The sequence below is a fragment of the Medicago sativa genome, chromosome 8 (assembly GCF_051527215.1).
Source record: "Medicago sativa cultivar Bolivia chromosome 8, Bolivia_mono, whole genome shotgun sequence".
NCBI classification, from domain to species: domain Eukaryota; kingdom Viridiplantae; phylum Streptophyta; class Magnoliopsida; order Fabales; family Fabaceae; genus Medicago; species Medicago sativa.
The window spans coordinates 61,212,634-61,356,812 of record NC_140756.1 but is presented as its reverse complement, the minus strand read 5'-3'; the positions used below and the strand labels follow the sequence as shown (position 1 = coordinate 61,356,812).

General features: G+C 34.8%; 7 protein-coding genes, 5 long non-coding RNA genes and 3 pseudogenes across 16 annotated transcripts; 13 read left to right on the top strand and 2 right to left on the bottom strand.

Annotated features, from left to right (window-relative positions):
* The first annotated feature begins 4,947 nt into the window (after nucleotides 1–4,947).
* On the top strand, nucleotides 4,948–5,553 carry LOC146900203 (protein SKIP34). The gene has a single exon (XM_085739098.1). It carries the CDS (start codon nucleotides 5,031–5,033, stop codon nucleotides 5,301–5,303), a length of 273 nt encoding a protein of 90 aa, XP_085595224.1. The 5' UTR covers nucleotides 4,948–5,030; the 3' UTR covers nucleotides 5,304–5,553.
* Nucleotides 5,554–6,102: 549 nt separating this feature from the next.
* On the top strand, nucleotides 6,103–6,825 carry LOC146900202 (uncharacterized). The gene is made up of 2 exons (XR_015024109.1): nucleotides 6,103–6,242; nucleotides 6,587–6,825. It is a non-coding gene; the product is annotated as an uncharacterized LOC146900202 (long non-coding RNA).
* A 569-nt stretch (nucleotides 6,826–7,394) lies between these two features.
* On the top strand, nucleotides 7,395–22,145 carry LOC146900200 (nucleobase-ascorbate transporter 11-like). 3 transcript variants are annotated; one of them, XM_085739097.1, is made up of 11 exons: nucleotides 7,395–7,845; nucleotides 11,245–11,968; nucleotides 12,562–12,659; nucleotides 12,765–12,935; nucleotides 13,031–13,131; nucleotides 13,692–13,827; nucleotides 13,934–13,984; nucleotides 14,154–14,441; nucleotides 20,207–20,441; nucleotides 20,721–21,001; nucleotides 21,613–22,145. In XM_085739097.1, the coding sequence occupies exons 2-11, from the start codon at nucleotides 11,257–11,259 to the stop codon at nucleotides 21,832–21,834; spliced, it is 2,295 nt and encodes a 764-aa protein (XP_085595223.1). In that variant the 5' UTR covers nucleotides 7,395–7,845; nucleotides 11,245–11,256; the 3' UTR covers nucleotides 21,835–22,145. The 3 variants fall into 3 exon arrangements, with proteins under 3 accessions (XP_085595223.1, XP_085595222.1, XP_085595221.1); XM_085739096.1 differs by having other exon boundaries at nucleotides 7,395–8,928; XM_085739095.1 differs by lacking the exon at nucleotides 7,395–7,845 and having other exon boundaries at nucleotides 11,229–11,968.
* LOC146900201 (uncharacterized) lies at nucleotides 10,131–10,832 on the bottom strand. Its single transcript, XR_015024108.1, has 2 exons — nucleotides 10,693–10,832; nucleotides 10,131–10,348 (listed from the first exon to the last, which is right to left on the bottom strand). It is a non-coding gene; the product is annotated as an uncharacterized LOC146900201 (long non-coding RNA).
* A 243-nt stretch (nucleotides 22,146–22,388) lies between the features above and the next one.
* LOC146900199 (putative U-box domain-containing protein 50) lies at nucleotides 22,389–26,031 on the bottom strand. Its single transcript, XM_085739099.1, has 8 exons — nucleotides 25,863–26,031; nucleotides 25,666–25,778; nucleotides 25,391–25,515; nucleotides 24,855–25,296; nucleotides 24,398–24,538; nucleotides 23,572–24,122; nucleotides 22,871–23,477; nucleotides 22,389–22,656 (listed from the first exon to the last, which is right to left on the bottom strand). The coding sequence occupies exons 1-8, from the start codon at nucleotides 26,029–26,031 to the stop codon at nucleotides 22,459–22,461; spliced, it is 2,346 nt and encodes a 781-aa protein (XP_085595225.1). The 3' UTR covers nucleotides 22,389–22,458.
* A 2,071-nt stretch (nucleotides 26,032–28,102) lies between these two features.
* LOC146900198 (uncharacterized) lies at nucleotides 28,103–39,064 on the top strand (annotated as a pseudogene).
* A 1,366-nt stretch (nucleotides 39,065–40,430) lies between these two features.
* Nucleotides 40,431–42,203, top strand: LOC146900197 (UPF0496 protein At1g20180-like). The gene is made up of 2 exons (XM_085734657.1): nucleotides 40,431–40,550; nucleotides 40,859–42,203. The coding sequence occupies exons 1-2, from the start codon at nucleotides 40,511–40,513 to the stop codon at nucleotides 41,944–41,946; spliced, it is 1,128 nt and encodes a 375-aa protein (XP_085590783.1). The 5' UTR covers nucleotides 40,431–40,510; the 3' UTR covers nucleotides 41,947–42,203.
* A 26,041-nt stretch (nucleotides 42,204–68,244) lies between these two features.
* On the top strand, nucleotides 68,245–77,442 carry LOC146900196 (UPF0496 protein At1g20180 pseudogene; annotated as a pseudogene).
* Nucleotides 77,443–80,140: 2,698 nt separating this feature from the next.
* On the top strand, nucleotides 80,141–80,933 carry LOC146900195 (UPF0496 protein At1g20180-like). The gene has a single exon (XM_085735905.1). The coding sequence runs from the start codon at nucleotides 80,165–80,167 to the stop codon at nucleotides 80,756–80,758; it is 594 nt and encodes a 197-aa protein (XP_085592031.1). The 5' UTR covers nucleotides 80,141–80,164; the 3' UTR covers nucleotides 80,759–80,933.
* Nucleotides 80,934–81,176: 243 nt separating this feature from the next.
* LOC146900194 (UPF0496 protein At1g20180 pseudogene) lies at nucleotides 81,177–84,202 on the top strand (annotated as a pseudogene).
* A 3,311-nt stretch (nucleotides 84,203–87,513) lies between these two features.
* On the top strand, nucleotides 87,514–92,920 carry LOC146900193 (AP2-like ethylene-responsive transcription factor AIL7). Of its 2 annotated transcripts, none has more exons than XM_085736145.1 (9): nucleotides 87,514–87,835; nucleotides 87,904–88,216; nucleotides 88,337–88,419; nucleotides 90,453–90,461; nucleotides 90,557–90,645; nucleotides 91,354–91,409; nucleotides 91,489–91,539; nucleotides 91,642–91,718; nucleotides 92,274–92,920. In XM_085736145.1, the coding sequence occupies exons 1-9, from the start codon at nucleotides 87,712–87,714 to the stop codon at nucleotides 92,678–92,680; spliced, it is 1,209 nt and encodes a 402-aa protein (XP_085592271.1). In that variant the 5' UTR covers nucleotides 87,514–87,711; the 3' UTR covers nucleotides 92,681–92,920. The 2 variants fall into 2 exon arrangements, with proteins under 2 accessions (XP_085592271.1, XP_085592270.1); XM_085736144.1 differs by having other exon boundaries at nucleotides 87,537–87,835; nucleotides 91,336–91,409.
* Nucleotides 92,921–96,908: 3,988 nt separating this feature from the next.
* Nucleotides 96,909–99,665, top strand: LOC146900192 (uncharacterized). Its single transcript, XR_015022223.1, has 2 exons — nucleotides 96,909–97,853; nucleotides 98,046–99,665. It is a non-coding gene; the product is annotated as an uncharacterized LOC146900192 (long non-coding RNA).
* A 1,088-nt stretch (nucleotides 99,666–100,753) lies between these two features.
* LOC146900191 (uncharacterized) lies at nucleotides 100,754–101,965 on the top strand. Its single transcript, XR_015022371.1, has 2 exons — nucleotides 100,754–101,690; nucleotides 101,727–101,965. It is a non-coding gene; the product is annotated as an uncharacterized LOC146900191 (long non-coding RNA).
* A 12,922-nt stretch (nucleotides 101,966–114,887) lies between these two features.
* LOC146900190 (uncharacterized) lies at nucleotides 114,888–115,877 on the top strand. The gene has a single exon (XM_085736920.1). The coding sequence runs from the start codon at nucleotides 114,888–114,890 to the stop codon at nucleotides 115,875–115,877; it is 990 nt and encodes a 329-aa protein (XP_085593046.1).
* Nucleotides 115,878–141,089: 25,212 nt separating this feature from the next.
* Nucleotides 141,090–143,846, top strand: LOC146900189 (uncharacterized). 2 transcript variants are annotated; one of them, XR_015023277.1, is made up of 2 exons: nucleotides 141,090–141,501; nucleotides 143,575–143,846. It is a non-coding gene; the product is annotated as an uncharacterized LOC146900189 (long non-coding RNA). The 2 variants fall into 2 exon arrangements; XR_015023278.1 differs by having other exon boundaries at nucleotides 141,090–141,505.
* Nucleotides 143,847–144,179: the final 333 nt, after the last annotated feature.

Below are 144,179 nucleotides of genomic sequence, written 5' to 3'. Positions count from 1 at the left end.
ATAGAAATGAAGATCAAATCATGCAGTTCCTTACTGGCTTGAATGATCAGTTTTCTGTGGTTAGAACACAAGTGTTACTTCTTGATCCTCTTCCTTCCTTGAACAAAGTTTATTCTTTGGTTGTTCAAGAGGAGAGTAATCATGCTTCAATTCCTTCTCTAAGTGTTACTGATGATACCTCTATTCAAGTCAATGCTTCTGATACTAGAAGACCTCAAGGGCGTGGCAAGAGTTATTCACAAAACAAACCTTCTAGGTTTTGCACTTTTTGCAATCGTACAAATCACACAGTTGATTTTTGCTATATGAAACATGGATATCCCAATGTTAATAGGGGGCAGCCTCGTGCTAATGCTGCTTCTCATGAGGATTCAGATGCTGGTGCTTCTTCTTCAACTGGTTCTAGTGCTTCTTCAAGTTCCAATCTCAGTTTTTCTCAAGAACAGCTGTCTCAACTTGTCTCTCTGCTGCAACAATCAAACTTAGTTGTCTCTGCATCACCCACCCCTCAAGCAACTTCTAACCACATTGCAGCCACTCCTACTCTTTCTACCAGCATTTCTGCTACTGAATCCTTTGCAGGTATACCTGTATCTATCCCTCTTTCCTCTTCATTGAAACCTTCCTTCTGGCTTGTTGATTCAGGTGCTAATGAGCACATATGTTGTGATTCCACTTGTTTTACTTCTTTCTATAAAATTAAGCCTGTCCATGTTTCTTTGCCCAATGGTAATATTGTTCTTGTTCATTATGCTGGAACTGTTGAATTTAACTCTAAATTTTACCTTAACCATGTTCTCTATTCACCACATTTCTTACTCAATCTCATTTCTGTTGCCAAGTTGTGTGAATCCTTGACTTGTTTCTTTCACTTTTCCATTGACAAATGTCTCATACAGGACCAACAATCTTTGAAGATGATTGGTTTGGCTAAGCAAATGGATGGCCTCTACAAATTTTATCCTTCTTGCAAAGACTGCAATTTAGAATTGTCTAGTTCCAAAAACATATCTTGTAATGCTGTATTACCTCCTCATTGTAATAAATCCCATACTTTTGTTCCCAATAATGCCTTATGGCACTTCAGATTAGGGCATTTGTCTTCTCAAAGACAACAAATTATGTCTCTTTTGTATCCCTCTATCAAAGCTATCAATAACAAAGATGCTTGTGATTTGTGTCATTTTGCAAAACATAAACATTTACCTTTTAATACTAGTACTTCTCATGCTTCAAAATGTTTTGATCTCATTCATCTTGACATTTGGGGACCTATATCTACTGCATCTGTTCATGGACACAGATATTTCTTAACCATTCTTGATGATCACAGTAGATTTCTTTGGATCATTCTTCTTAAAACCAAATCTGAAGTATCATCTCATGTTAAAAACTTCATTACTATGATTCAGAACCATTTTCACATTACTCCTAAAGTTTTGAGAACTGATAATGGTCCTAAATTCATGTTGTCTTCCTTTTATTCTTCTCATGGTATTGTTCATCAAACGTCATGTGTAGAAACTCCACAACAAAATGGTCGTGTTGAAAGAAAACATCAACACATTCTCAATGTTGGTAGAGCATTGCTTTATCAATCCAAGTTACCTCCTTCATATTGGTCTTATGCTTTACAACATGCTGTCTTTCTCATCAATAGAGTTCCTACACCTATTCTTCAAAATCAATCCCCATATTTTGTTCTTCATCACAAAATCCCTGATATTTCTTTGTTCAAAGTGTTTGGCTGTTTATGTTATGCTTCAACTTTACATTCTCACAGAACCAAACTAAACCCTAGAGCAAGGAAATCTGTCTTCATTGGCTATCAGTCAGGTTATAAGGGTTTTACACTCTATGACCTCAATTCTAGAGAAATTTTTATCTCTAGACATGTTACCTTTCATGAAAACTTCCTTCCATATCCTCATACTTCTTCTTCCACCTCTCCTTCTTGGCAATAATTCTCTCATTTTCATTCTTCACCTGCATCTCCTGATTTACATTCTCCACCTATTATTGATGACAATATCACTCCCTCTCCCTCCTTACCTGAATCTCCATCCTCTCCACTACATATACCACATATTGCTCCTAGACATTCATCTAGGAATATCCATACTCCTGCATATCTTCAAGATTATATATGCAATAATATTACTGCATCTACATACCCTATTTCTAATTACATTTCTCATCATCATTTATCTAATAATCATTCTTCTTTTGTCATGTCTTTACATACTCAACCTGAGCCCAAGACCTATGCAGAGGCTAGTAAGCTTGATTGTTGGAAACAGGCTATGCAAGTTGAACTCCAAGCTCTTGAGAAAACTGGGACTTGGAAACTGGTGGATCTGCCACCAAATGTGAAGCCTATTGGTTGCAGGTGGATTTATAAAGTGAAATTTCATGCTGATGGGACTGTTGAAAGATACAAGGCAAGATTGGTTGCTAAAGGCTACAATCAAATTGAGGGCTTGGACTATTTTGATACTTAATCTCCAGTTGCCAAGCTCACTACTGTGAGACTTGTTATTGCCTTGTCATCCATCCATAATTGGCATATACATCAACTTGATGTTAATAATGCCTTTTTACATGGAGATTTACAGGAAGATGTGTACATGGTGCTCCCTCCTGGCATCAAATCCACCAAACCAAATCAAGTCTGCAAATTAACCAAATCTCTTTATGGTTTGAAGCAGGCAAGCAGAAAGTGGTATGAAAAATTGACATCTGTATTGTATGATCAACACTACACTCAAGCTGTTTCTGATCATTCCCTTTTTGTTAAGAAAACTCCCACTTCATTCACTATTCTTCTGGTATATGTTGATGATATCATTCTGGCAGGCAACTCTCTCACTGAGTTTGCTCACATCAAGTCTATTTTGTACTCTTTGTTCAAAATCAAAGACTTAGGTGTCTTGAAATATTTTCTGGGCATTGAGGTTGCACATTCAAAGCTGGGCATTTCACTTTGCCAAAGAAAATACTGCCTAGATTTGCTTGAAGATACTGAGAGTTTGGGATCCAAACCACTCTCCACACCTTCTGATTCCTCTCTTAAGCTTCATTCAGATTCAAGTGCACCATTTGAAGATGTTCCTGCCTACAGAAGATTAGTTGGGAGACTGCTTTATCTTAACAATACCAGACCTGACATTACATTCATCACTCAACAATTGAGTCAATTTTTATCTAAACCTACACAATCACATCATGCAGTAGCTCTTAGAGTTCTCAAGTATCTCAAAGGCTGTCCTGGTAAAGGCTTGTTCTTTCCCAGAAGTTCTTCCATCACATTACAAGGGTTTTCAGATGCAGACTGGGCTGGTTGCCTTGACACTAGAAGGTCCATATCTGGACAATGTTTCTTTTTGGGCAGTTCTTTGATCTCTTGGAGGACCAAGAAGCAAATCACTGTGTCAAGATCTTCTTCAGAGGCTGAGTATAGGGCTTTAGCATCTGCTACCTGTGAACTTCAGTGGATCTTATACATCCTCAAAGATTTGCACATCACTTGTTCCAAATTGCCAGTATTATATTGTGACAATCACAGTGCTATTCATATAGCAGCTAACACTGTCTTTCATGAACGCACTAAGCATCTTGAAATTGACTGTCACCTCATTAGAGAAAAGTTACAAGCAGGGATCCTTAAGCTTCTGCCCATCTCTTCCCAGGATCAAGTGGCTGATTTCTTTACCAAAGCATTGCTTCCCAAGACTTTTCAGGCCTTTTTATCCAAGTTAGGGTTGATCAACATTTATCAACCTCCAACTTGTGGGGGGCTATTACAGACTGAAGAGAATGATTAGCTTTATGATGAGAATGATTAAGTTTAGACAATAACTTGCTGCGCAAGTAATAGAAGTTAGGGCTTGGTTATGATATTGCATGCACATACTATGATATGATGCTCCTTAGTTTGTCTATATAAACCTATTGTAATCATTCAATGATCAATGAGAATTCACTTTCATTCATTTTTCCTTGCTTCCTGATAAACTTCAAGTTAAGTAGTAAAATATGATCTCTCATCATTAATCAAGAGAAAGGAACACATTATAAATCTTTACAAAAATTACAAATTTAGTTAAAATGGTGATACATCACATTTTTTTTTGTCAAGTGACTAGAACTCACACAATTAAATGTGGAGAAGTGGGATATCCGGGGTTTATACCCCGACCTATACATAAATTACGCAATGTCCTACCAACTGAGCTAAGTTCACCCGGACTTCACATTTTACACTCTAATATGTAAAGGAAAATGCTACTTCTTAAGAAAAATAGCTTCAAGAATTTTTCAAGACACAGTTGGCAAATTTTAATTGGATGATTTATTTGTCCACTTCCTATTTTCCAGCCACACCTCCTTGAATTGTGGCAAATAGTGCATTGTGATTGGCTACTCTTTATTCTTGAAGAATTCTTGATGTTATTTTTCTAAAGATATAGCATTGCTCGTAAAGGAAATAACTATTTAATTCAATTGTTAATTTATTAATTTTGAACACAAATATATCAAAATATTTTAATTTGTGAATACACGTCAGAAACTTGTCAGAGTTTTATCCAAATCTTTAACCGTTTTGGTAAAATGAACACCCAAAAAACTTGCCTTACCCATAATATACAAAAAAGCAATTAAAAAAAATATTTCATCCGTTTTAAAATGAGTGTCGTTTTAAGTGTTTACACACATAATAAGAAATGCAATGATTAAGAAAAAGAGAATGATTATTTTACCAAATTATCCTTATTAACTATTGGTTAGTTTTAAAAGTAATACTTTGGAAGTAGTGTACAGAGTATTAATTGAAGGGTACAATTAAAAAGAAAAAGTTATTATTGCATTGGAAACTGAAAGCGACACTCATTTTGAAACAATTTTTTTTGGTTAAAGCGACACTTATTTTCAAACGAGGGAGTAAAAAATAAGCGCAAAAGAAAACGTGAATTGAAGGAGAAGAAGAAGTGCTTTTTTTCAATCGCGATTTTCTTCAAAAATCAGAAGCTATGTGTTGCGGCCAACACCCATCGTTTCCATCATCCACCGTCGTCGCCGACAACTCCTCCTCCGTGCTCGAGAATCTCCGCCTTCGCCTTGCCGACACCGAAGCTCGCCTTGCTCAAGCCAGAGCTCGTGAAGCTCTGCTTGCACGCCAACTCCTTGAGATGAAGCGCTTCTTATCTGTCATGGAAATTCTTGAAGGTTATCTTAAACGCCGTTACCGTCTTCAACAACAACGTGTCGCTCGTCTCCTTTCTCTTCAACCACCTACCCTATAACCGTCTCGGTCACCGTCACCGTTACCGTCAAATTTGTATATATGCTGCTGTTGTTGTTGTTACATTAGTGATTTATGTTTTTTTAATTGAATTATGGATGGATGTTGTAAAATTTGTGATGTTTTAATTTTAGTGGATTTGTCGAATTTCGTGAAGGATTTTTATTGTTTAGGGAAATTGTTGTTTTTTTTAGGTTTTGTGAATTTGATTTATGATATAAGATAGAAATTTTCGATTTGTTGTTGTGTTAGGTTGGATGTTGAATTGAATTCATGTTAAGTAGAATAGTAGATGAATAATTTAATTTATTGAAATTCATGTGTAAATTGTTGTCGATGATTTTGCAAATAATTGAGTCATGATTAGCTTGCGAAATGTGCTCAAAGGTGTTTAGTAGAGTTTATCTGAGAGTTTTAGGACGTTATGCAGATACTTCAGATTGAAGATGTGTTTGGTATTTGATACATGTACATGTCCATGTCCATGTCGCGAACATGTGTGGTTACATTGGATTGCATCCATTTTCATAAATTCTTAATTGTGTTTATGTCATAGTAGTCAATAGCGGCGCTATAGCGGCGAATAGCGGCCGCGCGGTGCGGTGCGGTCCCGGACCGCTATGCAATAAGCCATAGCGTAGCGTTATGAGATAGCGGCGCAATAGCGGCCGCAACACTGCATAGCGGTTTTGCAGTCTAGCACCGCTATTTCATTTTACCTGAAAATACAAGTTTGTCCTTGGTTTTTAAAAAAAAACAAGGGTATTTTTGTCATTTTCGTCAAACCCTAATAACTTCAATTTCTCTCTTCATTCTTTCATTCTTTACAGCCGCATCTTCTCATCTCAAAAACGCATCTCATCTTCTCACTGTTCATCTTCTCAAAACCGCATCAAACGGCAGATCTGTTCATCTTCTCCTTACAGCCGCCGTTCCTCAGGTTTGCTCTCTTCTATAAATCTTCCTTTCTGTTTTGTTCATAAACATATCACAATATGTTTTGTTCTTCCTCTCTGTTTTGTTCTTCCTCTGTTTTGTTCATAAACGTATCACAATCTGTTCATAAACATATCCTCTGTTTTGTTCTTCCTCTCTGTTTTCTCATGAATGATTGAAAAAAACACAAATGACTTCGGTTATCTGTGAGATCTCTATGATAAACTCTACTCTCAGACGCAGGACACATTTAGTTCAATCTTTCTCTGTTGTTTTCCTCTACTGTTTTGTTCATCCTCTATTCTGCTCTCTGTTTCCTTATTTTTGTTGTTTTTGTGGACAACACAGTCATGGCAGCATCAGGTTCTGGTGTTCAATCAAACTCTATGTCTGTTGACTCATGTGCTCAAAGACATAAGCGGACCGGTGATAATCTCAACATTGCTTGGCAATTTAATCACTGGAAGGATTTGAATGATAAGAAAAAGATTTACTGTGATTTATGAATGTGTCATGAGATTTGAATGTTATATTTAATTTTATATTAGATATATGTTTGTTTATAATTTATAGTATTATTTATATAATTTGTCCACAAAAGTGATGAAATAGCGGTCATAGCGCTAGGCGCTATCCCGCTATAGCATTTTTGGGGTCGGCCGCTACGCGCCGCTATCCGCTATTAACTACTATGGTTTATGTGTTAATATCGTGTCTGATGTCTGTGTAAGTGTTTCATAGTTTAGACCAGCTTTTGAAAATAGAATAGCTTATGGAAATAAGTTAGATAGAGTTACCCTTGTTCTCTCCACCATTGTACAAACTGTTTAATCGTGCAGACTTATGTGCAGTGTTGTTAAATGGCTGCCATGGCTTGGCAGATTTTTGAACAATAGCCATAGGCAATCTGTGAAGGAATGCCCGCTAGGCAGCACCATAGGCTGCAATGATATGTTTATATGGTTGATTTTTGGCCTTCCACCATCGAGAACACTGCTTATATAGTTATACGAGAAGAGTTTATTAAGTTGTTGAATAAAACACTCCCTTAATATGTCTTTGCTGGGTACTGTATTACAAAATAGAACCCTATAGTTATTATGTTGCCACTTGCATTGTTAATTTCTGCTATTTTGTTGTCTAGTTACCTGTTTAGAATTAGAAAACCGGAAGAAAGATGGGTAGGGAAGTAAAAAGAGAGTGGAAAGCAAAATTTAAATTAGTCTAAGCAACATGTTTAGAAACTTTGTATACTTAAGGAACAAGGTCTTCTGGTTCTTATGATAGGGTTGTTTGGTGTATCTATCTGACTCATTTAATTTCTTTGTTTACCATTTTGTGGAGATGAGACTTTTTTAGCCTAATCTGGTGAACATATGTATCACATTTTATTTTGCTTTCTCCCCTTCCTTGTTACTGTGCTCATTTGAATCCTCAAACTTCTGTACCTCCATTCTTTTTTCTCGTTCCAATCTGGTATGCTGAAAAATCTTGATCGTTTACAGGAACAGACATTTGAATATTGTTATGAGTTATGACAGCAGGGCTGCGTGACTTCAATCATGACTCATGAATAATGATATCATTAACCAACAAAAAGAGAAAAGGTAATAAATGCATCAAATGCAGTGCATTCATCAGGTTTGTATTCGAGGTGATGACATATTACTTTCGAAGTTTTACTTTTGCAATTTAACATGGATCAGTGTTTCTACGATCTCTGATATGAACCATAGTGCTGTAGAAAGTTTGATGCCACCCTGCTTAGCATCTTTCAGTTTGGTATTTCGTTGCTTGGGATTGAACAACTTATGAAAAATGTAGTTCTTCACAACATTTTGAAAACAATGTGTCGGGATGCTTTTATTTCCTGTGATCATATCTGAAGGCATGACTGTGGCTGCCATTGAAAACCATTGTTGAACTGGATAGTAGAGCCATATCTGTTTTCTGCATTAGAGTCATAATCCATTCGTAACTCTGTTTTCTGCATCAGTTGAATTGAAAATTATTATTGATGATGTAAAATGTGGTGCTAGCTCATTGGTAAGAGTGTAACTATTTCTGTAAGCACTCTATTTGAGACTTCACTGAAGAGTTGTATTTTATTGATACATACGCACGGCATAGTATTTGGCTGGTGCTGTGCTTTTTTTATGTTTGCATTTTAGCAAAATATTTGAGCGACAATTTATGATTCAAAGTAGATACAGTGATATAGTTTTGGTTTGCATAATCTAGTTGTAGACAAATATCTTTATATGATGCCAAAATAGTAATGAACGACCACATATATAGGCAAGCAAAGAGGAAAATATGTTTTTGATTAATTTGTTTGATATGTTATAATGAGGTAAACGATGCTGATAGTGTTCTTCATTGACTTATGACAACATCAATGTCATAACAAGAAGGACGAAACAATTTTAACAAGGACAATGGTGGATAGGCAATCTGCAAATAACTTGAGTCCGTGAATGAATGGAGGGTAGCTTATTTTTTAGGAGCAACCCTGGTTCCTCTTCCTTGTGCTTATTACTTGCTCCATAAAAATGACCCAAATACAAAAATAAGAAAAGGGTCATACTAACGTGTGCCACATGCTAAGGATTCCACATTCTGCCTTTCATCATCTTGGACCAACTTGATTAATTAAAGTGCTTCTTCTTCTAGGTTTAGCTCGACGTTGAGTAAGTTGTTAATTTTTTGTCCATAAGTTTATTTGCACATGAGGGCGTACTATCTATCTAAAAGAGTATACTGGTGTGCTATATATCCACTTTTTCTTCAAAAAAATAAATAATTTTTCATTAGAATGGTTTTGTGGTCATGAGTTAAAATGGCTCAGCCAACTCTTTTATGTTTCAATTCGAGAATGATTGAAGTTTGAAAGAAGAATTTGTATCATTTAGCTTTACATTTTGGGTTGGTGACTTCCAATGGGGATAAAATCATGAAAAGTTTTAAACAATGGGAGAATGATATCTTATATCATCATTATAAAAAAAAAAAAGTATATCTTATATCATACTGATCTTAACTTGTTAACATGATGACTAATATTTCCATTTTGATTCGTAAAATTTAAGTCAAGTAACTAATGGAGCTCACAGTACATAGTTGTTGACATGTTTACACGGTCCTTTTAATATGTAATATTTAGATAATCACATAAATGTTTTTTTGTTCTAAAAAACTAATTACTAGTTGAAAAAAAAGTAAGAACTCTAGCAAATTCTAACGTAATCCCAAAGTCATATTGGTGAGGTTAAATCCAGCTTAAGGATAAGAAGATTAGACATAAAGTTAGGGAAAAAATGAGTATAGTAAACTTTATATGTGCATAGATAAGTATCAGCTCATAGTGAACTTGGCCTGTATTTGATTAGGACACATAGTCCCACATTTTCCTTCCACCATATAAATCATCATCCTTATCATGTGACAAACCAATTAAACTACTCTCTCTGAGCCTCCCTGAAATTCTGATCAGAAGAATAAAAAAACAATGAAACTTCTTTCTTAAGTAAAGAGTCCCACGTTGTTGTAGTATCAGTTTCCACCAATAAAGAAAAAACAAGAGGAAAAATTAAGATTCAGACACCTTGCATGTATGATACTATCACTTTACATCTGAGAATTCAGCTTCTAAATTAGCTTGTTACTTTGTCAACATCAAACATGCCAAAAATGTCACAAACAAAATTTATGACAGAAACTTGCAAGCTGCAGTGAGTTAAAGTGAAGACAAGATATGTCTCAATCATAGTAGTTAATAGCGGATAGCGGCGCGTAGCGGCCGACCCCAAAAATGCTATAGCGGGATAGCGCCTAGCGCTATGACCGCTATTTCATCACTTTTGTGGACAAATTATATAAATAATACTATAAATTATAAACAAACATATATCTAATATAAAATTAAATATAACATTCAAATCTCATGACACATTCATAAATCACAGTAAATCTTTTTCTTATCATTCAAATCCTTCCAGTGATTAAATTGCCAAGCAATGTTGAGATTATCACCGGTCCGCTTATGTCTTTGAGCACATGAGTCAACAGACATAGAGTTTGATTGAACACCAGAACCTGATGCTGCCATGACTGTGTTGTCCACAAAAACAACAAAAATAAGGAAACAGAGAGCAGAATAGAGGATGAACAAAACAGTAGAGGAAAACAACAGAGAAAGATTGAACTAAATGTGTCCTGCGTCTGAGAGTAGAGTTTATCATAGAGATCTCACAGATAACCGAAGTCATTTGTGTTTTTTTCAATCATTCATGAGAAAACAGAGAGGAAGAACAAAACAGAGGATATGTTTATGAACAGATTGTGATACGTTTATGAACAAAACAGAGGAAGAACAAAACAGAGAGGAAGAACAAAACATATTGTGATATGTTTATGAACAAAACAGAAAGGAAGATTTATAGAAGAGAGCAAACCTGAGGAACGGCGGCTGTAAGGAGAAGATGAACAGATCTGCCGTTTGATGCGGTTTTGAGAAGATGAACAGTGAGAAGATGAGATGCGTTTTTGAGATGAGAAGATGCGGCTGTAAAGAATGAAAGAATGAAGAGAGAAATTGAAGTTATTAGGGTTTGACGAAAATGACAAAAATACCCTTGTTTTTTTTTAAAAACCAAGGACAAACTTGTATTTTCAGGTAAAATGAAATAGCGGTGCTAGACTGCAAAACCGCTATGCAGTGTTGCGGCCGCTATTGCGCCGCTATCTCATAACGCTACGCTATGGCTTATTGCATAGCGGTCCGGGACCGCACCGCACCGCGCGGCCGCTATTCGCCGCTATAGCGCCGCTATTGACTACTATGGTCTCAATTTTCGCCGTCTTCACTGTACCTTTGCTTCTACTCTCTGTCTCTTTTTTTCCTGTAGTGTGAAGCTTCATGCTCCTTCTTGTTGCAAAGTTTCTATCTTTTTTATTTGCATTATATTGGGTTGAATTTATTTTAGTTATCAATGCAATTTTCAAAGGAAAAAGCTAAAATGGAAACTGGGTCAAGCTTAGATATTTTCGATAAGGGGAAGGTTATGAGAGGTGTCCGTAACAAGAAGAAACAAGATTCTAATGCTATACAAATCGATCCTTTTGTTCCACGAAGAGATCACAATCCCAAAGAGTTGAAGACTTGGGCAAAGAAAACTGGGTTTGTATCTGATTACTCTGGTGAAGCTGGGACTAGTGCGAGTGAGAATTTTGATAGTGTTATTGTTGTTCATGATGATCATAGAGAAGGAGGTAATTCTCCTAAGATAGAGATTGATCCGGTTCTCGGCATTGCGAGGCCGAGCCGGGACGATGAGATTGAACTAGATTCTGAGTCCAAGCATGGAGTCAGAAGGAGTGAGAAAGACAAGTTTTTGAGGTCAAACTATGCATTGATTGGGACAGTAGGGAACCAAAATCAGAAGAGGAAAAATGGTCTTGAATCTGTTTTGGATTATGGTGACAAGAAAATTGATTTAAGAGCGAATGGTGATACTAATGGATCAACGGAGAATTTGATTAGGGATGGCAATGGTCACGGACTTGGAATCTCTGCGGTTGCTCCAATGCCAGAGCAAAACAAGGAAGAGGAAGGTGTTAGTGAAGGAGATGTTAAGGTGAATCTGTATAAAGAGGGGGAGGACCCTGCTGATAGAGGGTGGCATAGACCTTCTGAAATGAAGTTTGGACTGACAGAAAATCCTGGTCTTGGTTAGTTTAACTTAATCTTTGCTCTCTCTATCTCTCTCTGTTTTTTTTTTTTAATAATTGGAAAAGGCTAATTTTGGATAGTTATCAAAATAGTATGGTTGGTTGAACTTGAGTTTGTATGGAAAAGTTTATATCTAAGCACCAAGCTAGGCACCGGACTCGACAATGACACTAACATGTCAATAGCGGTAATAATTTGAAAAATGGAAAATTGAACGGATTGGTGTCGTGTCTGTGACAGACAGATCTTAACCCTTATGCTAGTCTTAGCCTCAAGTCAATACGGTATATTCTAACCAGTTTCATTCATCATATGATTTTTGAACTGCATAACATTATCCAGAAATGTAATTTCGTCATATGCAGTAAATAGTAATACTGATGTAGCAAGCTTCTGGGTGTTTAGGTATACACAAACTCAAAAGTCTTTTCAATTATAAGCCACAAATTATGAAAATGCGCCTAAAGGTTAAAATCACAATCGGTTTAGCATGAATTTAAGCAATGTTGTTTCGCTTTATCTTGTTATAAATGGCAATGCTGAAAAGGCTAGTACTTCTGTTTTACTTACATCTTAGCATCTTAAACTGCAGTACCTCTTATCTACTATAGCCTGCAGCACTACCTATCATTGATCGGCTCATTAGTGTTAATCCCATTAGTAATGGTCCCAACCATGGGTGGAACAGATGTAAGCATATATGCTTTTTATGTAATAGTTGTTTCTTTGATTATGAACTAGGTGAATTGATAGTTTTCCATACTCATGTATTCACTTTTGCATCAACGATGACAGAACGATACTGCTAATGTGATTTCTACAATGCTGTTTCTTTCCGGCATCACAACAATACTCCATTTGTACTTTGGAACTCGGCTTCCTTTAGTTCAAGGCAGCTCATTTGTGTATTTAGCACCGGCACTAGTTATCATGAATTCCGAAGAGTTTCGAAATCTTACACACCATGTAAGTTTCACTGATAGACAAAAAAATGTTAATTCATTGTCCTTTGATTACTGTTTCTGGTTTTCTATATTAATAATGTATTGTTATAACTGCAGAAATTTAGGCACATAATGAGGGAACTTCAAGGAGCTATAATTGTTGGTTCAACATTCCAATGTATCCTTGGATTCAGTGGTTTAATGTCTCTTCTTCTAAGGTAACAAGGAGCTGCATCTAGTCTTTCTTGTATTCCCGGTTATTACATAGTTTGTCGATAACCTTTTCTCTTGTTTTATTTCTGCCATAGTTTGTTAAGTTATTTAAGGGATATTGGGAGTTAATCATCCTCTAAATAAATCTTCATTTGCAATCTTTTGTTCAACCAATTGATCAGTGATATGAGTTTATTTGTAAGTTTATTCTACATTCATCAAGTAATACCGGTTAGTTTGATAAATTTCTGATGGGAAAGAAATATCTTTCATATTTTCATGTTCAAACTAGTAATTTATGCATCATCATTGGAATAGCAAACAATATCAGTAATTAAACCATATGTTATAGAATTCATTGTCTTTGACACGGTTCCTGGAGAAAGTAATATAGTTTAGGAACAAAATACCCCCTTTATGTTCAAATTTCAATAAATTTCATGGGATTTTATATTTGGTGAATGAAGTGATCAGAAAAAGCTACTGAAATTTATCCAAAATTATCAAGACATGGCATTTTGCTATCTGTCTTTATTCCTTGAAATTTTATTACTATTTGTTGTAGGATAATCAACCCAATTGTGGTGGCTCCAACTGTTGCTGCTGTAGGTTTAGCATTCTTCAGTTATGGCTTTCCACAAGCAGGCACTTGCATGGAAATTAGCATTCCACAAATAGTTTTGGTTCTAATATTCACTCTGGTGAGTCCTCCTGACCGAACCGTTTCATTCATTTTCATAATAAAATGGATCTCTTATCCATTTTTTGGATCTCACATCGTTTTTTTCCTTATTTTCTTATTTGAAGCATCTTCGAGGAATATCTATCTTTGGAAACCACTTGTTTCGAATTTACGCTGTAAGTATTTAAATTAGAATGTCACTTGTTTAATTCTGATTCTTTGAGACAATAAATTTATTGTGTACAATTTTTGTACCCTCTAGTTCATAAAATCATTATTAATTGTGTTATTATTAAGTGTACTAAGTTTTCCTTAACTACTAACAAATTCTGATAATATTTGCAGGTTCCATTAAGTCTTACAATAATTTGGATATATGCGTCATTTTTAACAGCTGGAGGAGCATATAACTACAAAGGATGCAATCCCAACATCCCTAGTTCAAACATTCTGATTGATGCATGCAAAAAACATGCTTATACAATGAAGCATTGCAGAACAGACATATCAAATGCATTGTCAACTTCTTCATGGCTCAGAATTCCTTACCCTTTACAATGGGGTTTCCCTATTTTCCATTTTAGGACTTGCATAATCATGGTTATTACGTCATTGGTTGCCTCTGTGGATTCTGTAAGTACATTATTTTAACAGTTGAATTATTTGAACAAATAGAATTTGGTAATTTTCACATTAACTTTTTAAGTGGTTAACTCAGTTCAAGTAGGTAGTTATGTTCAGTAGATAGTCAATGAATATAATAGGTGTCGAAACTCATTAACCACTAACATTACTTCATTAATCACAGATATGGATGTGATTAAGCATAATATTTAGGTGTTTAACTGCATGTAGATTTGAACAAATGTAGTTAACTACGCTCAAATTTGTGGTTAAAGAAGTACCGTTAATGATTTTCAACACCTGGTACATCCATTAACCATTTTTACTTAGCTAAATATTTCAAGAGTGTTAACTACTTAGAAAGTTATCAGGAAAGCTATCTAAAATTGGTTGTCCAAATATCGCTTCTCTTATTTAAATGCTTGGCTTGTGTTAAAGGACTAATAGTTATGGAATGCTTGAGTGAAATTCCACTCAGCTGATCTGGTTTATATACACTCTAGAGAGTAAATACAATATGGGAGTTACAAGAATATTAATCAGCTTTCTAGTTCCTAAGTACATGAATGTGATTTACTAGGCAGATAATTAACTATTGATCTTCTAGCTACATCAATAACTGTACATATTAATAAGGTATTTATTTTATAATTCCAACACTCCCCCTCAAGATGGAGCATATAGATCAAATGCTCCAAGCTTGGAACAAATACTTTGAATTCGCGGTCCCCTTAAGGATTTTGTGAAGATGTCTGCCAATTGATCGTTAGAGCTAACCGATTCGGTGATGATTTCTTTAGAAAGGACTTTCTCCCGGATGAAGTGACAATCAATCTCAATATGTTTAGTTCTTTCATGAAAGACTGGATTGGAAGCTATATGTAGGGCTGCTTGGTTATCACAACAAAGTTTCATTTGTTGAGTATCTCCAAATTTCAATTCAAGAAGAAGTTGTTTAATCCAAATGAGCTCACATGTAGCTACAGCCATAGCTCTATATTCAGCCTCTGCACTAGACCTGGCAACAACATTTTGCTTCTTGCTCTTCCATGATACAAGATTTCCTCCAATAGACACACAATACCCTGAAGTAGAACGCCTGTCGATGGGTGAACCTGCCCAATCTGCATCGCAAAATCCAACTATTTGAGTGCTTCCCTTGTCTTCATAAAGCAGTCCTTGTCCTAGTTGTTTTTTAATGTATTTCAGAATTCGAATTACTGCATCCCAATGATCTTTATGAGGGGATTGCATGAACTGACTTACCACTCCAACCGCAAAAGAAATATCTGGCCTTGTAATAGTGAGGTAGATGAGCTTTCCAACCAATCTCCGGTACCTTTCAGGATCGGAATAAGGCTCCCCTTGGTTGGGTAACAATTTTTGATTTGGATCCATAGGACTGTCAACTGGTCTACAGTCCAACATAGCAGTTTCTTTAAGTATATCTAATGCATAACTCCTTTGTGAAATGATAACCCCGTTCATTGACTGAGCAACTTCAATACCAAGAAAATATTTCAGCTTTCCTAGATCCTTGGTCTGAAAATGTCGGAATAAATGTTCCTTCAGTTGAGAAATTTTTTCTTCATCATTTCCATTTATGACTATATCGTCTACATAAACCACCAAGTAAACACATCTATTAGGAGAGGTATGGCAATAAAACACTGAATGATCCGCTTCACTACGTTTCAATCCAAAAGCCTGAACCACTGAGCTGAATTTCCCAAACCAAGCTCGTGGGGATTGTTTGAGCCCATAGAGAGAGCGCCGCAATTTGCAAACCAACCTAGACTCCCCCTGAGCAACAAATCCAGGTGGTTGCTCCATATAAATCTCCTCTTCTAAATCTCCATGTAGAAATGCATTTTTAATATCTAATTGATACAATGGCCAATGACGGATGGCAGCTATGGCAAGAAATAAACGAACAGAAGTAATTTTTGCCACAGGAGAGAAAGTATCACCATAATCGAGGCCATAAATCTGGGTATAACCTTTGGCCACCAAACGGGCTTTGAGACGATCAATCTGTCCATTAGGTCCAACTTTAACAGCATAGACCCATCGACACCCAACAGGTTTCTTTCCTGGAGGAAGAGGGACCAAATCCCAAGTGCCATTATGCCCCAAAGCTTGCATTTCATCAATCATGGCTTGTCGCCATCCTGGATGATCAAGTGCCTCACAAACATTTTTAGGAATAGAAATAGAGGATAAAGATGCTATAAAAGAATGATAAGAAGGAGAAAGACGGTGATAACTTAAGAAATTATAAATAGGATGAGGATTTCGAGTTGACCGATTACCTTTCCTAACCGCGATCGATAAATCAGGGATTTCGTCAATCAGGTCTGTAGTAGGGTTGACGCCTGGAGTAGGACATGATTCAGTTGGTCTTTCAGTGCCTTCCAATTCGGTATGTGGTCGTCGTTGGTATGTAATGAGTGGTCTATGAGATGGTGCAGGTGGAGGAATAACTGGGGTTGAATCTGTAGCTGAAACTGATTCATGAAAAGGAGAAAATGATGGACCAAAATAGGGAATTGGAAAAACTTCTTGAGTGGTGTTAGATTCAACCGATGATGGTAAAAAATATGGTTTTTCTTCGAAGAAGGTTACATCTGCTGAAACATAATAACGGTTGTGAACTGGAGAATAACAACGATAACCTTTCTGCAACCTAGAGTATCCAAGAAAAACACACTTGATTGCTCGGGGGGACAACTTATCTAAACCTGGAGAAAGATCATGAACAAAACAAGTACTTCCAAAAACACGTGGATTAATATGAAACAAAGGTTCTTTAGGAAATAAGATGGAGTGAGGAACTTTGTTATTGATAGAAGAAGAGGGCATCCGATTAATCAAAAAACAAGCGGTTAAAATTGCCTCACCCCAATGACGGACGGGTACATTTGCATGAAGTAACAATGTCCGGGCAGTCTCAACGAGATGTCTATTTTTCCTTTCAGCTATTCCATTTTGTTGAGGGGTATGAGGACAAGAAGATTGATGGAGAATTCCATGTGATGTCAAAAAAGAAGTAATAGCAGAAGAGAAATATTCTTTTGCATTATCACTTCTAAGAATACGAATTGTCTTATCAAATTGGGTTTTAATTTCATTAACAAAAGAAGTGAAAATGGACAAAATTTCAGATCGTTCTTTCATTAAGAAAACCCAAGTACATCTAGAAAATTCATCAATAAAGGTAACAAAATATCTATAACCCATAGAAGACACACGACTAGGACCCCATACATCTGAATGAATAACTGAAAAAGGTGAGTCGACACGACTTTCAACTTGTCTAACAAAAGAAGATCGAACATGTTTTCCTAATTGACAGGATTCACAAGAGAGTGTCTTTATTTTTTCAAGACCTGGAACCATTATTTTTAGTTTGGATAGGTGAGGATGTCCAAACCGTTCATGAATAAGTTTTGGTGAATTGGAGGCACTGCAAATCCAAGAAGAATCAGACTTTAGATAGTAAAGACCATGTGATTCATGTCCTACGCCAATCGTCCGACCCGTACCACGTTCCTGTATAACAAATGAGTTAGCATCAAAGGTTACTGAACAATTATGAGAACGAGTAAGTTGACTGAGAGAAACCAAATTGAAAGGGCAACCAGGTATAAACAAGACAGAACTTAAGGACAGAGAAGTAGTGGGTGACACATGACCTATACCCTTTGCTGCAACTCTAGAACCATCGGCTAGAGTAATAAAATGAGGATTTTTGTTAGGAGAGATAGATGAAAATAATGAACCATTACCAGCAATGTGATCAGAGGCACCTGAATCAATTATCCAAGAACTTTGATCATGACCAGATTGAGAAATACAAGCAGTGGAGTTATGAGCAACTACAGCAGATGAGCTTGGAGATTCCTTGGCAGCTTTTAGCTGAAGGTATTCTTGATAGTCAGCTTCTGAAAATTTCATCTCTGATGTTTCAGACTTGGAAGTATTCGCAGATTTTCCAGGAAATCCATAAATAGAATAACAAGTGTCTTGTGTGTGGCCCATTCTTTTGCAATAAGAACATTGAGGTCGACCTCCTCTTCCACCTCGTCCTCCACGACTTCCACGACCTCCTCGTCCCCCTCGGTTGGAAACCAAGGCAGAAGCTTCAACAACATCAACTGAATTTACTTCTGTTTTAGGCGAAGGGACTCGAAGGAGACGAGTTGTTAAATTTTCTAAAGAAGGAACTTCTTGTCCAGTTAGGACTTGATCACGAACATGATCAAAATCTGGGTGCATTCCTCTTAGAACCAACACCATATATAGATTATCAAGTTTTTTCTTCATTTCTTCAATTTTGTCGGCTTCCAAAGATAATTTTAACTCCTCTACCGCAGATTGAGCTTTGGAAACATAGGAAACCATGTCATGGTCTGTTTGCTTTAGAGTGGCCAATTTTTGTGCAGCATCATACAATTGTTGGATGTCATTAGCAAAGACACTTTGAGCCTTCTGCCAGAAAGAGTGGCAAGTTTTAAAGGCTCTAAAGTTCGTCAAGATGGTCGGCTCAACAGATTGCCATAGGAGAGAACAAAGCTGATAATCAAGCTTTTTCCATTCATCACGTTTTTCTGTTGAAATACTTTCTGATGATTGTTTCAGATGTTCCTCATAGCCTTGGCCAAGAAACCAAAGTTCTACAGAGGAAGACCAAGCTAAATAATTTTTTCCATTCAATTTTTCTGAAGTGATTGTTGGTGTTCCAGAGAAAGAGAAAGTAGGTCCATTATTTTTTTGAGAGCCTGAGGCCATTGTGAGAAAAGCAAGAAAGAACTAGAAACAAAGGACCCAAAAAAAAAAAAAATAAATAGATCCTGGAAACCAGAAACAGAGGACCACAAATGGAGGAGAGTGTGAGAGTGACTTTTGGACTAGTGGTACTGCAGGACCAGAGGCAGTGACCCTTCAAAGAGAACCTGCTCTAGATACCATGTTAAAGGACTAATAGTTATGGAATGCTTGAGTGAAATTCCACTCAGCTGATCTGGTTTATATACACTCTAGAGAGTAAATACAATATGGGAGTTACAAGAATATTAATCAACTTTCTAGTTCCTAAGTACATGAATGTGATTTACTAGGCAGATAATTAACTATTGATCTTCTAGCTACATCAATAACTGTACATATTAATAAGGTATTTATTTTATAATTCCAACAGCTTGCAATTGTAAAATATCATTTATGAAGTAGCACACATACCAGTGTCGTCAAATAAAGGCTAACTCAACGTAACACTATAGCGCAGAGGAATTTAAACAAACCGCTATCATTCCACTATACGCTACTAAGGGCTGTCAAATAGAGGTTATAGCAGCACTATAGAGCTGCAGTGTAGCGGAATTTGAACAAAACACTTTTTCGAGATTGACAACAATGACACACACAGAGAGAAAGAAATATCCTCACTAAACAATCAGTTTGGGAAAACTCAAACAATATCTAAACACCGGACTTTCATATATAAAAATGCATGTTAAATCACAAATGCAAAATGGTGATTTTCATTAAGGTTTTAGATCGCAGTCGCGGCCGCATCAGTATCATTGATATTGCAGAGATTCTCAGTCAAATACGGCTGATAAACCCTCATTTGCACTTGTAAAAGAATCAAAATTTGATGTAGCAGTTCAGATCATGGTCATAAACCTCTTTATAAGACCCCTATCATCAATGTGCAAAATCACTTTTAAAGCTTCAAATGAATTTATGTGAATGGTGTGTCCATTTTGTAGGTTGGAACTTATCATAGTTCATCTCTGAGAATTAATTTGAGGCCTCCAACCCCCGGAGTTGTGAACCGTGGAATTGCATTGGAGGGTTTCTGTAGTATATTAGCAGGTCTTTGGGGTTCAGGAACTGGATCAACTACATTGACAGAAAATGTTCACACAATTGACATAACAAAGGTGGCAAGTCGGAGAGTAGTGGAACTTGGAGCAGCCTTCATGATCCTCTTCTCATTTATGGGTAAAACAACAAAACTCGATCACATAAGTCATAGTTTTTTGTGTTAGCCCTCCATATCCCAGGGAAAGTGCCCCTGATAATCTGGAGTTCGGCCAAACGATAAAGTAAAATCTGACTAAAGAATGTTTCAGCCGAGAACAAAAATAAAGTGTAATCTAACTAGTGTTTTAATAACTAAAATTAGAAAATGATAATTCTCAACTATTGTCATGTACTCATGTTAAATTTAATGCAATAAAGTGCCAATAATTAAGGTTCTATATGCTTTTTTCTTAACAGGAAAGGTAGGTGCTCTTCTGGCTTCTATTCCACAGGCCTTGGCTGCATCTGTACTGTGTTTCATGTGGGCTCTTATTACAGCATTAGGTCTCTCAACATTACAGTATGGTCAATCAGGAAGCTTTAGGAACATAACAATAGTTGGTGTTTCATTGTTCCTTGGTTTATCCATCCCTGCCTATTTTCAACAATACCAGCCTCAGTCCAGTTTGATATTGCCCTCTTATCTGGTACCATATGCAGCTGCTTCTAGTGGACCATTCCATTCAGGCGTTAAACAAGTAAGCAAGACTTATCTATGTTGACATCCCTTGGATCCAATACTTCTGTTTTTTAAAGAAAAATTTGAAGTTTAATACTCCCTCCATTTCAAAAATTTTAAACGACACTTATTTTACACGACACTTATTTATTGTATTTCTTAAGCTATGTGAAAACTCTAAACCACACTTCTTTTAGAACACAGGGAGTAAGGAAACAGGTTTTATAGTTTACATAATATGTCAATCTTTAAGTTAGTTAAATTAATTCACAAGCTTCTAATATTAATTTTGATCCAAATTAATACTACTGTACATATTTACCATCCAAAATAAATCTATTCACAAATATTTAGCAACTAATGCTAGGATTTTGTTCCGCCTAGTTAGATATTCTTTGAAGTCACACAGTCAGCGGGTTTCCTGTCAAAATCATCGGACGACTCATTTTAAACTCGATAAATAAGTTTTAAAAAGTAAAATAAACCTGAGTCGTCGGTCCCAACGTGCTGATTGCATTACTACACGGATTTTTTGACAGCCAGAAATCCAGATCCCTAAAACTACTAGCTAGTTTCTTTATTTGGTGAAGCTAACCTAACTTCTCACTTTTATTCTCCCATTTTTACTAGCTTGATTTTGCAATCAATGCTCTGATGTCCTTAAACATGGTGGTTACACTGTTGGTGGCATTCATACTGGAAAACACTGTCCCTAGAAGTTCTCAAGAACGCACGGTGTATATGTGGACGCGACCTCAAGACACTGCGACTGATCCCTCACTGGCATCTGCATATTCACTGCCAAGGAAAGTTGCTAGATGTTTCTGTTGGGCAAAATGGTTAGGAGTCTGATTACTAGGTTATCCATGGAGTTCCTCTATTCAACTGGGATGCGAACGTAGTTGGGATATTAGCTACCATAGTGATGCTTTTTCATGCCAATATTCGGTTAAAAAAAGGGAGCCTAGAAGATATAGAAGCTTATGAAGAATAAAAGCATATAAATGGATTGAATAACAGTAATACCAAATAGGAAATAGTATAGCACTGATTACTTATACATGATTCTTTTGATCAATTGATAATTCATTTTTTGTAGTTTCTATCTGTTTGATATTTAAAATATCAATAAATCAATGAAAATTGATAAACCTTGCAACAAATGTATAGTTCTAGTGTATAGGCTGAACATCCGAATCATACACTTGGAGTTTTTATTTGAGGATATTTGATTGTTTTAGTATATCAGAGGAAAAAGGATAGAAAAAAAGTCATAATATAAACTGTAGTGCTGTCATTAAAAAAAAAGTTACAATGTCTGTGATCCAATTAATCCACCATTACATAAAAAATACAACCTTTTAAGCATAGATTTTTCTCAATAAACTTTTACGCATAGCTTAATATGGGGAGCGAAACCGCGACTGAGGCGAAATAGCGAGACTGAAACTACATTTAAGTGTTTTATTGTTGTGTCTATTTTACAACTTTAGCTGATTTCTTCCTTTGCCAGAACTGAATTAGGGAACGAAGGTTGTGATTAGGGAAAAGTAATGTGTTCTTCAGCCTCAAGCTTTTGGGTGAAATTTCATTCCCAGATTGCAACCATTGTTCTATTGCTTCTAGCTCATAAGAAAACCCATCTGCTGCTATGTGTGGATTTCTCATTACCTTCTGCACCAAGCATCACAAAAATCATAACCTTAAGTTAAAGGGTAACCTAAATAGCATTGTCATTATCAAAATATATAAGTATGAGAATATATATATGTATATATATATATATATATATATATATATATATATATATATATATATATATATATATATATATATAGAGAGAGAGAGAGAGAGAGAGAGAGAGAGAGAGAGAGATTTGGAGACTAACTTGAAGGATTGGACAAAGGAAAACATTAGGCACTTTATTGGAGTCACAACCCTTTCTTTTGATCTCATTAAGTTCCTTCATGACTCTTGTTATACTCATTTCTTCATTGGATTCACAGTTCATGGACATGCACCTCATTGCTAAGCTCAATAGTTCTCTTGCTACATCCAATGGCCATTCTTCACCAATCTCATCAAAAAAGGCTTCCATATCAATTGTCACCCAATTTCCTCTTCCAGTCAATAAATGCAACAACAAAACCCCTATTGCCTTAACATCTGATCCAACATTACATTCTTTATTGCACTCATGAAGACCAAACAGTTTGATCTTTGCAACAAAATTGTTGTCTAGGAGGATGTTGGATGGAGAAATGTGACAATGAGTTATGGGCCTGGGCTGAAATGAGTTTAGAAAGCCCAGCCCAGAACAAACTTCTATGGCTATCCTTATCCAATCTTGCCAGCTCATGGACTTCTTTCTTGTCTTGCAAGGTAGCATTTCTTCCAAACTCCCATTGTGCATGTACTCCAAAACTAAGCATTTGGGCTCATAGCAGAATCCCAATATAGCAACCAGATGAGGATGTTGAATATTACCAAGGGACCTCAACTATAAACAGTTTAATTTTAACTTCAGAGAAAACATTTTTTATACTACTAGTATTAATGTTCAAGCATGTGAAGGAAACTTTAGAAAACCTTTTTTTTACCTTAGCTTGGAAATCATGTTGGGACAAGGCAAGATTAGAATGAAGCATCTTGATTGCAACATTGGAATGATCAATGTGTCCTCTATAAACATTACTCCAATCCCCACAACATTTCAACCTAAAATGTTCTGAAAAGTTGTGACTGGCCATTATGATCTCTTCCTTTGTGTACGCTCTTAAACTACAACCATTCTCTATTACCTTATTACGCATTTCTGTGGCATCGTTTTCTTTGAAAAATTTAATCCTTTTGTTAAACACATCCCTTTGTTTGCTTAACTCATCTATCTCCATTAACATCTTTGTCCTTTCAGTCATTACTTTCTCTAATTTGGTTTCACATTCTGAAACTGCCAATGTGGAAACATTAAGTTTATTTTTTAGGTCTAGTTGTATATCTTGCAGTGAGCTAAGCCTTTGTTTGCTCTCTTCAACATACATTCTAATATAATGAATTTGATCTTTTTCTACATTAAGTTCCTTCTTTATCTCTTCCCTTTTTGTCACTTCTTCACTTTTTAGATATTCAAGTTCTTCTTCCTGCAGTATTATGCTTTTTGTGATAAGAATATAAGTCAATTAAATATATTTTTTGTCCTAACAAAATTCACTATTTTTCATGTTTAGTCCCTACATAAATTTTGAGCAATTTTAGTTTCAATTTTGCTTTTAATGTGACTAAATACAGAACTTATAAACACTCAATTTTTGTATTTTTTTTTAAACTATAAACTACAATTGAATTAAATTTACAGAGACTAAATTTAAAAAGTCGTAATTTTATAGGAACTAAATTGATTTATGAATATTATTACCCGACGACTGCATATATAAATCGCCCATTCAGCTTTTGCATGTCTCTCCAAATTGTCCTTTTCTTCTTTTCTTTCCATTTGGATTGTATTATAAGCTTCATTCAGTTTATCAATGACAATCTCCAATTTTTCTTCAGCACTCTGAGTTTGTACCAAATTAGGGCCACAATTTTTTTATAAGTTAGCATGTAAATGTGACATAATATAAGCAAGATACATTCTCACCCTCGACATCAATTTGTATGTATGCATCCAAAAAGATTATGTCATTTGGATGCACACTTACGAAAAATTTGTGCGCTTCAAATGCACACTTTTGACAACATGGAAAGTTTTTTAGTAGCGAGGGCGAGACTATAAAAGAAGTACGTATTTTTTTTTTTATAAGTATACTTTTGAAGTATATGTAGCGGTGAGAGAAGAAACTCTCAAAATGATATCGATCACAATTTCTTACCTTATTATTGGAATTTTTAAGTTGTTGGACATATGACTCAACTGGACTTAAGAAGGAATCATCACTGTCTTGTTCAAAACTTCTTTCATCCAAATGTAAGGACATTAACTCTTGTAAATAATTGTCAATTTCTTCCATATAAAGTTCCCACTGATTTTGGTCAAGATGAGACTCCAAACTTGTTGAGGTAGTTGGTGATCTGCTAGAACTTCTTTGGTTGGAATCAATGGTTTTATCACAAAACATTCTTTCTATCCAATATTTAAAACTTGTCTTATCTCTCATTTTGGCAACCTTGACCCCACTATCATCCTCCATGGTTATCTCATCATTTTTAACTCTTGGTGAAACTTGTTTCCCTCCACAGATAATGAATAATTCACAGAAATCAGGCTTGTGCTGATGAACATAGAATAATCCGTTCATCGCATCTTTAGATTTCCTATACAAGATGAAAGTATAAGTAGAATCATTGAAGAGTTGCATGCACAAACATTAATATTAGTGAAATATAGAAATATAGATAGAAAGAGTACAAGGAAGGCCTCATGAACGAAAATCCGAGGACCAATTTGGTTATTCCAAGACCAAAGATCAAGTCTATAGTGAGATTCTGCATTGGTTCATCAAATTTCTCAACCTCAAATGTTTCAGCCGGAACCTACAATACATGCATGCAGAGATAAAATACATTACAACAACGACAAGCCTTATCCCATTAAATGAGACCGGCTAAGAGATAAAATACATTAATTGGAGGAAATCATTTAAGCAAAGTTCCTTTTCATTTGAAAATATAAAATTTCCTCACTTTGTCACATAAAGCTATGTACTTGGAAAGTAGCTTGTTGATTATGGTTTCCTCATATTTCCTTATACGTTCTAGTGTCTCGTCACATGCACCTTTTGCAGGTAGTTTTCCAACTGCAAAAAAAAAAAAAAAAAAATCACAATGTAAATGATGAATTTATTTATTTATTTTTACTTAGACACAAATGAGAAACTTACGGAGGGTATAAACATGATCATTGGAAGAGTTGTATTTGACATGTAAAATGATTATAGAGATATTTGGATGAGAATTCCATTTCTTGAGAGCCCAATCCAATGTTTGAAATCCATCTAACACATCATAGCCAACTGCAACATAGATTTTTTCAATTTGAGTTGCATCCATATCCATGACTTAGAGGATTGTTAGGGTACCATAATTTTAGGCTAGTCTAGACTCATGTGTGACAAATTTATTAGTTGGAAAATATAAATAGATGTATATAGAAAACTTTGATCAATGATGGGCGATATTTACTAGTGTGTGTTGAATGCTATTATGTTGTTATTGTTTTCAGATAATGTTGAACCAAGAGAGCCCTTTGGACTGGCTTGTCTTGCTTTCTACACTTGGAAAACTAATGTGCATGTCGTTGGTAATATTCTTAGGATATACATATTTTTCTAGCATGAATTTATTTGTCTAGTTAAAATTACTATGAAACAATTTTGTATGATACTAGCAATTTCTAAGAATTGATTTTATTCTTAGTAATTCAGAGTTCGATCAGGAGAACAAATATAAGAGCTTAAGAGATCAGTTGATTGGGCTAAAACCATTTACACAAGTGAAATTAGACACTATTTTAACCTAAAATATTAAGAGAATATGATATACAAACAATATACCCCTTAAATAAGAGTTCATCCAATCATGTGAGTTTTCTCCGCCTTACGCGGATTTCATCTATATACACCCGCATAGCCATTTACACTCAATATCAACATTGTGAAAAGTAAATTCATTACAACGAGTCGATCAACTTTAATAATGTTGTTTGGTCATATGTAATCAATGTCATTTTCTTTTTATGAAAGGTTACATCATATGTATATTTGTAGAAATTGTCTTAGTATGCCTTGGTATTTTCAGTTATGATATAATTAAGTTGCAGGTCCGTTTCTTGCATTTTATAGGCCTTAGGCCAAATTTGAGAAATGGCCCCCTTATATAATAGATCATTTTTTTTAATAAACGATGTTTTAAAATCCTAACTATGTTGACATGTCAAAATATCGTGTGTCAAATGCATCTTGTCCTGTATATTATTAATAAAAAAGAATAACAAAATAAAAATAATAATTAAGCGGGATGAACCAAACCAAACAAAGCTTAGTAAAACAACAATGACACACCAGACTTCATATAAGTTTCATTATCTGATTTGATAATTCAGGTGATTTACTACCTCTGAAATTTCTCAAAGAGCTTTATTACATTCGTCACCATAAATCCATAATTGTATTAAGCACATTTCTCTCATACTCAGTAACATGAAAACCTACTATCATTTGTCAATAGAATATGATATTTTATTTATGAAAAATCACACAAGACCAAATTTGACGTTGCAAACATGAAACTTTCATGAAGAAAGTCATATTATATTATGAAATCTAAATACAAATTCAGGTTAGCCTCAATCTAAAACACCAAAAGGCATCCTCAAAATAAAATAAAAAAAAGTATTTTTTTTTAGCAAAATAAAAAAAATATTTGGTATATGGGAAGGAATATATATTTTGAGATTTACATATTGCTTTTGCGATTTACATTTTACTTCTAAGTTTTGCGTTTTGTCTAATAAAATGTTGGAGGGTGAAAATGAAAGAGTTGGGTTAGGGTGTGAAAATGATTGGGGCTGTAAAAAAATGGTGAAATAGATGATGGGCTCAAACCTGGTTTGAGCCCTCTTTGCTCTGATTGCTATATATACCCCCTTTAAACCAAGTATTTCTATATACACCCCATCTATAAAAGAAATTTGGGCCCCCTACGGGCATGGGCCCTAGGTCGCCGCACCCCTGGCTTATGCTTAGGGTCGGCCCTGTTAAGGTTTTTATGAGACATTAGTGAGTTGTTTTTCAATTATGTTTTGTTTTAATGGCAGTAATTTTAGGGAGTTTCTTTTTTATTTTAAGTTATGTTTCAACTCTATTTATAGAGCACTTAAGTGTTTGTAATGGTGTGCTTGATGTTATAAACATATTTATGTCTTCCAATATATCATTTCTATAATACTTTTTCTCTCATATCCCTTTAAAACCAACAAATTGGTATCAGAGCTTATTTTCTTAAGGGATTTGTGAATCGAGTACATAACAAAAACCACCCAAAAATATGGAAACAGAAAGAAACTTCTCCCTTGCTCCGCCCATTTTTTGATGGTGAAAACTATCATTCTTGAGCTATTAAGATGTCAACATATCTTGAAGCCTTAGACCTTTGGGAAGTTGTAGAAGAAGAATATGTTGTGGAGCCATTGCCGGAAAATCCAACGATGGCTCAAATAAAGATTCACAAAGAAAAGAAGACAAGGAAGGCCAAAGCTAAAGCATGTCTATTCCATGCGGTGTCAAGCACAATTTTTACAAGAATCATGAACTTGAAATCGGCAAAAGACATTTGGGATTACATCAAAAAAGAATATGAGGGAAATGAAAGAACCAAAAACATGTAGATACTCAACTTGATTCGGAAGTTCGAGATGCTAAAAATGAAGGAGCAGAAATCATAAAAGAGTATGTAGATAAGTTGCTGGACATTATTAACAAGGTGAGATTACTTGGTAATGATTTTTCTGATGAAATAATTGTGCAAAATTTTTTGGTTTTTGTGTGCCTGAGAGATATGAATCAAAAATTTCTTCATTAGAAGAAACAAAAGATTTGTCGAGCATTTCCTTTGTAGAATTGATGAATGCATTGCAAACACAAGAACAAAGGTGAATGATGAGAGGAGAGCGTCCATAGGAGGTGATTTGTACGTGAAAGCAAAAAATCCAGGAGGAGGCAACAACAACAGGAAAAATGATGATATTTTTCCACCATGTGCACACTGTAAAAAGATAAACCATGCTCAAATAAGATGTTGGTGGAGGCCTGATGTCAAGTGCAGAAAATGTGGCAACATGAGACATGTAGAGAGAGTATGCAGGTCAAGATCAAATGAGGCAAATATATCCATAGAGCAACAAGAAGAAGATCTACTTTTTGTTGCAAAATGTTTTGCTAGAAGCAATAGTTCATGTGACTCGTGGTTAATTGACAGCGGCTGCACAAATCATATGACCAATGATCATAAGCTCTTTAAAGATCTTGACAAAACCGTTGTTTCCAAAGTAAAAAATTGAAAATGATGATTTCATCTCTGTCAAGGGGAAATGGACGGTTGCTATTGAAAGTTTATCTGGTATGAAATATATTTATGATGTTTTATTTGTGCTTGAGATTGACCAAAATTTGCTTAGTGTCCCACAACTTGTTGAAAAGGGCTTCAAAGTCATATTTGAAGACCACGTGTGCTTGATTAAAGATGTTAAAGGCAAAGATGTATTTAAGATTAAAATGAGAGCTAAAAGTTATGCTCTAATTCAGCCAATAAAGAAGGCGCCGCCAGAAACTTATGAATATTCTGATGATGACATGGAAGATGTTCCAATTAGAAGAAACGATGAGATCTTGGTGAAAGAGTTCAAAGTTGATGATCAATGGGTTAACGTGTTAACAAAGGCTTTACCAAAAGTAAGATTTGAAATATTAAAAGACAAGCAAGGACTTAGCAGCAACTAAGGCAAGGGGGAGATTTGTAAAAATTGCCTTAGTATTTTCAGTTATGATATTATTAAGTTTTTATGAGACATTAGTGAGTTGTTTTTCAGTTATGTTTTGTTTTAATGACAATAATTTTGGGGAGTTTCTTTTTTATTTTAAGTTATGTTTCAGCACTATTTATAGAGCACTGAAGTGTTTGTAATGGTGTGCTTGATGTTATAAAGATATTTCTGTCTTCCAATATATGATTTCCATAATACTTTTTCTCTCATGTCCCTTTAAAACCAACAATAATCAACATAAATACATATGATGTAATCAACATAAATAGTAAACAAATTGGATATTTTATAGAAAAGTCAACTTTCAAATGCTTCTTTGCAATTATTAATCACTCCTCATATAAATTAGCATGAAAAGAACACAACAATAGGGACACAATCTTTTTCAAAACATTTCCTAATAGTAAAAGTCGTTGTTAGCAAGTCAACAATTATATTTCAAAATCATCAGAAGGTGAAAACATTCAAGGGAGCTTCTACGGTGAAATACCACAAGAAATAGGTCATTTGTTTAGGCTAAGGGAGGTTTATCTGACAAATAACACATTCAAGGGTCAAATTCCAACCAACTTGTCTAGTTGTTCTGAGCTCAAGAGGTTGAGTTTAACAGGAAACAAACTAATTGGAAAGATACCAAAGGAGCTTGGTTATCTTACTAAGCTAGAAGTTTTATATACTGGCATGAACAATTTGAGTGGTGAAATCCCTGCATCTTTAGGAAATCTTTCATCTCTTAGTGTTCTCACTTTAGGAATCAATCATTTGGAAGGAAATTTACCTGAAGAGATAGGTCATCTGAAAAATTTAACACATATCTCTATTACATCAAACAAACTATATGGTATGCTTCCTTCAACATTATTTAATATGTCATCTTTCACTTTCTTCTCAGTTGGTGTCAATCAATTTAATGGCTCTTTACCAGCAAACATGTTCATCACTCAATTTAATATGCTAGAAGGAAGCATTCCTTCTAGTATTGGGAATTGCCAAATGCTACAATACATGGACCTTTCCAATAACAACCTCAATGGAAACATTCCTTGGCAAGTCATTGGTCTTCCCTCAATATTTAGATTTGTCACAAAACAACTTGTCAGGTTCAATTCCACAGCAAGTATTCTTGTTCTACAGTACTTGAATATTTCTTTTAACAGGTTGGATGGTGAAGTACCGACTGAAGGTGTGTTTAGAAATGAAAGTGCGATATTTGTGAAAAACAATAGTGACCTTTGTGAAAACTGAAACTGAAAATCCATTAATGGAGAGAAAAAGCTTGAGAAAGAAGAAGAGTTCAATATTATTGAATTGTTTCATACAACTGAAATACACAAGTAGTACATGAAGAGTATATATAGAACCTCTTTGACCTATAACTGTCAACTAACTCTAGTTACTCTCTAACTAGCTATAGTTAAAAAACAGTTACAAGTAGTTAACTTGCAGTGCAAGTTAACTAACTACCTACTTTATATACTAACTTCAACACCCTCCCTCAAGCTGGAATGAATGTCAATCATGCCAAGCTTGTGATGCAGAATGTTGAAAGGCCCAGGATGAAGAGATTTGGTCAATATGTCTGCAACTTGCTCTTTAGAAGAAACTGGTAATAGGTGAAGCATTCCTGTTTGGATTTTGTCTCGTACTACATGGCAGTCTATCTCAATGTGTTTTGTCCTCTCATGAAAAATTGGGATAGCAGCTATGTGCAATCCTGATTGATTATCACAGTATATGATGATAGGTGATGGATGAGGGACAAGAAAGTCTTGTAGAAGATATAGCAGCCATTGTCCTTCACAGGTGGCTTGTGCCAAAGCCCTATACTCAGCCTCAGAAGATGATCTAGAAACAACACTTTGTTTCTTGATTTTCCAACTGATAAGAGATTTTCCTAGGAAGAAACAAAAGCTTGTAGTGGATCTTCTAGTATCAGGGCAAGCACCCCAATCAGAATCTGAAAACCCTTTGAGAGTTAAAGGGGAAGAGGCACTGAAGAAGAGACCTTTGCCAGGATTATTCTTAAGAAACTTAAGAACATGTAAAGCAGCTGACATATGATCAGTTCTAGGTGCATCTAAAAACTGGCTGAGTTTGCTTACTGCATAAGAAATCTCAGGTCTGGATTGAGTCAAATACAGAAGTCTTCCAATCAATCTTCTGTATGTTGTAGGTTCAGGTAAAAGTTCACCAGAATTCTTGTGCAATTGAAGATGGGGTTCCATTGGAGTGGAACAAGGTTTAGCACCAAGAAGGCCTGCATCTTGAAGAAGATCCAGAGCATATTTCCTTTGACATAAAGAGATTCCATTTTGTGACCTAGCAACCTCAAAACCAAGGAAGTATTTGAGAGTTCCAAGATCCTTAATGCTAAATTTAGTATCAAGCAAAGTCTTGATAGTTTGAATCTCATTGATATCTGTCCATCCTAAGACTAAATCATCAACATAAACAAGAATAACTGTGAAGCCTGAAGAACAATGTTTGGTGAAGAGGGAATAATCTGCTTTGGATTGAGTATATCCTGATTGAAGCAATGTCTCAGTAAGCTTGGTGTTCCACTGTCTGCTAGCTTGTTTGAGACCATAAATGGACCTTTGAAGTTTGCATACAAGGTCAGGTTGAGGTAGAGACAAACCATGAGGAGCTTGCATATAGACTTCTTCATTCAAATCACCATGAAGAAAGGCAGTGTTGACATCAAGTTGAAACAAGGGCCAGTTCTGAGAAGGAGCAATAGCAATAAGAGTTCTAACAGTTGTCATTTTTACTACAGGACTGAAAGTATCCATGTAGTCTGTGCCTTCTGTTTGTGTAAAACCCTTGGCCACCAATCTGGCCTTATACCTTTCAACAGAACCATTAGCATGTAATTTGACCTTGAACACCCATTTACATCCTATAGCCTTCTTTTGTGGAGGTAATTTTGCAAGACTCCATGTATTGTTTTTCACCAGAGCAGTTAACTCAGCTTGGATAGCTAGTCTCCACTGTTCATCACCCATAGCCTCCTCATAGGATGAAGGTTCAGAAACGGCAGACAAATTGAGAGTGTAGGTTTTGTGTGTGGGGGACAATTTATTATAAGACAAATGATGAGAAAGAGGATACTTACTAGATGAAGATGATTGTGGATTAGCATGAAGGGAAGAATGGATTGTATTAGTGAGAGATGTACAATGATAATCTTGTAAGTATGTAGGTGGTTGTACATGTCTAGTTGATTTCCTAAGAGGTAATAATGGAGATGTATCAGATGATGCAGATGCAGGGAAGGAAAATGATGAGGATGATGCAGATGAAGGAGATATGTTTGGTAATGATTTATGATTGGTAGTATTGGGAGAGGGAGATGTAGATGCAGGTTGTGCATCATTAGTAACATATGCATGATTATTGGGAGAATTTGATGTATGACTTGGATTAATGTCAAAAATGTCATCCAAAAAGGGAGAAGAAACTTGTGCATGTGTAGATGTGGGAGTCACATTATCATTGGACATACTAGATTGATAAGGAAATATATGTTCAAAGAAAACAACATCTCTTGAAAGAAAAATTTCTTTTGAATGCAAATCAAAAAGTATGTAACCTTTAACACCATCTTTGAAACCAATATGAATGCATTTTCTTGATCTAGAATCAAGTTTCTTTCTGTGAGCTGAGAGAGTAGTAGCAAAACACAGTGAGCCAAAAACTCTCAGATTTTTGATGTTAGGTAAACAATTATGTAAAACATGAAAGGGTGACTGATTGGATAAAAAAGGAGTAGGTAACCTGTTAATGATGTGAATGGCATGGCTAACAGCATGAGCCCAAAAAATTTTAGGAAGATTTGATTGAAGTAAAAGAGCTCTAGCTACAGCTAAAATATGTTGATGTTTGCGTTCAACAATGCCATTCTGTTGAGGTGTACCAACACAAGAAGACTGGTGTAAAATGCCATTTTGACTGTAAAAATCTTTCAATAAAAATTCAACACCATTGTCTGTTCTAATAGTTTTGATTTTAGTGTTAAATTGGTTTTGAACTAAGAGAACAAAAGACTTGATAAGAGCAGAAGCTTCAGACTTTAGTCTCATGAGGTAAAGCCAAGTAAATCTGCTTTTATCATCAACAATAGTCAAAAAATATTTATAACCAAGCATAGAAGGAATGGAAAGAGGTCCCCATATATCCATATGGATCAAATCAAAAGTATGAGTAGAAACATGTGAACTTAAAGGAAAAGGGAGCCTCTTTTGTTTTGCATAAAAACAAGTATCACAAGGAGAAGCAGATTTATCAACAGAAACAAAAGGGAAATTTTTATTAATTTCAACAAGTTTGTCCAATGAAGGATGTCCAAATCTCATATGCCAAAGGTTACAATGCTTATTTGTATCTAGAACAGAAGCTACATTGTTACAAATGGAAGTAGGAACTTGACTAAAACTAACTGAGGGCTCTATGAGCATATACAATCCATGCTTCACTTCAGCTGTACCAATCATCTTCTGTGAGCAAGTTTCCTGTATGTAACATTTATTATTCTCAAAAATTAGTTTGCAATGAAGATGTTCAATAAGTTTGTGAACAGAAATGAGATTAAAAGAAAATTGTGGTAAGTATAAAACATCATTGAGGTAAAAATTTTGATTAAAAACTATGGTGCCTGCAAGAGAAGTGGTGACTAAAGAACCATTTGGCAATTTGATATGAACAGAGTTAATTTTCTTAAGACATTGAAAAGAGTGTTGTGAAAAACAAACATGATCTGTGGCACCACTATCAAGAATAAAAGACTCAATTTTAGGGATATTTGGCAAAGTACAGAGGATGCCTGTACCTGGGAGCTGAGTGATGAGGTGATTCACACTATGAGAAGAAGATGATGATGAACCTTGGAGAAGAGCTATCAAAGCCTTGTGCTGTTCTGGAGTAAAAACCAATTTCCCATTATCTGAATCATGATTCTCTTCTTCATAAGCAACAGATTGAGAATCATCTTCCCGAGTGTTAACACAGTTATTGACCAAGGAATTTGCAACAGATTGAGAATCATCTTCCCGAGTGTTAACACAGTTATTGACCAAGGAATTTTGTTGCATATGTGGGGGGTAACCGTGTTTCTTCCAGCAAGTATCAACTGTATGATTATTCCTATTGCAGAAGGAACACACTCTAGTACCTTTACCTCTACCATAAGAAGTTCTGCCACCTCTGTCTCCTCTTCCACGAGACATAGAGGCTCTATCCCCTCTACCAGATGTTGGAGTATATTGAGCAGCAGCAAGTAACTTTGATTCATCAATAGGAATCACAACTTGTCTTTCTTGCTGAGCAAGTAAAGAGTAAACCTTCCCAATGTTGGGAAGAGGATCCATCAACATGATTTGAGAATGAACTGTAGAGTATTGCTCATTGAGGCCTTTCAAGAAACGGATCACTTGATCACTGTCTCTATACTCACGCATCTTGCTTATGGCTTTGCAATTATCAGTGCAAGAAACAACCGGAATTGGTCTAAAATTATCAAGTTCTTGCCACAATTTCTTTAACTTGGTGTAATATGAGGAAATAGAACAATCACCTTGTTTCAATGTGTAAATTTCTTCTTGAATATCATAAATGCGAAAAACGTCACCTTGGTAGAAACGATCCTTGAGCTCTTTCCAGATTTCAGAAGCTGTATCAATCCACAAAACACTCTGAGAAATTTCTGGTTCAACCGAATTGATGAGCCAAGACATAACCATAGTGTTGCAACGATCCCAAGCAATTGAATCACGATCTTCATCATGAGAACGAGGTAAAGCCCCATTGATGAAATGTAATTTGTGTTTAGAGCGAAGAGAAACAGTGACAGAACGAGACCAAGAATGATAATTCGTTCCATTCAACAGAGGAGTGGCAAGAACGAGACTAGGATTTTCATTCGGGTGTAAGAAATAGGGGTTCAAGGTATCATTTTGATAACCTTTCTGATTAGAAGAAGAGTGTCCACCATTAACACTTCCTGCAGTGCTATCCATAGACATGGTGAATCTGAGATAGAAAGTAGAAAGAAGATAGAAAAGTGCAAAGATTCAATGAGAATCTGCAAAAGAATGAGAAAAAGAGAGAAATTGATTCAGTTATGAATCAAGAAAAGAAAAAAAAACATGGAACTCAATGGTTCAAGAAATGGAAGAGAGATGAAGAACAATTGCGGAGCTTTTGGGAGAAGAAGTAAGCGCAGCAATCATGGCAGAACCCCATTATAGGGCTCTGATACCATGTGAAAACTGAAACTGAAACTCCATTAATGGAGAGAAAAAGCTTGAGAAAGAAGAAGAGTTCAATATTATTGAATTGTTTCATACAACTGAAATATACAAGTAGTACATGAAGAGTATATATAGAACCTCTTTGACCTATAACTGTCAACTAACTCTAGTTACTCTCTAACTAGCTATAGTTAAAAAACAGTTACAAGTAGTTAACTTGCAGTGCAAGTTAACTAACTACCTACTTTCTATACTAACTTCAACAACCTTTGTGGTGGTATCACAAGTTTACATCTACAACCATGAGTAGTCGAAGATAAGACACACAAAAACCAAAAGACCTTGAAGATAATAGTAGTCATAATTTGTATGGTTTTTCTTTTCTTTTGTTATCTTTCTCTATTGCAATCTTTTGGAAGAAGAAAAAAGGACAATGGAGAGCTTCCAATTTTCCATCAACAATAGATCACCTTGCAAAGGTTACGTATAAAACACTTTATCAAGCAACAAATGGATTCTCTTCCGACAACTTGATAGGATCTGGTGGTTTTGGATTTGTATATAAAGAAATTCTTGAGTCAGAAGAAAGACTTGTTGCTATAAAGGTCTTGAACCTTCAAGTCAGGGGAGCACACAAGAGTTTCATTGCTGAATGTAATGCACTCAAAAGTATCCGTCACAGGAATCTTGTCAAGATTCTAATTGCTCAAGTATGGATAATGGTAATGAATTCAAAGCTCTAGTTTTTGAGTACATGGAAACTGGAAGCTTAGATAAATGGCTGCATCCTGATTTCTGTAGAATAATTAAGCGTAAAATTATTCTCAAATAAAAATTAACATATACATATAAACATCAATTGAATATAAACAAAAGAGAAGGATCGATAAACTTATCTGTCCTTAATAATGTTAGATAGCTAGAGTACTGACATAAACTGTTAATGTCCTTCACCAACAACTCATGTAACCTGCAAAATAATAAACAATTATATAACATGAGGCGTGACAAAGTCACTGTCCTTAAGGATTTATCCGCATCATAAGCATATATCCTCCCTGGGATACAACATGCTCTTCCCTGATATGAATCATATCAGAGGTGACAGTTCAACTTGAATCTGATAAACACAGGAAATGTAACCCAAGAACTCAATTTTTGAGAGGAGAGAAAACTATATTATTTTGGGAGAAGAGTAGTGTATTTCTTGTACTGATTCCTGTGTGTATATGTTTTTCTGTTTTTCAAAGCAATAAATATAGGGTCAATTATGTTTCTAGTCCCTATAAAATAGCGACCTTGTAAGTTTAGTCCCTACTTAATTTTAATAGCATTTTTAGTCCCTAATTTTGTTTTTCTGCACCGAGTATTAGTCCCTACTCAATTCAAATTTGTTTAATTTATGCTTAAACTCTTAAATTTTTGAACAATTTTTTGCAGACATGTTTAGAACATTACTAAAAGTTCGTCCGCAAAAAATTATTGCAAAATTTGATTTCTACATCCAGATTTTATTACTTTTTATCTTTAACTTTTGTCGTTTTAAAAAATTCATATTTAATTCATTTCATGTCAGAAAATTCTAAATTTTAGTAAACGAACCTTTCATAGTGTTCTAATCTTGTCTCAAAAAAATCGTTCAAAAATTTAAGAGTTTAAGGATAATTAATCAAACTTTGTTTTAGTAGGGACTAAAATTATAAGTAAATTTTTTTTTATAGGGACTAAAAATGCTATTAAAATTAAGTAGGGACTAAACTTACAAGGTCGCTATTTTATAGGGACTAGAAACATAATTAACCCATAAATACATGAATAATAAGGCCTCAAAGCAAATAAAGACTAAAATTACGGTTTCATAATTAAGTAACGTGTGCTATTAGTGATTGTGCATTTGACCAAGCCAAAATAATAGGAAATCATAGTCAAAAGAAAACAGCATGAGTATGTAATGGAGAGATTTAAGGAGTTTTAGTTAGCTAAACGTGAGAGTAACAGAAAAATGTGTGAAATCAACATTTTAAGATACGTTTAACAAATCATGAAAAAATCAATGACTCATGTCAAAAGTAGTGACTCCTATTTAATAATAATAATAAAATAAATATTTCTCTACAAAAATATTTTTCCTATTTCTCATTTAAAGAAACAACAAAATAAACTTTTGAAATATCTTCTAAATTTACAACAATTTCAATATCGGAGATCAACCAAGTTTGAACCTTTTCCAAAGATTAAATATTCTCACAAATGTTGCTTCTGCATTACACTATCTACACTATGAATCTGAGCAGCCAATCATTCATTGTGATTTAAAGCCAAGCAATATCCTTCTTCATAATGACATGGTTGCTCATTTGAGTGATTTTGGACAAGCAAGACTTCTATGTGCCATCAATGGTATCTCTGATCTACAAACTAGCACAATTGGATTCAACGGAACAATTGGATATGCTCCTCAGGTATAGATCAATACCATTTAATTTATGATTTTAGATTGTTCCGGTAAACCAAAAAGTCTCACACTGCTTGTGAATCGAGTGTAAGGGTAGCTGTAAACACTCGCTCTCGTCAACCCAACGAGTCTCCTTTTAACTAAGGACATAACCGTGAGGGCTTATTAGCCCCAAAGCAGACAAATACGTCATAACAGCGGTGCAGCAAACTTGAGATCGGAACAAAAATGTTTTTAAATTCTAAATGTATGCATTATAAGCCACCTGGAAACAGCCTCTTGTATAAAAACAGGGTAAGGCTACGTACAATACACCAAATGGTGGGACTCCTTCCCGGACCCTGCGTATGCGGGAGCTTCAGTGTACTGGGTATGCATTATAAGCCACTTTTAATTATTATTTTTTGTGGTTAATCCTTAAGTACATAATTTTCAAAATATGGTGTGGGATGTCAAGTTTCAGCACAAGGTGATGTGTATAGCTTTGGAATCCTATTACTGGAAATACTAACAGGAAGAAAACCAACAGATGAAATGTTTACAAATGGTATGAATCTTCATTCTTTTGTCAAGGTTTCACTTCCAGATAAACTCCTAGACATAGTAGACTCAACTCTACTCCCAAGAGAATTGAAACAAGCAACTTCATCAACAACTGAAGAAGAAGAAAATAATAGTAATCAGAACCTAAGCCACTTGCATCCTAATGATCTGAAGCAGTGCTTACTTGAACTCTTTTATATTGGACTAGCTTGTTCAGTAGAATCGCCGAGGGCGAGAATAAACATGAAGAATGTCACCAGGGAGCTAGATGTAGGGCTTGTTTGGTTTAGCTTTTGAGAAGCAATTCTAGCCAAAAAGCAATTATAAGCAGTTCTAGCCAAAAAACAACATGTTTGGTTTGGCTTTTCAGAGAAGCAATTCTAGCCAAAAAGCAATTATAAGCAATTTTCCATGAAGCTACAAATCCTAGCTTCTAGCTTTTCTAGAATAAAATATAACACAACTATCATATATATTATGTAGGTTATTATTCACCAATCATATTATAAGTACTACTTATATACTCTAACTTTTATCGTACTATATAGCATCACCCTTCTTCATCTATGTCTTGGACCGGAGCCGGAGCATATCCCTCACCTTAAATATTTTCAATTATATAAATAAAATAGCATCACCCTTATAGTGGTTGGAGACATTTTCAAGCATTCACTTGGTTTGACTTCGATATCCAAAATTAGAATTTTTGAACTTGATCAAGTTACTCTATATACAATCATTAAGGTGTCCGACGTGGCAATACATATCTACTGAATTGGAATTGTACCACCCACGTTAAGACATTTCTTTGCTGCCACCTGTATTTGTATAACTTTTTTTTTTTTTTTGGTAAAAATTGTGCTTACACGCAAATATCAATTATTACTACAAATCACGTTATATTTCTTTGTTGCCACATATTTGGATATTATCCCACAATTTATGCACTGGAAACACATACTCTACTCGTCTAGTCGTCTGGGAAAACAAGTTTTCTCATGTTCTCCTATAAAATTACTAATTAAAATCCAAAACTAAAAATAAAAATAGGGAATATTTATATTTATTGACAACAAACAAAACTCAACTTTTACCTCTTGCAACAAAAAAAAAAAAGAAAGATAAACCTAACTTTTTCGCACACCCTGCAAATTTATAGGAAGTTTTATTTAAAAAAAAAAACATTGATATTCGGTTCAACAACCGACTAATTTAAAAGGTTTAATGTCAAAATTCATTTGCAAAAAACCTTATTTATAGTCGGAACAAATCTTTGTATGGATTAACGCAGCAAAATTGACACTGAGCTAATCAAAAGAAACTAATTAATCTACTAATCAAATTAAGCCAAACAAGTGTTAATTTATCTAGTTAATACTAATTGATTGTGAATGAATGGATGGATATGCCGAGCTTGTTGGAGGAGCTATAGGAGCTGCCTAATCTTACTATCCTACGTGGGAGAACACAACGTGTCAGGTACACTAACGTGAGCCCAAAGCTATTGCATTACCTATTTGTGGTAATACCAACTGCCAACTAGATTTCTTCTCTTTTCCTTCTTAACAATGATAAGTACTTTGTCCCTAAGCTATACACTTATATACACAACACGTACACCTCTTTCTCTCTATATATATTGTTTGAGACCATTCATTCTTCTAGTTTTAATATCAAATTAAGTTTGATTCTAAGCATATAAAATTTGTTACATCTTTTTTTCTTCAATCAATATTTTTCTACATGACATGTTCTGGGTGGCTTTGTTTTCTTCGGAAATCAGGTGAATATTTTGTCATACTATACAAATCTTCTCAACTAGCTTCCTTATAAATAGTTATATATTCATGATCAAATGAATGCTTTTATCTTTGCAAGGAAGCATTAATTAATAACTTAAACTAGCATGTCTTTCTTTTCAATTATTTTTCTTTATTATATATGATGCTTCTAGCTTTTGTTCACTATGAAAAATATGGTCTTCAATTTTTAGAGATAATTTCGTTTTATTCTTTTCATATCTAATATTTTACTTCGTTAACTCAAATTTATATACCTAATGATATTGATTTGTGGAAATTTATTATGCAGGTAGATCACGGAAACAATGTGATAAGGAAGAAAGCTTGTGTAGGAAGCCAAACGTAGATGAAGAATATATGGAAACATTTAGAACAAAATCTTATATTGAAATATGCAACAAAGCACAAGGGCAATTTGGGAAGACAATCAACACCAAAAGACTCTCTTCATCTTGTTCAACATCTTCTCCTCTTCCTCCTATATGCCTGAATCTCACCGAGTCTTTGCTCGAACCGCGACATGAAATCATAACAAACATGACAAGAAACTTTAAGGTGCATCATCTTCTAGTTAACTATTTCGACGCTAGCTTAGAAGCAAGTCGTTGTTGTGACACAATCCTTGAAGGAATCCACTCAACAAGAATTTCTTATACTAGAATCACACGAGTTGTTAAGCTAAGCAAAAGGGTGCTAAATGAACAAACAAAGAAAGATATCTATAGAGAGCTTGCTTCATTTTCATCAAAAGTACAAAACAACCCTTTGTCCATAATTAGTACAATGCAATTCAATGACATTCACAATAGGTACATGGAACTTCTTAATAGACTAACATCAAAGAGAAAGAAAATTCAAAGAAGATTAGCATTGATTATGGTTTGCAAGAAAGTTGGAGGAATTGCACTTGTTACAACACATGGTGCTATTCTTATTGCTTTATTAGTGGTTTCTATTCATAGTGTAGTAGGGTTAGTGGCTGCACCAAGTATTGTAGGTGGTTTAGTTAGTTTGTTCATAAAGAAAATCAAAATTAGGATAAGAAGAAGCTCTTATTGTGAAAGACTATGTGAACAACTTGATGCTGCTGCAAAAGGAGTTTTTATATTGATCAATGATTTGGATACTATGAGTAGGATGGTGAAGAGGTTGAATGATGACGTGGAACATAGGAAAATGGTTGCTGATGTTTGTGTGAAGAATAATGTTGGTAGTAAATGTGAAATATTGAAGAGGGTTATGAGTGAATATAGAGATCAAGAGTCTAGCTTTTTGGATCAGTTGGAAGAGCTTGAAGAACATGTTTACTTGTGCTTTCTTACCATCAACAAATCTAGGAGACTTGTTATGCAACAAATTACAGAGAGAAATAAATAAAGGGAAATGCTAACTGGTGCCCGGAGTACTGGTTAAGGAAGTAATGCTTGTTGATTTGTTGTTTCAAATAATTTTTGTTTATTTTCTTTGGTTCTTCTAGACCCTAGAAGATGTATATACATAGTGAGCAAAAAGTCACAAACAAAATTAGTGGATCAAGTAGAGGTTACTCTTATATTTGTTTTGTTGTCAATTTTTATTGTACATGTTGATATTGAACCGAACTAAAGATATGAACTACGTTTGGCCGTATAAAATAGTGTCCAAGCTTGTTGAGCACTGCTTTTTGGGCCAGCACATAATTAATTTGCTAATTAAATTAAAATCTTTTAGTGGTATATAATGTTTTAGTTTTTTTTTGTGCAATTGTGCTTAATGAGAGAACAAATGATTAAATAAAATGGAAATATTAACTTATGCCATTAGAGTACATTGGAAACATGTACCTCTATGCCGTCAACCATGGTTGTCGTGCATGCAACAACCATGGTAACACCTTCGCTGTCCCAGTGACCCCGTTCTTGTTTTGCAAATTGATTGGAAATAGAAGAGAAATAAGGAAGGGCTTGAGGCCCGCGCTGCTAAGCATGTACTAGTTCGATTTAGTTCGGTTTATCCAAAACAATATTCAAACCATCTAAACGTACATCAATTTGGTTTAGTTTTCAATTTTTTTTAGAAGTGAAACCAAATGATTATTAAATACCAACAGTAAAATATTTGGAAAATATTTTTAGCTTATATGTTAGTACTTAATTTACAAATTTTAAGTTGAAATAACATAAGGCAACATAAGTTATCTACTTAAGCATTGAAATTTCAGTCACAAATAATAAGTTTGTCATTTGTTATTTTTAGTTATTTCTTTTTACGCAATCAAGTAAGTGATGAGAAATTTGAGTTTTTCTTTCTTTTCTACTTCTTCCGTTTCACAATGAGTGTCGTTTAAGGTTTTAGCACACAAATTAAGAAATGGAATGAAGTAATCATTAGACATAATATTTTTACTAAACCGCCCCTACTTCATAAGAAAAAGACAAACTTAAAGTTGCATTGAAAATTGTGAGAGAAAAGTTGAAGTATTTATTGAGGGTAAATTTGGAAGAAAAAATTAAAGTTGTATTGGAAATGAAAAGTGACATTCATTTTGAAACAATTTTTTTGGCTAAAGTGACACTCATTTTGAAAAGGATCGAGTATATATTTATTTTCTTTGGGTGATGATGTTATTAAAATGTTGATATTGGTTTAAGTCAAATTGAACTTCGTAAACTTAGTAAACCTTTATGTTTGGTTCATCAGTATAATGGATTTCAAATTGAAAAGCAAGAACCCAAACTAATCCATTTCGATTTTCTTCGATTCGTTTTTTTTTAATCTAAACTAAAAAACATTGGGTAATTTTATATTTGGATTTTGGGGTTCAACAGTTTTTTCTAAACCACTTACACGCCTTGGCGCCGCCATGGATCACGGGATCCTTGTACACGACGTTAATCACTTTTATAGAATGGACGCGCCTTCAATGTCTCGTCCCCATCTCTAGTTGTGCTTTGTATATGATTAAAAATTGAAGAATAATAAGAAAGGACTAGAAGCCCATCGGTCTTGCATGTGTGTCACACATTACATTTTGTTCTATTTCTCGCTCTTTCCCTTTGTCTCTTGCTCGTTCCTATCTATCTATCTATCTATCTATCTATCTATCTATCTATCTATCTATCTATCTATCTATCTCTCTCTCTCTCTCTCTCTCTCTCTCTCTCTCTCTCTCTCTCTCTCTCTCTCACTGCATGTTCTTGGTGTATATGTTCTTTAAATATTATGGAATGAATTTAAAAGGGATGTATTAGATCGAGATTTTAAAAAACTATTTTTGATAAAAGAAAAAGTCTTGAAGATTTTAAAATATTTTGTAGTGACTCATGTTTGGAGATAGACTGTGAAGTGTGTTATCCACCGTATCAAAACTCAATATTGTGTAGTATTGTATCAACTTTTGAAACATCTTTTAATAGAGTTTTTACGATCATGATTTTCAATTTTGATTTTATTGAATTTTATAATACAAATTTTTAAGATTTCAAAATACTCTATAGGTTTTTAATATTTGAAAGGAAAAAAGGTTATTTTATGCACCCCTGAGAATATGTTTACAAATATTTATATGACATGATTTGATTGGAAGTTGTACACTATCCATGTAGATAAATTAAATTCCAACCCAAAGAAATTTATTTCTATGCACTAGCAATATAATTTTTTTTTTTAAAAAGTACTAAAAACGAGTCAAACTCGGTTAGCCCACCTCGTTTAACCTGCGAGTTAGTTTTAAAAGAAACTTTATTTTAGTTTTTATTGAAAAATCATATGAATTACTGTTGGAACTTGTGTTGGGAGTCTGCTGCAATAACTTGACCAAGAAGATGATGAAGATGACTATGATGAAGTGTGCACATAAATTCCAAAGATTTGTTGTATATCTTGATTGTTGGGAAGATGCTGCTGTACTTGAAACCTGAAAAGATTAATGGTTATGCATGCAAACTCAAAGCGTATGGGGTTGCCATACTAACCTTTAGGTTCGATTCGCCCCCACCAATAACTCTATATTGGATGCAATAAGGAATGACCGGCGAATCCCCTTCAGGATACTATGAGTTCCTTGACGTGTATTGCACAACCACACCAAGCGTATCTCCTAACAGTATTTTACAGATTTATGGTTCCAGCAATTCACTCATGCATTAGAGAATTGATGGATGATTTAGAGTAAGAGAATGATGGAGAATTATGTTGTTGTTCTTTTTTGTGTGTGTCCAACTAATGCCCAAATGCCAAACATTTATAGTGCATTATATGACTCTTCACATGAGAGAAAACACCCCTTTGACTTGAATCAATGCTATGATTCATTAAGCACCCATTTGCCAAAGATTATGATCATATACACTTGAATCAATGTTATGGTTCATTAAGCACCCTTTTACCAAAGGTTATAACCATATACACTTGAATCAATGTTATGGTTCATTAAGCACCCTTTTGCCAAGTGTTATAACCATATACATTTGAATCAATGCAAATGTTCATTAAGCATCTCTTTGCCAAAGTTTCCAATGTATATGAATGATTCCCATAAAGAGTTACAACTTTTGGTTCTAAAGTGATTCCATTATTTTGGAAATCACCAACAATCCCCCACCATTTTCAAAATACTAAATCACATAAATCCGGAAATTCCATGCCTTCAGATAATGGTATCTCACGATTTGAACCATTACTTAGTAAGTTAAGTTTTCGCTCATTCCCAAATAGTATGGTAGGCAAGCTTTGAACCAACTATTCATTAGAACAAGTGTGCATAACTTACACATAGAATCTCGGTACCATTGATAAAGAGACTTGTAAGATGACACATTAAGAAGGCCTTGTGTCATATATCCCTTTTCATGAGAATTTAAGAGTCAAACCCTTGAACTCCGTGAAGCGGCCAAACTTCATTCTCACATAGGTAGACTATATCGGAAATGCCCCATAAGTATGCATTCCAGCAAATATATGCTATATGTCCATTAAGAGGAAAACCTCATCCTACCCTTTTTCTTCTTATGGTCCAAGTACTTTTGCCCCTTGGGATGTTATCTATTGTCAAGTACTTCAATTACTCTAATAGTGTACTTTCACCATTGAACCCAAGACTTGATGCTACTCAAGTGTGGGTTGAGTTTCCACCATTGGTAATCAATTAGATTTGGGCTTGTACCACATCCCTAATAATGTCTTCAATGTATTCAACATCATTTCCAAAGACATCATTCCTTGTCAATCATTTCGTCAAATAATTGCAAGATTTTCTTTTAATTTTTATAAACATTGAATATTCAATTCTTCACATAGATTTTGTATTCTCATAGCTATGTCTTTGGATCAACTTATATACTCTTGATAGTATTCACCAACTATCATCAAACCATGACACACTTTTGTCAATTGAGTATATTGTAATAATGCACAAACTTTTATGTCATTACACCTTTGCTATAACAATATTTAACATGCATTTCAATTTGAACTTCAACTTTTCTTTTATATCTAGCCAAGATATATCATACATTGAATGCATTAAACATACATAGCAAAATAAAAATTGATCATAAAAGAATGTCATATCCAAACTTCATAAGATGGGATTAAACATGTAAGTCATATACTCCACATAAAATTAAATATAACACAATCATTTTGATTTTAGTTATCATATAACTAATACATATATCATAAATTCATTGTGTTAAATTCAAGTTTATGTTTAAATATGTTCAATACTAAATTTCAATAAACAATGACATAGAAGAATAAACAATGAACCAAAATCATTAATATTTTCTATGACTTTCTTCCATGAACATATATCAACTTACAATAATTCAAAACATACCCAAATTATTTTAATATCATGATAAACAAGAAATTAACCATTACTTTTCATATTATCATGTAAATGTAATATCAGCACAATATTAATGATAATAATTTCTTACACAACGTAAATAATATCATTAAAGCAACCACTTGATATTTTGACAATTTATCTACACTACTTTTATAAATAAAATAGTGTTTAAACATTCTTAACATATTACTATACTCATCAAAATTCATATACTTCAACAATTTCTAAATCATGTATATATATGTCACCACATGTTAAATCTAACATATTCATATTTACTTAGATACTACACACATTGTTTTATCTTGGTTTTCGGGTGTCAAACATTGATTACGTTTGAACCTTTCTAACCGGTGATATCTTATTTTTTCTTGGGAAGGGAAAAAGTAAGCAAAACCTTTGAGAATCGAGGTCCGGGAGTTGTTTTCGCTACGGGAAGGTGTTAGGCACCCATAACGACTATAGTAACCTATAGGAACCGTCTTTAATTTCTACGCGCGCGCTTTATTTTTAAATGCTATTTTGGAAAATGTTATTAAAACCTAAAAGTTACTAAATGAAGAATTGGAGGGAGAAGAATGTGTTTGAATTTTTATTTTAGTTGAATTGAAGGAATTTTGTTCCTTGCCTACGTACCCGTTTAAGGGATCAAATCCACCGTAGTTCTCTTCCAAAAAGGGTTTTTGTTTTTGTTGGTTGATTTTAAGTTTGAAAATTGGAATTTGAAGAATAGAAAGAGGCCTCAAGGGCATGAGATTTAGAAATTGTGAGGTTGAATTAGTCATTTGCCAAAGAAGTCAAAGTTTGATTATTTTTCATTGAAGTTCGATAAAAAAAAAAAAAAATAAAAGGAAAATTCAATGGGGTTTTGACCCCAAGGTTTATTATGAAAAATGTTTGAGTGAAGTTTGTTCATATTTTTTTGGAAAATAATTTTTCTAAGTATAAAGCCTAAACATACATCTAAACATACAATCCTAAACATACATCTAAACATGCATATTCTAGCTATAGTGATTGTGTGTGCATGTGTCGGTGCTTGTGTCGGTGTACATCATTAGAGTCCATTGTCCTTTACATCATGCCCTAGATACATTCTATGGCCTCTTTGCCAAGAAAATTAAAAATTGCATGAAGTAAAATATTACAAAAGCTCCTAAGTATTACATTCTAACTTTGGTACAAATTAAATTGCAAGAAAAATAGAGATGAATATGGGATGAAATGGGGATGCTTATGAAATGATGAAACATGAAATGAAAGGAGTTAGTAGCACATGACAATATCAAAGGAAGTAAAGCAAGAGAAATATTGGAATATAAAGGATAGAAAATAAAGGCAAAATGAGTGCAAACGTGTCTAAAATTTATTCATAGAATGCAAGAACCATATGACCTATAATTCTCACATTCCAATGCATTTTTACAGGTTTAGAATCAAGTCTTGGAATGGGAATTAAGGCAACATGATTTACTTGGCATATTTAGAACAAATTTTAAGCATATTTACATTACTTAACCACACAACTAACTTGTAAACCAAGCAACTAATCAAGATTCATACTTATGCATTAATATCAACACAAACAGTAGCTAAAACCCTATGAAATCAAGTGGTATAGGTCACCAAAATTCATCAAGCAATTTGGATTAACATCAAGCAAATTTCATTCATTTTTAGCACAAAATACCTCAAAATAGTAGGAGAACCACCACATCATTTTTTACCAATTTTTATTATGTAAAATTAACATTAAAAGGTCACAAAAATTATCGAGAAACACTCATGAATTTTTTTTAGGAAGCTTATTAAAGTTTTCAAGTGAGCCAGGGGTGTAAAAATTAAAGCTTAGTAGTAAAATAGCAAGAAACCCTAAGGAACTAAAGGAAACTACCAGACCTAAGGTCCAGGCCCAAGCACCAAACGGATTTGGGTCTTAGGAAGCCATGTGAGCCACACGATGGATCCAGAGACCCAAACCCTTGGATCAAACGGTACATACGCTCCCATTGAAATGAGGATTAGCAGTAGCCGTTAGATCAAAGATCTAACGGCTCACAAGGAGGACGCACGATGAGCTTCAGAGGCGCGCATGCACTGGATTGGGGAGGGGTATATAAACAAACCAACACACAGAAGCTCATTTCTAACCCTAATCCTCTAACCTCTCCGCCGTTCTCCTCCCTCGTTCTCTCATCCTCCATCCATTTTTTTCCTACCACACTCATGGATTCACACCACATATCACAAATAAACCACACATTAACACAGTTTGGGCAAAACGTTTTGGATCTTGGTACTTTTTCGGAGAGAATCCGTTCGAAATGTTTCGATATTGTGGCTTTTTGAAGGAAACCGTTTGAGATGATTCGATCTAAGCATTTCCCCATGGAATCAGTCGAAACGTTTCGATTTTACTACTTTTTGACGAAGGTTGTTTGAAATGATTCGATCTGGATACTTTTTTGTTTGAAACGCTTCGATTTGGATATTTTTCTGAAGAAAATTATTCGAAGTGTTTCAAACTTGATGTTTTCTGAAGAACACCGTTTAAAACGTTTCAATCCAGATTTCTTCGAAGAAAGTCGTTTGAATCCCTTTTTTTTTTGAGGAAAATCGAATCGAAATGTTTCAAACCACACAATCGAACGGATTCTAGCCTGATCCTTCACAAGTTCAAAACGTTTTGGATTTTGGGGCTTTTTTGGAATTGAAACCCTAATCTGATTCGTTTCTTATGCTAATGATGAGTTTACACTCTGAATTAAAAAGTAAATGGTGAATCTTCATGATTCTTGTGTTCTAGGGTTTCAGTTTTTCAATTCGTTCAAATTTTTCCAAGTTTTTCAATCGGATTCACCATTTATCTTTAATACGAAGCTTCAATGATGACTTATGAGGAGATTTTTCGTATTTTTACCTGAATGTGCTTGGAGATTCGAACAAATGGATCCTTGCGAGCTTTGGACCTTTCTGGTAAGCTTCAAAACCGAAAATAAATCGGTATTCAATCTTCTTCTTCTTCGAACTGGTTTGAACTGGCTTCAATTTCTCTTCTTCTCTCTCTCAAATCTTCTTGTGATCGTCCTTAGACTTGAATTGCAAGAATACAAAGGAAAATAGTTCGATGATGATGATTTTCGTGGAAAATCTCTGAGAACAATCCTAATTCAAAAGGATTTTATTGAATTGAATGCTTCGGTTTTGGTTCTCTCGAAATTCATGTTGATTTTGAATGTTTGATGATGAATTTTGCGAAAACTGGTACGAATTTGAGTCTGTGTGGTGGTTTCTGAGTTTGTTGCGGTGGTTTTTTGAGTTTGTTGCGGTGGTGACCGAGTTTGTTACGGTGGTGACTTGGGAGAGAGAAAAAAATTCTGTTAGACTTTTTGGTGATGTGTCACTGAGTGATTGATTCTTCCCCTGAAAATTTCTGAGTTGGCAATGCTTTATAGGCCAGCTTGTGACTTCTGATCCAATGAGCGTTTGACACCTGTGCTGGACTGAAAAATGGCTCGGCCTTGGGCCAGTTTGGGCCTGAGGGCCTTCTTGCAAATTTTAAGACCTTAGGGACCTTCCTGCAATATAAGAGAACTGGACTAATATGCAATTTTCGGACTTTAAGTGGACTGAAATGTACTTTGGCCAAAAAAGACTTAAATTTTTTTGACTAAAAACGAATCAAAAAAAAGAAGCAAAGGACTTAAAATAAAATGACTCAAGGGACTAACATGTAATTTTTGGAACCTTAGGACTAAAGTAAGAAAAATTAATAAAATTGAGTAAAAAACGTAATTTGAAATAAACGTAAAGTGAAACCAATAAAAAACACAAAACGGACTAAAACGAACCAATGGCTTAAATGAGGTACTTTAAAGTAACCTCTCTCTGCCGAAATTTCGTGTGAAATGACCAAAATGCCCCTGGGGCTAAAACGACTGAAAATGACTCAGATGCAAATTTAAAAATGGATTTTTAACAGGGATTTGAAGCTAAGACTCATACAGGTAAAATTAAAAGACTCAGAGACAAATTTAGAACTTAAACAGGGTTTTAACGCATGAAAAGACTAAAATGCCCCTAGGGGCAAAACTGACTCGAAATGACTTCAAATGCAATTTTTGGAAAGGGTTTTGACATAGAATGAAACAAAGACTTATTCCAACTACTTGAGAAGACTCAAACAAAATTTTAAAAGACTGAAAGAGCTTTTGACATGGGAAATGACTAGAATACCCTTACATGTAAATTTTGCAAACAAAATTGAAATAAAATGCAGAGAAAGATGTAATTGATCAGAGACAGTTCAAAATGGCTTGAAATGCAAGAAAAGAGGAAACAAGTATTTTTAGGTCCAAAATTAGGGTATAACAGCTGCCCCTATTTAAGTTTCTTTGTCCGGAGAGTCAAGAGACGAAGTCTTAGAGTTGACGGGACGAAGATACTTAAATATTAGCATTTGCACTGTTTTTGGACATAAAAATACGCTTTCAGATTTTCAAAAATGTACATGCCATGCAATGCTTTGATTATGAATGCAAGACAAACAACTGGAGTCTATGGAACCTATCATGTCACTGGGGACTCCGGTGGACATTGACAAGGTAGACAAACCAGGGGGTAGTAAAAGGGTACAAGTTGTTCTTTGGGTCGAACTAGCCACTTGACCAAGGAATACAAAACAAGAGATGGGTGCAAGCTGTTCTTGGGATTGAACTTGGCACTTGACCGGAAACATAGACATATAGGCAGATACAAGTTGTTCTTTGGATCGAACTTGACACTTGGTTGAAGATACAAACAGATAGGCAGACACAAACTGTTCCTTTGGATGGAACTGGCTGTTTGGCTGGAGACATAGACAAAAGGGTTGATACAAGCTGTTTCTTTGGATCGAACTTGCTTGTTGGATTATCACCACGTCATGTGGGAAGGTGCAGACTGTTCTCTTAGATCGAACTTGTCGTTTGACCGATAACAAAGCATAAGTTGGGTACAAACTGTTCTTCAGATCGAACTTGCCGTCTGACTGGTAACAAAGCATGAGCTGGGTACAAACTGTTCTTCAGATCGAACTTGTCGTTTGTCCGGAAGTATAAGTATATAAGCAGGTACAAGTGGTTCTTTTTGGATCGAACCTGGCACTTGACCAGTAACAAGATACAAATTGAAAGTCTGGTTTAACAAGATACCCATTGAGGGTAGATTGTCATTGACTTGACTTGGAAATAGACATGACCATTTTTGTTGGCCCAAAAGCAAATTGAGAGTGAATTGACATCGATTTGAATTGAAAGTTGACATTGAAAGAGAGATTGTAGGTTGAGAATTGAGATTGAGCATAGACATAGACATAGACATTGGATTGAGAGTTGAAATTGACATTGAAATTGGATTGAAATTGGATTGAAGATTGACATTGACATTGGATATTGTCATTGGAATTGGAATTGACATTGACATTGACATTGACATTGATATTGACATTGGATATTGACATTGACATTGGCATTGGAGATTGTCATTGAGATTGGAATTGAAATTGGAATTGAAATTGGAGATTGGAAATTGCTTCGAATTGAAATTGAAATTGAGATTGCTTCGAATTTGACAGTTGACATTGAAATTGAGATTGCTTCGAATTTGACAGTTGACATGATTGGATTTGACAGTGGAATTGGAATTGAAATTGAAATTGAATTTGACAGTTGACAGTTGGATATGCAACACGTATGTATGGTATAGCAAGATTATTGGATGTATGAGCACATAAAATGCATGATTATGCATGTATGAATGCTTGGAATGCATGATTGATTGGCAGTTGGACAGAGAAGCTTCACAAAGGCAGACGAAACATTGGAAGATTGGGCACGTAGTGGCTCGTGCTGCAACATATTCACAGGGGAAAACCTCTTTGGAAAAGACCGTCGTTGAGAGACGTATCGAAACCATGGCTGAGGGCAATAAAACTTGTAAAGGATAGACCCTTGGAGGGTTCTTGAATACAGGTCGCCGTTGCTAGGTGTGTCAGTGCTGAGTAATCATTGGATATTCGCATCTGTGGTCAATGTTTTTTCAACATTTCATTCTTTCATTTTTCACTTTCAAACCCCATTTTTGCCTGAACCGCCCTTTCGGGTTTTCGATTCACCGGGGAGTAAAGATTCTTTTCATTGCCCCATTTTTGCCTGAATTGCCTTCATAGGTTGTCAATCAGCGGGGTGCTCATTTTTGCCTAAGCCGCCCTTTCGGGTTTTCAACTTAGCGAGCTTTTCATTTTCATTTTTTCGTTTTTTCATTTTCATTCTGTTTTTCATTCTTGCCATTGACCACAGATCATCCCGGGGAGTAACCTGCTTGTGACATGTATTGGAATTGACATTGATACTCATTCATTCATGCATGTTTCATTGAAATGTACCCTATTGCTCAGGTTTGCTCTCAAAAATAGACAGAAAAAGATTTTTCAATTTTCAAAGATGTTTGTTTCAGACATTGACATTATCAAATAGAAAGAAAATGTTTTGTATAAAGCATTGAAAGTAGAAAGAAAAATAGAGCTTCAAACAGTAGAAAGGCTCAAATTGACGTAGAAGAGTGAGGGTCAGCCAAAGGCATGACTTCACAGATTTACAAAGCTTGGAAAATGGTAATTTTATTGGTTGGTGATACATTGAACACGATGACCGCTACATTTCATAGAAATTTTGAATCCACAAGTACAGAAGCCTCTGATGAAGACGATCATTGACAGTTGCAGATGCCCCAAGGGGTGATGGTGATTTGCCAGATATAGTTACTTGTCTTTTATCAACCTCATTTTTGCATGAACCGCCCTTTCGGGTTTTCGGCTCATCGAGGCGCTCATTTTTGCCTGAGTTGCGTACAATCTCAGCGAGCTCTTTCATATTCATTTTTTTTGTCCCTAACTTTTGCCTGGATCGCCCTTTCGGGTTTTCGATCCACCGGGAAGCGCATTTTTGCCTAGGCCGCCCTTTCGGGTTTTCGACCTACCACGCTGTTCTTTTCTTTTTAGACAAAGTATTTCTTGACTATATCGGCATTAACAGGATTTGGAAGCTCAACACCATCCATGTGTGTAAGAATCAAAGCACCACCAGAGAAAGCCTTCTTGACAACATAAGGGCCTTCATAGTTAGGTGTCCACTTGCCCCTTGGGTCGGGTTGCTGACTTATCCTTCTTTTCAGTACAAGTTCGCCTTCCTTGAATTCCCGAGGTCGGACTTTCTTGTCAAAAGCATTCTTCATTCGTACTTGATACAACTGTCCATGAGTCATAGCATCCATACGTTTCTCTTCAATCAGATTCAATTGATCATACCGACTTTGACACCATTCAGCCTCAGTTAATTTTGCTTCCATGATCACTCGAAGAGATGGAATCTCCACTTCCAAAGGGAGAACTGCTTCCATGCCATATACCAGAGAGAAGGGAGTTGCCCCGGTTGAACTGCGCACCGTAGTACGGTAACCATGCAAGGCAAAAGGTAGCATTTCATGCCAGTCTTTGTAAGTAGTGACCATCTTCTGAACAATTTTCTTGATGTTCTTGTTAGCGGCCTCAACTGCACCATTCATCTGAGGTCTATAAGGAGAAGAGTTGTGATGTTCAATTTTGAATTCTTCACATAAAGCTTGCATCATACTATTGTTCAGATTGGAACCATTGTCAGTGATGATTTTGTTAGGAACACCATATCGACAGATGATGTTATTCTTGATAAACTTGACAACCACTTGTTTGGTCACATTTGCATAGGAAGCAGCTTCAACCCACTTGGTGAAATAATCAATTGCCACTAGAATGAAACGATGTCCATTGGAAGCCTTCGGTTCAATTCTTCCGATCATGTCAATGCCCCACATAGAGAAAGGCCATGGGGAGGATATAATATTGAGAGCGTGTGGAGGCACATGAATCTTGTCAGCATAAACTTGACATTTGTGGCATCTTTTGGCATGTCTGTTGCAGTCACGTTCCATAGTTATCCAGTAATAGCCGGCTCTTAACAGTTTTCTTGACATGGTGTGACCCGAAGCATGGGTCCCAAAAGTACCATCATGTACATCATGCATCAATTTCTCAGCTTCTTGCTTGTCAACACATCTCAACAAGACCATGTCATAGTTCCTCTTGTATAGGATTTCTCCGTCCAGAAGGAATCTACTAGCCCATCGTCTCAAAGTCTTTTTATCCCTGTTAGACGCACCAGGTGGATATTCACGACTTTGCAAGAATCGTTTGATGTTGTAGTACCAAGGCTTTTTACCATTCACATCTTCATCAGTTTGATCTGGTATATTTTCAATAGTAAACACATGAGCGGGTCTATCAAGACGTTGTACTTTGATTACGGGCACATTATTCCAGTGGTTGACACGAAACATGGAAGACAGAGTAGCAAGAGCGTCAGCCATTTGATTCTCATCCCGAGGGATGTGGTGCAGCTCGACCTTGGTAAAGTATGTCAACAGACGTCTTGCATAATCACGGTACGGGATCAGCTTCTCATGATGAGTCTCCCATTCACCTTTTATCTGGTTAATAACAAGTGCAGAATCTCCATAGATGTCAAGGTGCTTAATTCTCAGATCAAGGGCTTCTTCAATGCCCAAGATGCATGCCTCATACTCAGCTATGTTGTTTGTGCATTCAAAAGTTATTCGAGCGGTGAAAGGAATGTGGTGCCCCTGCGGAGTTACAATGATGGCCCCAATTCCTTTACCATAAGCATTAACAGCACCATCAAACACCAATCCCCATTTGCTATTGGGATCCGGCCCTTCATTGATCAGTGGCTCTTCACAGTCTTTCGCTTTCAAATACATAATCTCTTCATCAGGGAAATCAAATTTAATTGGCTGGTAATCATCAAGGGGTTGACAAGCAAGATGCTCAGCAAGGACACTTCCTTTGATTGCTTTTTGAGCTTTGTACACAATATCATATTCAGACAACAACATTTGCCAACGCGCAATCTTTCCAGTAACAGCAGGCTTTTCAAAAATGTACTTGATTGGATCCATTCGGGATATCAACCAAGTTGTATGATTTACCATATAATGACGTAGGCGTTTGGCAGCCCAGGCTAAAGCACAACAGGTTTTTTCAAGCATTGTATACCGAGTCTCGCAGTCGGTGAACTTCTTGCTCAGGTAGTAGATAGCATGCTCCTTCTTACCAGTCTCATCTTGCTGTCCGAGAACACAGCCCACTGAATCATCTAACACTGACAGATACATAATCAAAGGCCTTCCTTCCACTGGTGGGACAAGGATAGGTGGCTCTAACAGGTATTCTTTAATACTATCAAAAGCTTCTTGACATTCATCATTCCATACAACAGGTTGATTCTTTCTGAGCAATTTGAAAATTGGACCACAAGTAGTAGTCATGTGAGATATGAATCTCGAAATGTAATTCAGACGTCCGAGGAAACCTCTGACTTGCTTTTCAGTTTGAGGGGCCGGCATCTCTCTGATGGCTCGGACTTTGTCTGGATCAACTTCAATGCCTCTCTGGCTGACAATGAAACCTAGCAATTTCCCAGATCTTACACCAAATGTGCACTTGTTAGGATTCAATCGCAGCTTGTACTTTCTCAATCTTTCAAACATCTTTTTCAGATACACAACATGCTGCTCTTCATCACTTGACTTCACAATCATATCATCAACATATACTTCAATCTCTTTGTGAATCATATCATGAAACAGAGTTGTCATACCCCTTTGATAGGTAGCACCAGCATTTATCAAGCCAAACGGCATTACTTTATAACAGAATGTTCCCCACGGAGTAATGAAGGACGTCTTTTCTCTATCTTCAGGTGACATTCGTATCTGGTTATAGCCAGAGAAACCATCCATGAAGGAGAATACTTTGGATTGAGCAGTACTGTCAACAAGCACATCAATATGAGGCAATGGGAAGTTATCTTTTGGACTGGCTTTATTCAGATCTCTGTAATCAACACACATTCGAACTTTCCCATCTTTCTTTGGTACTGGTACGATGTTGGCAATCCACTCAGGATATTCAGCTGTCATGAGGAAACCCGCATCAATCTGCTTCTGCACCTCAGCCTTGATCTTAAGAGCCATGTCTGGACGAGACCTTCTCAATTTCTGTTTGACAGGAGGACATTCAGGTCTTGTCGGTATCCGATGTTCCACAATCTTGGGATCTAGACCCGGCATATCTTCATAGGACCATGCAAAGACATCTGGATAATCATGTAGAAGCTGAATAATCTTCCTTTTCACTTCTGGCTCAAGTGCAGCACCAATCTTGATCTCCCGCTTATTCTCTTCAGTACCCAAGTTGACGAGTTCAATCTCTTCCTGGTGAGGCTGAATGGCTCTTCTTTCTTGCTCAAGCAGTCGAGTGATCTCATATGGTATCTCTTCATTATCATCATCCTTATCTTCAGCTTCATATACAGGGAATTCAAAATTTGGATGAACCATAGGGTCACTGTGTTCAACGGGTTTATTATGGTTCAATCTGCATAATATGATTGGGATGATTTTAGAAAAAGTTTTTCATGCAGATTTTTGAAATTAATAAGAAAAATACAGATGTTTTGGTTTTTTCTGGCATTACCATTATTTCCAAGAAAAAGGCACTAAAAAAGTAAAAAACAAAGAGTCGTGAGAAAAACGACAACTTTTATTGATAACGGCAATGCTGAAACAAACACGCCCTTACAATGATATCACTTTCGCCTTGGGCAGAGCGAAAGGATTGTTATTTTGAAAACAAAAAAATATGAGCAACAAGACACATTACATGGAAGCATGCATGACTAAAGGAACATCAATGGCTTCCCAATTTCTCACAGTGCCTCCTGGTATAACAAATGCAGGCACGTAACCACCTTCAGCAGCATCTTCAGTAATAGCATTGATGAACCCAGCATTGTAAAAGGTTCCTTTTGAAACAGCAGATGTTGGAGAGAATCCAAGGCCCTCTTTACGCTTGTTTTCCAGAATCTGAATTACTTTGCCCCAGCCAGCAGCTTGCCCCGCTTGAACAGCCTTCTGGGCGTCTTTCAGTGAAGCCATAGCAGTACCAGCCCTTCGGGGTTCTGCACCCTCCACGGTCAAGCCTTGAAACGACGTCCCTTCAGCGGACCCATTCCTCATGAACTTGAGCTTCTGATGCAAAGTGGAAGTGACTGCTCCAGCCTCGTGAATCCACGGCCTTCCGAGGAGACAACTGTAAGAAGCATTGATATCCATGACTTGGAAGGTAATCTGAAATGTTTCGGGACCAATGGTAATTGGCAAGTCCACTTCCCCGAGAACATCTTTGCGGGATCCATCAAAAGCTTTAACCAGATAGCTGCTACCCCTCAGAGAAATTCCGTGATGGCTCAATTGCCTTAGCGTGGATTCAGGCATTACATTCAGAGACGATCCAGTGTCTACCAACACATTGGATATCATGTCAGATCCACAATGTACTGAGATATGTAGAGCCAAGTTGTGGTGTTTCCCCGCTTCGGGGAGTTCGTCGTCACCGAATCCCAAGCTATTGCAAGCGGTAATGTTACCCACTATTCCATTGAATTGCTCCACAGAGACTTCATGATCAACATAGGCCTGCTCAAGTATCTTCATCAACACCTTCCTGTGAGCTTCTGAGCTCATGAGCAGGGACAAGATAGATATCTTTGATGGGGTTTGCAGCAGCTGGTCAACAATCTTATAGTCACTTTTCTTGATAAGCCTCAGGATTTCGTCCAGATTGGACTCTTCAATAGATTGGCCTGCTGGGCCGGTGTTCTTGTCAACAGGAGGAGCAACTGGTGGAGTTACCGTGGCAATAGGTGTCACCACCTTCTTTTGAAACAAGGGTGGACGGACTTTCCCGCTTCTCAGAGTTGTAATTTCACCGGCAACATTGTCAACTGTAGCTGGGGATATCAGAGGCACCTCCACTCCGTTCTCAATCATGGTTGCGTTGTATTTGTAGGGAATTGCTTTGGTAGAGGTATAAGACACCGGACCAGGTAACCTGATCACCAAAGGCTCGACATTCTTTGCCTGAGATACACTTTCAACAGGAGAGTCATGGAACACTGGCACAATCACACATACATCACTGGCAATCAAGTACTTGTCATCCATCAGGCTCTGGATATCATTTTGCACCACACAACAGCCCATAGGATTCTGCTGACATTCTGAACAAGAATCATGATCATGTTTGAACAGAGAAGCCTGGCAAAGTTTGACATGTAATGGCACCAAGGGAGTAACGATATTGCGGACATCCAACATGGGATCCTCTTGAGGAACGGGAACCCCTTCAAAGGCCTCAATCATGTAAACAGCGGCATGGTTTGGAAGCGGGTTGTCAAGAACATGAGGAACACTATTCTCAAAAGTCAACCGTCCCTTTTCTATCAAGTCTTTCACAATATATTTCAGAGCAAAGCAACCTTCAACATCGTGACCTTGAGCACCCTGATGGAATTCACATGTTAGGTCCTGACGGAACCTGGGAGGCAATGGATTAGGCGGAGGCTTGCCTGGTCTAGTAACACAGTGTCCCTTAGCTAGTAGAGTTGGGAGCAGCTCACCATATCGCATTGGTATTGTTGGAAAAGAAGGTTTGGGGCGGGGACCCTGTTGTTGCTGTCGTTGCTGTTGAGCAGGGGGCTGTTGTTGCACTTGCTGAGGGATGGCATTGACGGGCATTGGTGGTTGACCCGGTGGTAGAGGATATTGCTGATAAAATGGTGGGAAGAAAGGGTGTTGAGAGTATTGCATGTAGTGATAAGGCAGAGGTAATTGTGTAGCAGCTGCAGATGGGTTACCAGACACCATTCCTACGTCAGATTCTTTCCTCTTGTGGTGACCATTACCATACTTCTTTGGCGCACTGTTTGAAGATTCACCCTTCTCAAGGACAATAATACCATCTCGGACAGCCTCTTCTAGGCACGTTCCCATTGTAACCATATCAGAGAAGTTGTTTGGAGCAGAGACTATCATTCTTTCCTTATATTCCTTCTTCAGAGTCTTCAGGAATGTCTGTGTTAACTCTTCCTCATCGAGTCGAGGAGAAACACGGGCAGCTGCCCCTCTCCACCTCTGAGCGTATTCACGGAAGGTCTCATCTGATTTCTGAGATAGGGCTTTAAGAGAGTCCCTATTTGGCCTTAGACGGGTATTGAACTCATATTGACCTTCAAAAGCAGCAGCGAGTTCCTCAAAGGTATGAATGTTATCTTTGCTCAGACTAGTGTACCAATCTGCTGCATCATCTGTCAAGCTACTCTGGAAGCAGTGGATCATCAGTGCATCATTGTCGGCGTAGTTAGCCATCTTTCGGACATACCGGATAACATGGTTATGTGGGCAAGAAGTCCCATTGTACTTGTCAAATTCTGGCTCTTTGAATTTCTTAGGAACCTCGAATCGGGATACCAGGCATAGATCACGAGCTTTAGCAGGAGCACCATTGTTTCCTCGGCTAGCCTTGACCTCACGGAGTTCTCCAGCCAACTCCCTCAACTGTCTCTTCATAGCTTCCATTGCGGGATCTTGTCCACGCGGAGTGTCAATATCAATCACCTGTTGCACAGTGTGTACAATAGGGTCGGTAACAACAGTAGTTACTTGAGGCATAGCAGTAGACACAGGAATCTGTCCTTGACCAGCAAAACCAGAGACACCAGCAGCAGTATTAGGAGAGTAGTAAGCTGAGAGGCCATAAGGACGGCCGTTGGGCATAACAAAACGAGCATCAGTAGCCACAGTAGATAGTGGGATAGAGGGGATAACCTCAACAGTAACTGGAATAGAAGTGGCTGGCTGTTCTTGTGAAGCCATCATAGCGGACATAGCATCATGAGCCTTAGCCAAGTCTTCTTTCATAGCAGCCAATTCGGCACGGAGCTGAGCATTTTCTTCTTCAAAGTTAGCCATCATTCTTTTCTTGTGAAATCTTGTTTGATGAATTCTGTCTGGTTGGTAGACTTTGCGAACACGAGCCACTTTTCAGACTGCGGCGGACAAAACCAGGAGGCAATGAGCACGAGAGAAGTTTTTTGTGACCAATGGATGCATATGATGCATGAAATGTGTTAATGCATGTTTTATCTTGGTTTTCGGGTGTCAAACATTGATTGCGTTCGAACCTTTCAAACCGGTGATATCTTATTTTTTCTTGGGAAGGGAAAAAGTAAGCAAAACCCTTGAGAATCGAGGTCCGGGAGTTGTTTTCGCTACGGGAAGGTGTTAGGCACCCATAACGACTATAGTAACCTATAGGAACCGTCTTTAATTTCTACGCGCGCGCTTTATTTTTAAATGCTATTTTGAAAAATGATATTTACACCTAAAGATATTCTAAGTCAAGAATTGGAGGGAGAAGAATGTTTTTGAATTTTTATTTTAGTTGAATTGAAGGAATTTTGTTCCTTGCCTACGTACCCGATTAAGGGATCAAATCCACCGTAGTTCTCTTCCAAAAATGTTTTTGTTTTTGTTGGTTGATTTTAAGTTTGAAAATGAATTTTGAAGAATGGAGATTGAGAGGCCTCAAGGGCATGAGATTTATGAAATTGTGAGGTTGGATTAGTGATTTGCAAAAGAAAGTCAAAGTATGATTAAAGTTCATTGAAATTTGATTAAGAAAATGCAAAAGGAAAATTCAATGGGATTTTGATCCCAAGGTTTATTTTGAAAAAGGTTTGAGTGAAGCTTGTTCAAGTTTTTTGGAAAATGATTTTTCTAAGTATAAAGCCTAAACATTCATCTAAACATACAATCCTAAACATACATCTAAACATGCATATTCTAGGTATATATCTAAAGTGGTGTGTGTGCATGTGTCGGTGCTTGTGTCGGTGTACATCATTAGAGTCCATTGTCCTTTACATCATACCCTAGATACATTCTATGGCCCCTTTGCCAAGAAATTGAAATTGCATGAAGTAAAATATTACAAAAGCTCCTAAGTTTTACATTCTAATTTTTGCATGAATTTAAACGGCACGAAATTAAAGTGCAAGAAATGAAACTAAAATTGAGGGATGAAATATGCTCATGAAACATGAAAGGAAAGCGGTTAGTAGCACAAAAATATAGAAAAGAAATAGAAACAAGTAAAGAGAATTAAAGTAACTAGAAATTAACAAAGAGATGACCAAGCACTTAATCAAAAAACAAGATGAAATAGTACTTGAAAGATTACTAAAATTCTAAGACAAAACTAAGGCCTATAATCCTCACGTCAATGGTAATATTCCACGAGTTTTAAATTCATCATGATGTGAGAAATTAAGAGACATTAGCATGCAATACAATCATAGTATTTCCAAGTCTATTTGCACTCTATTTGACGCAAGAAATACACATTATTCACATAGTACAAAATCCATGATAAGGAACCAAACCGAACAGCAGGTACATACAAAATCAAGAGGCCAATTCACTCAAAAAAATGCATATTCAAAGTCACTATTATGTGCCAAATTCAAGAACCAAAATCACTTCAAAATTGCACAAAGTTTTATAAGAAAAAGTGAGCCAAAAGCACAAAAAAGTTGCACATGATCTTGAAGTGAATTTCAGCATGAAATCACATTTCACAAGCGAACATCAAGTACCAACGATTATGAGCCAAACAAGAATCACACAAGTCTTAGAAAATTTTTCAACGCAATTTGACACCAAGAATTAAAAGAAAACGAAATCGGCGCAATCAAAATTACTTCACCTACTTTGGATCAAAATCAACATACGAAACACGTCAAGAATTCTCACAAACTCGTCAAGAAAATCACAAGAAAAATTGTGGAGTTTTTCTACATAAAAAGGACATGGGGGAGGTGCATCTAGCATGTAGCATGGTGCCAACAGCAAAACTGTAGTAATTTTTTTAAAAAAATAAGAGGACAAATGGGCCTGGAGCGGGTCATGATTTGTTAGAAAGGAATGGGTTAAAGAAAATATGCAGCAAGATGCCAATTCAAGAAGAAAAGCAAAACGTGCTTTATCCTTCTTTCTCAGCAAAACGATTTCTCCTCTTTTCTAAACAACACAGTGCCTTGCCTCTCCCTTTGTTTTAACAATCTTCCATTGATTAACAGAAACAAATAGTCCTAACCTTCATCTATCAAAGCTGATTTTGTATAACATCATACACACAAGAACTCCTTCTTCTTCACTTTCAAAAACTGATTCAACTTCTCCGTGAGGGAAGCCAGCTCCGGCGAAGCTTCACAGCTCCGGCACGGTGGTGGCCGCAGGCACCACCGCGACAGAGTTTGCTCAAACTTCCTCCGAATCTGATCTTCCCTCACCTTCTCCAACACCACACGTAACGTGTATTCGCCGAAACCGCTCAAAACAGAATTCGCAAAAGAAAAGGAACAAGTAGCAATCAACGCAACAATTGGAACTATGCGCATATAACAGTTGATGAAGAAAGATTACCTGAATTAAACTTGGAGAAATCGATGCAATTTCTGCTCTTCGATCCTGGATTTAGTTCGAACTTTGAAGCCTTGATTCCGCTTGTTGATGAATTTGAAAAAAACTGAAATGGCGTTATTGATGGATGATGATGATGATGAATTCGAAAAAATGAGGTGATGATGAAGGTTTTGTGATTTGAATGATGAAGATTGGGTGGTTTTTGATGAAGGTTGGAAGTGGTTGTGGTGGTCGGAGAAATTGGTTGTGGAAGAAATGTGGTGGATTGTGGTTGTTATGGTGGTGAAGTGGTGGTGAAAGAAAGTTGTTAGGGAGGTGGAGGAGTTTGTTATGGTGGAGGAGTGGTGGAGGAAATGTTGGTTATGGAGGAAGTTATGGAGGAGAAGAAAAGAGAGCCACGTGAATGGAAAAGAGAGGGAGAGAAAAGAAAAAGTTTGTGATTTTTTTTTGTGGAATTTTGTAAAAAATGATTGGTGATGAAAAATTGACCAAGTGTTTGACTTATATAGGTGATGTGGTGAGCCTTGGACCAATAAGACAATGCCATGTGTACTTGGACTTGTAACAAACTCTTAAGGACCAATAGCATTTGGACACATGGCACTTGGACTCTAACAAACTTAAAAAGGGATTAAAATGCAAATGACAAAAGTGCGCGGACTAAAACGAAAATTAAAACTGAATTTGAATTGAAAAAGTAAAATTGAAAATTAACATAAAACGAGACGATTAAAAACAACAAAGCAGATGAAAACGAATCAGAAATATTATGTGAAATGACCAAAACGCCCCCTAGGGCTTAAAACGACTAAAAACGACTCAAATGCGATTTTAAAATGATTTTTTAACAGGAATTAAAGCAAGAGTTTATACAAGCAAATTAAAAGACTCAGAGACAATTTTTAGAATTTAAACAGGACTTTAACACATGAAAAGACTAAAATGCCCCTAGGGGCGAAACTGACTCAAAATGACTTCAAATGCAATTTAAAAATGGACTTTGACATAGAATTGAAATGAAGACTTATTCAAACTATTTGAAAGGACTCAACCAAATTTTTAAAAGACTGAAAGAAATTTTAACACAGGAAATGACTAGAATGCCCCTAGGGGCTAAATTGACTAAAAAATGACCTAACTGATATTTTTTTTTGAAATGAATTTTGGCATGAGATTGAAACAAGGAAAGACTCAAACAATTTTCCAAGATTAAAAATGAGTTGAATGCAAGAAATGACTAAAATACCCTTTTATGTGAATTTTGCAAATAATATTGAAATAAAATGCAGAGAAAGATGCAATTGATCAGGGACATATCAAATGACTTATAATGCAAGAAAAGAAAAATTAAACAAGTATTTTTAGGTCCAAAATTAGGGTATAACAATGCATATGCAAAAAAGACTCTTTTTACGTGTTATCGAAGGGTTTTAGACAAATCATAAACTTGTAAACATTACTAAACAACCATTAACATAAACGGGAAACAAACAACCAACATAGAGTTTTACAAGACAATTTCAACATAAACAAATGGAAATAACAGCAGGAAATGGAAATCCTCAAGCATAGGAAGTGGAAGCATCGTCCTCAGACTCAGACTCGTAGTCGCAGTATCGTGCATAGAAGTCACGGGCACCCTTAGCCCTCTTGGAGTCCCTCATGAGCAATCTATCTTTCTCCTCAATCTCTCTCTTAGCCTTAGCTAACTCTTTCTTCAGTGTCAAGACCTCATGAGTCTTCTGCTCATCCTTTCCATCCAAAGTCATGATCAGGTTCTCAGCCTCATAGTATCTAGCTCTCCACTGATGTTTCTCCCGACTCTCCATAGCTAGATGCTCCTGATACATCTCCTGGGTAGGTGGGAGTAGAGGCAAAGGCATGGTAGGAACAGATGCAGACACATATCTCATAGAGGGGTAAGGCATACCAATCTCCTCAGCTTGGTTTATCGCCCACTGTGTATAGGCCTCATGAGCAATACCGGACCTTACACCCATATGCTTCACCTCTTTCTTCCGAAGCTTAGTCCAAGCTTCCATGAAATCCTCTCTTATGCCTGTGGGAGCATTGGAGTAGTGAAAGAAGTAGGGAGCTGTAGCAAGATTGATGGGTTTATCTTTCATCGGAAAACCAAATTGTCGCAAAGCAAGCTCCGGGTTGTAGTTGATTCCACCCCGGGTACCAAGAAGAGGTACATTAAGAAACTTACCACCACCAAAGATAATTTCCTTAACCCTAGAAGCGGGAGTGAGCCAAACCACTTCATTAGGAGTGAGAGCCATAATCCTCTGTGAAATAGACCAATTCTCCGGGTTGTCGTGGAAAGACTCCGGAAGGTGCGAAATAAACCACCTATAGAGGAGAGGCACACAACAAAGAATGTAGCCACGACCCTTGCCGGATCGATCATGAATAGCATGGTATGTGTCAGCTAGCAAAGTAGGAACCGGATTCTTGGAGTGGAAGATCAAGATTCGGAAAGAGAATAAGCCCATAGATGAGAAGTGCAAGAATAGCCTCGAGAGTGTCCTGACAAGTGGTATTGAGGTGAGCTTTCCCAAGAAGATACTCTGAAGTGAACCCTCGGATACGAGCCTTAGTGACAAGATTCTTGGAGACATCGGTGGTCTTGAGATAGAGATCCTTAGCAATAACCAATGGAGTAAGAGGAGGCTCAAGTCCTGAGAAAGGTACCCCCTTAGCAATAGATAAACCCATCAAGGAAGAATAAGCCTCTAGAGTGGGCACCAGCTGAAAGTCCGGAAAGGTAAAGCATCGATACTTCGGATCATAGAATTGCACTAGAGTGTGCACAAGCTTCTCATCCACATTAGTATGAAGAATAGGAAGTAAAGCCCCGTAACGATGTCGGAAACCAGTCGGATCCTCAATCTTGAGTGCCAAATCTCTCAAACTAGCCAAATCCACTTCCTTGAACTTGTAGGACTTAGTCATCTTCATCCCTACAATGTTTACAAATTCAACTTGTCTAAGCCCTTCGATAACAATGCATGGAAAAAGTTTATGCATGTATGCATGTATGCATGAATGCATGATTATGTTCAAGTTCGGAGAAAACATGGTGGGTTTGAAGTTCAAAGTCGAGGAGTCATGGGTGGACACGGTGTCTGGTGAATCTAGGGCTTTAGGATAATAGTAACCGGGTTCTAAAAAGGTTCCCAAGTTGCAACCTCTCCGACGTATATCACGGTGTCACGAGACAACACTCGCTCCATGATTATTCGTGGAAGGTCTAGCTTGAGTGTAGTATCGCGTGACGACTAAAACTCGAGACGACACTCGGTTTAGCCTCCGCACTACGTCCTAGAAAATGGCCATGGATGGGTTTGGTTATCTACGGTTCATAGCGTCATAGAACAATTAGAAGTAAAGTGCCTAAACGCGACAACACGCGTCGACAACATCACCCCCAAAATGCCTCAGCTATGTGGGATTGATCGCATAATCCAAAACACGAGGCAACCCCCGGAATGAATTGTCGATTATATCCCCCCTAAATCCTAAGTTCACTCAGCCCGGGTGCAGGACTTTTGATATTCTCACCCCACACGTTTGCAAGAAATTAAACATTTATTCACATAGGAAAGCAAGTAAAAGAAACAAGTAAAAATACAAGCGCAAGCGTGGAAATAAAGACTAGGCGTAACTCTCGAATCTCCCCAGTGAAGTCGCCAGCTGTTTTATCTTGGTTTTCGGGTGTCAAACATTGATTACGTTTGAACCTTTCTAACCGGTGATATCTTATTTTTTCTTGGGAAGGGAAAAAGTAAGCAAAACCTTTGAGAATCGAGGTCCGGGAGTTGTTTTCGCTACGGGAAGGTGTTAGGCACCCATAACGACTATAGTAACCTATAGGAACCGTCTTTAATTTCTACGCGCGTGCTTTATTTTTAAATGCTATTTTGGAAAATGTTATTAAAACCTAAAAGTTACTAAATGAAGAATTGGAGGGAGAAGAATGTGTTTGAATTTTTATTTTAGTTGAATTGAAGGAATTTTGTTCCTTGCCTACGTACCCGTTTAAGGGATCAAATCCACCGTAGTTCTCTTCCAAAAAGGGTTTTTGTTTTTGTTGGTTGATTTTAAGTTTGAAAATTGGAATTTGAAGAATAGAAAGAGGCCTCAAGGGCATGAGATTTAGAAATTGTGAGGTTGAATTAGTCATTTGCCAAAGAAGTCAAAGTTTGATTATTTTTCATTGAAGTTCGATAAAAAAAAAAAAATAAAAGGAAAATTCAATGGGGTTTTGACCCCAAGGTTTATTATGAAAAATGTTTGAGTGAAGTTTGTTCATATTTTTTTGGAAAATAATTTTTCTAAGTATAAAGCCTAAACATACATCTAAACATACAATCCTAAACATACATCTAAACATGCATATTCTAGCTATAGTGATTGTGTGTGCATGTGTCGGTGCTTGTGTCGGTGTACATCATTAGAGTCCATTGTCCTTTACATCATGCCCTAGATACATTCTATGGCCTCTTTGCCAAGAAAATTAAAAATTGCATGAAGTAAAATATTACAAAAGCTCCTAAGTATTACATTCTAACTTTGGTACAAATTAAATTGCAAGAAAAATAGAGATGAATATGGGATGAAATGGGGATGCTTATGAAATGATGAAACATGAAATGAAAGGAGTTAGTAGCACATGACAATATCAAAGGAAGTAAAGCAAGAGAAATATTGGAATATAAAGGATAGAAAATAAAGGCAAAATGAGTGCAAACGTGTCTAAAATTTATTCATAGAATGCAAGAACCATATGACCTATAATTCTCACATTCCAATGCATTTTTACAGGTTTAGAATCAAGTCTTGGAATGGGAATTAAGGCAACATGATTTACTTGGCATTTTAAGAACAAATTTTAAGCATATTTACATTACTTAACCACACAACTAACTTGTAAACCAAGCAACTAATCAAGATTCATACTCATGCATTAATATCAACACAAACAGTAGCTAAAACCCTATGAAATCAAGTGGTATAGGTCACCAAAATTCATCAAGCAATTTGGATTAACATCAAGCAAATTTCATTCATTTTTAGCACAAAATACCTCAAAATAGTAGGAGAACCACCACATCATTTTTTACCAATTTTTATTATGTAAAATTAACATTAAAAGGTCACAAAAATTATCGAGAAACACTCATGAATTTTTTTTTAGGAAGCTTATTAAAGTTTTCAAGTGAGCCAGGGGTGTAAAAATTAAAGCTTAGTAGTAAAATAGCAAGAAACCCTAAGGAACTAAAGGAAACTACCAGACCTAAGGTCCAGGCCCAAGCACCAAACGGATTTGGGTCTTAGGAAGCCATGTGAGCCACACGATGGATCCAGAGACCCAAACCCTTGGATCAAACGGTACATACGCTCCCATTGAAATGAGGATTAGCAGTAGCCGTTAGATCAAAGATCTAACGGCTCACAAGGAGGACGCACGATGAGCTTCAGAGGCGCGCATGCACTGGATTGGGGAGGGGTATATAAACAAACCAACACACAGAAGCTCATTTCTAACCCTAATCCTCTAACCTCTCCGCCGTTCTCCTCCCTCGTTCTCTCATCCTCCATCCATTTTTTTCCTACCACACTCATGGATTCACACCACATATCACAAATAAACCACACATTAACACAGTTTGGGCAAAACGTTTTGGATCTTGGTACTTTTTCGGAGAGAATCCGTTCGAAATGTTTCGATATTGTGGCTTTTTGAAGGAAACCGTTTGAGATGATTCGATCTAAGCATTTCCCCATGGAATCAGTCGAAACGTTTCGATTTTACTACTTTTTGACGAAGGTTGTTTGAAATGATTCGATCTGGATACTTTTTTGTTTGAAACGCTTCGATTTGGATATTTTTCTGAAGAAAATTATTCGAAGTGTTTCAAACTTGATGTTTTCTGAAGAACACCGTTTAAAACGTTTCAATCCAGATTTCTTCGAAGAAAGTCGTTTGAATCCCTTTTTTTTTTTGAGGAAAATCGAATCGAAATGTTTCAAACCACACAATCGAACGAATTCTAGCCTGATCCTTCACAAGTTCAAAACGTTTTGGATTTTGGGGCTTTTTTGGAATTGAAACCCTAATCTGATTCGTTTCTTATGCTAATGATGAGTTTACACTCTGAATTAAAAAGTAAATGGTGAATCTTCATGATTCTTGTGTTCTAGGGTTTCAGTTTTTCAATTCGTTCAAATTTTTCCAAGTTTTTCAATCGGATTCACCATTTATCTTTAATACGAAGCTTCAATGATGACTTATGAGGAGATTTTTCGTATTTTTACCTGAATGTGCTTGGAGATTCGAACAAATGGATCCTTGCGAGCTTTGGACCTTTCTGGTAAGCTTCAAAACCGAAAATAAATCGGTATTCAATCTTCTTCTTCTTCGAACTGGTTTGAACTGGCTTCAATTTCTCTTCTTCTCTCTCTCAAATCTTCTTGTGATCGTCCTTAGACTTGAATTGCAAGAATACAAAGGAAAATAGTTCGATGATGATGATTTTCGTGGAAAATCTCTGAGAACAATCCTAATTCAAAAGGATTTTATTGAATTGAATGCTTCGGTTTTGGTTCTCTCGAAATTCATGTTGATTTTGAATGTTTGATGATGAATTTTGCGAAAACTGGTACGAATTTGAGTCTGTGTGGTGGTTTCTGAGTTTGTTGCGGTGGTTTTTTGAGTTTGTTGCGGTGGTGACCGAGTTTGTTACGGTGGTGACTTGGGAGAGAGAAAAAAATTCTGTTAGACTTTTTGGTGATGTGTCACTGAGTGATTGATTCTTCCCCTGAAAATTTCTGAGTTGGCAATGCTTTATAGGCCAGCTTGTGACTTCTGATCCAATGAGCGTTTGACACCTGTGCTGGACTGAAAAATGGCTCGGCCTTGGGCCAGTTTGGGCCTGAGGGCCTTCTTGCAAATTTTAAGACCTTAGGGACCTTCCTGCAATATAAGAGAACTGGACTAATATGCAATTTTCGGACTTTAAGTGGACTGAAATGTACTTTGGCCAAAAAAGACTTAAAATTTTTTGACTAAAAACGAATCAAAAAAAAGAAGCAAAGGACTTAAAATAAAATGACTCAAGGGACTAACATGTAATTTTTGGAACCTTAGGACTAAAGTAAGAAAAATTAATAAAATTGAGTAAAAAACGTAATTTGAAATAAACGTAAAGTGAAACCAATAAAAAAACACAAAACGGACTAAAACGAACCAATGGCTTAAATGAGGTACTTTAAAGTAACCTCTCTCTGCCGAAATTTCGTGTGAAATGACCAAAATGCCCCTGGGGCTAAAACGACTGAAAATGACTCAGATGCAAATTTAAAAATGGATTTTTAACAGGGATTTGAAGCTAAGACTCATACAGGTAAAATTAAAAGACTCAGAGACAAATTTAGAACTTAAACAGGGTTTTAACGCATGAAAAGACTAAAATGCCCCTAGGGGCAAAACTGACTCGAAATGACTTCAAATGCAATTTTTGGAAAGGGTTTTGACATAGAATGAAACAAAGACTTATTCCAACTACTTGAGAAGACTCAAACAAAATTTTAAAAGACTGAAAGAGCTTTTGACATGGGAAATGACTAGAATACCCTTACATGTAAATTTTGCAAACAAAATTGAAATAAAATGCAGAGAAAGATGTAATTGATCAGAGACAGTTCAAAATGGCTTGAAATGCAAGAAAAGAGGAAACAAGTATTTTTGGGTCCAAAATTAGGGTATAACACACATGCATTTAGAACACCAAATATTTCATAATAGGTAATCACTTATATGCACATTATCTCATGTTCAAATTAACATCAAACAGATTTCAAACGATAAATTTCATACATATCAAAATTTATCATGCGTATATTATCTACAACCACATGTAAATTTAACGCAAACACATCATATATGAAATATTTATCCATAAATTTCCATAACATATATTCATAAAAGGAATTTGTTTACCGTTCACCGTAGTTATGGGTGAAAATATAAGCTTTCATCTCTTCCAAAAATTGCAACCATTAATCACAAGTAAATCATAAATCGAACCTAAAGATTGTTGGAACTTGTGTTGGGGGTCTGCTGCAATAACTTGACCAAGAAGATGATGAAGATGACTATGATGAAGTGTGCACATAAATTCCAAAGATTTGTTGTATATCTTGATTGTTGGGAAGATGCTGCTGTACTTGAAACCTGAAAAGATTAATGGTTATGCATGCAAACTCAAAGCGTATGGGGTTGCCATACTAACCTTTAGGTTCGATTCGCCCCCACCAATAACTGTATATTGGATGCAATAAGGAATGACCGGCGAATCCCCTTCAGGATACTATGAGTTCCTTGACGTGTATTGCACAACCACACCAAGCGTATCTCCTAACAGTATTTTACAGATTTATGGTTCCAGCAATTCACTCATGCATTAGAGAATTGATGGATGATTTAGAGTAAGAGAATGATGGAGAATTATGTTGTTGTTCTTTTTTGTGTGTGTCCAACTAATGCCCAAATGCCAAACATTTATAGTGCATTATATGACTCTTCACATGAGAGAAAACACCCCTTTGACTTGAATCAATGCTATGATTCATTAAGCACCCATTTGCCAAAGATTATGACCATATACACTTGAATCAATGTTATGGTTCATTAAGCACCCTTTTGCCAAGTGTTATAACCATATACATTTGAATCAATGCAAATGTTCATTAAGCATCTCTTTGCCAAAGTTTCCAATGTATATGAATGATTCCCATAAAGAGTTACAACTTTTGGTTCTAAAGTGATTCCATTATTTTGGAAATCACCAACAATTACATCACGAAACCAATAATGTGCTCTTAAATATTTTGTTGGAGTAAGATTAAGGAATTGAGATTGAGTAACTTTAATGCGAGAAAGTCACTTTGATTTTAGTGAAAAGGATGAAAAAGAGATAATAGATAAGATGATACAAAGCAAAATAGAAGAGATAGACACAAAGTCGGTATAACTTTTCCGCTTAAAGTCATCAAATTCCAATGTAAGATTAAGAGAAAGAGAGAGATGATTATTTAAGTAGAGAAAGGTGTTGGGTCATGGGTATCATCAAAATTACAAAACAACCCTTTGTCCGTTATTAGTACAATGCAATTCAATGACATTCACAATAGGTATATGGAACTTCTTCATAGACTAACATCAAAGAGAAAGAAAATTCAAAGAAAAATAGCATTGATTAGTGTTTGCAAGAAAGTTGGAGGAATTGCACTTGTTACATCACATGGTGCTATTCTTATTGCTTTATTAGTGGTTTCTTTTCATAGTGGAAAATTGCTGTTCACACATTAGAGAAGGCTGAGACACACATGTAAAATACGCTTTTGCCCCCTCGGCAGTTAACTGCCGAGGAATTTGAAATCCGGCTGCAGTTAACTTCCGAGGAATTCCTCGGTAGTTAACTGCCGAGGAAAGCATTTATGCAGACAGCAGGTCCTGCATTAATGCTAACCCTTACCAAGCCGTTTTTAGGCCAGTTTTGACCTGTAATTTCACCAGTGCATTTCCATAGGTAATTCAAATTATACAACAATGGAACTCGGTCATAAACAAGAAAAATACAATATCTTTTACATATGTCCATAATTAAATCAAACCGACATTTGGTTCAAACCACACAAAAGTTTGAAATTCATCAAAACGGAACATAGTGTCCATAATCAAACAACACATTACAAGTCATTACACATCATTACACATCATTAAATTAAATCCTTACATACATTCATTACAATTGCATATGGAACGAACATATATATATAATACATTATTTTCCACCATATTCCTAAACATAAATCCCACGTCGCTATCGTCTTTAATAAGCCAAGGCATATAGCTTGCCGTTTTCCATGCGAATTCATCTCTATCTTCTCCTAGGTCTATCATTGGCATTAGAGCAGACAAGTGACGTGTATATTGATTTTCACCAAGATGCTCAAAATAAGTGTTAAGTTGTGTCTTCAAATCATCAATAGAGTCCGTCGGTGTTATCATAACCTTAACCGTCTTTTTAAACGCGCAATACCTAACACGACCTTCAATTCTTGCAACCTCTGACATGTTTCACTTGACAAAAGCTTTAACAAAATAATCATAGATTAGAACAAAATTAAATGGAATGTAATAACGAATAAATCAAATGCGTAAACATTAATAAGCTATAAATAAGTATTGCACTAGTTTCAAGTCAATAAAAGTCATATTATCATATATATCAATATCATTTACATAATGTTACTTATATATTGACCACAAAAAATTGGCATTACAATTTTGACCCCAAAATATACGTCGGTGTAATTTCTACCAAAAAAAAGGACTAACACCGACAAAAAAATCCCTTGTTAATTGCCAAGTGATTGGAGAAGATCAAGTGACATAAAATCTTCCTCATCTTCCGCAATAACTTCAAATTGTTGCTTTGGTTTTTCGGGAGTGTCCAACGAAATAGGCGCCGCTTTGTTTGATTCCTTTTGTGGTTTTGGCGGTTTGTTTCCACTTTCAATAGCCATGAGCTTTCGGAACAACTCATGTTGATCCAAATACTCATCTTCCCAAGTCACCGCATCTTGTTTCTTGTGATTGTGCCACTCCGTAGATGATGGAGGTAGTGGACAACCATTCCTCAAGTAAATAAGCACAAAGTGATTAGGAATTACCCCAAGGCACATGATGGGAGTTTTTTGCATACCCGGCGGTGGTGGCCCTCTTAGTGGAAAAAAAGATTCCGAGTTACCAAGTTCAAGATTTGTCAACACAATCACGCACCTTTTGTAATAATTGGCAACAATGTGCCCCATGTCCGGAAAAGTCAACCACTTATCAACAAGATGTGCACAACTTTTTGTATTTGCGGGAGGATGTAAGCCATTTAAAATGTAGTTATAACGATCCTCACCCGCAAATACTTCAACATAATCATCTCTATGATCTTTTAATTCTTGAATAAGATGTGTACGAATCATGAGATGATTTTGTTCGGTTAAGCCCATGAACTCGGCTATAGCCCGGAATCCACAATGTCCATCGCCAATAACATCCACCACTTTTTCAATAAATGGAAGCATGAAGCGTGGCATATAATCAATAGGCCTCATAACCGGGATAGCCTTAGGCTTTGGATACCGAGAAGGTGGTGGAAGTGGGGAAATTGGTGCTTTACCAAGACGAGCACCTTTTTTCCTTTTATATGATGATGTTGTTGGTGATGGTGACGGTTGACTATCCGGATTTTGGGAATCAACAACCTCCCAAGAAGAAGGGATCCAGCTAGTGGATGTAATTCTTCCTTTAGACCTCGCAATGTCCACTTTTTTCTTGGCTCCCTTGGTTGTTGCTTTTTGTGGTGGTGGAGACATCATGGTGGTTTCAGGAAATGCCAATTGCCGCAAAGCCTCCTTGACTTCAAGCTTCATTTGGAAAGGGAGTTTCTTGAGACGTTCTACAATACCCTTCAACTCATCATCCACCGAAAAACCAAGTTCATTACTTTCTTCTCCCATGCGTAACCTTTGCCAATGGTGGTGTATCTCATCCAATAAAATTGGCTTTTCTTCAAGGAGTTTAGTTGCAATTTCGCATGCACATGGTAAGCCGTAAGATGTCATTTGAACACAACCACAAATTTCCTTGTTCATGCACAACGTTTCCCTACAACGTGACTCTTCCATAGCAATGTTGTCCAAAGCATATCTAGACACATGACCACCTAAGCCGGAGTACAAAGTGACATCTTTGAATCTATGTTCCAACACGGTAACGCTCTGACCAAAGGCTGTTTGTATCGCAGTGTGTTGAAGCAACAACATGTTATGTATTTTCTCCCAACAAGTACCCAAATCACCCACACTATTGTCTAAATATTTCTTCACCAAAGCATGAGCCGATTCTACCCTATTGGTGGATCTACAACCAAGATGCAACACACGGTCTGTCCATACCCTCACTATTTTCTCCTTCACTTCATTCAAGGTGGTCATGGCATAGGCTAGGAAAGGTGGGAAATCACTACAAGCATCTTGGAACTCCACTAATGCATTTGCATATAACTCTTGAGTGGACGATTCAACCATATCTTTCCATGCCCTCATGATCTTCTTGACAACATCGCGATTACTCACCTCTTTCCCATCCTTTTTTCCCATAGGATATTTACAATCTAAGACGCACCTTTGTTTAACATTTGCTTGCACATGAAAGTAACAATTCATACCATAACTTTCCGGGAAAACAATTCCAACCGCTTTCATCAAAGACCCATCTCTGTCGGTAACAATCACCTTAGGCATATTCATCTTTGAAGTAAGAAGTTTACGCAACATTTTTAAAACCCAAACAAAGTTTTCCTCTTTCTCATGCATCAAGAATCCAAACCCAACCGAATATGTCAAATCGGTCGAAGTTACCCCAACTACCTCAAACATTGGCATCTTATACAAGTTGGTTTTGTAGGTGGAGTCCATAACCAAAACCGTTGGAAAATTGTTAAACAACTTAACGGATGTTGGATGAGCCCAAAAGATATCTTTGATTGTATTACTTTCACCATGTGTTCTTGAGTAATAAGTATAGTTGTGCTCCTCCAACTTCGAGATTAGATATTGCAACGGCTTCTTGTCACCTCTATTTGCCTTCCATATTTTTTGACGTTCATTGTACACTTGCTTCACATTTGTCATGCAATGTGGTCTTTTGTTCTTCAAGTGTATCAAAATATTTCTTGGAAGCATCTTGCTCTTGGTCAAGTCATGTACAATCTTCTTGTCATCCTCCTTTAATCTACCGGCAAGAATGTGTCATTCTAAAGCCGGCTCCATCGCATGGTTGTGAACTCCATTAAGAATGTTCAATCCCCATTCCTTTGTTTGCGTACTTTGATATCCACTAATCATGAACAAGCACCCGCATTTTCTTGATCCAGTTGTCGCATGCTTTGGTTTTTTTTAGGCACTTTGTGAGATCCACTCCTTTCACACACTAGGCGCAATATTGGATGGATCAAGCTTGATCTTTGTGTAACAATTGTAAATCCAGCCTTATTTGCTTGATACCGTACCCACCCAAGCAATTCTTCTCTATCTTGAAACTTAATGTCGTCAGAAAAAAACCTAGCCGTGTCCACTTCGTGGGCTTGAAGTGGGACGACACCGGGGCTAACATATTTAGAAGCTTCAACATGGACGGAAGCTCCATCAATGTTTGGTTTGACTTCAACCTTAGGCGGTTTGACATCTCCGGAAATTTGGACAAAATTACGTTTTGTCTCTCCCGAAACATCTTCCGCGTTCTCGGTCATTACTATAATTAAACAACACAAAAATATAAATTAACAACTTACTAATACATAAACATCAATGCCATAATGAACTAAAACAAAAAAAACAAAGAAAATTTTTTTTGGAAAAAATGGCAGTAGCTGCCATTTTTTCGTTCCAAAATTTTTTCCTAAGTGTTCCTCTGTAGTTAACTACCGAGGTTTTCCTCGGCAGTAAGGTACCGAGGTTTTCCTCGGCAGTAAACTACCGAGATTCCCCATGACATGTTACGTAACTGACGTTGTAAAACCACCATGACAGTGTTACAAATCCAAAAAATAAACCGAATAAAATGCACAATACCTGTTTTTTTACGTCAAAAGTGTGTTGAATCATCCTATGCTTGATGCTTGAATCATTTTGGAGCAAGATTTGATGGAAAAAAATTTAGGATTTTGGGTTGGATTGGAGTTGTATGGAAGGTGATGAGAAAATAGTGTGTAGGGGGAGCAGGTGACTGTTTCATTTGATGAAACAACTTTCCTCGGCAGTTAACAACCGAGGAATTCCTCGGCAGTTAACTGCAGCCGGATTTCAAATTCCTCGGCAGTTAACTGCCGAGGGGGCAAAAGCGTATTTTACATGTGTGTCCCAGCCTTCTCTAATGTGTCAACAACAATTTTCTTCATAGTGTAGTAGGGTTAGTGGCTGCACCAAGTATTGTAGGTGGTTTAGTTGGTTTGTTCATAAAGAAAATCAAAATTAGGTTAAGAAGAAGCTCTTATTGTGAAAGACTATGTGAACAACTTGATGCTGCTGCAAAAGGGGTTTTTATATTGATAAATGATTTGGATACTATGAGTAGGATGGTGAAGAGGTTGAATGATGAAGTGGAACATAGGAAAATGGTTGCTGATGTTTGCGTGAAGAATAATGTTGGTAGTAAATGTGAAATATTGAAGAGGGTTATGAGTGAATATAGAGATCAAGAGTCTAGCTTTTTGGATCAGTTGGAAGAGCTTGAAGAACATGTTTACTTGTGCTTTCTTACCATCAACAAATCTAGGAGACTTGTTATGCAACAAATTACAGAGAGAAATAAATAAAGGGAAATGCTAACTGGTGCCCGGAGTACTGGTTAAGGAAGTAATGCTTGTTGATTTGTTGTTTCAAATAATTTTTGTTTATTTTCTTTGGTTCTTCTAGACCCTAGAAGATGTATATACATAGTGTGCAAAAAGTCACATACAAAATTAGTGGATCAAGTAGAGGTTACTCTTATATTTGTTTTGTTGTCAATTTTTATTGTACATGTTGATATTGAACCGAACTAAAGATATGAACTACGTTTGGCCGTATAAAATAGTGTCCAAGCTTGATGAGCACTGCTTTTTGGGCCAGCACATAATTAATTTGCTAATTAAATTAAAATCTTTTAGTGGTATATAATGTTTTACTTTTTTTTCGTGCAATTGTGCTTAATGAGAGAACAAATGATTAAATAAAATGGAAATATTAACTTATGCCATTAGAGTACATTGGAAACATGTACCTCTATGCCGTCAACCATGGTTGTCGTGCATGCAACAACCATGGTAACACCTTCGCTGTCCCAGTGACCCCCTTCTTGTTTTGCAAATTGATTGGAAATAGAAGAGAAATAAGGAAGGGCTTGATGCCCGCGCCGCTAAGCATGTACTAGTTCGATTTAGTTCGGTTTATCCAAAACAATATTCAAACCATCTAAACTTACATCAATTTGGTTTAGTTTTCAATTTTTTTTAGAAGTGAAACCAAATGATTATTAAATACCAACAGTAAAATATTTGGAAAATATTTTTAGCTTATATGTTAGTACTTAATTTACAAATTTTAAGTTGAAATAACATAAGGCAACATAAGTTATCTATGACAGTCATTAACTACTTAAGCATTGAAATTTCAGTCACAAATAATAAGTTTGTCATTGTTATTTTTAGTTATTTCTTTTTACGCAATCAAGTAAGTGATGAGAAATTTGAGTTTTTCTTTCTTTTCTACTTCTTCCGTTTCACAATGAGTGTCGTTTAAGGTTTTAGCACACAAATTAAGAAATGGAATGAAGTAATCATTAGACATAATATTTTTACTAAACTGCCCCTACTTCATAAGAAAAAGACAAACTTAAAGTTGCATTGAAAATTGTGAGAGAAAAGTTGAAGTATTTATTGAGGGTAAAGTTGGAAGAAAAAAATTAAAGTTGTATTGGAAATGTAAAGTGACATTCATTTTGAAACAATTTTTTTGGCTAAAGTGACACTCATTTTGAAACGGATCGAGTATATATTTATTTTCTTTGGGTGATGATGTTAGTAAAATGTTGATATTGGTTTAAGTCAAATTGAACTTCGTAAACTTAGTAAACCTTTATGTTTGGTTCATCAGTATAATGGATTTCAAATTGAAAAGCAAGAACCCAAACCAATCCATTTCGATTTTCTTCGATTCGTTTTTTTTTATCTAAACTAAAAAACATTGGGTAATTTTATATTTGGATTTTGGGGTTCAACAGTTTTTTCTGAACCACTTACACGCCTTGGCGCCGCCAAGGATCACGGGAGCCATGTACACGACGTTCATCACTTTTAGAATGGATGCGCCTTCAATGTCTTGTCCCCATCTCTAGTTGTGCTTTGTATATGATTAAAAATTGAAGAATAATAAGAAAGGACTAGAAGCCCGTCGGTCTTGCATGTGTGTCACACATTACATTTTGTTCTATTTCTCGCTCTTTCTCTCTGTCTCTTGCTCGTTCCTATCTATCTATCTATCTATCTATCTATCTATCTATCTATCTATCTATCTATCTATCTATCTATCTATCTATCTATCTATCTATCTATCTATCTATCTATCTATCTATCTATCTCTCTCTCTCTCTCTCTCTCTCTCTCTCTCTCTCTCTCTATCTCTCTATCTCTCTCTCTCTCTCTCTCACTGCATGTTCTTGGTGTATATGTTCTTTAAATATTATGGAATGAATTTAAAAGGGGTGTATTAGATCGAGATTTTAAAAAACTATTTTTGATAAAAGAAAAAGTCTTGAAGATTTTAAAATATTTTGTAGTGACTCATGTTTGGAGATAGACTGTGCAGTGTGTTATCCACCGTATCAAAACTCAATATTGTGTAGTATTGTATCAACTTTTGAAACATCTTTTAATAGAGTTTTTACGATCATGATTTTCAATTTTGATTTTATTGAATTTTATAATACAAATTTTTAAGATTTCAAAATACTCTATAGGTTTTTAATATTTGAAAGGAAAAAAGGTTATTTTATGCACCCCTGAGAATATGTTTACAAATATTTATATGACATGATTTGATTGGAAGTTGTACACTATCCATGTAGATAAATTAAATTCCAACCCAAAGAAATTTATTTCTATGCACTAGCAATATAATTTTTTTTTTTAAAAGTACTAAAAACGAGTCAAACTCGTTAGGTTGTCTTGTTTAACCCAATATTTAAGCGTGCTGAGCCGAGGTTTTGAGCTCGGTCTCTTCGGTTAGCCCACCTCGTTTAACCTGCGAGTTAGTTTTAAAAGAAACTTTATTTTAGTTTTTATTGAAAAATCATATGAATTACATCACGAAACCAATAATGTGCTCTTAAATATTTTGTTGGAGTAAGATTAAGGAATTGAGATTGAGTAACTTTAATGCGAGAAAGTCACTTTGATTTTAGTGAAAAGGATGAAAAAGAGATAATAGATAAGATGATACAAAGCAAAATAGAAGAGATAGACACAAAGTCGGTATAACTTTTCCGCTTAAAGTCATCAAATTCCAATGTAAGATTAAGAGAAAGAGAGAGAGATGATTATTTAAGTAGAGAAAGGTGTTGGGTCATGGGTATCATCAAAATTACAAAACAACCCTTTGTCCGTTATTAGTACAATGCAATTCAATGACATTCACAATAGGTATATGGAACTTCTTCATAGACTAACATCAAAGAGAAAGAAAATTCAAAGAAAAATAGCATTGATTAGTGTTTGCAAGAAAGTTGGAGGAATTGCACTTGTTACATCACATGGTGCTATTCTTATTGCTTTATTAGTGGTTTCTTTTCATAGTGTAGTAGGGTTAGTGGCTGCACAGAGTATTGTGGGTGGTTTAGTTGGTTTGTTCATAAAGAAAATCAAAATTAGGTTAAGAAGAAGCTCTTATTGTGAAAGACTATGTGAACAACTTGATGCTGCTTTAAAAGGGGTTTTTATATTGATAAATGATTTGGATACTATGAGTAGGATGGTGAAGAGGTTGAATGATGAAGTGGAACATAGGAAAATGGTTGCTGATGTTTGCGTGAAGAATAATGTTGGTAGTAAATGTGAAATATTGAAGAGGGTTATGAGTGAATATAGAGATCAAGAGTCTAGCTTTTTGGATCAGTTGGAAGAGCTTGAAGAACATGTTTACTTGTGCTTTCTTACCATCAACAAATCTAGGAGACTTGTTATGCAACAAATTACAGAGAGAAATAAATAAAGGGAAATGCTAACTGGTGCCCGGAGTACTGGTTAAGGAAGTAATGCTTGTTGATTTGTTGTTTCAAATAATTTTTGTTTATTTTCTTTGGTTCTTCTAGACCCTAGAAGATGTATATACATAGTGAGCAAAAAGTCACATACAAAATTAGTGGATCAAGTAGAGGTTACTCTTATATTTGTTTTGTTGTCAATTTTTATTGTACATGTTGATATTGAACCGAACTAAAGATATGAACTACGTTTGGCCGTATAAAATAGTGTCCAAGCTTGATGAGCACTGCTTTTTGGGCCAGCACGTAATTAATTTGCTAATTAAATTAAAATCTTTTAGTGGTATATAATGTTTTACTTTTTTTTTTTGTGCAATTGTGCTTAATGAGAGAACAAATGATTAATTAAAATGGAAATATTAACTTATGCCATTAGAGTACATTGGAAACATGTACCTCTATGCCGTCAACCATGATTGTCGTGCATGCAACAACCATGGTAACACCTTCGCTGTCCCAGTGACCCCCTTCTTGTTTTGCAAATTGATTGGAAATAGAAGAGAAATAAGGAAGGGCTTGATGCCCGCGCCGCTAAGCATGTACTAGTTCGATTTAGTTCGGTTTATCCAAAACAATATTCAAACCATCTAAACGTACATCAATTTGGTTTAGTTTTCAATTTTTTTTAGAAGTGAAACCAAATGATTATTAAATACCAACAGTAAAATATTTGGAAAATATTTTTAGCTTATATGTTAGTACTTAATTTACAAATTTTAAGTTGAAATAACATAAGGCAACATAAGTTATCTATGACAGTCATTAACTACTTAAGCATTGAAATTTCAGTCACAAATAATAAGTTTGTCATTTGTTATTTTTAGTTATTTCTTTTTACGCAATCAAGTAAGTGATGAGAAATTTGAGTTTTTCTTTCTTTTCTACTTCTTCCGTTTCACAATGAGTGTCGTTTAAGGTTTTAGCACACAAATTAAGAAATCGAATGAAGTAATCATTAGACATAATATTTTTACTAAACCGCCCCTACTTCATAAGAAAAAGACAAACTTAAAGTTGCATTGAAAATTGTGAGAGAAAAGTTGAAGTATTTATTGAGGGTAAAGTTGGAAGAAAAAAATTAAAGTTGTATTGGAAATGTAAAGTGACATTCATTTTGAAACAATTTTTTTGGCTAAAGTGACACTCATTTTGAAACGGATCGAGTATATATTTATTTTCTTTGGGTGATGATGTTAGTAAAATGTTGATATTGGTTTAAGTCAAATTGAACTTCGTAAACTTAGTAAACCTTTATGTTTGGTTCATCAGTATAATGGATTTCAAATTGAAAAGCAAGAACCCAAACTAATCCATTTCGATTTTCTTCGATTCGTTTTTTTTTTTATCTAAACTAAAAAACATTGGGTAATTTTATATTTGGATTTTGGGGTTCAACAGTTTTTTCTGAACCACTTACACGCCTTGGCGCCGCCAAGGATCACGGGAGCCGTGTACTCGACGTTCATCACTTTTAGAATGGATGCGCCTTCAATGTCTCGTCCCCATCTCTAGTTGTGCTTTGTATATGATTAAAAATTGAAGAATAATAAGAAAGGACTAGAAGCCCGTCGGTCTTGCATGTGTGTCACACATTACATTTTGTTCTATTTCTCGCTCTTTCTCTCTGTCTCTTGCTCGTTCCTATCTATCTATCTATCTATCTATCTATCTATCTATCTATCTATCTCTCTCTCTCTCTCTCTCTCTCTCTCTCTCTCTCTCTCTCTCTCTCTCTCTCTCTCTCTCTCTGCATGTTCTTGGTGTATATGTTCTTTAAATATTATGGAATGAATTTAAAAGGGATGTATTAGATCGAGATTTTAAAAAACTATTTTTGATAAAAGAAAAAGTCTTGAAGATTTTAAAATATTTTGTAGTGACTCATGTTTGGAGATAGACTGTGAAGTGTGTTATCCACCGTATCAAAACTCAATATTGTGTAGTATTGTATCAACTTTTGAAACATCTTTTAATAGAGTTTTTACGATCATGATTTTCAATTTTGATTTTATTGAATTTTATAATACAAATTTTTAAGATTTCAAAATACTCTATAGGTTTTTAATATTTGAAAGGAAAAAAGGTTATTTTATGCACCCCTGAGAATATGTTTACAAATATTTATATGACATGATTTGATTGGAAGTTGTACACTATCCATGTAGATAAATTAAATTCCAACCCAAAGAAATTTATTTCTATGCACTAGCAATATAATTTTTTTTTATTTAAAAAGTACTAAAAACGAGTCAAACTCGTTAGGTTGTCTTGTTTAACCCAATATTTAAGCGTGCTGAGCCGAGGTTTTGAGCTCGGTCTCTTCGGTTAGCCCACCTCGTTTAACCTGCGAGTTAGTTTTAAAAGAAACTTTATTTTAGTTTTTATTGAAAAATCATATGAATTACATCACGAAACCAATAATGTGCTCTTAAATATTTTGTTGGAGTAAGATTAAGGAATTGAGATTGAGTAACTTTAATGCGAGAAAGTCACTTTGATTTTAGTGAAAAGGATGAAAAAGAGATAATAGATAAGATGATACAAAGCAAAATAGAAGAGATAGACACAAAGTCGGTATAACTTTTCCGCTTAAAGTCATCAAATTCCAATGTAAGATTAAGAGAAAGAGAGAGAGATGATTATTTAAGTAGAGAAAGGTGTTGGGTCATGGGTATCATCAAAATTACAAAACAACCCTTTGTCCGTTATTAGTACAATGCAATTCAATGACATTCACAATAGGTATATGGAACTTCTTCATAGACTAACATCAAAGAGAAAGAAAATTCAAAGAAAAATAGCATTGATTAGTGTTTGCAAGAAAGTTGGAGGAATTGCACTTGTTACATCACATGGTGCTATTCTTATTGCTTTATTAGTGGTTTCTTTTCATAGTGTAGTAGGGTTAGTGGCTGCACCAAGTATTGTAGGTGGTTTAGTTGGTTTGTTCATAAAGAAAATCAAAATTAGGTTAAGAAGAAGCTCTTATTGTGAAAGACTATGTGAACAACTTGATGCTGCTGCAAAAGGGGTTTTTATATTGATAAATTATTTGGATACTATGAGTAGGATGGTGAAGAGGTTGAATGATGAAGTGGAACATAGAAAAATGGTTGCTGATGTTTGTGTGAAGAATAATGTTGGTAGTAAATGTGAAATATTGAAGAGGGTTATGAATGAATATAGTGATCAAGAGTCTAGCTTTTTGGGTCAGTTGGAAAAGCTTGAAGAACATGTTTACTTGTGCTTTCTTACCATCAACAAATCTAGGAGACTTGTTATACAACAAATTACAGAGAGAAATAAATAAATCACTATCGTGATTTTAATCCATGCATGCTTGTTGATTTGTTGTTTCAAATCGTTTTTGTTTATTTTCTTTGGTTCTTCTAGACCCTAGAATTAGAATATGTCAGTATATATATAGTGAAGAAAAGTCACATACAAAATTGGTGTATCAAGTATATAGAGGTTATTCTTATATTTGTTTTGCTGTAAGTTTTTACTGTACATATTGAATATTGATATTGGACCGAACTAAAAACATGAACTACGTTTGGCCTTATTAAATAGTGTCCAAGCTTGCTTTAGTTTTTTTAGAGGAATAAGTTTATTGCATTTCATTACTCAAAATGTGTTCAATACAATATAATATCTCTACTAGAACCTGGAAACTAGCTTCTAATGGGCTGCTTTAGCTAAAGCATGAGCAACCTGATTTGCTTGCTTCCGCACAAACTCGACAAGCTTGTTTTTTTTTTTTTTAAAGAAACTCGACAAGCTTGTTGAGTATTGCTTTTTGGGCCAGCACATAATTTTTTTGCTAATTAAATTATAATCTTTTTGTGGTATATAATATTTTACTTATTTTTTCTTTTTTGTGCAATTGTGCTTAATGATAGAACAAATGATTAAATAAAATGAAAATATTAACTTGTGCCATTAGAGTACATGACTATATGTGAATAAATTAAATATAGAATTAAAGTTTAGGAAGTTGTGTACTCAATATCTTATTATAAATTTATTTTTTAATACAAAACTTCTATTTGAATTCCTCTTTTAGAGCATGACCCTGTGTAATAATGGTTATATTGATCTATTAGTAACTATAATTAAACTGAAGAAAAAGGGGAAAACAAGAAAATGAAAGCAGAAAAAAATATGAAGGTGGATAGAAGAAGAAGAAGGGTAGAAAGTCCGTACCGCCGCGCCACCTGCCACATCCTTCGTGCATGCGGTGTTCATGGTCGCGCATCCATTATCCATCCTCTCTCTCTCTCTCTCTCTCTCTCTCTCTTTCTCTCTCTCTCTCTCGATTGGAAATCGAAAGAGAATTTAAATAGGGTTGGAAACTTGTACCTCTACGTCGTCAACCAAGGTTGTCGTGCATACAACGATCATCTTTTTCTCCATGGTAACACCTTCATTGTCCCATCGATCTCTTTTTTGTTTTGCAAATTTATTGGAAACCTAAGAGAAATAAGAAAGGGCTTGATGCCCGCACAGCTAAGCATGTACTAGTTCGATTTAGATCGCGGTTTTTCCAAAACAATATTCAAACCATCTAAACTTACATCAATTTGGTTTAGTTTTCAAAGTTTTTTAAGAAGTGGAATCAAACGAACTAAATCGATGATATACGGTTTGATTTGGTTTGTCTGGAAAATGTAATTAATTTTTTACTAGTAAAATATTTGTATTTATGTAAATACTAACGGTAAAATATTTGAAAAACATTTTTAGCTTATATGTAAGTACTTATTTTACAAATTTTAAGTTGAAATAACATAAGGCAGCATAAGTTATCTATGACAGTCATTAACTACTTAAACATTTAAAATTCAATCACAAATAATAAGTTTGACATTTGTTATTTTTAGTTATTTCTTTTTTACTCATTTAAGTAAGTGATGAGAAACTTGAGGTTTTCTTTCGTTTCTATATATTTATTTTCTTTGGATGATTATTTTTAGTTATTTCTTTTTTACTCATTTAAGTAAGTGATGAGAAACTTGAGGTTTTCTTTCATTTCTATATATTTATTTTCTTTGGATGATGATGTTAGTAAAATAATATTGACATTGGTTTAAGTTAAAGTGGACTTCGTAAACTTAGTAAACCTTTATGTTTGGTTCATCGGTTTACTAGATTTCAAAATTGAAAACTAAGAACCAAACTAATCCATTTCGATTTTCTTCGGTTCATTTTTTTAAATCTAAACTAAAAAAGAATGGGTAACTTTTTTATATTTGGTTTTTCGAGTTCGTCAATTTTTTACGAACCACTTACACGCCTTGGCGCCGCCATGGATAACGGGAGCCATGTACACAACGTTCATCACCTTCAGAATGGGTGAGCCTTCAATGTCCTGTCTCTAGTTTTGCCGATTTGTGCTTTGTATATGATTAAATATTGAAGAATAGTAAGAAAGGACTAGAAGTCGACGGTCCTGCATGTGTGTCACATGTAACATTTTGTTCTCTCTCTCTCTCTCTCTCTCTCTCTCTCTCTCTCTCTCTCCCAGGTGTATATGTTCTTAAAATATTATGGAATTAATTTAAAGGGGATGTATTAGATCGAGATTTTAAAAAACTATTTTGATAATAGAAAAAGTCTTGTAGATTTTAAAATATTTTGCAATGCCTCATGTTTGGAGATAGACGGTAAAGTGTTATCCATTGTATCAAAACTCAATATTGTGTAGTATTGTATCGACTTTTAAAACTTCTTTTAATAGAGTTTTTACGATCATGATTTTCAATTTTGATTTTATTGGATTTATAATATAGATTTTTAAGATTTCAAAATACTTTATAGGTTTTTAAGATTTGAAAAGAATTTTAAATTTGTCAAAAACAAAAAAGGTTATTTTATGCACCCGTAAGAATATGTTTACAAATATTTATATGACATGATTTGATTGGAAGTTGTACACTATCCATATAAATAAATTAAATTCTAATGCAAAGAAATTTATTTATATACACTAACAATATAAATTTTCTTTAAGAGTACTAAAAACGAATCAAGCTCATCAGATTGTCTTGTTTAACCCACTATTTAGACGTGTTGAGCCGAGGTATTGAACTCGATCTCTTTAGTTAACTCATCTCGTTTAACCTCCGAGTTAATTTTAAAAGAAACTTTATTTTAGTTTTTATGGAAAAATCATGTGAATTACATCACGAAAGCAATAATGTGCTACTCTTAAATATTTTGTTAGTGTAAGATTAAGGAATTGACATTGAGTAACTTTAATTCGAGAAAGTCACTTTGATTTCAGTGAGAAAGATGAAAGAGAAATAATAGATAAGATGATCGAGAGTAAAATAAAAGAGATAAACACCAAGTCGGTGTAACCTTTCCGCTTAAATTCATCAAATCCCAATGTAAGATTAAGAGAGAGGTAGATGATTATTTAAGAAGAGAAAGGTGTTGGGTCATGGGTATCATCACATTGAAGTATAAAATAATTAATGATGGTGGAAACCACTTAGTGATAGGACCCACCATTTTTTTTTTGTACAAGTTTATTTTTTGTATCTATCTCTCTATAAATTGCACCCTCTATTTATTTTATCAAATTGAGATGATTTTGACTCGAACGCAACATTTCAATAACTTCTCCTGTTACGCAACTCACTCTTACTAACTCAACACATTGTCGTATTTACGCGCTTTACTCTCTCTCTTCAATTACAAAAACTTCGCATGGATTCTTACACACTCTTCATTCCAATAACAAAATACTTCACATTTATCTTAATCTTCCTTAATTAATCCTCATAACCAACTAATTAATAACTCATCTTATAAGCTCAAACTCTCATACAAATTTAGTTATTTGACTTTTACACTCTGTTTGTTTCTTTGCGCGGAAAAACCGTTAAATTTGAAAATGGCTTCTTCTACTTCTACTAACTTGCTTACGTTTCCTTTGTCTCCAACTGAACTGCTTAACTCACCTTTTCCTCAATTCCACACCGACTCTCATTGTGATAACTTCTATGTTAATGCCAATGGTAACTTAACTCTTACGCCATTTTTTTTACATAAACCAAACACTCCTTAATCACTTCTTTTTTTCTAGGTTGGATGAATTTCGTGGATTTGGCGAAGATGGGAGATTTTGCTGAGAAGAATCAGAATTCTGGTTTACTGTATGATCTTAACTCTACTTCGGTGTTTTTCGGTGATGAACAAGATCTTAACAAATCAATCGTTGAATTCCAAGCTGTTTCTAGTTCTAATGTTGTAAGCAAGTTAGGTGAATCTTCTAAAGATGCTATGATGGAGAGTACTGGTAATGAGAAATCCGTTGTTGCTGTGGATTTTGATGCTTCCAAAAAAATTACTGTTCATAGCGCTGGCCATCGCACTTCAGCTTACAGAGGAGTCACAAGGTATTCTTTATGTTATTGTTGTTATTATTATTATTATTATTAGTCGTTCTTTGGGTCGGATACGAGTTTTCAGAAGGAAAAAAAAAAAAATATTATTTTGGGTGATTTGTTTTTGTGTAGGCACAGATGGACAGGTAGATTTGAAGCACATCTATGGGATAACAGCTGCAAACGTGAGGGTCAGAAAAGGAAAGGGCGTCAAGGTTCTTTTCTCAATCTCTCACTCTCTTGTGTTACTTGGATTTTAATTTTTTTTATTGAAATAAAAAAGAGTTTGCATGCATATATGATATGTTTGTAATGATTTTTTTTATTTTCAACCAATTTGCCGCCATTTTGTTCATGTGGGGTGTGGTGCATGCATATGTGATTTGATTCAATGTGTTGTTGTTTAACGGTTTTAGTGCATGTTCGGTATTTCAGTTGGTTTGTCGGAATCACAGGAGTCACTGTAATTTTGCAAAACTTGAAAATGTTGGGCTTAGCTCCACTTTATTGTTGCTTTGTCGGAATCATTGATTTTGTAGATTTAGTGTAAGATTGGATTGACACTGTGATCGACAAAATGATTGTGATACGTTTGCATGCATATATGACATGTTTGTACTGATTTTTTTATTTTCAACCAATGTGCCGCCATTTTGTTCATGTGGGGTGTCGTGTAAGCAATTTTGTTTTTCACAATTTGATTTGATTCAATGTCTGCGGTTTTAGTGCATGTTCGGTATTTCAGTTGGTTTATCGGAATCATGGGAGTCACTGTAATTTTGCAACACTTGGAAAGTGTCAGGCTTAGCTCCGCTTTATTGTCGCTTTGTCAAAATCTTTGATTTTGTAGATTTAGTCTTGGAAAGTGTTGGGCTTAGCTCCGCTTTATTGTCGCTTTGTCATAATCTTCGATTTTGTAGATTTAGTGTATGAATGTGCTGCGGTTTTAGAGCATGTTCGGTATTTCAGTTGGTTTGTCGGAATCACAGGAGTCACTGTAATCTTGCAAAACTTGGAAAGTGTCGGGCTTAGCTCCGCTTTCTTGTCGTTTTGTCGAAATCTTTGATTTTGTAGATTTAGTCTTGGATAGTGTTGGGCTTAGCTCCACTTTATTGTCGCTTTGTCAGAATCTTCGATTTTGTAGATTTAGTGTATGATTGGACTGACATTAAGATCGACAAAATCATTGCGAACTACAATGCGATTTTAACAAAAGATACACTTTGGCGCATAACAAAAGTCTCCGTGATTTTTCCGATTTCTCCGCCAAACAAACATAGACTGAATTACTTGTTTAGTCCTTTTAATTTTAAGAAATCTGATTTCACAAGTACTGCAATTTTGAAACCAAGATGACAATTCATAAAGCTTATCTTTATTTCTCGTATTTCTGTTTTCTATAAATAAAAAGGTGTTAATTGTTCTGAGTATCTGGAGTTTAAATCACACTATACATCATACATCATTTTCAAACTCCTTTAGATTTCTTGGCTCAATTTGCATAGCAGAGATTCTCCCATTTTTGTGATAAATTTAATTGGCTAGCTAGTGACGTGTCCAGACATGAGAGCTATCTATGGCTATCTATGAATATGTCTAACCTATCATATGCATTCCATATTTGACATTAACTTTTGCTTTTGCTTTTCCACTCTTCAAAAGTTGTGTTTGACCATATCATTTGTCACCACCACTTTATACATATTGAAATATATACTTACATGAATGTGGTGAAGCGCTCCTTACTGTTGGCTGAAAAGCATTTGACAGTGGGTCTGGTTCTGTTCAGCATAATAATGTCATCTTGATTCTGAAACAAATTCAAGGAATTTCTTGAATCTTTTTGGATGTTTTAAGTGTCAATGTTTAACATAAAAATATCTTGCCATAATCACTTTTGCTGGAAAATGAAATGTGTATTGTGGGATTATTAAACTTAAATCATCATCAATCACTTATTATAACTTGGTTGTAAAATTAAACCTTGATTAGTCCTCAACGGTTCTATACTATATTAACGCTTCATGCACAGTTGATTTTACCGCTAGTTACTAGAGCGGGAGTAAAAAGAGTAGTTTCTTTGCTATCACATCATTTCTTTAATCACTTTTCTTTTGGTAAATTTAAGTGGTTTTACCAGAATATTTTGATTTTTGACCATAAGCTGACTTTCTTGTTTTTTCCTTGACATGGAATGACTCAATGCACTTCTCGGGTACTGTCACCTGGCTTTTGACTATTTCCACAGTGTACTTGGGTGAGAAATGTTCAAATTATATTCTAGATTTTTCACAACTTCCCTCAAGCTTTGTAAGGCTTAGTACATGATGAACTAATTGCTATGATTATCAGGTGGGTATGACAAAGAAGAAAAGGCAGCAAGGGCTTATGATTTGGCAGCACTGAAGTACTGGGGACCAACAGCTACCATAAACTTTCCGGTAACAATCACTTTCATTATTCTGGTTGAATGTATTTTAAGTATATAACTGAGCTGCATCATTGAAGTTGAATTAAAGACTAAGGGAAATTATACTGAATTAATATTTTTTAGTTTACACTTAGGAGTACGTGTAGTATATATATTAACACAAATAAAACATGGTTCAGTGTCGGAAATGATCTTCCAACTTTGCAACTAAAAGGTTAGGCTCATTAAGGGGTATGAACTTCAAACCAGACAATGACTAGAATGTAACAAGGACCTCATAACCGTCGTAGTTACGGTCGTAGTTACAGTTACGCTGCAAACTATACATTGCGGTAAATAGAGTTGATGTGGCTGCAATTGTGGTTAGAATGTTCTGCAAAGACTTTTATAACTTTTATATTGCAGTTGTAATTGTAGTTGTTGACCGCAATTTAGAACCATGCTCATAAGAATAATTTGGTTATGACTTTGTTAATTGCATTGGAAGGTATTTTGAAATCATGCGTAGACTTCAGCGCAAGTGATCTTTCAAGTGAATGAGAGATATGGAATTGGATCCTATAGAGTTGTGATTTAACAGGAAACTTCATGTAGTTAAATCTGATGGCTAAGATTTATATAATTGTATTTATGTTTTTACAAAATACCTAAATACAATGCTTTTTATCACTCAGCATATTTGTATCCTCTAATATCTCAGGTTTCCCATTATGCTAAGGAATTGGAGGAGATGAAAGATGTAGGAAAGCAAGAATTTGTTGCTTCACTGCGAAGGTTTGAATGAGCTAGCCTATTATATTATCAGCACTATAACTCAATGCCTCGTCTAAAATTGTAATTCTTCTGCTTGCAGGACAAGCACTGGTTTCTCGAGGGGAGCTTCCAAGTACAGGGGTGTTACAAGGTTTGAAATTTGAAACAATAGATTACTAATATGATACCAATTTATTTGAAACAACATATTGTTCTCGTGTATCTCTCATGTTTTGTTCTTTGGATCCTTAAGGCACCATCAACAGGATCGATGGCAAGCAAGAATTGGTCGAGTTGCTGGAAACAAAGATCTATACTTGGGAACATATGGTAAACGTATACCTTTTCTATGTTATAAAATATGATTAGATTTAGAGAAATGATTGATAGTATGTTGTTGTTGTATTGATAGTATGACACCATAAGCTTGAATCTACAGATATTTTTTACCAATCTCCCCATATATTTTTTATCCATATATGTTACGAAGTCAAGTTTCTCTATATTCGAGATACCTTGAATTCACACACTCAGCACATCGGTAGGGTTGGATCAAAGTTCAGGCAGTCGGATTTTAAGCTAGATATTTTGGATTTAAAAAAAAAAAAATCTGCATAATTTCTAAACTGTCTGATTTGATCCAAAGTCACCAATATATCGAGTGTGTGAATGCAAAGATATCTGAACTATAAGGAGTCCATTTTCTATGTTTTATATCCCTAGTTTGTACAATTTCGGTCACCAGTTTTGGTACCAAATAGAGGTAATGTTGGATTTATTAAATTGCTTATGGTATAATCTAAAGATTGAATATAGTTGCATCATGATTCTTACTATCATATGATTTTTTGAAGTTGAATATTGTTTGTTCTTAAATGGTTACAGAAACTGAAGTGGAAGCAGCAGAGGCATACGACCTTGCAGCCATAAAGTTTAGAGGTACAAATGCTGTAACCAATTTTGAAATAAGTAGATACAATACTGAGGATATGCTGGATAGTTCTCCAGTTGGTGGAGAAGCAAAACGCTTAAAACCTTCCGAAGAATCAGAGAAGAAAGCTCCTGTGACTAGTACTACTGAACAACCTGAGAGTACAAATGTGAATAGCAGCATCGATTTTCTGCCAATTGCTTCTGAACCCTATGATTCTGCAACACAATATTTCGTTGGCAACCCTCTCCACCATTTTCATCCTTCTGAGATCAATGCAGAAAGTGGCACAGCAGAGTCTGCTGCAACTACAACCAATGGTGCAGCTGAGTTCTTTCTTTGGCCCCGTCAGTCCCAGTGAATTTTGCTGGTTGTCTGTTCTGCTAAAAAATTGAATGTTACTCTATGGTGCAATTCAGCTGTTTCTCTACAATTGACCTTTCATCTTACAAACATGAATGCTATGAATTTGTTTTAAAAATTTCTGTTAGTTAAGTAAGTGGCATCTCAAATATGATGATGAATATTGAGTTGTGCATTTAGGCTTGAACAAATATTGCTTGTTTGCATGCAGTGGTAATATAATAAAAGCCTTTTTTTTTACAACTTAACTTTTGTGGTTTTTCTGAAGTTATAAGTGACACATGAAATATGTATTTTGGAGTGTCTATATGCTGTTATAGTAAAAAACGAAACAAAATTGTTGAGGCAGACAACTATAGCTAAGGGTGTAGCGGACGGTTTGGTTCGATTTTAAGAAATAAATCAGAACTATAAAAAAAGTTAGTTTGGTTTGATTCGTTGTGAAATCTGAACAAAACCAAATAAATGAAGAACAAATTTGTTTGGTTTGATTTGATTCAATCTGGTTGACACTTTTAGGAGGATACAAGAGGGTCTAAACCCAAAGGAAAAACAAACTAAACATCATAGGGGTACTCATCCCCAACACAACATACTTTTTAATATAATACTACTAACATAGTGTTGAATGGAAGAAATCACAATAACATATAATAGCATGGTTTAGGTTACATGTGATCAATTTTATTGATACATGAATCAATAAAGATCGGGTTTGATTGATTTAGACGCAAATATGGAATACAACAGCAACAACTTGTTTTATTTGTTTGATTTGGCTCTAGGGGCCATTAGTTTGCTTATCAATTTAAAAAATATTCTCAGACGATATAATGAAGATATAAACAAGTATAAATAAAGTTTAAATATAAAAAGACTATAAATCAAATATAAAATATAAATCAAGTTTTATAGAATTGTGACACTCCAACACCACTCAATGCAACAATGGTGAGGTTTAAAGGCGGATCTACATCGATCTTAATTTCAACCATAGCTTTATCTCCTATGTTTTTAATCCAACACCACTCAATGCAACGAGGTTTAAAAGCGGGTCTACAACGATCTTAATTTCAACCCTCGCTTCATATTGCTGAAGTTTATATACGTACAACATAATATATAAATATAAAATATTCTAAACTTAACTTCATATCTCAACATCAGCTGCACTATCCTGGTATTTTTTCTTGAAACTCCAAAATCTCCATTGGTCAGAATTTGAACATGTATCTCTCATTAACTATAGCAACTATTTCTTGTTTTGGACCATTGGCGAGGTAACAATGTATAACTAACATCGTCGCAATTATTTCTGTTTTAGACCTTTGGGAGGTAACAATGTATAACGAAGAAAATGTACATACTTATTAGTTTCTTTTTTTGAATTTACGCATGAACATATTCCTTTACCAATCTTGACCAATAAACACAGTCATTACTATGGGCATTCGCGGTGTGATTTGAATTGGTTTTGAGGCAAAAGTCCCCCTGATCCAAATAAAACTCACATGCAATTATGACTATTTAAAAAAATATTGATTTGATCCAAATATATGCGGTTGAATTTGGATTGGTTTTTGGATATCCAAAATTCAACATGTAATCTTTTTATTAATATTAATCATACACTGTAAAATAACATGTTTGATGCAAAATATAACATAAAGAACATTGCAAAATCAAAATGATCGATTATGTTCGAAACACATGAAGTAGTAAAAATATAGATTTAATTAATGAAATGTATAAGATTAAAAATAAAAAACAATAGATTAATTCAATATATTATGTTAATAAAATAAATAATAAGGATTAAAATTTACTTTTGTGGTTTGCTTCGGTTTTGAAATAGCGATCCGAAATTTGATCTGAGTTGAGCGTTTTTCACAAAACAACATCTAAATACTTGCAAAAATATTTAATTTTTTGCAATTTTCGATTATTTTTGGATCGATTAGCAATTTTATCTTTTATTATTTTTATTTGAACACCTCTACCCATTACTATCTCAAGAACCATCTCTCACAATCACCGTATATAAAATTATCTACAATATGTCAATTTCTATTTTTGCATTTCTATCAGATAATGATGTTTATTTATTCTTTTAAGGAATGTTTATTTATTGAATGTTATATTTATTTTCTATTATATATTTTAAATGTGAAAAAGGGAGAGAAGATGCTTTTTGAGAATAAATGTCTAAATATAATTTTTGAAGAATTTATATTTAAGTATGTTGTAGTCTTTAAAAAAATGTTACTAAGATATCATTAGTATGTTTAAGTTATAATTCTATTTAGAATATGTATAGGATGTGTTTTTTTAATTTAAATATATGATTTGCTGAAAAAATACTTTTTCAGCTTTTAATGCACTGATTACACACATCTCAATGCAAATGCTACTATATTTGACCCTTAACCAGTGTCCCGGGGGCACTGGTTAACATTTCCCAAGTTTAAAAGAGTCTTTTCCATATAAAATATATCTCATATAAATTTTGCAATACAAAAACAATAAAAAAAAAAAAAAAACCACCAATGGCATTAGAGCCAAAGTCTATACTCTACAACTTGTAAAGATAGAAGAAGAAGATGATGATGAAGAAAAATAGCAAAGTAGAAACCAAATGCAATTTGGATTATAAGCAACATCCAACAACTACATCTTCAAGTGTTTTAATGAATATGCTCATGTATTGCATAAAGATGCAGATAAACAACAACTTGTGACTGAATCGAAATGTGTTGCATGAAGATGTAAATAAACAACTCATGATTATATCTTTATGTGTTGCATGAAATATGTTGATACATTACATGAAGATGTAGATGAACAAGCAACAACTAATGACTTAAAACATATTTATATGTTACATGAAACATACACATGTTTTACATGAAAGGATATGGAGGAAGAACAAGAAACAAAAAGAAAAAGGGTTTCAACTTTAATCTCAAATTGGATGTCCAAAAGATATCCAGTCAAGAGGAGTGTTCAGAATGAAATGTCTAAACATATATTTATTGAAGAATTTATATTTATAATAAAATATCATTAGGATTCATAATGTATATATTTTTTAGATTATTTTTATAATATTATTTACTTAAGGACTCATAATGTATATAACTGTTTAGAAATTTTTTATAATATTTTTTTTTTTTTGAGAGAAGAAATTTTTTATAATATTTTATTTACTTAAATATATGACTTAGAAATATATGTTTGTATTACAAACTAGCTCTATATATTTGCCTTTGAGACACACACAAAAAAAAAAGAGAGAGAGATAGAGAAGAATACAAGAGATACATGAATGGAGTTAGGAAATTAGGGAGTCATCGAGGCACCCTCCTATGACAACCCATACGTAGATTCTCACATAAATCACCCAAAATAATGGAAAAAGAGTAGGAAAGTAAGATTGTAGTGTGAATTGAGATGATAAACATATATTATATTTTGAAAAGTGAAAATAATTGTGGTGTCAATGTGAATCCATTAATTACCACCACTGTAATATTTTTTTTATTGACGAAGTGCATCAATTAAGTAATTTTTAACTAATTAAGTGCATCATGTAAGTGCTTATTATTTTTAGTGCATAATAATTTATTTCGATTAGAGGACAAAAAATACGTTTATAATTGATGTAACTAAGTAACTCCTAAGTATCACATCGCCATCCCTTTGAAATTTCAATGAATAATGTTTTTGGAAGTTATCTTAGTGTAAAAAAATAAATTTTAGGGTATGAAAATCAATTCACATTATGTTTCGTGAATCAGTTCATACCTCATTTATGATTTGAATGAATCAAATTACTCTTTGTTTTTTGAAGAGGTTTAACTCTTTGGCTTATGAATCGATTCAGACCTCCTTTTTATAGGTTGAATGAATCGATTCACTCCCCTTTTTTTTTTTTAATAAAAGTCTCTAACTTGTGAATTGATTCACACTTATGTTCTAGATTTGAATGAATTGATTCAATCGTATTTTCACAATATTTATACATGTTCACTTCTCTTATATTCTTAAAAATTATATAAGTCTTAACACTATTTTTTAAAGTATGAAATTTTCTCTTTATCTTGTTCAAACCCTCATCGCCTTCATCTCTTTGAAAATTCATATAAATTAAATGTAATTAGAGAATAATTGGAGTAACTTAGACTAGGTTGAATCTTGGTACGTTAGAGTGAGATGATCTCATGGTTTCAATATATGGGTAAGTTGGTAACATAGAGTAAAGGACTTTGATCATTTCACCTTAAAATGAAATTTAGGGGTTTTCTCATTTAAATTGTCCATCTTACAATTGACATTTTGTCAAAGATCAAAGAAGACTCAATGGTTGAGTAGATCGTAGCATTGTTTGGTCAATGGTAATTCAAGTGAAGATTTGAAGGAAATATTTGGGGTCAGGAATTTGATTCTTTACCACAAAGATGGTAGAAAAATTGAAGTTAGAGGTTGAAACTTCGAATCAAGGAACAACTTTTGATGTAGGAAATGTAACAAACACTTTTCAATCATCATTGAAGAAACTCAAATGACTTCGACATTGAGAGTGGAGTAGCCCATTTCAATCCCTCTGTTTCTTTTTAATTGTCACATTTTAAATTTTTACACAAACCAAGACAACAAATACTTTTACTACTTTTGATACAACAATTTATCTTTTTCCTATAATAACCTTAATCATTTAATACTTCATTTCATACATTTCTCTCTCTGCAATAAATATATAGGGCTAATATAGGTAAAGCCACATTTAATGATACTTTGAACTTTGAAAACGACAGTTATTTAGAAACAAAAAATTTATGCAAAAGTGACAATTATAAAGGAACGGAGGGAGTAATTGTTTTTGAAAAGTACTAATGTAAAGTTATTTGTAGGACCCACTTTGTAATTTTTTATGAGTTGTTGGATTGGAGTGAATAAATACATATTAAACATTACTCCCTCTGTCCCGGAATATCTGAGCCAGTTTGGTTTTTCACACAGATTAAGAAAAATGTATAAATAAAGGGGAAAGTGGAATATATTGAATTGGGAATGATGAAAGTACTACTAATTAGAGTTATATTGTATTGAGAATGATGAAAGTTGTATTGAAAATTGAAATGACTCAATTATTTTAAGACACTTTTTTTTGGGTTAAGATCCTCTCCATTTGTGATTTGTTCCATTTGTTGCAATTTGGAGAGAGATAGACACAAAAAAATTAATGATGGTGGGATCCACTTTGTGATAGGACCCACCACTTACTTTTTTGTGTCTATCTCTCTCCAAATTGCAACAAATGGAACAAATTACAAATGGAGAGGATCTTTACCCCTTATTTTTAGTAAATGAATCAGATATTCCGGAATGGAGGGAGTTCCTTTAAAAATTGATTGAACAAATGATTTGTACGTGTAGGGGCCACCTTAACTACATCTTATTAGTAATTTATACTCCCTCCGTCCCGGAATAACTGACCCATTTTCTAAAAAAAAGTGTCCCAAAATAACTGACCCATTTCAATTTTCAATACAACTTTCATCATTCCCAATACAATATAACACTAAATAATACTACTTTTATCATTCCCAATACAATATATTCCACTTTCCTCTTTATTTATACACTTTTCTTAATCTGTGTGAAAAACCAAAGTAGGTCAATTAAACCGGGACGGAGGGAGTAGTCATATAGAATGATGTCAGCCCTTTTTTTAAATGATGTATATGACGATGCCATGTTAAACAAAGTAGTACTAAAGATGGCTCCCGGGTAAGAGCTGGTGGAAATCTAGTAAGTCTTTTAACAATTTCTAACAACAAATCAGTACCAGAAAATGTATAAAGTAAATGGGAGCATATATATTGCAGTTTGGCTAAATTTGAGTAATTCAATTCACACCGTAGATATTAAGTATGATTTTTTATTTTTTTTTACAAAATATATTAAGTATGATAAAATAATAGGTTGTGTCGTTGTTCGGAAGACATAATTCAACCGATAAATTACAATATTATTATGTTAGACATTATTAACTGGATTCCAACCCGGAATATCGTTGACAGGCTCCAAATAAACTAAAAATATGGAACTAAGAAAATTAAAGATTCGAAACAAAGAAAATAAACAATAGAAAAACTATCAAATACAATTAAAGACATTTCCTCATTCATTTTTGTTCTTTTCCTTAATGAACAATTAATACACTTATTATATAATATTCTGGATAAATCATTATTATCCATATGGTAAAATCTTAAACACACTAAAAGTACTAGAAACATTTTTTTTTTTTAAGGAGAAAAGTACTAGAAACATATAAATCAAAGTAACAACTAAGACATAAAATATACTTTTTTTAGTGAAAGACATAAAATATACTATAAACGATGATATTAACCGTACTTCAGTTATATTTATAAGCAAAAAACAACTTGTTAGATTCATTGAATATCTAATGTATTTGGTTTATAATATGTATTAAGTATTCAATAAATCTAAAAAATACTTTTTTTTTTGTAAATATAACATGAGAGAGTAGTTTATTGGACCAACTTAGCCTCCTCAAATGGTGAGTTCTTAATTCTTACATTGTAGGAGGCGGGCGTAACCGGTGTCGTTGAGGCTGTTGGTGTGGTGTTCCTGGGGTGTTAATTGGTGGAGGCTTCTTAGGAGGAGGCGGCGGCGCAAAATGTCTACGTCGCCTATAATCGAGACCAACCAGTTTTTGTGTATAAGTTGTTGGGGGCTGGTAACTGATGAATCCATTGGATCGTGCAGACTGATACTTGGAATTAATATTTCCTGCTACGGCAGTACGAGTGATAATTGCTAGCAACAAAACTAGCACTGATATTAAGTAAGACATCTTTCAAGCTTTCTTATTTGTGATAAGCAACGAATTTAGGTTATTTGTAATGATAACTTTCCGAAAACTAGGTAAGGAGCGTAGAAAAGTTTGGTCCTTTTCTTCCAAAAATACTTAGTTTCCACTTAATTTCCCAAAATAGAAACACTATCTTGCCGACGATTTTGACTCACGTAACCTTGTTGGACTTTTCAGTGAAAGAGAGATGAGAGAATTATTGGTGAGAGATTGTGAAGGAGTTGGCGAGAGAGGCTGCTTTAACATGGGTCCTAGCGTCATTTTGTTTTTTCCCTAACCTGCGGTCACAAGTTGTTTAAAGGGGGTGGACAAACAAATTCTTTTGTGAAGAAGTTGCCGAGAGAGTCTGCTTTAACATGGTATCCCTTTTCAGATAATTTGATAAAGGGTCTTGGAGGCACCGGTTAACAAATGCAAAAGTATAAAAATTGTCTTGGAAACATAAACGGTTACTTTTGACTAACTAATTATTACACCATTTTTTAATAAAATCTTACCTCTTTTAACTGGTTAACCAATGCCCCGGGTGCACTGGTTAACATTCTCCTTTGAGGGGTCTTGTTAACCAGCACTAACGTGTCTCCTTTGATGCTTGAATTACACTCCTCTCCCCTCTTATGTTAAAATATACACTGCCTTCCCTTGAAAAGATAAATTCATACTCCCCTCCCCTATAAGATGCTTGAATCACAACCCCTTCTCTTAATAATTAAATATGCACTACACTTTAATCTATTTTAATATAAATAAATATTTTATGATATATAAAAAATTTGAACAACTATTAAGAAAAATAAATCCATTTCTTTATAATTTAAATGTCAATAATAATTAAATTTAAATATTTTCCTATTAATTTTATTATTTAGAGTATAAAATTTACCTTAAATAACCATACTTTATTGTCTTTAGTAATTTTTCACATATTTTAATTTTATTTTAGGTTATTTTATATTTTATAATAGGGTTTAAAACTAAATGTTAATGCAATTGTGAATAAAAAATAGGGAAAGATATGTATTCAAATTTTGATTATATTTCCCTCAATTCTTTTTTTTGATTATATTAAAATTGACCCGCAATATTTATTTTTTTTAAGTGTGTTAGATTATTAATTTTTTTGCTAGATTCAGGGCCGGCCCTAGGCATAGGCCGGGAGTGCGACGGCCTAGGGCCCGTGCCGTTAGGGGGCCCTAAAAAAAATTTTATGCAGAGGGGTGTATATAGAAATGTTTGGTTTATTGGGGGTTTATATAGCAAACTGCAATGAAAGGCCCGAGATTTTACAAAAGATATTAAGTATGATTTTTTTTTTGACAAAAGATATTGAAAGTTGCTTTTTTGACATAGAATACTTCCTATTGACACATGGAAATGACCAAATTACCCCCAGCGGTAGTTAACTACCGTTGGTTAAAGCGCCGGTAGTTAACTGCCGCCCAGCGGTAGTTAACTACCGCTGGAAAATTGCTTTTGTTTACTGTTCCCCTGTTCTCTCTCCTGCTGCCGCCATTTCTTCCTCTCTTCTGTTTGGCCTTTTCCCTTCTTTCTGGGTATAAGTGGCGTGAATCTAATGGACACACTCTAATATTTCATGTTCAATCAAGTTAATACTACTACAACAACAAGACCCATATCCAGAATCTCATATTTCTATTTTGCCAAAATACCCATTTCAGTTTCACACTTTCACCCATTAAACCACAAATCCATGATCAATTCAACGATAACAATTCTTATTCTTCTTTTTCAGTTTTATCTTTACTCACAAAAAATAGAACCAATTAAAGCTGAAGAACAAAACCCAAATTTCAATTTCAAATCCCACATGATTGAAAACTCAAATAGGGTTAATAAATTTTGCAGGAACACTCTGTGGTTATCCCCTAATGTTTGGTGTTTTTTTGTTTGGTCTCATAATTTTTTGTCTTGATTTCTTTGGCTTACGACTGTTGTGTTGTGTTTTGGGGCGTCCCTTTGTTGCTGTTTTCCTTGAAGATTTTGTGCAATGTTTAATGTTTTGAAGAAATTTTTTATGAAGGAGAGAATGTTGATGATGATGATGGATTTGATGGAGAAGATTAATGCTTTTTTGGTTTTGGGTGTTAAAAATATTAGGATTTGATTTTGGATGTTGAAGATTGAAAATATTAGGATTTGATTTTGGATGTTGAAGACATTAATGAACAGAATGAATGAGATTGAACGTGGAAAAGGCCAAACAGAAGAGAGGAAGAAATGGCGGCACCGGGAGAGAGAAAACAGGGGAACAGTAAACAAAAGCAATTTTCCTGCGGTAGTTATTTTATTTATATATAGTATAGATTAATTGTGTTTTGCCAAGGACTGCGTTAAGGACATTGTTTTATTTTTTCAAAAGTAGTGATTGTCGCAATACCCAAAAGATTTGTTTTTTTTTTTGACAAAAATACCCAAAAGATTTGTGGATGCGAAGAGATAGACCGGCCAAGATTTACTTGGTCACAAACACAAATATTTTGCATTTAGACACACACACTAGCAATCACATCATTCATTTATTCTAATAATAATAATATTAATGTCTTTTGTTATGAAATTAATCTAAAGTATTGCAAGATATTGTACAACATAGAAAAGTAAAGAGAAAAGGATAAAGTGATAACAAGAGACTATATTTTATTGCTTCTCAAGTCTACTTTACATTGTAATATAGGTTCTATTTATAGGACACAAATATTGTAAGTTACATGTACATGAATAGTCATAGAACTAAATGCCAATACCAATGAATAAAGTCATTTACTCATAGTAGAAGTTAAGGAATATAAAAAGCATAGGGAATATGGACATCCATATCATAATAATATTATTGATCATAACATTTTTTCTCTTTTATTTTTTTAAATTATTGAGTGTGTGCCTAATTACAAAAGATTTATAGTTGTGTCCAATTAAGTGTAGCTCGAGATAGACCTCGTTTTGGACAGAATGGAAGAGATAAACATAGTTTTTCTTTTTCTATAATTAATTTCCATTTTTTAAAAGAAGTTTAACTTTTTCTTTACATTTGCTTTTTCAAAATGAAAAAAAAAACTCCCCTAGAGAAAAAGTTAGTTGTATCCCTATTTAGATAATTTGATAAATAGCAACAACAGGAAAATTAAATAATTATTTAACTCCCTAATTTGATAATTTTTTATCAAGACCGACAGAACGACGAGTACTAACGTGCCCGTCTATCCATCATTCCTGTTGCGCGTCCTTATTTGTATATAAAAAGAGATGTCAATTTTAACATATACTATGATAAAATATGTTTGGCAAATAAGATTAAAATAAGTTACCCCAAAAAATTAATTAAAATAAGCTCATTTTATAGTGTATAATATTGTACCTACTGTAGTGGGGTAGTTTCTATTTTAATGAGATTTACCTATTTTTTCAATTAATAATTTAAATAATGTTATAAAAGGATAAATATTAAATAAAATAGGGTAAAATTTGAAATAGAAATATCTAGCCCAAATTGATGTATTTTCTTTATATTGTAGTATAGATTAATATTTTAAATAATATTATAAAAGGATAAAATAATAAATAAAATAATTTAAATGAAGGGTAAAATTGGGAAGAGATAAATGCATCCCGTATTGATGCATTTTCTTTATTTATAACTACCAACGTACCCGTCTTTCCGCTCTTTTTATTACGCTAACGTTTGAAAATTATGAACGGTGTTTTTCATTAAACTTTGATTTTGATTAAAACTAAAAATATAAATGTTTGTTGCTTTCTAATTAAAACTAATCATGATTATCTATTTCAATGACACCGACAATATGACAAAAAATTATAATCTAAATTCTTATTTTTCTAATGATATTAACAACAGTCTTTATTATAGAAAAAATTATTTAAGGGTATAATTTGGATAATAAAAAATTAAGTATAGATATATATACTCATCTAGTTTGTTACGCTTTTAAAGGATAGAGGAAAAAAATGACATTTATCTACTCATATCATGTTTGTAACGCTTTTATTTTAATATTTGAATTTACTCTTATCTATTTGTTAACAACAATTGACCTTTAATACTAGTGTTTGTCATCATCAAAAAGGGGGAGATTGTTGGAACAAAATGAGTTTAACAATACCACTTTGAGTTTAGATGATAACAAATTATTAAAATTGTCAATTGGATATGCTAATATTTGTTCAAGTGTGCAGGACCATAGTCAAAAATTTATAAGACAAATATAGGTTCTGAAAGAACAAATGAGAGCAATGGAATTTTAAAAGAAGCTTGCGTTGCAAGATAGAGTCTGAAGAAGAGAGAGTCTGAAGACAAAAGAGTGTCTGAAGAACATCAGAAGCTTTCTACCAGAAGCTAGCTGACGTCATTAGAGAGTCTGAAGAACCATCAGAAGATGAAGTTCATCAGAGTCTGAAGACTGGAAGCTGAAATTAGTTAAATGTTGTTATTCTGAGTTCATATGATTGCAGATGGAATGGAAGCTTGGAGCAACAACTATTTCAAAGGAATCAGAAGGCATTGGATGCTTATCCACTGAAGAGCGCAGGAAAAGGACATAGTACAATTGTACAACCACTACTCCACTACTCCACTACTCCACTCACCATGTCTGCAGTAGTTCAAGAATACAGCTGTGACTATGTTGATTACTCTCTATTCATGGAATGAATTTGAAATTGTTCCTTCATAGGACAATAACCAAATCAAGCAATAGATCATTGGTGATTATCAATCTTCAACAACAGCTCTTTTTAATGTGCTGGCAATCCTCAACGTAACTTTCACACCTGAAGACTTGAAGACTGTACGACTCTTAACAACAATTTTACAAGTGCCAAAACTCTACTGAAATTTTTTCACATCAAAGTTCACTTAGAATTTCTTAACAACTTTCATATCTTAGAAATTCTAGAGTCTTAAAGAGTTTGTATCTGATTTATATTGTGAACATCACTGATTGTATATCAAGTGTTCAACCTCAAATATATTTATGTGTAATTGTGTTTGTTTAGAAGTCTCTTGCTTTTGTGCTTGAGCATAGAAAGTCTCTTGCGTGTGTGCTTAGCATAGGAAACCTCTTGTTTTTGTGCTTGAGTAGTTTGAAGTCTCTTGCTTTTGTGCTTGAGCAATTGTAATCAGATATTGATTTTAGTGAACTCTCCTTGGAAGTGCAAGGGGGACAGGACTACTTCCGGATTGTGGAAGGAACCAGTATAATTGCTTTGTGTCTTTCTCTTCTCTTCTCTCTCTCTCTCTCTCTCTCTCTCTCTCTCTCTCTCTCTCTCTCTCTCTCTCTCTCTCTCTCTCTAGTTTATCTGCTGCATAAGACTCTAAACTCTATGAGACTCTGAACACTGGGCTTAGTTTTAAAAAGAAGAAAAAACTAAAACAATTCAACCCCCCTTCTTGTATTTTTCTTACCTTCAATATGTGCTATTTGTACTGAAAGATGAGGGTAATTTTAGAAAGTGAAAATGTAAGCCCAAAAGAGCCAAAAAACATGCTATTTTCTTTATATATATCGTAACACCCTAAACCCCTAATGCAATAAATCATGCATATAAATCATTTATTTGAAAGAGTTTAAGATGTCACGTAATCATTTACTAGTTTTATCTCTAAATTTATCCACTTTCAATCGAATTAGTCCCTTGCGTAAAAAAAACACAAATTTGACCCTAGCATATTCTTTGGAAAAAAAATTGTCAAAAAAATAATAATAATATGAGTAAAATTTGACTAATCTTAAACAAGCAATTGAGATCGAGTGGTTAATGAATTTCACCGAAGGACAGAATGTTCATAACATATGAGTTCAGTTCCTGCGTGGAACAATTACAGGTCAAACTTTACTTACCTTACATATGAACTATAGATTATTAGAACCTCTTTTCCTAAAAATCGAAGAGTTAACATGAAAAGAAAGTGACTAATCTTTTTGAATTTTTCTTTCTATATCTTCACATTAGTATGGAAGGCACTTTTTGAGAACATCACACAAAGTTGGAGACTAATTTATTAATGGTTTAGTCTGCGAAAATTAGCTAGTTTCAGCATATTTTTTCTTCTATATCTTCATTTCAGTATGGAAGGCATGACACCAAATAGAAATTGACAAAACAACAGCAGAAGTGTACACAGTACAAACTCCAATTTAAAGAAATAGTCGCATAGATGTATTTATTTGAAAGATTTATATATTTAAAACTTGGGTTGTGTTAACCAGTGTCCCAGGGGCACTAGTTAAGAAAGTTAAAAATATAAATTTTTTATTAGAGACAATAACTTTTTGACTTTTCTGAAGTGGAACATTCCACTTTTCTTCATTTCCCAATGCAAAGTTTCCATGTTAATCTCCTTAATTAGTGCCCCGGGGCACTAGTTAACATTTTCCTTTTTCTTTTTTTTTTATAGCAAAGTTAACATTTTCCTTAAAATAATGCTTGTTTGTAATTTGTTGCTCACATAGATTTTAAATCTATAGTCTTTAACAATTTCTAATTAACAACAAATCAGTACTGGTAAATGTATAAAGTAAATGGAAATATATATCGTAGTTTGGCTAAATTTGAGTAATTCAATTAGACACTGGTTTGACATAAACCAGTAAATTTGCATGACAATAAGATAAACGTGTGTAAAAGAGGGTAGTCTCAACGCTATTGACCGGTATAAATTTGTTATTTTATAAATAGTGTTTAAGAATTAAGTATGATACAATCAGTGGCGGAGGCAGGAATTTTATTGAGCCTGGGCAAAATTTTGACCGTAAATTCATATGTGACATGATATATAAATAGTTATAAATCGAAATAAAATAGGCTCGTCATTTCGTCGATAAAAGTATAGTTTGAAACAAGAGAGATGAAACATAACATGTCAATAGTGTGCTAAATAAAATCAGGAGGTAAATGCCCTTTTCGAAACCTCTTTGCTGTGAATATTCAAATAATATCAACATGTGACTTGAATATCTTCCACTTGGTGAAATATATCATCAAGTAATTGAACCACACATCGTTAATCTTGTTGGAAACAATTATTTCTCACGGACTTATAAGATTATTTTAATTTTACTGGCTTATTGAGAGGGCTTGATAACTGGTGGACTTTCAACTTTTGTCGATGTTGAAAATAGCTTTGGTGCACCCACTATTGTTGAAGATCCACTAGTTAGAAGTTAAAATCTGATTTATTATGCCATGTTGTAGAAGTGATTGTAAGTTTTTTTTTTTTTTTTTTAGGTATGAAGTGATTGTAAATTGTAACTTGATATTATGTCATTTTGTCTAATAAGTTATTATGAATAGTGATTCAAATTTTGTTACCATAAATTAAATGAGCAATGGAGTATATATAGATTTTGATTTATGTGAGTATTAAGTATTTTTGTGAGTATTGAGTATTGGTTTGGGTGAATGGTATAATAGTTCATAGTTAGGGAGAATTATTATAGTTAAGTCACTTCAATAATTTATTCTAAAAATTGATTACAGTAATCAATTTCAAATTCCAATGAAATTGATTATAATATTTTACTATATTGATTAAACTAATTTTAGTGGTAATTTTATAAATTATTCACTTTTGGAATTTATAGTAGAATAGAAAATATGATAAAAAAAAATAAAACAATGATAAGTTTTAGTGATAGCCGAAACCGTAGGTACAAGTCCATAATGTTTTTAAAATGGTCTCCTTAGAATTACATACGTTTTGTCCATAGGTAAAGGTGGAAAACATGCAATGACAACCATTTGACACTGACAGATAGATTTAGCTACGGAAATTTGCCCTATAGTGACAGATTTTGGCTGTCACTATAAGTCAAATTTCTTGTAAATTTCTTTTAGCGATACAAAGAAGGTATGGGTTGAGCCCGGACGTGTTCCCGGGCTAGCCGGGGGGTAAAAACTCCCATGGATATAATCGGTTGTGTTTTGTTTGTAAGACATATCTCAACCGATAAACATCAACATTATTAGATTAGACATTATCATCTAGATTCGAACTCAAAATATCGTTGATAGGCTCTAGATAAACTAAAAATATGGAACTATGAAAATTAAAGATGCTAAACTAAGAAAATAAACAATAGAACTATCAAATACAATTAACGACATTTCCTCATTCATTTTTGTTCTTTTCCTCAATGAACAATACACTTGTATATAATATTCTGAATAAATCATTATTATCCATATGGTAAAATCTTAAGCACATTAAAAAGTACTAGAAACATATAAATCAAAATAACAACTAAGATATAAAATATACAATGAAAGATGATAAAAAAAACTACTTATTAGATTCATTAAATATTTAATGTATTTGGTTTATAACATACATTAAGTATTCAATGAATCTAAAAAAGTAATTTTTTTTCTTTATAAATATAATCGGATGGAGTAGTTTATTGGACCAACTTAGCCTCCTCAAATGGTGAGTTCTTAACTCTTACATTTTAGGAGGTGGGCGTAACGGGTGTCGAGCCCGTGAGTGTGGGGTTCCTGGGACGTTAATTCTGGGACGATATTGAGGTGGCGGCGGTGCTACATGTCTACGTCGCCTGTAATCGAGACCAACTAGTTTTTGTGCGTCAGCTGTTGGGGGCTGGTAACTGATGAATCCATTGGATCGTGCAGACTGATACTTGGGACTAATATTTCCTGCTACGGTAGTAAGAGTGATAACTGCTAGCAACAAAACTAGCACTGATATTAAGTAAGACATCTTTCAAGCTTTCTTATTTGTGATATGCAATGAGTTTAGGGTATTTGTAATGATAACTTTCTGAAAACTAGGTAGGGAGCGTAGAAAAGTTTGGTCCTTTTCTTCCAAAAATACTTAATTTCCACTTAATTTCCCAGCAAAGAAAAACTATCTTGTTGACGATTTTGACTCACATAAACCTTGTTAGACTTTTCCGTGAAAGAGAGATCAGAGAAATTGGTGAGAGATGTCAAATTTTTCTTGTTTGATTGTGAGGAAGTTGGCGAGAAAGGCTGCTTTAACATGGGACCTATTGTCATTTTGTTTCTTCCCTAACATGCGAATAAGAAAGGAGGAAGAAACCACCTTCACAAGTTTTTTAAGGATTGTATTAAATGAAAGCATGTCTTTGAAATAGATATCGGGTCTTATAAGACTCCGAAAAATTTTCTTTCAAATGTGGTACCTAATAGATACCGGGTCTTAAATGTTGAAGACTCTCTCATTGGAGATGGTTTTGGGGTATTCAAATCCAAACCGATCCAAAATAAAATCGTAAACCAATCTAAAAAAAAATTGAAAATCGCAAATAACCGAATATTTTTGGATGTGTTTGAAATTTGGATGTTGTTTTGTAAAAACCTCTAAGATCGGATCAGATTCCGGATCACTTTTCAAAACCGAACCAAACCGAATCGAACCACCCAAAAGTAAATATTAATACTTATTTATTCTTTTATTAGTATTACTAGCGAAAAGACGGACACTCATGTGTCTGTCTTTCTACTCTTTTTGTTGTACTAACGTTTGAAAATTATGAACGGTGTTTTTTTTGTGAAATTTTGATTTTGATTAAAACTAAAAAATATAAATGTTTGCTGTTTTCAAATTATAACAAATCAAACTAACCATTATTATCTATTTCAATAACACCAACAATATAACAAAAAAACATAATTTAAATTCTTATTTTTTAATGACATCAACAACAATCATTGTTATACAAAAAGTTGTTTAAGGGTATAATTGAGATAATGAAAAAGTAAGTATAGATATACTCATCTAGTTTGTTACACTTTTTAAACTATAAAGAAGAAAAAAATCGGACATATATATACTCATATCGTGTTTGTTACACTTTTATTTTAATTTTTGAATTTATTTTTATATATTTGTTATATGTGTTATTTATATTGAAACTTGAGGACAATTTTGGAAAGAGAAAAAGCCAGCCCAAAGAAACTGAAAGAGGTTATTTTCTCTATATATACTAGCTCAAAGACGGGCACACCATTCTTTTTATTCCACTAACGTTTGAAAATTATTAACAGTGTTTTTTTTTATAAAATTTTGATTTGGATTAAAACTAAAAATATAAATGTTTGTTGCTTTTAAGTTATAACAAATCAAACTAATCATGATTATTTATTTCAATGACACCAACAATATAATAAAAAATATATAATCTAATTTTTTTATTGACATCAACAACGATCTTTATTATAGAAAAAATTGTTTAAGGGTATAATTGAGATAATTAAAAAGTAAGTATAAATATATTCATCTAGTTTGTTACACTTTTTAAATGATAAAGGAAACAAAAACAGACACATATATATATATATATGTAGTGTTTGTTACATTTTTTTTAATATTTAAATTTATTCTTATCTATTTGTCACATGTGTTATTTCTATTTAAAATTAAGGCCATTTTTGAAAAGAGAAAAAGCCAGCTCAAAAAGTTTAAAAATTCTCTTTAAACTTTTTGAGCTAACTTTTTTTCTTTTCAAAAACTCCCTTAATTTTAAATACAAATAATTGTATTCTTTATATATAGTATTGATATAGAGATATAGATAACTAACGGAATGACGGATATTATCCACCTTTTCTATTGCACCCATTTAATTGTATATAAAAAAAGATAACAATTTTAGCATATACTACATATATAATAAAATATAATTTGAAAATAAGATTAAAATAATATCTTTTATAGTGTACAGTATTGTCCCTATTGCAGTGGGGTAGTTCCTATTTTAATGAAATTTTGTCTTTTTAATTAATAATTTAAACGATATTATAAGAACCTAAAATAGTTCAAATAAAGGGCAAAATAGGAAAAGGGAAAAAACTAGTCTAAACTCATGTACCCTCTTTATACATAGTATAGATATAGATAACCTAGACAACATCAGAATAATACACTAATAAAATATAGGTCAAATGCATCTAAAGGTCCTTTAATTTTTTCGTTTTTCTCAAAGTGATCCTTTAAGTTTCAAAAGTCCCAAACAAGTCCTAAAAAGATGGTGATGATTCAAAAACTAAAAATCATAAAGGACTTGTTTGAAACGATTCAAAAACTAAAAGGACTTGTTTGGGACTTTTGAAACTTAAAGGACCACTTTGGGAAAAACGAAAAACTTAAAGGACCTTTAGATACATTTGACCTAAAATATATGTGGGAATGTATGATGTACGCTAGTATTTATTAAAATAATTTAGATAAAAAGACTCGAATTTTTAATTTCCAAATAATACAAACTCTTTTGAGGAGAACTTTGTCATCTATGGTGGTTATATCTAACTCGAGAGATTAATCTTCCCAATTGCGCACAAAGAAACTCGGTTCACATCACACGAAAAAATAATGCATACTCTTGAACCTAAAATCTAATGAAAAGAAACCAAGTAAAAATACTCCACTCCAGCAAGAATTTTCTTTTGATAGTTTTCAAATGGTGCCTACAAAGTAACAAAAAATCGAAGCAAGTAAATAGATATCAAACCAGATCTAGAAAGGTTGGTCATCCCAAATCTTTTAAATGAAGAATATATTTTGGAATGCAAGTGGTTTAGCCAACTCCTCTTCAAGGTTGGTGCTAAAAAGGCTTGTGCTCAAAGACATGTCTGCCATTTTGCTAGCTTCTGAAGCATGGATGGACTATGAACATTTCTCTAAAAGATGGTTGAGAAATTTAAATTTGAAGTTGTTTGCTATGAATAGTATGAATTACTTGCTCCAAAACATGTGGTGTATTTGTAAATCATATTTAGATCATGTGACTATTTCCACTGATGATCAACTTGTAACTTTTGCTTTATCAGAAAATGCAAAAACTTATGCATCTCAGTAGTGTATGCTTCTACTAATTATTTAAAAAAGAAGGCAATCGTGGAATGCTTTGGACTCTTTGCAAGCACAACACTTGTTTCCTTGGTGATTTATTAGAGACTTCAATGCTACCAATGGAGGAGTTTCAATTTGGTTAGAATCACCAACAAGAGGCTCAAAGTTTTCTTGGACAAATGGAGAAGAGGTAACACACATACAGAAAAAAGTTAGACAAAACCATTTGCAATCAGCTATGGTTGGATTTGACTTGTTCAACTCTCATAAAGCACAAATCAGATAACTTCCCTCTTTTATTATATTTTCAATTCAATTCCACTGTTTTGCTCCTCAGTTCAAATTTCTGCAAATGTGGCCCCTAACCTTCACCTTGATTGTAAGGATATAATCATTTCTTGTTGAAATACAAATGTGATTGGATGTCCTATGTTTATTTTAAATATAAAGCAGAAAATGGTTAAAGAAATATTGAAAGTTTGAAATAAAGAGATTTTTGGAAATGTCTGTAACGCCCATTTTTATTTATTTATTTATTTGAGTTTAGAGTCTTTTCCGTTATAATTTAATTAATATGTTTGATAAGTGATATTTTTATTATTATGTGTTGATATTTATTAGTAGCCCCTATTTTATTATTTAGTGGAGAAATATATTTAGTGGAAGAATATATTTAGTGGAAGGATATATTTAGTGGAGAAATATATTTAGTGGAAGAATATATTTAGTGGAAATATATATTTAGTAGAAAAATATAATTATTTAGAATAATGAGGCTTTGGGGCAGAATTGGAATTAAGAGAAAATAAATAGGTTAAGGTTTATATAAAGAGGAGAGTCAGAGTTAGAAAATAAGGATTACGTGCAAACTGTTTTTGGGACAAAGAGGAGAAACCTAGAGAAGAGAAGAACCAGAGAAGAGAAGTTTGTAGAATCCTTGCAATCAATCAATCTAAGGTAAGGGTGGGACTATCATTCAATAATCTTGAGTCTATGATTCTGAAAATTTCATTTAACATGTTGTAGGTTTAGTTTTTGAGAATTGGAGAATTAGGGTTAAGAGTGATAATTGATGATTTATGTTATGTTGTTGTTGATTTGTGGTTGTTGATGATTGCTGTTGTTAATGTCATATTATGAATTGGGTATGAATTATGTTGAGTTGTTGTTGATTGTGATGATTTTGAATGAATGTGAAGTTTGAATAATATAAGTTGCTTTTCCTGATTTTTCTTATCTCTGTCCAGAATTTTGAAATAGAAACTGGTATCGAGCGGTACAGAATTGGTCTTAGGCGTAAACACGAAAGTTGTAGGTATGGATGTTAGTTTTCTAATGTCATTGGTCTGATATCAAAATGATTTATAGAACTTGAGTTATGGTCAAATTACTGCACGTAGGTCACAGTGAATTTTCATGGACTTTCTGCACAACTTTTTTCGAATTCGAAACGTAAACTGGTATTGATCGGTACAGAATGGGCCTTGGGTGTAAACATAAAAGTTTTAGATAATTTTGTTAGCATTCCAGTGGCTTTGATTTGACGTGAAAATGACTTTTAGTTTTTGAGTTATGATGAAAATACTCCGAGGAGGTCTTAGCGAAATTGTACGGTGACAACATTCTCTGTTTCATGTTTTTGCGTCTTTTTCACACGTCTCTGTTTTAAATTGGTCTTTGGTATAAACATGAAAGTTGTTGATAATTGTGATATCTTTCTAGTATCCTTGGTTTGACATGGTAATATATTATGTATAATTTATTATGTTTTTACAAAATTGCATGATGAATTGTTGATGTTTGAATACGATGTTATATGATGAATTGTTGATGTTTGAATATAATATTAACGATGATCTGTGAAGTTGTTATAAGATGATTTAATGTTTTTACCGATGATATATATATATATATATATATATATATATATATATAATCGTATATGCATTATGTGAATTATAAGTGATGTTTTGAGACGATGATTACATTTTGATATTGTTATATCTTGAGATTATTGATGTGCTGACATGTTGCTGTTTACTATTGATTAAAACTGCATGTGTCGGTCTAAGATGTGATATGTCGATCCAAATTATTGGAGTCATATAAGACGTTCATGTTGTCTAAGTTGTAAGATGTTGAGTCCATGCATACTCATTTAAAGACGAGGGTTCATGCCTTAGGAGCTTTTGCTCAATAAAGACGAGGGCTCATGCCCTAGGAGCTTTTGCTCAATAGCGACGAGGGCTCATGCCCTAGGAGTATATTTATGCTCAAAATCGACGAGGGCTTATGCCCTAGAATGGTACTGTTGGGTATTTATGTTGGCTGCATTGTTGCTAAAACAAATATCCTTGTTCTGTAAGTTGGAACTAATGTTCCAGCATGTGGTTAGGCAACTCTGTAAGATGTTGGATACAATGTTCCAACATCCTGGCACGGTTCAGTGTGCCTGAGTTTCTGCCTTATCTGTACGCGCGTAGTTTATCGTTTAAGGAAACCATATTCCCTTTACTTACTGACCAAGTAACGCGCATATCTTATAAGAATCAGCGGTGGAATATTACTAAAATAAATATTTTATTTTAGGAAATATTTGTTACGATTTGGAATGTTTCTAAATAGGTTCCAACATATTAGGACTTTTCCAGATTTGTTTCTGATTCTGTTTTGCAGGTTTGCTGAACCGATCTGCAAGTTTACTGAAGCCTAATGAATTATTTAGCCCAAGCTGCTTCAGTATAAAAGGAAGACTTCAAGACCTAATTGCTCATTCAAGCCGTCATTCTAAAAGTTAGATTTTTAGGGTTTGAGTCTTCATGTATTCTGTTCTTGTGTCGTTTGTGATGCAAGTCTAGAATCTTTACTGTGTGCCTTTCTTGTGTCGTGTTAGATACTTGTTTAGGACCGAGTTTGTGAGTATTGATACTCTTGTGCATCAAACCGAAGTTGTGAAACAAGGTTTGGTTGTTTGTGTTGGAAGGTAACTTCTATTTTGTTGTGTTTGAGGTCTGATAGGTCACTGGGGCAGTGACTGACCATTAGGATAGTGAGATGGGATCTCAGATCTAGGAGTTCCTAGGTTGAAGTCTAGACGGGTAGGTCCTAGGTCATATAGTGTAAACGAGGAGTTTGCTGAGAGCTATTGAATAAGGACTACACTAGTGGATTTCCTTCCTGGCTTGGTAGCCCCCAGATGTAAGCGTGTTGTGCTGAACTGGGTCAACAAACTTCCTGTGTTATTTATTTTCTGTCCTTTATTTTTCTTGTTTTATTTCTGTTTGTCGCGTGATGTTGAAACATTAATCGGAACATTGCAAACGTTAAAACATCTGACATAACGTGTTAAAACAAGTACGCTAGAATTTCAATTGGCATCAGAGCAGGCACCCTGCCTGTTTTAGGGTGAGCTCCAGGGAGTTCTATTCTAGCACTATGGACAAGGAAGGTGGATTTGTTAACAGGCCCCCTCTGTTGGATGGCTCAAACTATGACTACTGGAAATCACGCATGAGTGCATTTCTCAAATCTATTGACAACAAAACATGGAAGGCAGTTCTGAGAGGTTGGGAAAATCCTGTGCAACTTGATGATGATGGGAATAGGACTGAAGTATTGAAACCAGAAGAAGAATGGAGTGCTGATGAAGATGATTTGGCTCTTGGAAACTCAAAGGCATTGAATGCTCTGTTCAATGGTGTAGACAAAAATATGTTCAGGCTGATCAAGCAATGCACTGTGGTTACAGATGCTTGGGAGATTCTCAAAACGGCACATGAAGGCACAATGAAGGTAAAAAGTGCTAAAATCCAACTTCTCACTACTAAATTTGAGAATTTGAAAATGTTAGAAGATGAGAGCATTCAGGACTACCACCTGAACATTCTAGATATTGCAAATTCCTTTGAGTCTCTTGGAGAAAAAGTCTCTGATGAAAAACTTGTGAGAAAGATTCTTAGATCTCTACCCAGGAGATTTGACATGAAAGTCATTGCCATAGAAGAGGCTCAGGATGTCTCTAGCATGAGGATTGATGAATTAATTGGATCCCTTCAGAACTTTGAAATTATGATAAATCACAAAGAAGGGAAGAAAGAGAAAAACATAGCCTTTTCATCTAACTGTGACACTAATGATTCTCAGGAAGAGTATGTATCAGATGAAGGACTCACTGAAGCAATTGTACTTTTCAGAAAACAATTCAACAAGGTTCTGGAACAAGCTAGTTTGAGACCTAGAGTAAATGGTCAGAACATCAGATATAACATCAGAAAACAACAAGATGATATGAACAAAGCAGGAACGACTGACAAGATAAATCTCTCCAGAGGGGATCAGTGTCATGAATGTAAAGGATATGGACACACTATGACAGAATGTGCTACTTTTCTCAAGAAACAAAAGAAAAGCTTTAATGGCACCTAGTTGGATGAAGGTGTACCTGACAGAAATACTGATAACATTATTACTAAGCAGGTGACAGCCATGACTGGTAGAATCTCTTCTGATACAGAAACACGTAAGGAAGAGTCAGCTTATGATGAGCTTGTTGTCCTCTACAATAGTTTGTCTGTCAGAAGTACAGAGATATGTCAGAAGCTAGAAGAGCAGAAAATGGTAAATGGTCAACTTCTAGCTGAAAGAGGTAATCATCTGGCAAATATTTCTGAACTCAATAATGAGGTAAGGCTCTTGAACTCACAACTTGAAAATGTCAAGAAACAGGTGAAAATGATGACAACTGGCTCTAATATCCTGGATGATATCTTAAAAGGGCAAGTTATAGAAAATCCAAAAGGTATAGGGTTCAATTATAGTTCTTTAAATCAAAGACAACAGAACCGCAATGTTGCTTATGCACCAGAAGATCATGGGATGATAAGAAAAGAAAAGCAGGACATCAGAGCTACTGGTCTGAATTCTTCATCTACTAGAAAGAAAATGTTGCAGCATTCAAAAGAACATATCAATTCTAAGAACAAAAAGGCAAAGCATTCCTGGATTTGTCATCATTGCAAGAAGAAAGGTCATATAAGACCATTCTGTTTCAAGCTGTATGGCTATCCTGATACATCAAGTTACAAATGGATACCAAAATGCAACAATTTTGGACTAATGGCTCTCACATCTCTAGAAACATTTACTAGTGATACATGGTACTTTGACAGTGGATGTTCGCAACATATGAGTGGGGAAGGACGTTTGGTCAAGGCTATAAGATCATATAAAAAGGGAAATGTCGTTTTTGGTGATGGAAGCAATGGAAGAATACAGGGTGTTGGAGATGTGTGCAACAAGAAATCACCCAAACTTGAAAATGTTCTCTTAGTCGAAGGACTAGTATCCAACTTAATTAGTATCAGTCAACTTTGTGACCAAGGATTAGAGGTAAACTTCACCAAAACTGGATGTCATGTTACTGGTCAAGTAGGAAAGGTACTGATGAGAAGGATTAGATCTGAGAATGATTGCTATATATGGGTTACTTGTGAAGAGCATCAGGTTTCAAAACAAGACACAATGTTGAGTAGAAAGTTGAAACATCATATGAGTAGGAAAAGTTATGACCTCTCATACCTTGAAAATTTGAATAGTGTGAGAAGGACCTTTTTGGAGGAAAATCACTTTTATGAAAGAAATCATCTCATTAGAAGTCTCATTAAGCATAAATTTACCTCAACCAAAGGACTTCTATCTCTTGTTACATATACAAAAATATTAAATAAAAGGGACAAGATTGACTTTTTGTTAAAAGAGAAGTTATGGCAGTTGATTCATGATGAGCGTGCAAGTTTCCTTATTGTCTCTCTCTCCTTAGTGGTGCACGCCATTTCAGGTGGTTTTCTTTTTCAACTCCCAACTAAGTGCAATCATTCTCTCTATAACCCTAGTCTGTGTTCTTTTTCCTCAAAACCAACTGAAACCGTCTGCATTCTCATAACAATACACCTGAATCCTTTCTCTTCCACCAAACCGTCTAATTCGTCTCCTTACATCATGAAGTTCAAATCTGACTTGACCCCGCCCAAAAAGATTACTCCTGATCAACACAGTACAGATGCCTCCGTACCAAAGAGGGTTGAACCACTCACTACTGTCGCCCCCATCTCAGCGAAGAAGAAAACCACTTCTAAATCTGCTGGTAAGAAAGCTTCTACTAGGAAAAGCGACTCAAAGGATGCTCGGTCTAAGATCTCTGTTCAAGAAGCCACGAAAACAAAGGGCAAGGAAGAACTCAAAACTACTTCTGCTGTCTCAGTTCATTCTGAGAAGAAATCATCATCTGACACAAATAAAGGTAACCTTACTAAAACCCTTACTTCAAAGATTCCAGAGGCTGGTAGGAAATTAGGGTTAAATGATTTGAATAATGCTATAGAGAGAACTGAAAATATGGATACTGAGGGTGGAAGCAAGATGATTGCTGATGAGTCTGTTGATAAAAACCCTGATAATCGAGAGGATGTTGGGTCGGATGTTGAAACATCCTTGGAGCAACCAGGTAACCCTATTGATGACAGTATTACTGGTGGTGAAAACAAGGATCCTAGGTATGAAACTACGCCAGAAACTGTTAGGATTTCTGATAAGTTAGGTAAGAGTTTCGTTCCTTTAGAAGGAGAAGATTCTGAAGAGGGGTCTAAAGGAACAAAGAAGGAAGAGGATGCTGAAGACAAGGAAAAGGACAAGGATGTGATCGATGTTGATGAAATGGACATAAATGACATTTCTCAAACTAATGCTCCGACCAAAAGACTGAGAAGCAACAGAGGGGCTGCTGTGACCCCCTCAAGCACAGTGTCTAAGAAAATGATAGCTTCAGAAACTGAGACTCCCAAAAGCCGAACAAAAAATACTGGAGTGGGTCCTAAGAAGGGATGGAGTAAGGTCCAGGTAAAAACTACTGGTGGAAGTTCAAGGAAGGGGAAAGTGGTTTCCTCAAGTGAGTCAGACCATGATGTTGAGGAAGATGTTCCAAACATCACCACTGCTGGTAAAATGAAGTCTGCTGGGAAAAAGGTGGCACAAACTGTTGAAAAAGTGCCCATTGACAATGTCTCTTTCCATTTTCCAGAATTTGCACTCAGATGGAAGTTTATCTATCATATGAGGGTGGCTGTTGAAAGAGAACTGAGTGAAGAGACGGTTAAAATCAAAGAAGCAATGGAGCTAATCAAAGAAGCAGGGCTTATAAAAACTGTGTGCAATCTTGGAGAGTGCTATGAAAAACTGGTTAAAGAGTTTGTGGTAAACATTCCGGAAGACTGTGACAACCCTCTGAGCAGGGAATATTAGAAAGTGTATGTTAGAGGCGAATGTGTCAACTTTTCACCCAACATCATCAACAAATTTCTGGGGATTGCTGAAGAAGGGGTTGCTGAGCTGGAAGCAACTGACAATCAAGTTTGCAGGGAGGTGACCGCTAACAAGGTAAGAACTTGGCCAAAGAAAGGAAAAATCTCGTCTGGGAAGCTGCGTGTAAAATATGCTATTCTCAACAGAATTGGAGCAGCAAATTGGGTTCCTACAACTCACACATCAGATATTGCAACAGGTTTGGCTAAATTCATATATGATGTGGGCACTAAAGTTAGGATGGACTTTGGTAGGTACATATTTGATCAAACCTTGAGACATGCAAAAACTAATGCAGTCAGATTTCCTATAGCCTTTCGCTCACTGTTGTGTAGTATTATTCTAGACCAACATCCTGGTCTTGTCACTGCCTCTGATCTACCAAAGAAGAGAGACTCCCCACTCACCATTCATCAAAAACTTTTTGGAGACAATCATGTCCCAGATTTAGTTGGAACATCTGCTCCTACTTCTACTCCTGCTGCAGGGATCATGACTAAGGAAGGAATCATTGCTGCTTTGAAAGATACCTGTGTTATCCTGGATGAAAGGAAGGCCCAGTTTGAGCTAATGATTCATGCCTTGGAAAAGGAAGATGCTGAGAATGATGATGCTGCTGAAGGTAATAATGATGAGGATGATGAGGATGCTGAGGTTACTGATGAGGATGATGAAGAGGCTGGTACTGATGATGAAGACCTGGATGATAAGGAAGCTTCTAGAAGCAGCTCTGAGGCAGCTGAATGATTGTTTTATTTTGTTTTTGTTGTAATCTCAGAACATGTGTTGTGGGCATAGCCCTGTTTCTGTTATTTTGTGCACCTGTGTGTGCCTATGTGGTCTGTAACCGTAATTTCTTCAGCACTCCAGCTTGTTTTCTTTCAGCTAATATGTGATACATTTTGGTTTTTCTGATTAATGCATGCAGACCTTGGTTATTACTATGTGTTAGTTCTCTTTTGTTTGTCAAATTTTGTGGCTAAAAAGGGGGAGAAAAATTACATATTCCCTATCTGTATAGGTGCTGTTTGTGGCTAAAAAGGGGGAGAAAAATTACATATTCCCTATCTGTATAGGTGCTGTCGCGTCATTTTTCGGGGATCAAGGCTATTTGATTAGCTTTTGCCTCACTAATTATTTCACGACTGAACATTTTAATTTTTTTTAAGAAAAGGGGAAAAAAGTTCAAACCACCCCATATTAAAAAGATTTAGGGTTCGGGGGTTAGTTACATAAAGGGAAGGTGCTAGCACCCTTTATGTCCGTAGTACTCTACGGGAACCTCTTGGTTTTATTTAAAATAATGTGCTATAACTTGCTTGTTTTGAAAAAAAATGGAATTTTGAATGATTAAAAAACAAAGACCTAATTATCTACATTTTATTGATTTGGAAGGACGAGTCCTTTGCCTACGTACCCGCGAGGGATCAAAATCACGTAGTTCGTGGTAGAAATTGACGTTTGATTGGTTGAGTGTTTTTTTTAATGTTTTTGAAAAAGGTTTTAAAATGAAAGAAAGCCAAAGTGGCAAAAGAGTATTTGTTTGTGTTTTTTAATATTAAAGAAAATGGACTCAAAATAAATTAGATTGATTGATATTTGATTAACAAAAGAAAATAAAAAAGACAGTCACTTGATTTAGGGTCAAGGTTTATTTAAGAAAATATTTTTGTGATTTTTTGTTATTTGCATGTTTTTGTTGTTTTTGAATATTGAATAGAACATAAAATAAACTAACGTAGCAATAGAAATAAAAGCGTGAGAATTTTGTAGTGACGTTGGATCACCACAAAATCTCCTAACCTAATCAATTTTTTTTTTTTGCATTTTTTGATATATAAAGCAGTAAAAGAAATAAAAAGACACACACACACACACACACACACTTTTTTCTCATTTATATTTGTACAATTGACCTAATTACATTCTAAATCCATGCAATAAAATAAATGACGGAAAATAAATATACATGATGACATAATAAACATAAAATAGATGAATGAGATGCAAAAGAAAAAAATAAAAATGCAAGAGAAATTAAAAATGCATAGAAGAAATGAAATGCAGGGGGTGTGCGAGTAGTAAAGGGGGGTGCAGGAATTAAAAAGACGAAATGGGCCTAAAGCAGATGGGGACGTTGGGCTTTGTGAATTCAATCAGGGCCGTCTGATCAAAATCTGACAGCCTAGATCAAATCTCTATTGATGGCATCAGGGGCCACTGGATTGGAAATCAAGGGAAAGTAGCGCGTGGGTGCATGATAAGGCCATGCACCCTTGCATACTGGAACATCACGCCTATAAATAGGTGTGTTCCCTTTTTCTTCACTCATTTTTTTACGTCTTTTCTTTTCTCCACATTCTTCTTCTTTCTCGTTTTTTCCTTTTCTTTCTATCCTTTTTTTTTATTTTTTTTCTTCACACAATCACAACAAAAAAAAACTATCTAAACCTAAGATCTAAAGAAAAAGGAATACTACCTCCGGTGTGGATATTTGGATCGGATTTTGATGTTTGGTGGCGGATGGTTCGAATTTGGGGACGGTTTGTGAATCTGCGGCTTTAGATTGGTTTTATGTGTGAATGGAGGTTGGTGATTCTATGTTTGTGTACTGGATTGTTGGTATTGGTTGCTGCTGCTATATGTTCTTGTGAGAAACTGATGATTGGTTATGATTTGAGAATGAATTGTGTTATGATTTGATGAATTGGTGTGCGTGAATGGGCTTGAGATTGGAACTGTGGATTGGTGATGTTATGGAGTTTGGATCGTAAAAATGGGTTTTTGATTGTGATTGAAAATGGTTTTTTCTCTTACTGGGTGTTGATTGTGTTGTGTCCTTTGTTCTGATGATTTTCCTTTATTTTAAAGGCTCAAGATTGATAACAAAAGGAAATGGTGTTAATGCAAATGAATGGTACTTGAATGAGATTAAAAGGAATAAAACGCGTATTGGTGAATTGGGAAAGAAAGAGTAGATTTTGAGTATTTCTTGCCATGGATGGTGGCGTGGAGAATTTACTTGGACCCTGACAAATTATTTTGGACTCATTGAACTTTGACACTATTATTTTTTGGACATTTTGGACAATTAGTAAAAACTAAAATAGAAGTGATTAAAGTAAAAGAAAAAAATGACTAATAAAAAATTATCTAAAATTAAAAATTAAAATTAAAAAAAAAGAATTAATAAAAGATGGAAATTTAAAAGATAAAAGTAAATAAAAATAAAAGGAGAAGATGGGCCGACTCGGAACCAAAAATGAGGTATTTTAAAATACCTCTTTGCCGAATTTTTTCACTGAAAAGACAGAGAATATTCCGGGTCAGAGGACATGTGTCAGTGGGACCTTAGGTCAAAAATTGGGGTATGACAGATGCCCCTATTTAAGTTTCTTCGTCCGGAGACTTGAAGATGAAATCTTTGATTTGACGGACCGAAGAGACTTAAATACAAAAGTACACCAATTTTGGACCTAAGATGCTGTGAAATGCTCATGATGCAAGTATGAATGCATGACGGCAAAGACGATTTGACTGGGGGTAGAAGCAAACAACGGGATATCCAAATTCGTTAAAGAAAGGGATCCGACTTCGCTGGGGAATTGCAGTTTCACTGGGGAAGAGATTGTTTACTACCGTATCGGTTTGGAACGATAGCTTAATGAAGACAAAACTTTTTTTTAGCGACATCACTGGAACGGCTATGCTGGGGATGACACTGGAGAAAATAAAATGTGATTTCAAACTGTTCATTGGTTGGAACAGACCGTTTGAAATGTGACGAAAGGTAAACTCAAGCAGTCCGTTGTTTAGGACTGGCAGCTTGAAACAAGACAAAAAGGTAAACTCAAGCGGTCCGTTGTTTAGGACTGGCAGCTTGAAACAAGACAAAAAGGAAACTCAAGTGGTCTGTTGTTTAGGACTGGCAGCTTGAAAAAAAGGTAAACTCAAGCGGTCCGTTGTTTAGGACTGGCAGCTTGAAACAAGATGAAAAGTAAACTAAAGCGGTCCGTTGTTTAGGACTTGCCACTTGAAACAAGATTAAGGTAAACTCAAGCTGACCGTTGTTAAGGACTTGCCACTTGAAACAGGATAAAATGTAGACTCAAGCTGTCCCTTGTTTAGGACTTGCCACTTGAAACAGGATAAAAGGTAGAGTCAAGCTGTCCGTTGTTTAGGACTTGCCACTTGAAACAGGATAAAATGTAGACTCAAGCTGTCCGTTGTTTAGGACTTGCCACTTGAAACAGGATAAAAGGTAGACTCAAGCTGTCCGTTGTTTAGGATTTGCCACTTAAAATAAGATAAAATGTAGACTCAAGCTGTCCGTTGTTTAGGACTTGCCACTTGACGCTGACGGGTGACATCTCTTGACCAGACACACTGGGAATGACACTCTTGATGATAATAAGATGATTGCCAACTGCTCATTTGTAGAACTCGCCGTTTGGCACAATGAGTAAGGACCGAACCGAAGGGGTGCGGCCAAACAAAACTCTGGGTGATTGATGCAACCATGTATGAATTGATGTTGTGTATATGTTGTGTATGAATGAAAGTAATAATGAATGAATGTATGAATACGTGAAAGTATTAATGTATGAATGTATGAATACGTGAAAGTATTAATGTATGAATGTATGGATGTATGAATGTATAAATTTATGAATGTAACTTGTATGACTGTATAAACTGTATGTGACGAGCGAACTCGATGAGACAAGACGCAACAGGTAAAATGGGATACGGACTGACATCGCAGTACAAACACTCGGCAAACTTCCTTGGAGATGAAATTATTGTGAACAAATCAAGCCTGTTGACGGGGTAAAACCTGGCACAAGGTAGCAGCTGATGCTCATGGGGATAAAGCTCAATGTTGACCAAAAAATCTGGAAGAAGTCGCCATTTGTAAACCGGCGCAGAGTGTACTTCCATCGGCATGCTTCAACAGTCATGTTTTTTTTTTTTTTGAAAATCCCTAACTTTTGCCTGGACCGCCCTTTCGGGTGTTCAGTCCACCGGGAATATATTCCTTTTTTGTGCCCCTAATTTTTGCCTGGACCGCCCTTTCGGGTCTTCAGTCCACCGGGACGCTCTCTATTGCCTAAGCCGCCTTTTCAGGTTTTCAACTTAGCGAGCTTTGATTTTTTTATTTTTTTTATATATTTTTTGTATTCTTGGACTGTGACAACATCTTGTTAGAAGCAGAGGTCTTCTCCATAGTGCTTAGCCATGTTTCTCTTCCGGAATGTACCCGTTCTCGAGGCAGATGCTGATGTACGCTTCACCTACTCATAAGTTTAAAGAGAGTGTGTCTGTTGTTCACACTTTTCAAAAGATGTAAAAAAAGGTTTTGTATTTTGAAAATTTTTGCTTCAAGTATTGCCATCAAAAATAGAAGAAATTTTGCAAATAGAATAAATGAGAGTTCCAAATAAATGGGCACAGGCTCAAATTTTGATGAATTGAGTGATGGCCTGCCAATGGCGTGGCCCCACGGATCTTTGAAAAATTTGGAAAATGGTAAATATATGGGAAAAGGTACATTGAACACAATAACCGTCATACTCTCTAACAACTTTGAATGCCCATGTTCCGAGTCTTTGATCTGCAGATGCTTCGAATTGGAGGTTTTTTGATAGATGGATGCCCCAAGTGTATTGTGCTGACTGATGCAGTTACTTGTCATGATCCTTAACTTTTGCATAGATTGCCCTTTTGGGTTTTCAATCTATCAGGATAATCATTTTTGTTCATGTCTCTAATTTTTGCCTGGACCGCCCTTTTGGGTTTTCAGTCTACCGAGACGCTCATTTTTGCCTAAGCCGCCTTTTCAGGTTTGCGACTTATCGAGCTCATATTTTTTGACAGAGTATTTCTTGACTGCATCGGCATTCATGGGATGTGTGTGTTTGTCACCATCCATAGTTGTAAAAGTTATTGCACATGGGCCTTCATAATTAGGTGTCCATTTGCCCCTGGAGTCTGATTGGAAAGTAGTACAAAGTTCCCTTCTTGAAATTCATGGGGACAAACCTTTTTGTTAGAAGCTCGTTTCAAACCTCTTTTGATATATTTGTACAAGGTCGTCATGCGCTTAAATTCGATCAAGCTTGGACTTTAGGAGAACTCCTATTGACGGGACTTCGACCTCCATGGAAAGCACGACTTCCATGTTGTATATCGGGGAAGGAGGGGGGTTGCCCCTATTGAAATGTGTACTGAAGTACGATATTCATGCGAGGCAACGGTAACATCTCATACCAGACTTTGGAAATGACTGCAATCTTCTGGACAATCTTCTTTTTTTGTTTGCAGCTTCGATGCCCCATCATGAGAGAGACCTTGTCGGGAATCTCTTCATTCTCCTTCTTCACGTTCGTACACATGGAAGTCAAAGTCGAGAGAGAATACATGGTTAATGTGTTCAACGGGTTTATTAATGCATGATTTGATTTTTGATTTTGACAAGTACAAGTTATGATTATGCAGATATTTGAGAATGAAATTTATTTTTGGTTTTTTGTATTACCATTTTTCCAGAAAAAGCACAAAATAAAAACAAAGTCGGGATAGAAACGACTTTTTATTAATGATGGAAAATACATGAACAAAAGGCCCTGCACAAATTCACTTTTGTCTCAGGAGGGACGAAATGATTTTTTTTTAAAAGCAGCAAACAACCAACAAACACATTATTTGAACAGATAAGTAGTAGAAAGAACATCAGAAGTGACCCAATTGCGGCTATCCACTCCATGTGTCACAATATAGTCCGGCAGTGGGTTAACTTGCACATCCGAATTCAACCTTCGAAAAGCAAGATATTGGCTTCAATCAGCTTCTGGACTTCAATCTTCAAAGAGAAGCAGTGCTCGATGTCATGGTTGGGTGCTCCTTGATGGAAGGCACAGGAGAGGTCAGGTTGATACGAAACCGGCAACTCATTAGGCACCCGAGGAGGCGCTCTAGTTTGGACAAGGTTCTTCATGAGCAAGATGGGAAGCAGCTCCGCATATGTCATTGGGAATGGGTCAAACTGCATCCTTGGAGCCTGTTGTCGAGGCTATTGTTGATGTTGGCGTTCAGACCCTTGCTGGAACTGCATCTGATTATGCGAAGCTACCAGTGAAACCACTCGGGTACTCAATCTCTCTAACTCGGCCTGGAGTGTTTGTTACCTCTTCAAGAATGCTCGTGGATTTCTTGTTCAGACTGATACATTCTGTTTGCACGAGTGTTGTAGGTGCGAGTTGTCTTTGGACGAGGACAGTCAGACCACTCTGAGACGGATTGACCTTTGTTGGAAAAGACGAATTTGTGAGACTCGGAATGGAGACTATGCAATGCAAATGATGCATGATGCTTATGCAAAAATAGACATTTTTTATTTGAAGGACTTGTCAAAGTAATTGTAGACATTATAAGGAACATTGTTTCAATTGATAATTTGATGTGTTACAAACAGTTTCCTTAAGAGCAAAAGCAAAGTCAAGGAAAGAGACCCCAACAAAAGCTAAGGTCTGGATAAGACTTTTGAAGATGTATTTATCGGTGTTCCTTTTACAAGGTTCATACCTCTGATGTTTATAAAAACTTATCGAAGTCCTTCGGTATTTAATGAGAAAAAGTTTATGAATGTATGCATGTATGCATGATTATGCAACAAGAACGGTGAAAACATGGTGAGGTTTAAGTCCATAATGTTGGAGCCAAGGGTAACAACGCCATTTGGTGAGGACTATGGTTTCCATTTGCACATGTAACAAGGGTTCTACCAAGTTCTCAAAGTCTACAACCACTTCCGAATATTATCGGATTACGGGACTACTCCCGGTCCAACAACATTCGTAGGAAAGTCTCGTTTGAGTGTAGTATCGCGTATCAACCAATTCAAGATTACTCTTGATCAGCCACCGCACTACGTCCTAAAAGGCTAAGATGGGATGAAGGTAACTAAAGGTCCTCAACTTCGACGGTTACTTGAAAATAATAGTGCCAAACACGATTACTCATGTCAACATAGTATTACTTCCAAGAACCTCCATTGAGCGGGATTATCACATGTACTAACACTCAAGATTACTCTTGGAATAGCACTTTGATTATATCACCATCCTATCTTAATGTTCCCTCAAGCCCGGGTGTAGGACTTATCTCACCACTCACGTTTAGAAAAAGAAAGAAGAGGGAAGAACATATATACACGTATTTCTATCTTTTATTTTTTTATTTTTAAGCAAGGTATAGCACAAAATTTGAATAAAGCCAAGTTAGGCTCAACCCTCATAGGGGTCCCCAGTGAAGTCGTCATTTCTGTCGCGTCATTTTTCGGAGATCAAGGCTATTTGATTAGCTTTTGACTCACTAATTATTTCACGACTGAACATTTTAATTTTTTTTAAGAAAAGGGGAAAAAAGTTCAAACCACCCCATATTGAAAAGATTTAGGGTTCGGGGGTTAGTTACATAAAGGGAAGGTGCTAGCACCCTTTATGTCCGTAGTACTCTACGAGAACCTCTTGGTTTTATTTAAAATAATGTGCTATAACTTGCTTGTTTTGAAAAAAAAATTGGAATTTTGAATGATTAAAAAACAAAGACCTAATTATCTACATTTTATTGATTTGGAAGGACGAGTCCTTTGCCTACGTACCCGCGAGGGATCAAAATCACGTAGTTCGTGGTAGAAATTGATGTTTGATTGGTTGAGTGTTTTTTTTAATGTTTTTGAAAAAGGTTTTAAAATGAAAGAAAGCCAAAGTGGTAAAAGAGTATTTGTTTGTGTTTTTTAATATTAAAGAAAATGGACTCAAAATAAATTAGATTGATTGATATTTGATTAAGAAAAGAAAATAAAAACGACAGTCACTTGATTTAGGATCAAGGTTTATTTAAGAAAATATTTTTGTGATTTTTTGTTATTTGCATGTTTTTGTTGTTTTTGAATATTGAATAGAACATAAAATAAACTAACGTAGCAATAGAAATAAAAGCGTGAGAATTTTGTAGTGACGTTGGATCACCACAAAATCTCCTAACCTAATCTAATTTTTTTTTTGCATTTTTTGATATATAAAGCAGTAAAAGAAATAAAAAGACACACACACACACACACACACACACACACACACACACACACACACACATTTTTCTCATTTATATTTGTACAATTGACCTAATTACATTCTAAATCCATGCAATAAAATAAATGACGGAAAATAAATATACATGATGACATAATAAACATAAAATAGATGAATGAGATGCAAAAGAAAAAAAATAAAAATGCAAGAGAAATTAAAAATGCATGGAAGAAATGAAAATGAAATGCAGGGGGTGTGCGAGTAGTAAAGGGGGGTGCAGGAATTAAAAAGACGAAATGGGCCTAAAGCAGATGGGGACGCTGGGCTTTGTGAATTCAAACAGGGCCGTCTGATCAAAATCTGACAGCCTAGATCAAATCACTATTGATGGCATCAGGGGCCACTGGATTGGAAATCAAGGGAAAGTAGCGCGTGGGTGCATGATAAGGCCATGCACCCTTGCATACTGGAACATCACGCCTATAAATAGGTGTGTTCCCTTTTTCTTCACTCATTTTTTTACGTCTTTTCTTTTCTCCACATTCTTCTTCTTTCTCGTTTTTTCCTTTTCTTTCTATCCTTTTTTTTGATTTTTTTTCTTCACACAATCACAATAAAAAAAAACAAAACTATCTAAACCTAAGATGTAAAGGAAAAGGAATACTACCTCCGGTGTGGATGTTTGGATCGGATTTTGATGTTTGGTGGCGGATGGTTCGAATTTGGGGACGGTTTGTGAATCTGCGGCTTTAGATTGGTTTTATGTGTGAATGGAGGTTGGTGATTCTATGTTTGTGTACTGGATTGTTGGTATTGGTTGCTGCTGCTATATGTTCTTGTGAGAAACTGATGATTGGTTGTGATTTGAGAATGAATTGTGTTATGATTTGATGAATTGGTGTGCGTGAATGGGCTTGAGATTGGAACTGTGGATTGGTGATGTTATGGAGTTTGGATCGTAAAAATGGGGTTTTGATTGTGATTGAAAATGGTTTTTTCTCTTACTGGGGTGTTGATTGTGTTGTGTCCTTTGTTCTGATGATTTTCGTTTATTTTAAAGGCTCAAGATTGATAACAAAAGGAAATGGTGTTAATGCAAATGAATGGTACTTGAATGAGATTAAAAGGAATAAAACGCGTATTGGTGAATTGGGAAAGAAAGAGTAGACTTTGAGTATTTCTTGCCATGGATGGTGGCGTGGAGAATTTACTTGGACCCTGACAAATTATTTTGGACTCATTGAACTTTGACACTATTATTTTTTGGACATTTTGGACAATTAGTAAAAACTAAAATAGAAGTGATTAAAGTAAAAGAAAAAAATGACTAATAAAAAATAAATCTAAAATTAAAAATTAAAATAAAAAAAAGAATTAATAAAAGATGAAAATTTAAAAGATAAAAGTAAATAAAAATAAAAGGAGAAGATGGCCCGACTCGGAACCAAAAATGAGGTATTTTAAAATACCACTTTGCCGAATTTTTTCACTGAAAAGACAGAGAATATTCCGGGTCAGAGGACATGTGTCAGTGGGACCTTAGGTCAAAAATTGGGGTATGACATGTGCTCTTTTGCATATATCTATAATATGCCTAGTTGTGTATGCATGTGTATGCCTGAGTGTTTATGACCTGTGTGTATGACTGTTGTTGCATTTATTTTGCAACTATTTCCAAGCTTATGTGTAGATGTTGGCTTTCATGTTGCAACATCTTGATGTCCTGTTAGGTCTTCATGTTAATCTGAGAATCTGTCTCAGTATTTTTGTTTGTACATGTTCCTTGCTGACATTCTCTAATATGTTGGAACATGTCTATGAAGACTGGTGTAGATGTTGGCATTTGTGCTAGAACATCTCTGTGTTTCTGAGATTCTGGTTTTCTCAAATGTTGTACATGTTCCCTGCAAAGGTTCTATACAAGGTCGGAACATGTCTCTGAGACTCTGTGCAGATGTTGGCACTTCTGCTGCAACATATTGATGTAATTCTGAGCGTTTTTCTTAGAATTCTTAGTGTACATGTTCCCTGCTACTACTTTATATTATGGAACATGTCTGTGTATATGGCTTTTTAAAAGTCTAAGTTTGTGTGTGACCTTTCATAGGTCTGCTAGCATGTATCTGCTGATGGTTGCTAGTTTGTGAATATTCCTTGGATGTCTATGTCCAGATCCTGAATCTTTTATGTCTATGCATTAGGAGTTTATCTGTTCAGATTTTCTGTATGCATGTATTCAGGGGGAGTAATGGAATATTCCTGTAAGTAGTCACTCATGAGATATTATGTTCAGGGGAGTGATACTTCTATGTGCGCTTGTGATTAATCCAAGCTGGGTGAAGGATGTTGAGTCAGAAGTTTAAACATCTGTGTCTATCACTTGTAAGTTTGGGAGTTTGTGTTTCCTGACTTCTATATGCTGTTGGCGATAGTTCTCTGAAGACATCCCAGTCTGTCACATGTAAGTATAGGAATTTAGGTTTTTGTGCTTCTATGGTTGGATGGTGACAGTACTCTGTAGGTATGGGAAATTTATTTTTTCCCTTGCCTCTATGTGTGGCAGGTTCTCCTGTCTGATGTGCTGAAGGATGTTGGAACATCCTATGTCTGTAGCATTGGAAACTTGGTTTTTCCTCTGCTCTTGAGAGATCTTGCTTCTCTCCACTTCTGTGTTGGAAGTTATCTTCCTTGACTGTAGCACAGGAATTTATTTTTCCTCTGCTCTTAAGAGAACTTGTTTCTCTTTTTGTACAAGAACTTATGTTCCCTAGTTGTAGCTTAGGAATTTATTCCTCAGCTCTTGAGACTATGCTACTGATCTGATCCGCTGCTGCATGTCTCTGATCCAGTATAATACCTCTGCCAGCTTAAGCTGAGATTGAAGATATGTGAGGTATTCTATGTATGCACACTTTTGCTTTCTCTAGAGTGATACTGTCTGCTACTTCTTCTTCTTGAATATGTGTTCGTGATGACTTGAGGAAGTGTATCTATGGTGTCTCTTTAGATTCTGTGTGCTAGCTGTTTCTTCATTGGTGTGTGCTCATGCTCTTGGAGGAATGGTATTTTTGTATCCCTCTGTTTCATAAGTATTGGCCTTGATTTGTTTTAACCAAAAATTTGCCAAAGGGGGAGATTGTTGGGTATTTGTGTTGGCTGCATTGTTGCTAAAACAAATATCCTTGTTCTGTAAGTTGGAACTAATGTTCCAGCATGTGGTTAGGCAACTCTGTAAGATGTTGGATACAATGTTCCAACATCCTGGCACGGTTCAGTGTGCCTGGGTTTCTGCCTTATATGTACGCGCGTAGTTTATCGTTTAAGTAAACCATATTTCCTTTACTTACTGGCCAAGTAACGCGCATATCTTATAAGAATCAGCTGTGGAATATTACTAAAATAAATATTTTATTTTAGGAAATATTTGTTACGATTTGGAATGCTTCTAAATAGGTTCCGACATATTAGGACTTTTTCAGATTTGTTTCTGATTCTGTTTTGCAGGTTTGCTGAACCGATTTGCAAGTTTATTGAAGCCCAATGAATTATTTAGCCCAAGCTGCTTCAGTATAAAAGGAAAACTTCAAGACCTGATTGCTCATTCAAGCCGTCATTCTAAAAGTTAGATTTTTAGGGTTTGAGTCTTCATGTATTCTGTTCTTGTGTCGTTTGTGATGCAAGTCTAGAATCTTTACAGTGTGCCTTTCTTGTGTCGTGTTAGATACTTGTTTAGGACTGAGTTTGTGAGTATTTATACTCTTGTGCATCAAACCGAAGTTGTGAAACAAGGTTTGGTTGTTTGTGTTGGAAGGTAACTTCTATTTTGTTGTGTTTGAGGTCTGATAGGTCACTGGGGCAGTGACTGACCATTAGGATAGTGAGATGGGATCTCAGATCTAGGAGTTCCTAGGTTGAAGTCTAGACGGGTAGGTCCTAGGTCATATAGTGTAAACGAGGAGTTTGCTGAGAGCTACTGAATAAGGACTACACTAGTGGATTTCCTTCCTGGCTTGGTAGCCCACAGATGTAAGCGTGTTGTGCTGAACTGGGTCAACAAACTTCCTGTGTTATTTATTTTCTGTCCTTTATTTTTCTTGTTTTATTTCTGTTTGTCGCGTGATGTTGAAACATTAATCGGAACATTGCAAACGTTAAAACATCTTACAGAATGTGTTAAAACAAGTACGCTAGAATTTCAGGTACCACATGCATGAGTAAAATGATAGAGTTGCATAGTCGAGTTAAGTTGCATTGTCGAGTCAAGTTGTTAAGTTGATTTATGAAGTTGATGTTGATGTTGATTATGAAGTTGATTATGATGATGATGATAATGATGCTACATGACCATTGTTATGATATGTTGATGATGTTTATGTTGTTAACTATAATTGTTGAATTATATGCTTAACATTATTGTTTGTGAATCTCACCCCTTCTGCTTGGAAATGTTGCTCTTCGTATGAGTAACTTGCAGGTGATCGAAAATAAGTAGCAGTTGATTGCTGTCGTGAGTGGCTATCTTTCACTGTGTCTTTAGATGCTCTGATAGGTAACAGGATGAGAACTTTTGTGGCTATTTTCTATTCCTTACGCACTGCTTATGATTTTACATGACTATGATTTAGTTTTTGGATTATTACGAGATGTTTTGATGAGACCTTCGTGCCAAGACTAATTATTTTGTTGAATTAAAATCCGCTACGAAGTTTTTGAATATTTAAGTTGACCAAATTATGAAGGATGAATTGTTATTTATTCCATTTATGATTTTTAAGAAGTGTAGCGTTCCGTTTATGTTGAATGACTCTGATTTATATGTGAATTTTTTACGTTGGGAAAACGGGGTGTTACAATGTCCATTGTGACGCCCTCCTTTTATTTAATTATTTTAATTAGTTTTAGAATATATTTATATGATTGGTATGATTTACATGATTTATGTGATATTTTGTTATGTTATATGTTGGTATTTACTAGCATAATATAATTGTTATTTGGTGTAGAAATATATTTGTTATTTGTTATAGATATATTTGTTATTTGGTGTAGAAATATATTTGTTATTTGTTATAGATATATTTGTTATTTGGTGTAGAAATATATTTGTTATTTGTTAGAGATATATTTGTTATTGGTGTATTATTATTATTAAGTGGGGGAGAGATATATTTAATTTAGAAATAAATAAGATTATGAGGAATAGAGTAGTTTTGAGGTGTAAGAGAAATAAGAAGGGGGTTAGAATAGAAAGAAGAATAAGTTGTTGGGCCAAAATAGATTTAGGAAGAGCGTTTAGTATTATAAATAGAGAAGCTTATGTTAGAAAGAGTTTACCGAAAACCGCTTTTTGGAAAAGAGGAGAACAAGAAAGAAGAGAAGAGGAGAAGACCTTAGGAAAGAAGAACGCTGCCGCTGATTCAGGAATTAATCTAAGGTGAGGGTGAGACTATCTTCCATTAATATTAAGTTGTTAAATCATTAGATTGCATCTAACAAGTTGGGGAAAGTTTGTGAGAATTTGAGAATTAGGGTTTTGAGAGAGATTTGATGATTAGATGATGAAAACTTGTTGAATTGATGTAGAAATTGTATACAGTCCTTAGATAACCCATATGACGATTATTGGATGTAGTTTTGAGGTTAGAACCATGGAATTGGATGAGATGTTGGTGAGTTTAAGAATTAAGGTTTAATAATTGTAATAGGTTGTTAATAGATTTGAGAACCCTTTGAATTTGCATACAGTAAGTTGATGAATAATTAGTGTTCTAATGATAGGGTAATCATAGGGTAATGATTAGAATCAAGTTTGGAGAGTATTGGGTCGAATAAGGAGTGGAAAAGATTTCCCCAAAGCGAAATCGCAGCTGAACTGCGATTTTGCTGTCAATGTGCAAAACGCGTTTTTATTGTCTCAGTTTGACAAGTTTAAGTTCCGAACTGGGTTTAGGTGTAAACACGAAAGTTGTAGGTATGGATGTTAGCTTTCTAATGCCGTTGGTCTCACGTCAATAGGATTTATAGAACTTGAGTTATGGTCAAATTACTGCATGTAGGTCAGAGTGAATTTTTATGGACTTTCAGCACAACTTTTCCGAATTTAAAATAAAAACTGGTATTGATCGGTACAGAATTGGTCTTAGGAGTAAACATGAAAGTTTTAGATAATTTTGTGAGCTTTCTAGTGGCTTTGGTTTGACGTGAAAATGATGTTTGGTCTTTGAGTTATGATTAAAATACTACAGGGAGGTCTTTGCAAAATTGTACGGTGACAGCATTCTCTGTTTCATGTTTTTGCGTTTTGTTCATATGTTTCTGTTTTGAATTGATCTTTGTTGTAAACATGAAAGTTGTTGATATTTGTGATATCTTTCCAGTAACTTTTGTTTGACATGAAAATATGTTGTGCATAATTTATTATGTTTTTACAAAGATACATAGTGAATTATTGTTGATGTTTAAATACGATGTTATATGAAGTTGTTTATGATTGATGAATATGATGTTTTAAGATGTTGTTTATTATCATTTGATATTGTTATATTATGATATGACATGAATTATTTATGTGATCCATATGTTGTCAAGATGCTAAGATGTTAAGACGTTAAGATGATAAGAGCTGTTAAGTCGTCGAGTCGTTATGAAGTCATCAAGTTGTTAAGATGTTATATTGTCAAGATGTCAAGATGTTAGGATGTCATAGATGTTCATGAAGTTGTCTAAGTTGTACGAAAGTTATGTCGTTGCATTAAAGTTGTGTCGTTGCATAGTCAGAGATGGGGGCTTAATGCCCGACAGGTTCTTTATGGCCTTAGCGATGGGGGCTTAATGCCCGACAGGTTCTTTATGACCTTAACAGGTTCTTTATGACCTTAGCGATGGGGGCTTAATGCCCGACAGGTCCAAATATGACCTTAGCGAAGGGGGCTTAATGCCCTGGTGGTACCACATGCATGTTGAAGTTGTCTAAGTTGTTTTTGAAGTTGTCTAAGTTGTTGTTGAAGTTGTTGTTGCATTGTAGAGTCGTCATAACTTATATTTAATTATGATTTAATGATGATGATGTTTGACGATGATGTTGTTCATGTTTGATTTTGATGATGATGTTTGACGATGATGTTGTTCATGTTTGACGATGATGTTGTTTAGGATTGATGATGATGTTGATTATGATTTGTTTATGATGGTTGAATATGAAGTTGTTATGATAAGATGCTATGTGATTTATGATATGTTGATATGTGAATATGATAAGATGTTATACGTTTACTAATGATGATGTATGATGATTCCTCGTGATTATATTTAAGATGGATTGTTTGTGATTATGTTTATCGTTGATATATAATGTTATGAGATGGTTATGATTAGTACTTGATGTTATATGATGTTGTTTATGTCTATGATTAAGATGCTATGATTAAAAGGATATATGATAATGCTTATGACTAATATTTGTAGATATGTGATGATATTTATATGATGATATAATATGAAGTATATGACTAATGTAGGAAGAATAATGATACTAGTTAAGGAAGTTTAAGTTGCTAGATATGATTAATGAATTATAGGATGTTTAAATTGTTGAATGTACTTTACATGATTTATATGCTTTATATTATTGTTTGAGAAATCTCACCCCTCTGCTTGGAAATGTTGCTCTTCGTATGGGTAACTTGCAGGTAACCAGGATTAGTTGCGGTCGTGAGTGGACTCCTCACAAGTGTGTCTTAGGTGCTCTGATACGTAACGGGATGAGATTATGTCTTTACTTTCTGTTCCTTACGTATTACTTTATGAATCTTTCAAGAATTGATGTTGAACTAAGTTTTATGAAATTTTATATTGAGGCCCTTGTGCCAAAGATTATTTAAGTTGTCAAACTATTCCGCTGCGAAGATTTAAAGATTATGTTGTTATATTTTTGAAGAATAAATTGTTATTTATTCTGTTTATAAATTTTTAAGAAGTGTAGCATTCCGTTTAAGGTTGAATTACTCTGATTTTTAATTATGAAATTTTTACGTTGGGAAAACGGGGTGTTACAATTGGTATCAGAGCAGGTCGGTCCGTCCGGCCAAGTAGAAGAGTCGTTGTGTAGTGTCGTCATGTTTTCTAGTTAGTAGTTATGTTTTATTATGTGATTATGTTTAACTGACTAACATTGATGTGGTTTTGTGTTTTGTTTGAAGAAACAATAATTAAATTTATTTTCTCTTGTGCTTGAATTTCGAGGACGAAATTCTTTTAAGTTGGGGAGAGTTGTGACGCCCTCCTTTTATTTAATTATTTTAATTAGTTTTAGAATATATTTATATGATTGGTATGATTTACATGATTTATGTGATATTTTGTTATGTTATATGTTGGTATTTACTAGCATAATATAATTGTTATTTGGTGTAGAAATATATTTGTTATTTGTTATAGATATATTTGTTATTTGGTGTAGAAATATATTTGTTATTTGTTATAGATATATTTGTTATTTGGTGTAGAAATATATTTGTTATTTGTTAGAGATATATTTGTTATTGGTGTATTATTATTATTAAGTGGGGGAGAGATATATTTAATTTAGAAATAAATAAGATTATGAGGAATAGAGTAGTTTTGAGGTGTAAGAGAAATAAGAAGGGGGTTAGAATAGAAAGAAGAATAAGTTGTTGGGCCAAAATAGATTTAGGAAGAGCGTTTAGTATTATAAATAGAGAAGCTTATGTTAGAAAGAGTTTACCGAAAACCGCTTTTTGGAAAAGAGGAGAACAAGAAAGAAGAGAAGAGGAGAAGACCTTAGGAAAGAAGAACGCTGCCGCTGATTCAGGAATTAATCTAAGGTGAGGGTGAGACTATCTTCCATTAATATTAAGTTGTTAAATCATTAGATTGCATCTAACAAGTTGGGGAAAGTTTGTGAGAATTTGAGAATTAGGGTTTTGAGAGAGATTTGATGATTAGATGATGAAAACTTGTTGAATTGATGTAGAAATTGTATACAGTCCTTAGATAACCCATATGACGATTATTGGATGTAGTTTTGAGGTTAGAACCATGGAATTGGATGAGATGTTGGTGAGTTTAAGAATTAAGGTTTAATAATTGTAATAGGTTGTTAATAGATTTAAGAACCCTTTGAATTTGCATACAGTAAGTTGATGAATAATTAGTGTTCTAATGATAGGGTAATCATAGGGTAATGATTAGAATCAAGTTTGGAGAGTATTGGGTCGAATAAGGAGTGGAAAAGATTTCCCCAAAGCGAAATCGCAGCTGAACTGCGATTTTGCTGTCAATGTGCAAAACGCGTTTTTATTGTCTCAGTTTGACAAGTTTAAGTTCCGAACTGGGTTTAGGTGTAAACACGAAAGTTGTAGGTATGGATGTTAGCTTTCTAATGCCGTTGGTCTCACGTCAATAGGATTTATAGAACTTGAGTTATGGTCAAATTACTGCATGTAGGTCAGAGTGAATTTTTATGGACTTTCAGCACAACTTTTCCGAATTTAAAATAAAAACTGGTATTGATCGGTACAGAATTGGTCTTAGGAGTAAACATGAAAGTTTTAGATAATTTTGTTAGCTTTCTAGTGGCTTTGGTTTGACGTGAAAATGATGTTTGGTCTTTGAGTTATGATTAAAATACTACAGGGAGGTCTTTGCAAAATTGTACGGTGACAGCATTCTCTGTTTCATGTTTTTGCGTTTTGTTCATATGTTTCTGTTTTGAATTGATCTTTGTTGTAAACATGAAAGTTGTTGATATTTGTGATATCTTTCCAGTAACTTTTGTTTGACATGAAAATATGTTGTGCATAATTTATTATGTTTTTACAAAGATACATAGTGAATTATTGTTGATGTTTAAATACGATGTTATATGAAGTTGTTTATGATTGATGAATATGATGTTTTAAGATGTTGTTTATTATCATTTGATATTGTTATATTATGATATGACATGAATTATTTATGTGATCCATATGTTGTCAAGATGCTAAGATGTTAAGACGTTAAGATGATAAGAGCTGTTAAGTCGTCGAGTCGTTATGAAGTCATCAAGTTGTTAAGATGTTATATTGTCAAGATGTCAAGATGTTAGGATGTCATAGATGTTCATGAAGTTGTCTAAGTTGTACGAAAGTTATGTCGTTGCATTAAAGTTGTGTCGTTGCATAGTCAGAGATGGGGGCTTAATGCCCGACAGGTTCTTTATGGCCTTAGCGATGGGGGCTTAATGCCCGACAGGTTCTTTATGACCTTAACAGGTTCTTTATGACCTTAGCGATGGGGGCTTAATGCCCGACAGGTCCAAATATGACCTTAGCGAAGGGGGCTTAATGCCCTGGTGGTACCACATGCATGTTGAAGTTGTCTAAGTTGTTTTTGAAGTTGTCTAAGTTGTTGTTGAAGTTGTTGTTGCATTGTAGAGTCGTCATAACTTATATTTAATTATGATTTAATGATGATGATGTTTGACGATGATGTTGTTCATGTTTGATTTTGATGATGATGTTTGACGATGATGTTGTTCATGTTTGACGATGATGTTGTTTAGGATTGATGATGATGTTGATTATGATTTGTTTATGATGGTTGAATATGAAGTTGTTATGATAAGATGCTATGTGATTTATGATATGTTGATATGTGAATATGATAAGATGTTATACGTTTACTAATGATGATGTATGATGATTCCTCGTGATTATATTTAAGATGGATTGTTTGTGATTATGTTTATGGTTGATATATAATGTTATGAGATGGTTATGATTAGTACTTGATGTTATATGATGTTGTTTATGTCTATGATTAAGATGCTATGATTAAAAGGATATATGATAATGCTTATGACTAATATTTGTAGATATGTGATGATATTTATATGATGATATAATATGAAGTATATGACTAATGTAGGAAGAATAATGATACTAGTTAAGGAAGTTTAAGTTGCTAGATATGATTAATGAATTATAGGATGTTTAAATTGTTGAATGTACTTTACATGATTTATATGCTTTATATTATTGTTTGAGAAATCTCACCCCTCTGCTTGGAAATGTTGCTCTTCGTATGGGTAACTTGCAGGTAACCAGGATTAGTTGCGGTCGTGAGTGGACTCCTCACAAGTGTGTCTTAGGTGCTCTGATACGTAACGGGATGAGATTATGTCTTTACTTTCTGTTCCTTACGTATTACTTTATGAATCTTTCAAGAATTGATGTTGAACTAAGTTTTATGAAATTTTATATTGAGGCCCTTGTGCCAAAGATTATTTAAGTTGTCAAACTATTCCGCTGCGAAGATTTAAAGATTATGTTGTTATATTTTTGAAGAATAAATTGTTATTTATTCTGTTTATAAATTTTTAAGAAGTGTAGCATTCCGTTTAAGGTTGAATTACTCTGATTTTTAATTATGAAATTTTTACGTTGGGAAAACGGGGTGTTACATCCATGAATATGTTAAAGAAACTGAAGAGAAGTTGAATCAAATTCAAGACAATAGCCATCTGCAAGGTGCCAATGATAACGTTGGCTGATAGGTTTTAGATATTGATTTGCTAAACCACTCTTGATTTATGTACTCTCAAAATGTAATGTTGTCCAAGTATTAGCTTATTTAGCTATGTGTGCTACATTTAATGTGTCGCTGAGGAATGTTTCCACACATGACTCTGTTTGTTGAGGCCAAAAAGTTAGTTTATAGCTTATAAGCTCGTTTGACCAAAATTGTGTTCAAATCATTTGTAATACTCTTTGTTTCAATCAATGAAATTATGTGTTTACCGTAAAAAAAAATTAAAAATAACGTTGAGACAACCTCATAGACAGGGTTTTGCTGTGGTAACAAATGAATACAGTTTATTTATTTCAGTCGTTCATTAGAGATTAAACAATTGAGATAAAAAAACCGTATATTTTTTGTTTAAACAATCTCGGTCGTCCAATTATGATTGGACGACTATCACTGATTACAGCACCCAACCTCATTTACATACACTTATCTTATTGTTATGCAAATTTACTATTTAGCACTTTAGTGGTTTATGAGTGACAATTGAATTACTCAAATTGAGTCAAACTACAATATATATGTTCCCATTTACTTTATACAGTTACCGTTATTGATTTGTTGTTAGAAATTGTTAAAAAGACAGAAGTTCTTTGGAGGGGGAGGCTTTGGTGGGTGTCGCTCTCCTTGGGAGAGATCTTTGATAACACTGGATGGAAGCTTGTTGGTCTGCTCTGTGGTTTGGACACTCTTCCAACCCTCCATTGAAAACCACATCGGATTCTAAGACCAAAAGAAAAAAAGTAAAGGGATACTAGGAGTACCTAGGAGTGTAATCCTAAGTAGGGAGGGCGGACCAGGAGGTGCTGAGAATAACCACCACTTAGATGAATAGGGAAACCATACACAGAGCTCAGGAGGAGAGGTAGAGAGAAGTGAGAGTTTCTCTCTCTAAAAGTTAACTTCCTCTCTCCCTTGTCTCAACATTATTGACAAGTGTAAAGTTGTTATTTTATAAAGGGAAATATTAAAGAGTGTTATTCGAGCATTGGTTAAAAGAACAAAAATGTAAATATTGTATTGAGAAATGGTGAAAAGTGATGAATTCAACTTGTTAAATGTTAAAGTTGTTGATTTCAATTTAAACGTACTACGTTTGATTTCCTTAAGACACTCGTTAGCATGATCTTTTTATAAATAGTGTTATAAGAATTGAGTATGATATAATAAGTTGTATCGTTGTTCATAAGATACATCTCAACTAGTGAATATCGATATTATTAAGCTAAGCATCATCAATTAAATTCAAACTCGGAATATCGTTATAGACTCAAAATAAACTTAAACTATGAAACTAAGAAAATTAGAAGCTCTAAACTAAGAAAGATAAACGATATAAAAACTATCAAAGAAAATTAGAGATATTTCATCCTTCATTTTTATTCGTTTTCTAATGAGACATTAATACACTCAACATATAGTATTCTAAATGTCCCTCAAAAAAAAAAATAGTATTCTAAATAAATCATAACCATCCATATGACATAATCTTAAATACCCTAAAACAGTACTAAAAACATATAAATTAAAATAACAACTAAGATATAAAAATATACTTTAAAAGATATTTTAACTAATAGTCTATTGGACCAACTAAACCTCCTATCACTTGCGGTTTGTGTGAGTTTCTGGTGTTGATTGTCACTCGCCTTCAAATGAAAAAAAAAAAAAAAAAAAAATTGTTGTGCTGTTGGGCTACTTAATTATCAAGATAGGTGTGAAGTAGTGAGTTCTTAATTCTTACATTTTAGGAGGAGGGCGTATCGGCCGACGACTCTTTCGAGGCTGTGAGTGTGGTACTCCTGGGGTGTAAATTCCGGGAGGTTTATACCGAGGTGGCGGTGGCGGCGGTGCTACATGTCTAGGTCGATTGTAATGGAGATCAACCAGTTTTTGTATATCAGTTGTTGGGGGCTGGTAACTGATGAATCCGTTGGATCGTGCAGACTGATACTTGGGATTAATATTTCCTGCTACGGTAAGAGTGATAACTGCTAGCAACAAAATTAGCACAGATAGTAAGTAAGACATCTTTCAAGCCTTCTTATTTGTGATCAGTTGCATGAAACAAATAGAGTTGAGGTTATTTGTAATGACAACTTTCTCACAATTAGCTAGGGAGCGTAGAAAAATGCAATTATTAATTTTGATAAAAGTCAGGAAAAAGTAGCTCCTTTTTTCAAAGACACGTACTTCGGAAGTTTTTGACCGAAATCTATCTTGTTAGACTTTTTTTTTATTTTTTGAAAGATCTTGTTGGACTTTTTTAAAAACCAGCTAGAGTAAGTGACCCGTTCACTTATATACAACTAGTCAACTAGATGTAAATGCAAACAAGTGTGGGCATTTGATTTATTGAAATACTAAAAAATAAATTTATTTACATAGAATTTAACAAATGTTTCATACTACATCCGGTCCTATTTACAAGAGACAATTGACTTTTTAGATACATTGAATAATTTATGTATCTAACCTACAATCTAAACCAGATACATAATTTATTCCATATATCTAAAAATTCAATTGTTTCTTGTAAAAAGGACCGGATGGAGTATATAAGTTGTGTATGATTTATTGAAATACTAAAAAATAACTTTATTTACATGGAATTTAGCAATTATTTCTTTTTTTATCCTTAATTAATGTTCTAAGAACACCTGTTAACATAACTCATAAAACTATACTCCCGTTACAACGATTTAGTTTTTATATTTATTCAATAATTGATTGATGTATTTAGTATGTAATTTAGATCAAATAAATTAATTATTAAATAAATTAAAAAATAAATTTTTACTTGTAATTTTTTTGAGTCAGTTAAACGAAGTACTCATATTAAAAAAGGTCTAGTTAACAAGAGCATATGTTAAAGATTCAAAACTTGAAACAATTGATAACTTTCGTAAGAAAAAGTTGTTTTTTGATCTTTTAATATGCTAAATACACAAATTTTTAGATAAATTTTTTTATTTTAAACTTCTTATCAAGTGTCCTTAGAGCATCTACAATAGAGACATCCATTTTTTACGGTACTTAGATGAGCTAGTCTCATATGTACACATCACTCGTTTATAATTTTTTAAATAAATAAGCACTTAATCCTTACAACACAACATCTCACACAAATGTCTTAAACGAGACTCATTAATCATCTATCAATAATTTTATATCATTACATTTCAATATGTAGGTCATACTTAAGATTGTTGGTCTACATTGAGACCTTGTTCTTATTTGGTGCTCAAAATAATTTTTTCCCAATTGAGGTATCTAATAGGTATCAAGTCTTTAAAAGGAGAGATCCCTCCATTGTAGATGGTCTTACGATACTTGTTAGCGTTTCCATGTTAAAAATGTTCTAAACTTTTTATTTAGTAGAACCGTGAGAATTCTGTTAGAACGTCTAGGATTTTGATACAAGAAATTATGCCTATTTTGCTTTTACTATTAGAAAAAGGCAACTATTTTTTTTTTTTACAATCATCAATAATAAATTCGGAACAAAAACTTATAGAAAAATTATTAACCTCATTTAATTACAATTCTTAAAATAAACTTTTGTGTCTCTATTGTATGCTTCAAGTCTTTGTAGCTTTATTGAGAAAGGAAATTTGATCATGGCTGCAAGTCTAATTTGAATTGTTTGTTGTGTGCTATTTCATTGACCAGTCTAATCAAATGTTTCATCAATATGTTTTGTTAATTTTGTTGAGGCTGCCAATTTTGTGAACTTGAATGGGATTGTCTCTAGTTTGGGAGTTTGGAGAATGACATTGGATGGTGACCAATAATTTCATACTATTGGTATATGTTAATTCCTTATGATGAATGCTTAATGATTCCTTCTGAGTTGCCTCATTATCATGTCATGATTGAATTCAATTTTGGATCGCTTTGGTTATTTTTGTTGCTTTGATACCGTAAGATGTTTGTGTTGTATCCACTTTGAAGGTTAAAGGCTCTTGTGTTTGTAACTATCGACTATTGTTGCGGTTATACATTTGCTGCAAAGTTATTTTAGTTATAGGTGGTTTGCAGAGTTATTTGATGATACCTCTGTGAGTGCTACTTTTGATTGCATTATGCAGGTGGTAGTAGCAATTGTAGAGCAATTTTGGTTGGAAATTACTACTGTTCAGTGTTTCATTGTATGAAGATTGAAGAGCAATTTTTATTTAATTTCTATTGGAGGAACATTTCTTGATAACTTCATATTTGTTTTGGTAAGCCTCCGTTTGTTGATTTGTTCAGCTTCTATTCAAGGTGGTTAAGCATGATGTTTTTGTTGTAGATGGTTAAGAATTGTTGTTGTGAGCTTTTGTCAAGGATGGTTAAACCTTTTCGTCGTGAGCTTCTTCCATTGATGGTTAAGCCTTTTTACATGCTTCTGCCGTATGGTGGTTAAACACTCTTTAGGCTTGATGTGCTTTCTACCCTAGCGTAAATAATTTCTTATTGCCGTCTCATTTGAAATGGATATAAATATAAGTGAATGGCAATCTCTTCAAAAAAATCTCTTCAAAATGTTTGAGTTTATCTTCGGAAACATGTATTTTAACATAGTTTGAAAGATGTTACTATGTCATTATCAAATACCTGCTGGATCACTTCCTGATTCTAAGTCTTCAATGATGGATGTATTAAGATATTCACACAAAAAAATCATGCATATAGTGAGCCCCTAGAATATTAT

Excerpts from the sequence above, each read along its gene's own strand:
- LOC146900197 (XM_085734657.1), top strand. The coding sequence starts at position 40,511 with ATGACATGTTCTGGGTGGCTTTGTTTTCTTCGGAAATCAG. Across the intron at positions 40,551-40,858 it reads TTGTTTTCTTCGGAAATCAG|GTAGATCACGGAAACAATGT; the intron begins GTGAATATTTTG and ends TTTATTATGCAG.
- LOC146900199 (XM_085739099.1), bottom strand. The coding sequence starts at position 26,031 with ATGGATGCAACTCAAATTGAAAAAATCTATGTTGCAGTTGGCTATGAT. Across the intron at positions 24,123-24,397 it reads TTTATATATGCAGTCGTCGG|GAAGAAGAACTTGAATATCT; the intron begins GTAATAATATTC and ends ATAATACTGCAG. Across the intron at positions 23,478-23,571 it reads CAAGCTAAGGTAAAAAAAAG|GTCCCTTGGTAATATTCAAC; the intron begins GTTTTCTAAAGT and ends TTTATAGTTGAG.
- LOC146900190 (XM_085736920.1), top strand. The coding sequence starts at position 114,888 with ATGGACAAGGAAGGTGGATTTGTTAACAGGCCCCCTCTGTTGGATGGC.
- LOC146900200 (XM_085739095.1), top strand. The coding sequence starts at position 11,230 with ATGCAATTTTCAAAGGAAAAAGCTAAAATGGAAACTGGGTCAAGCTTA. Across the intron at positions 12,660-12,764 it reads CAACCATGGGTGGAACAGAT|AACGATACTGCTAATGTGAT; the intron begins GTAAGCATATAT and ends CAACGATGACAG. Across the intron at positions 13,828-13,933 it reads TGGTTCTAATATTCACTCTG|CATCTTCGAGGAATATCTAT; the intron begins GTGAGTCCTCCT and ends TCTTATTTGAAG.
- LOC146900195 (XM_085735905.1), top strand. The coding sequence starts at position 80,165 with ATGCAATTCAATGACATTCACAATAGGTATATGGAACTTCTTCATAGA.
- LOC146900193 (XM_085736144.1), top strand. The coding sequence starts at position 87,712 with ATGGCTTCTTCTACTTCTACTAACTTGCTTACGTTTCCTTTGTCTCCA. Across the intron at positions 91,410-91,488 it reads TTTGTTGCTTCACTGCGAAG|GACAAGCACTGGTTTCTCGA; the intron begins GTTTGAATGAGC and ends TTCTGCTTGCAG. Across the intron at positions 91,719-92,273 it reads TCTATACTTGGGAACATATG|AAACTGAAGTGGAAGCAGCA; the intron begins GTAAACGTATAC and ends AAATGGTTACAG.
- LOC146900203 (XM_085739098.1), top strand. The coding sequence starts at position 5,031 with ATGTGTTGCGGCCAACACCCATCGTTTCCATCATCCACCGTCGTCGCC.